Source organism: Amia ocellicauda, chromosome 19, assembly GCF_036373705.1.
Source record: "Amia ocellicauda isolate fAmiCal2 chromosome 19, fAmiCal2.hap1, whole genome shotgun sequence".
In the NCBI taxonomy this organism is placed as follows: Eukaryota; Metazoa; Chordata; class Actinopteri; order Amiiformes; family Amiidae; genus Amia; species Amia ocellicauda.
In genome coordinates this window covers 11,471,020-11,590,868 of record NC_089868.1, presented here as the reverse complement: position 1 = coordinate 11,590,868, position 119,849 = coordinate 11,471,020, and the positions used below count along the sequence as shown (strand labels likewise).

Below are 119,849 nucleotides of genomic sequence, written 5' to 3'. Positions count from 1 at the left end.
GTGCTAAGTGCTAACTCTTCTTTGTATCAATTTAACATTTATTATTTGAAAAGTATATCCATTAATTAAGACCAGTAATCCACAACCACAAATTTGCAGTGGAACTTATGTTGCAATTAACATTATTATCCTGTCAAAGTGGAATGACATGAAGATTAATTTTCCCAACTAAGTTTTTTCTAATCCAAGTTGCATGTTACTTTTTTCAAGGCTGCATTTTCCATCTGAAATCTTAAGGATAAATATTCCAGGACGCTGCTGTGAAAAGCAATCACACAGTTACGTACTGCTCAGTTTTTCAGTGCTTGAGCTGAAGCGATCCGTGGCACTTGCAGCTGTCGAGTAAGCTTCGCCTTCCATATACTGTAAACTCACAGAGTGGGGGAGAGCCATTGTGGTCTATGATGTAACTTGTTTGTTGTATTAAATTGCTTACAAATGTCTCATAGCATCTTGGAGAGAGCAGATAATAGGTTAACTGTCTGTCATCTGCTTCAGTCTATTATTACCAATGGACCTCAACATGCTGCAAAACTTAAATTAACTGCCATTAAGGGACTCTGAATCCTAAGGGGGATCTGCCTTTTTATAGTCAGTCAATGAGTATTGCATGTTCAGAGGACTTCATGTCTTTACAGTGATAAACATTACAGTTCTTAAGAATTTACTGCACGTTGTTACCTCTTTATAACACTTTGTAACTACTGCATGTATTTTCCCTTGTAGATCCCAGGTATGTAGATTGTGACCTTTCTCAAATTCCAATGCAGAGCGAGTCAATTGTATTGGTTAATTATGTGAGTTTTGAATCCCCCCTTTATCATGCGTTCATCTATTTCTGTATTTTTAAATTACTATAGAAAATGAGTATGCCTGTTTAAAAATGAATAATTTATAATGGGATAGTATTGCTTTTTCATAAGGTTTATGATCAGAAATAATATATAAGGTACATGCCATGCATTGTGAAATTTGAGGATATGATCACTTCATAAATGACAGTGTCAGTCTCTGAGATATACACCGATCATCCATAACATTATGACCACCTGCCTAATATTGTGTAGGTCCCCCTTTTGCCGCCAAAACAGTCCTGACCCGTCGAGACATGGACTCCACTAGACCTCTGAAGGTGGTTAGCAGCAGATCCTTTAAATCCTGTAAGTTGCGAGGTGGGGCCTCCATGAACCGGACTTGTTTGTCCAGCACATCCCACAGATGCTCGATTGGATTGAGATCTGGGGAATTCAGAGGTCAATCAAGTCAACACCTTGAACTCGTCATTCATCAGACCAGGCCACCTTCTTCCATTGCTCTGTGGTCCAGTTCTGATGCTCACTTGCCCATTGTAGGCGCTTTGGGCAGTGGACAGGGGTCAGCATGGGCACCCTGACTGGTCTGCAGCTACGCAGCCCCATACACAACAAACTGCGATGCACTGTGTGTTCTGACACCTTTCTATCAGAACAAGCATTCACTTTTTCAGCAATTTGAGCTACAGTAGCTCGTCTGTTGGATCAGACCACACGGGCCAGTCTTCGCTCCCCACGTGCATCAATGAGCCTTGGCCGTCCATGACCCTGTCACCGGTTCACCGCTTTTCCTTCCTTGGACCACTTTTGATAGGTACTGACCACTGCAGACCGGGAACACCCCACAAGAGCTGCAGTTTTGGAGATGCTCTGACCCAGTCGTCTAGCCATCACAATTTGGCCCTTTTAAAATTCGCTCAGATCCTTACTCTTGCCCATTTTTCCTGCTTCTAACACATCAACTTTGAGGACAAAATGTTCACTTGCTGCCTAATATATCCCACCAACTGACAGGTGCCATGATAACGAGATTATCAGTGTTATTCACTTCACCTGTCAGTGGTCATAATGTTATGGCTGATCTGTGTATATCCCCAGTAAATTGTCACTAAAATCTGGCAGTGTTTAATTGGTTTACATTTTTTGCATTCCCATTCCATGGTTCATATCACAGTGTAACTGTATATTGTTCACCATTACATCACTTTGCTTTCTCTTCTGTGGTTGTTTAATTATGATTTTTAGTTGTGTGCCTTGTGCAATTAACAGAGAAACATTTTCTCCCTACTACAATACAAAAGGCTGTCCAGACTTATTCTTTAAAAGTAAAATAGTCCTTCTTGTCTATAAAATCACCATGGCATACAGTATTATATGTCATATTGGTGTAGTCAACATGTATTCTGTGTTAATATAATACTGCCGTCCTACCTGGCATTGCCCTTACTGCCCCCTGGTGTTTTGTTTTTAGGTCTCCACTTTTTAGGGAATCACAGTTCTATATATTTTGATAGCATCCTACAGATGTGATATGTGATAATATTTTTATCATTACAGTTGCTCGCAATTAGTCAAGTTTGTCTGGAAGCAGCTAAGATGTCTAAAGTAATTCTGTTCTGGTACATGCTCTTGTGTTTAGTAATAGTTTCTGTGTATGGGTTTTCAAGGGGTTTCTATTCATGTGACTCAGGGCGAGAGAAAATCACCTACGGAAATTGCAAAGTACACATTGGTACCCTATTACAGTTTATTTAATTGTTGGAAGCCACTTGATATTGTTTATAAAGCTTCATGTACTATCACACAAATTGTTTATCACACAATTGTTTATACCCATCCATGACTCGATTTGACTGTTTGACTGTCAGCAGTGCTGTTGTGAATATTGGTACTGTATTGTAACTGTGTAATGCCAGTATAACAAGGCCAGTTTTAGTTAGAAATAAACACTAACGTAGACAATAGCAAGTTTATATGTTGGTTATGATCATGGCCATAAATATATATTTTTTTTTATTCAAGAGGAAAATGGTGTTGATCACCCTCAAATGTGTTTTTTTCTTTTTTGGTGTCAATCACGATGGAAAGAGTTTTGTGTTCAGAACTGGGGTAAAAAGTTCCAGATCTATACACTGTAATGCAATGTAAACACAATAAAAAGAAATGGGAGGAAACGTTCTTCTTTGGGGTGTTAATGTTCTGTTTCTCATTAACCTGACTTTTCATTTTGATGTTTAAAAGTATGATGAAGAGCTACCAGTTAGTTTATCCCTTGTGTTACCAGACATTGTGAAACCTGAATGTGCTTTCTGTAACAGGACTAAGAACGTTTTTACATTACTTACTTTTAGTGCAAGAATTGAACCTGTCAAAGGGACTGATACTAAGCCAATGCCTGGTAAAACTGATTTATTGCAGAGTACAATAGTATAGTACACTGGCTACAGCAAGGCACAATGAAACCTCCCCAGTTTCAGCCTGTTTTATTCCTTACATTTAGTTATTTGTATTTAGAATTATTAAAAAACATATATTTTATGAAAAGTTGTATCCTTTTGTCAGTGCATCACCATGCACAATAACAGTTGACACAAATGCAGATAGCTTCATTTTTATGGGAAGCATGGCTAAGTTGTTGTCGAGCTGTTTAATGAGTTCTTCTGCAGGGGCAGTGCACACTTTTGAAGTTGAAGGTAACTGGTGTTTCTAGATTCCTGGGTAATATGTCAGTGGTTATAATATGGGGCACCAAATGTAAAACAGCACACACTTTTTTCGAGTGTCTTTTTTCACAGATTTGATTTTTGTTTTTTTTGTTTTTTTAGATTTAGTAAATACTTAAGACGGTTTTTTTTTCACATTTATAAATATTTTGTTTTTTTAATTCAATTAAGCACACTGTAGTCCTCAAATACATTCATTTATATTCTTCAAATGCCCTTTTTCCAAGCAATAAGGTGCATGACAGACAGGTTTCTAACTGTTGCTGATGCACTACACTAATATACAAGACACTGTCAAACAATAAAAACACAAAAACAATATTAAAAAAACAACAACTTTCCAGTTCTTTGCTGTTTATTTGTCACAACAGATCTCAATTTATATTGTTCCCTCATGAGCAGATTGACTCTACCAACAACTTGTACATGCCAAGGTATTTTGAATCTGTCCCAACATACACACACACACCCACTTACACACAGGCACCCACACCCACACATACATCCTGCCTTAACTCAGTTCAGTCAACTAAAATATTCTCTTCTCTGAATCAGTGTCCAACAAATTCTGGAAAGATAAATAATTGATACATAAGTCTAGTTTAATAAACACAATGTATTCAATGCATTGAATCACCAAATAACTTCAAAGGAATGGGTGTGAATATGTCCATCTAGAAATGTCCATATATGTGTTTAATTGCGAAGCTGTTAACGACAATGTATCTGTTCTTGTTTTTTATACACAGGAGAGTCAAGGTCAGCCTTGAAAAAACAAAGTAACAATAGAACCGCCTGCCCTGGGAACTGCAAAAATGCCCTCAATCAATGCTGGCTGTGAAACACAAAATGACACCTATGTCCACAAGATGGTAGCAATGTTACAAGTTTTGAGATTTCTTGACACCAACCGTCTCTCTAAAGACGTGCATTAGTTTCAATCATTATTTTCCTTATTTATGATAGAGAGTAGGCCACATCTGTATAACGTTCCCTTACCATAGGAAACAAGGCCAACATTTTGATAGAACATACAAAAACAGAAAAACAAAACCATCAAACTTTAGATCTAAAAATGAACTGAATGTATACTGCACAATACTTAATTTGTTCTGATAATATATATATATACATATATATATATATATATATATATATATATATATATACATGTATATACATATATACGTATATTTATATACTTTATATTGCTAGATAAATCAAGGTACAGCCTAAATAAAGGCCCGTCTGTTTGTCCTATGCATGAAGGGAGAGCTTAAGTGTAATACAATACAGATGCATTATAAAGGGATTGGTGAGAGGATACTAGATTCTGCTTGACTTGTGTGTTAAATTTTCAGTACGATTATAATAGGGTTTTTTTCTAGAGTGTTCTCCTGTAGCTCCACTAGCATACATTCATTATCAAGTGTCAATGGATAGAACATGGAAAACTGGAATGACAGGAAAGTCATATTTTTTGTCTTTTATTATTCTATAAGACAGTTATAGTTTTGTTTCAATGGATCTAATGGACTAATATTATATTAAGTCAGAAACCCAGAGGTGGAAAACATAGAAGCCAGACGGTAGAAAAGATAAGCTGACCGCTACGGGATGTGGGCAAGACTCCCTTGGCTTAGTACACACTGCATCCCTGAGCTCTTGATACTAATCTGACTTGTTTTTCATTGCAGAGACCTGTCAGGATTCACATTTCATTTTACATGTTGTGGTTTAACAGTACACCTTAAATCTAGTTATAAACTTATTTGTCATGGTGGTGATGTGTGCGAAGGGTGGGTAGGTGTGGGGGGGCATTACTGATACACCCAATTGGTTCTGTCTTTGTGTTTATATAATGCTTTATATAAACAGGACACGGCAGATAGAGAAAAGATCTTCAAAGGCAACATAAATTAGATATTCACAAATTTAAACAGTAAAATAATGTCCTAAATTAATAATTAATAATGGCAATGATTCATCCATGGTTTTTAAAATACAGTTGACTGCTGTTTGTCTTTTTAAAGAACTATGTATCACATATGAGAAGAACTCCAAATTAGAGAAACCATGAACAGGTTATCAGGCAGCCCTTAGTCTGCTGTTTACATTGTTTTACATTATGTGTGTGTTGTTTCATATGGTGAGCTCTCATTTCTGTATTGTTTTTCTTTATTCTGCTATTAACAGTTCCCCAAAAAATAAAAAATAAAATAAAAAGGCTTTAGGTTATAAGTCTTGACTAAGCATTTTCTTTCCAGGTTTCGTGCCTGTGCTTATTAATATTTCACAGATTATGAATGTGCAGCTACCATTTAATGCCTTTAGTTTAGTTTTTTGGTATTATTTAAGATTGACCCTGAAAGGTTTAGATTAACCCCAGGGATACAATAAGTATACACAGTATACAATAAGAAGTTATTTAATATAAGATATTATAGAAACATTACAAATAAACTAAAAAGAAAAACAGCCATTGATTTTGGAGACCACTTACTACCCCCTAAAAAGCATTTCATGTCAAAGTGGTATAATTTCAATGTTTCTGACAAAAATCACAGGGAATGTGACTATAGCTTTTGGACATTAACATAGAAGTATTTTTAGAATAACTTTATTAAAGTTTCATCCTTTGTTTATTTTCTGATAATATAAAAATTATTAATTTGTAAGACTAGGAGTCTATATTGCATTATTCATTCCTGGGGGCTGAAATTGTTTATCGTGCTGATTAGAAGAATAGAAGCTCAAAGAGGAATTCATGTCATATTAAATATGATTGTCAATGTGACGGATCCATGTGACGGAGCTGTAATAAAGGGAAAAATTAAATAAAATGGTGCATAATAATAATACTTGAGCAGAAATCATCAGGGGACTGAGTGAAGGTCAAAGCAGAAACAACCTGCAAGAGGGCTCCCATCACGGTGATCAGCAGGTTTGTGCCAAGGGCTGCAGCACTGATTGAACAATTAGAGTTCAGACAGAGACAGGTGAAGTTTGCCACACGGGTCAGCTGTGCCAGAGACGGCTGAAAGGCTTTATGGCACTGAGAACTGCAGTTATCTTCTCTCTGCTTGTGGTGAGTTCAAAAATACTAATAATTATTGTGACTGGAATATACTTGTATTTGTTTATTTCAATATTGATCAAAAGCATGGAGAAAACTGAGTATTTAGTCAGGATTTGATGCAGGTATTCAGGTTTTAGAGTAAGACTTTTTTTTGTTTTATACGGTTTGTTTTTTTGTTAAAAACCCATACATAAATGCATACATTTGAAGTCTACTACTGTTGGGAACATTGTTAAATATATTAATCCCTTTCCAGGACCGATTATGTCATGTTTAGGCTCCTAGGAAGTTGTGCATTTGCAAACATTCACACGGTTTCTGTACTACCAAACCGTGGATCTTATATGTAGTTCTGAATGTAAGACCTTCAGTCTCTACTACTGTTTGGTACTTTTAATATAGAGTGGTATCTTGGTTTAATTTGATTTCTGATGGAAAACTGCGCTTTCTGTTTATGTCAAAAACACTTGTGCTGGTGCAGTGCCAGACAGAACCTGCCGTTTGTGAACAGCCAGGCCAACGTTAAGATACAAATTCACAAAATAACATTCCCAATGATTTTAATAATAAAAAAGAAACCTGTCATTTAATGTTATTGGTAGATGCCTTGCATAAACTTATTAGAGAATGGAAAAGGTAACTAGTGTGGAATGATACACAAATTCCAAAGTAACCCTGAAAAATGTATGTAGTTTATTAACAATCCAGACTGAAATGTATTACACATCCATAATTTACTCATATACTACATGGTTTATTCATTGTATTCTCCTAAAAGAAAATATAACTTTCTTGTGATTAATTGTGATTAATCTCTTTAAGTCATTGACACCTGGTTTCCCTTTTTTGGTTACATGCGTTTCTGTAAGTGCTTAGACCTTGTTCAGATGCAGAAATAAAATGAATATATATAAGCGTATAGCATCAAACCATATACAGAGGAAACATATTTAAAATCAATGTACTTCTTTAATTAAACCTTGAGCAAAACCTTCCTGTTGCAGAAAATCTCTTCCTAGCACAGTCAAATTCTAAGTACCATGTTGGAGCTGTTAAAATTATAGTGCACAATTGGTGATGCCTATGGTTTTGCTTTTTGTATGTATTTATTTAAATCAAATATATCTCAGGTAATGGAAAAGTGCACCTTTGAGGTGGGCAGTGTTAGTTTAGAGCTGTATGGGCTGTTTCCACAGGTTGCTGATTGTTGGCACACCCTGGGCAACACAGAGTATGACTGCTGGCCACTGGACAACCCCCATGACTTCAATATGATCGACTGTGGAGGTACGTCGACACACTCAATACAGCCTGAAAAACTATTTGGGAGATGGTGTGTTACTGTGGTGATTGACATTTAGGTATATTAGTGTATATCTGTGTATATTTGTATATATAAATATATATATTTTTTATGACTATGGCCCTGCTAATAAATATATACATACAAATATTATTATTATTATTATTATTATTATTATTATTATTATTATTATTATTATTATTATTATTGTTATTATTATTATTAATATTATTTAAATAATGTGGGTACGTGTGTATGTATGTATGTTCAGGTCTACTATAAAAATCAATACTTTATAAATGGTTTATGTTGTAAGTGCAGTGCTCTAAATATAACATCTGATTTCGGTTCCTTGCTTTCTATTCAAAGATTTGTTATGGCCTTCTTTTTAACTATCCTAACATCAGATGCATGTAATGTAGCTATTAAAGGCCAACATAAGTATGTTATAACAAAAAACAATAGAAACTCTTATATATTATGTATATATGTATTTGTTCATTTATTAACCATAATTTAACTAATGTGGGTGTTGCAGCAATTACTTTACTTAAAACTGTACTTATATATAATTTCAGTTCAAAAACTAAAATATTTGTTTGTAAAAAATATGAATCAATAATTTGGGGGACGTCTGAAAAAACCTAGGTAAAGCCAACACAGCTTTTTCATCTAGTGTGTGGTTAGTAAAACAAACTGCAGATTTCAGTGTATTAATTACTTGAGCATTTTAGAAAAACATAGCAAATAAATGTCCACAACCCTGCCTGCTTGCTTGTTTTTCATCAGGGCTTGAGATGTCCTGGGTGAAACGTCCTCCAGAGAAAGTAACTCACCACGAGGAATTTAATGTCACCTATTCTGTCACTGCGTCAGATGCCTTCTATGAGTATGCGATCAAAAATACAATTTTCAAATTCAGGTAGGTAACAATCATATCCCCTCAACTGACTGAGCTGGTAATGGTGTTGTGATCAGCTTGACATTTACAATAGGCAAACAAACAAATATATAAAAGTGATGATTTATCACTCTCTCTTCTACGCAAAAATATTGTCTAGATGCATGCAATGTAATCCACACTTTAATGAATTTTGCACCAATATATTTGATCTCAAATAGTGTACAAATTTACATTGACAACCTGTTTATCATTAGATTAGGAATATATGCAAGATTCCGTATTTGTATGTTAATATTTGAAGTACATGTATGCATATGTGTGTAAAATGAAAACCTAAAGCATGGTTGGTTAACATCCTAACTTAATAGCCAGAAAATACTAAAAATTATATTGTTATTAGCTATTATTAGTGTGTGTTATAGCGGAGAGCATTCAAAGAGTTCTGTCTCTTTCAAGCTCTGCTCTTAAAGCTTCAATAAGCTTGATTAATACTACTTGCCAGCTTCAATTGTATCATATGTTAATGGAGAGCCACCAGCAGGACAACTGCTTGCCTGATTGGGCCCAGTAAGAATAGCTGCCCTGTGCTCCTCCACAGCAATGCTTCTGAAGCCAAGCGGTTTTGTAACGAGCACGACTGTCCTGCGAACTGGAAGAACGCCAATGCGGACAACTGCTGCATCTACCATGCCAACATCCACTCCTGCCCCCTGGCATTCATGGTGGGTGCCCTCCCTGCAATTGTAATGATTCATTCTGTTGGTCTTGTGAAGGGACAACACATCTATTCCATCGGCAGCTGTGTATAATTACAGACGCACAGGCCGCATCATATGTGTAATTATCTTTGCCGCTGCAGTCAAACATTAGATTAGTGTGAAAATGGTTGTAAATTCCAAGTAGGTCATGTGACTGGTGGAAATATAGGCTGAAATTAGTGTGTCAATGCTGGGACTCCCCCTCTCTCTAGAGGAATGTTGTGTCATGGTCCGGATGTTGTTTATTTCTACAAAGTCTTTAAATAAAGGGCTGTAAAGTCGGGGAGAGACTAACATGCAAATGTTGCTGTGAACGCATACTTTGTGGGGTGTTCACACCTGTGTCGTTGTCTGACTGAATTGTCTTTTGGCAGAGGGCGGGTGGAATCTGTGGCCCATGGATCCCAGATGATGGGAAAATTGTGACGCACACAGTATCACAGGCCGGCAAGATGTCCCAGGAGTTGTGGACATCGAAGGTACCTTTCAGTCTTCGAAATGGACAATTTAAGACAATGTTTTAATCCATGCTGACTTTTAAAATGAGATCATACAAACTGTTATTAGCTGAATCCTACCTATCTGTCTGGAATTAATTTTTCCTTTTTGTCTACTGAAGTTATAGATTTTTGTAATGCTTTTCTTGTGTCGTGTGCACCTCTTATGTGTTGTGTTGTGTGTCTACAGGTGGTGCTGGTGCACACTGGTGTCACCTCGATGATCGCTCACGTCAAAGTGGGACACATGCATGCTGCCCTGGAAGCCAAGACATTAGTAGTCAGTGCCCAAGGTTGCCATTTATCATATAATCATCATCTACAGTGTCACTTGTTTGTGTGTGTGTTATATTAATAATTGATAAACAGATATATAGATTTTTTTAATGTAATCCTTTTTTTAACATGTTACAAGTCCAGTTGTATTGGATTATGCATTGTACACAACTGATATGCAGGGCTTACAGAAGGCATCTATAAGAGAGGCATCTTTTCTGAAAGAAAGCAAACCACTAATTGCAGTATGTGTTGTACTGCAGACGCATTTAGTTTGGATGCACTTATTTTCCCGTCAAGCTCCCTGCATTCCCAATATGAACCCCCTAGCGTATATCTGCCTCTCAATATCTTGACGTGCTCTGTGTCTTCTCTGCCCACTCCAGTGTGCGGCAATGAGCTTTGTGAGAATGAGGAGACCTGTCTCACCTGCCCGGCAGATTGTGGTGCGTGCCCCATGTCTGCTGGGATCAAGATTGCCATTGGGCTGCCTGTGGCTCTGTTTTGCAGTGGATTTATCTTCACTGTGGTGGTGAGTTGGTGCTATTACTGATATAATGTGTCACAGTGTGTTTTTGTGGGTTTAACAAAACTGCACTGCATCTATCCCCTTGCATGATCTCTTACACATATGATATTGTGATGCTGACTTGCCTAGATTCCATAACATCTGGAATATCTCCTGTGCAGTATTAATGTTTCAATATTCTTTGTCTTTTTCTTTTTTATAATTGATAATATACTGAACAAAAATATAAACGCAGCATGCAACAATTTCAATGATTTTATTGAGTTACAGTTCATATACGGAAATCAGTCAATTGAAATGAATTAATTAGGCCCTAATCTATGGATTTCAAATGTCAAGTTTTGAGGGAGTGTGCAATTACAGGAATGTCCCCCAGAGCTGCAGTCAGGTCTAGACCCTGGTGAGGACGAGCCCCAGAGGTGCTTCCCTGAGACACTTTCTGACAGTTTATGCAGAAATTGTGGTTACACGTGGTCTGCAACTGTGAAGCCGGTTGGACATATTGCCAAATTCTCTAAAACATTGGAGGCAGTTTATGGTAGAGAAATTATCATTCAACCTGCAGTCAGCATGCCATTTGCAAGCTCCCTCAAAACTGGAGACATCTGTGGCATTGTATTGTGTGACAAAACTGCACATTTCAGAGTGGCCTTTTATTGTCCCCAGCACAAGGTGCACCTGTGTAATAATCATGCTGTTTAATCAGCTTCTTGATCTGCCACATCTGTCGGGTGGATGGATTATCTTGGCAAAGGGGAAATGCTCACTAACAGGGATGTAAACAAATTTGTGCACACCATTTTAGAGAAATAATCTTTTTGCGTGTATGGAACATTTCTGGGATTGTTCATTTCAGCTCATGAAACATGGAACCAACACTTCACATGTTGAATTTCTTGTTCAGTATACACTGTCTAAATTCTTCTTCCATGTTTTTAGTGGTTACAGTACCAGAAACGGAAGATGTTCTGGGATGAGAGCTGGATCATTCCTTATAAAGAAATCATGTTCGGTAATGCAATGTCCTTTTAAATAAAACAAACACACTATACTTGCCCCTAACGATTAAACTGAGTATCATTTGATTTATTTGTTTGTTTGCTTGTTTTTAGGTAAAGAAAGTTACGATGAGTTCTACAGTGCCCCCAGTTTACAGCAAGTAAAAAGTAACTCCAGTACAAGCAGGGTGACTGATATTACCGTGAATACTGTTGTGAACGCTGAGCTGAAAAAGAGCTGCATTCAAGTAGGCATCTAGTAAGCATCTCTAAACCATATCATCTCCCTCTTAACCTTTAAGCTAATATGCTTGCATCTTGACTGGAAACCTATGAAACTGACTACGTATGCTGAATTGACAATATGGAAGTGGAATTGTGAAATTATTTCCAATAAAAACTCCTCTTGTTTTGTGTGCAGTGATGGAAGGATGGTGGCAGTGAAACACATCCACAAGAAAAACTTCACCCTCTCAAAAACTATCAGAAGAGAAGTGAAGGCAGTCCGGTGAAGATTTTTAATTTTTTTTCTCTCCTCCATTTACCTCTGCATTACATGAGTTTCCTTCATTATTTTAAAAACGTATTTAGTTCACATGACTAATTTCTTCAAGTTTCCCGCTCTTCTATAATGATAACCATTTGTAATCTCCACAGAGAACTGGATCACCCCAACCTGTGTAAATTCATTGGCGGGTCCATTGAAGTCCCTAACATTGTCATTATTACGGAATACTGCCCCAAAGGAAGCCTGGCAGAAGTTCTTTTGAATGAAGACATCCCAATAAACTGGGGATTTCGGTAAATAGTTATCTGGTCTGTGTGTCCTAGAGTTGATGTGCTCTTATGATGCAGTGACAAAAGTGACTCCGATAATATTTTGTTTTATTTTGGATTGTGTGATGTATTAATCATGATTGCGTGAAGCTTCCTATAGAGAAGTGTGACAATCTAGAATACTATGTTTCTTTGTGTGTTTTGTCAGCCTTGTGAACTGGTCGATTCAGATTAAACATTGCATCTCCTGAGTGACCTGCTTTGATCAATAACTTTCGCTTCTTTTGAAAAGCAATTCCAAGCCACAGCTGGTTTTATAACACAGAAAGGCAAATAATCTGTTCTGTAGTGTACAAAATGAGGATGCTTGAACACAAAGACAAACAAAATAAACTATAAAGCGTTTCATGTCAGCATCAGCTCAAGAACAAACTGAGATCTCTCATTAAACCTTTAAGGTTCAGTAGAATAATTACTAATAATAACAGGAAATTAAGAATGATTTCCTTCTACTTACCAAATGTTGTTTTGAACCCAGGTTGTCCTTTGCAACTGATATAGCTCGTGGGATGGCTTACCTCCACCAACACAAGATTTTCCACAGTAGACTTCACTCCAAAAACTGCGTCATTGATGATCGCTGGGTCTGCAAGATCTCAGGTACATTATTGGGACAGTCAAGCGGCTGATTAATGAGACAATTAATCAATGCAGTACAGTTTAATGGAGTTAGTGGACACATCATGTTGACTATTTGGTTTCCAGTATAAACAACAGAACCATTGCCTCAGAAGCAGGGTATTAAAATTAATTTATGGAGGTTTTCACTTTATTTTAAGAGTAAAAACCATCTGTCACTAATCAAAGTACATATTGTCTATTTTGTTCCATGTTCTTACAGATTATGGACTCACAGCTTATTGTAAGGAGGACTTTGGGTCCAGCAGTAATGGATTTAATTGTGAAAAAATGACCCATATTTACTGTGCTCCAGAGGTTGTGTTTGGTACCAGCTACAGTATGACTCCAGCTGCTGATGTGTACAGGTAAATAGCACACAAGTTCTGAGAGGCACAGGACTGGGAAAAGGGTTGAAGTCACAAATATCCAAACACTTGTGTTTTTTTTGCAAGTGGACAGAATAGAGTTTCCTTCCCACTTATCAGCACATGAGTAGTCATTGTGAACTGTGAAAGTCCATCTGGGATTGCTGCTGGGATTGGAACTGTTATTTACATCATAAAAAATCTTTTACCTGTAATCATTGATTTTTTTTTAATTTTGTTTTAGCTATGCTATCATCCTGGTTGAAATTGCGAGCCGTTGCAATTTTGCTACAGTAAGTATTAATGTTTCAATGAATGGCTTTGACCATAGTCCTGTCCTTGCATAGCCCTCTTCATTCATGATTCCCCTTTTCCCCCTGCAGGCAGAAAAGGACCCTGTAAATCTAGACATGATGTGGCGGCCTCCCCTTCCTGAACTGAAACCCAGCAAAGAGGATAATGACTGCCCTGACCAGACAGAGTATTCTGAGGTTTGTAGCCGATACAATTCATACCATAAATTAACTTGTCTAAGAAGGTACAGCTCATAGTGTGAGTCATTAACATTATTATTTTGAGCGGTGATTCATTTTTTTTTTTTTTTAAAGCACAGGTATAATGTAAAAATGACAGTGTTAGACTGATAGTGTCATGTCTTAGACTGAATAATACTGTAATTTGGATATTAAGATTAAGATATTAAGAGTTTTTTTTAATTGTCTTTTTTTATTACCATAGAGTGCTTTAGATGCCTTGTTACGAAAGGCGCTTTATAAAATAAAAAAAAATAGTATTATTATAATTGAACGATTACATCATTCATTCTGCTCATGGTCAAAAGCATGTTGGTACTTTTACTCTAGATGATTATCAAGTGCTGGAACCACAATGCCGTCTTGAGGCCAACGTTCGAGCAGGTGAAGAAGATGCTGGATAAAATGAACCCTCACAAAGTCAGCCCCGTTGACATGATGATGAATCTGGTGTGTCTGGGTATCTGGTATTCACCTTCCTTCCCCCTTCTTCACATGCCCAGCTAGATGAAATCCTTATAGATGCATGGGCAAAACCACAAAAACCCATTCCCCCCCCATATTGATATTGTGTCAAAGGGCAATCACTCAATGTGTGGAGCATGTTCTGCCTGACCAAAGTTTTTGGAATAGTTTTGTTTAGAATGGCAATATAATATGAATGTGGCCACTTTATTTAGGCAGAGCCTGCAAGCTAAGCAGCTAATCCTATTTTCTGCTTTTTATACTAGATGGAAAAGTACAGCAAACACTTGGAAGCCATAGTGGCTGAGAGAACCCAGGACCTCCTTCAAGAAAAACAGAAGACCGACCGTTTACTTTACAGTAAGACAGTGGGCAGCTGTTTTGCTATTCATCTGGTATTACCTGGTTACGTGTTTACAGTAACATATCCAGCTTCCAAGGGATTCGTGACTTAATCCACCAATGTATTTTTGTACTGGCTTTATACAATGGTCACGAGAGGGCGGATGTTTACCAGCTCGTTCTACTCACGTTTGTTTGGGCACTGACTTAGCTCAAAGAACGTACAGTCACCTAGAAACACAAAACGAAACACCATAATTCATACAGATTGTGTTTTAATACCAGTTGTTACTTTTTCCCTTCAGCCAAAAATATATTCTGAATAATAATCACAGTGAAGCATAATGCAATTTGAACTGGATGCTTTTTTCTTGTCTTCTGTTCTCTTCCTTTTACCCTCCAATGATATTTTTTGACCTTGACACTTTTCCCGGCTGTGAACTTCAGCTGAAAGGTGTTGCTGTTGTCTCTGCTTGGTTTTCACAGTCTGTGTTGATGTCACTAGGTATGTTACCAAAACCTGTAGCTGATGACCTACGTCAAGGGTATACGACCGAGGCCCACAGTTACTCCAGCGCCACAGTGTTTTTCAGGCATGTCTTTTAGGTGTTGTGGAAGTTAAATGTCGCATATCTAGTCTGCTTTATCTGTGGCTGCCGTGCTGTGTTTTCACTGGTTGGTTCTGCTTGAGAAGATTTGTGCTGGTGAACAGCTGAAGTAATGTCTGTATCAGATTCACACTTCTTCATCCAACTGCGACACTATAACTGTGTTTATAAGGTCATTCTGGGTGTCATTCTGCCAGTGTGTTTTAAGATAAACTTTCAAACTGTCTACAGTACAGTGTTTTCTATCAGTTGAGTCACTAGTGAAGAAAAAAAATCTAAAAACCAAAAATGTGTCTTATAGAGTAAGCATGGGGAAAACCTAAAAACAAGCAAACAGATATTATGAAGACAGGTATTTGCTCTGTAACAGATTCTGTTATTTAAAATGAGGTTACTGAAATGAAGAATTATCAATATTTATTCTTGTGTTCAGGTGTTTGGTAGGCTTCCAATGTCACATTTGTTAGAATAAAATGTCACTGAGAAGGGATATAGTTAAAAGTTAAAAGTTAAAAACCAAGAGTACTGGATCAAATCCTAACTAGAACCATTGGTTTTACAGTTTTAGACTGTAAAACAAATCATTATTTAGCTAGAAACTGGTTCAGTCAGCATAGTTACTTTATATATTCTTTTCTAGAGATTTCTGTCCTCCAGAGTCAGTATTAAAAATGCCCCTGACAAGACTTCTGGTTAACCTTTGATTGAAATGTTGCCAACTGCAGTGACATCGTGGGCTTCACGCAACTCTCGGGCTCCAGCACTCCTCACCAAGTGGTCGACTTCCTTAATAAACTCTACACCACTTTCGATGACATCATTGACAATTATGATGTGTACAAGGTGGAGACCATAGGGGATGCATGTGAGTAGTGTGTCCTTGCGGCCACGAAGCACAGAGGAGTCTTGGAGACTTGAGGTCACTGTTCCACCTGGTGAAATGTGGAGATTTCTGGAGAATATGTGATCAATATTTTGGTTTTGTAGGGTGAAGGGAAAGTATCATGAGCCTTAGTCATAAGTTCAGCTAATTTTTCCCAAGGTGCTATTGGTTTGCAATCAAAATATATAATGTGTATTACAGCCCCTCTATATCTCTATGAATTATAACTTGATTTTAACAGTATAAAATAATAGTAGGACAATTGCAGAGTTTATTAACGCTACAATTCATCATTGATTGGTTGTTGTTTTCTTTTAATTTCATATACATATATCTATGCCTTTGGTCTGAAATATATATTTTTAAATGTGTTTATAAAAATTGGGAAGGAATTTAACAATACTTGGTAAAAAATATCTTTCAGATATGGTTGTATCGGGAGTCCCTGATGAGAATGGCATTAACCATGCAGGAGAAATTGCCAGTATGGCTGTGGATTTAGTGAATGTTTGCCACACCTTTAAGATTCCACACAAGCCAGACACACAGCTGAAGATAAGGTGTGGCATTCACTCAGGTACGTTACTTATTAACAAATATTATCACTAGAGGCTGACGTTTTTAAAGAATCACTTGGTTTAATGAAGTGGTCCTTACCTTTTTGTATGATCTTTTCTCAAATATTGAATGATGTTATACATTTTTTATTACTTGATGTGACTCCCTCAGCCATTTTGAACAGGAAGTGATGTAAACAAAAACTGTCAGTTAACTGTTTCTAGCATTTGCAGATTATACTTACTCAGATTTCCCTTGTGATCAAATGGAGGGAAATTGGCTCAAAATTGAACAAGTATATCACACAATCAAGGAATATACACTGATCAGCCATAACATTATGACCACTGACAGGTGAAGTGAATAACACTGATAATCTCGTTATCATGGCACCTGTCAGTGGGTGGGATATATTAGGCAGCAAGTGAACATTTTGTCCTCAAAGTTGATGTGTTAGAAGCAGGAAAAATGGGCAAGAGTAAGGATCTGAGTGACTTTGACAAGGGCCAAATTGTGATGGCTAGACGACTGGGTCAGAGCATCTCCAAAACTGCAGCTCTTGTTGGGGTGTTCTATCAAAAGGTTGTTGCATATGGTTGCATATGGGGCTGCGTAGCCACAGACCAGTCAGGGTGCCCATGCTGACCCCTGTCCACTGCCAAAAGCGCCTACAATGGGCATCAGAACTGGACCACGGAGCAATGGAAGAAGGTGGCTTTGTCTGATGAATCACGAATTCAAGGTGTTGACTTGGCCTCCAAATTCCCCAGATCTCAACCCAATCGAGCATCTGTGGGATGTGCTGGACAAACAAGTCCGATCCATGGAGGCCCCACCTCGCAACTTACAGGACTTAAAGGATCTGCTGCTAACGTCTTGGTGCCAGATACCACAGCACACCTTCAGAGGTCTAGTGGAGTCCATGCCTCGATGGGTCAGGGCTGTTTTGGCGGCAAAAGGGGGACCTATACAATATTAGGCAGGTGGTCATAATGTTATGGCTGATCGGTGTACATCTTACATAGAAGTGTGTACAAGATTTAATAGCTTTTGGAGTTCTTGTTTGAAACTGTAGACCAAGTACTGTGCAAGTCTAGATCCAGGGCTCTTTTCTCATTATGCTTTCTTTTTTCTTTTTGGCGGTCAACAGGACCTGTGGTAGCAGGAGTCGTTGGGACAAAAATGCCTCGATATTGTTTATTTGGTGATACGGTGAACACAGCATCTCGAATGGAATCAACAAGTGAAGGTATTTGGGCAAAAGCAGGGACAAGATGAATCAGAGCTTTTGCCTGGTTTTAGTCATAGAGGATTTGTTGCAGAGACACAATCAGAACTGGAGCTAGTCAGAGCTCTGATACTTCACTATTTCAGGGCCCTGCTCTCATTGTAAGGCGAAATGCATACTGTACTATTTCTCTTTGATTGGCCCTGCATATCACATCATAATACAGGCTGTGAAGCGTCTGAGAGCGGATTCATGACTGGGATGGCAATTTGTTCACGCAGTGCAGTAAATGAGCCAGTCCACAGCTCTATTAGTCTGTGAGCACCAGGCGTGATTTGCAGGGGACAGTACTGACTGATTTTGCATGGCTGGCATTTTCTCTGGTGTTTTGGCAGCATCATTTATTGAGGGGGGAAAACATGTTGGAGTCCCACATACAGCATCTGCTGAGGCTGGCAAATTGAGAATAGAAAATAACATCAGTTGTGCCCTTTAAGTCCTGCGATTGAGTTCAACAAGTATATTTAGAGCGCTTTCTTCAGTATATCTGAATGATTGCAAGTATTTTTGTTGTAGATTTATGAATTTCCCACCACGAATTTATATTGCCTAGTCATATTATCTGTAGTTACAGAATTGTTTGTAATGTAATGCGTGCTTACCTTCTTAAACCTATGACTCCTTGTTTTCTTAGCTTTGAAAATCCAGTGCAGCTCCAGTGCAGCAGAGTTGCTGGAAAAACTGGGGGGTTACATACTGACCTGCCGCGGCGCACTGTCCGTGAAGGTAAACCGATCTCTTTGTAAGATCTGAAAATGTATCCAAACACAAAAATAAACAAAAAAATTGAGAATAAAAATATGAGCATTGGCCCAGGATACAGCTGCTACTTTTTTAACATATTTTTTTAAAGATGAGACCTTAGTGTTTCAGTGAGTGATTATTGGGTAAAAAGTAAATGTTCCTTTATTAAGCCCTTATTAACACTGTTATACCCAAATTGAACATATGTTGGTAGATGTTTGAGATCTGGTTTCCTAAGAAAGCTTGTCGAGGTTACCCCCAGCCCACCTATTCCTGTCATCATCTCCTAAGGAACAATGTCCCATCACCCACCATTTACATTTTGTATCATCTTTGTTTATCAGTTAATTCTGTACCAGCTCGATATCGCAACCTATAACAGCTTGTATCTTCTACAACAGGGATGCACAGCTCTTTGGACTGTGTTATTGATTTGGAAGGGCTGTAAAAGGATGTCACCATAGTAACACAAAGATAAAAACAATAGGGAAAATCCCTTACTTAAGCATTAGTGTCAGAGCCTCTTAAAAAAAGATTTGTTTCCCAGACAAGATCAAATGTTGGAGGAATTATGAAGTTATCTGCTGCGTATGGCTGACATATGACACATAATTAAATGATTAAATGCCGGTAGATCATTCGCAGGTGCAATTGAATCCTCCACTGATTTATGCTCTGAGATCTTCTCTATAGTTTTTAAAAAATGAGAGAAATGTGATAAATCCTTAAATTGCATGCCGAATACTATAAGGCCATTTATAACAGTAACCTTTCAACCTTTTCCCAGCACTGATCAGAATACCAGCTAAAATCATCACATATCCCTTCCTCTCTTGAAGACACCAGAGCAAACTAAAATCAGAATTTAAAAATGAACAAATCCAAACCTCATTCCTGGTGCTGCTTCTCTTTTGCTGAGAAATACATTGGTAGTAGTTGCCATAGAAATCATGGCCTTTGTCATGGGACAAAGTGTTGTCCAATCTGATTAATGTGTTGTCCTAAGCCTACACAATAAACCGCAAACTGAAAAACTACTCATTTCGTTAAAATCCTGGACTGCTGCTTTGAGCTGGCTCTCTGCCATAATGTAATAGACATGCTGAGGTCATGCACAGTTCATACAGATGTGTTTGTGGGTTACTACACAAAAAAACTCTCACACACACACACACACACACACACTCAAACTCTATGAAAGATCTTCAGTGATGGAAATATGAGAGGGACAAGCCAGGCTAGTGAGTCGTCTCGGCGGAGGGCTTGTGATATGCATCAGTCTACTCTGTGTGCTTGGCCCCATGGGGGTACAGCTACAGACACAGGCCACGACTCCACCCAGCTGGGCCGCACTTCACAATGAGAAATGGCCTCAGCTGCTCTATACAGGGTACTTACGAAATTTAATTGCTCCCATTTACAATTCACAAGGCAGCACATGGTAACGGGCTCCCCGATAAAGGGCTAATGCTTGGCTCAGCTTTCTTCAGTGTTTAGATTGGATTATATTATGTAGTTTGTAGAAGTAGGATTTAAATATTATACACCAGAGCCTATACAAGACTGGTGAATTATACAGAAAGTAGTAGGTTTGTTTATTGCTTCGATCTCACTGTTCTGTTTTAATCAAAGGATAACAGCAGGATAGGTATCTGCACGTTGTTACTGATGCATGATGTTTAAAACCAGATACAACAGTCAATTTCCATGTTTAATTGAAGAGAGAAAAAGAAAAACTCTCTCAGTCCTAAGGAAATTAGGAAGAGTATCTCAGGTTTCAATTTATAGTAAAATCCATAATCTAGGCCATGCACCAGTATTGAGTTTGCAGAGTGCATTAGATGTAAATTGTGAGTCAATAAATAATTGCATATAAGAATGAATGAATAAGAATGAATAAGAATCTTAATACTAATAAAGTGGGCAAGGCTTTTTCTGTTTATTTTATATATATATATATATATATATTTCTTTTATTTTATAGGGAAAAGGTGAAATGACAACTTGGTGGCTAGAAGGCAAGAAAAATTTGAAAATTCAGCAATGAAAATAACCAGCTGTACGGTGGTCCTGTAACTATTAACAACTAACTACCAGGGTCTTTTGCGATTTGTGTGTTTTACAAACTGTCTCATAAAAAATAAAACTTGTTATAGAAAGGTATTTTTAAACAATGTAAACCACATTAGACAAGAATATGTGTAAACCGTGTGTTTTAAAACTTCAATACCACTGCACAATCCATTGAACTCCTTGCTTTATACTGGTTTGTTTTAATGAATAGTACTTATTTTTGTAGCTATTTGTATCAGTTCAAACACACAACACACATGCACATACACATATCTATATATCTATCTATCTGTTTATAATATAGAGGCAGGAAAAGCACATCAACAAACTTTTCTTAGACATTATATGTACATGTTCCGGTGTAAAAGATCTAATTTGTAACAATGAATCCATTTCCTGTTGACAAAATAAACTAGCTGTATGTTAATATTTCATGGTGTAGCTTTTATCATTCAGTTGTTTGTACTGTAGTCATGTAAACTTACAAAATATCCAAATAATTCTGCATGTGTATTTTCCCATAAAATGCTTTTGCAAATGTATATGTAACAAATTCCAAAGGCTGTCTAAAGTTATTGATTGTGTAGAAGGTAAAAGGAAATACAAATTAAATGTTTACATAAGATTGAATATTACAGTATATTCACTTCAACACTCCTTAAAGCTGATATCCACTTTGTCAGTAATGCTGTAGAGATAAAAGCTTACAAGATGACCACTTCTTTTTTTCTGCCATTCTACACTAAGGAAACAGTATAGTACATTTTCTCTCTCTTATTACTCTCTCTATTCCCATGTATTGTGAATCCCACACAGCTTGTAAAGTATTCAATGATAATCCTTGCTTATCTCTCCTACCTAGCTGCCTAATCTGTGGGGATGCACCAGCACAATAGACACCATGATAAACTGTAGCTGTCACGTTGTGAAAAGGCAAATTGAATGTGCTATTATATACACACGCACATCCTGTGACATCCTGTGTGCTAGAGTTAACAGCTCTTTCACGTAGTTCTGTTTAAGCAGTGCCACATGCTAGTAACCACAGTGACATGGAAAAAGCTTAGAGAGGCTTGAGATTTAGGCAGTGGCTACAACAAAACCTTGGCCATCAGGTTTATGAACAAAGGGATTGGCTGCAAAATCAACAAGAGCCTTATAACCATGCCAAGACAAAGTCAGGCTTATCTTAATATCTTAAGCAACCTAATCTCATGTATAAAACTATTAAACTAATTTTCATTCTTCCCTTTTTTTGGGTGGTTTCAGTTGAATAATAAAGGTAAATTAGGTTGAAGCTTTATTTCTTATTTTCTCCATGTGCAGGTCTAGATAAGGAAAGAACAACAACAACAAAAACAACAGACGTACAAACAAAACAAAACAGCAATCTGTTGTTAATAAGTTTTACTTTATTGTCTTGTGAACTCTGTTTCTATAGAATGTTACACTATCAGATACAGAAAACAAACAACATTAATCTGCCTTGGCTTCCATGACCGAAAAACAAGAGCAGATTGTGCGAAGAGGAAGAAGCGATAAATCAAATTCTGTCACTAGCCGAGACATAAACACATTTCCTAAGTGACGAGAACTGATGCAGTTCTCTCAGTGTACGAGAAAATGGTCAAGCAGTTTTCTTTTTTGTTTGTTGAATCATTTAGCAGTAGTAACAAAATCTTAAATAGGTAAATAAATATTTATTTGCAAAGGGTTTTAAAATAATACGTCTAATGCTTTCCAGCTACTGTTCAGTCTGCAAACAAAGCTGCAGGATAGTTCACATACCATGCATCACTCAGTGGGTTTTGTAATGATTTTCTCCTGGCATGTGGTTTTGTGTATTGAAAAAATGCTGGACAGCGGTGAATTATGATTATTACCTTGCTCATTCATTCTGGAGCAGACAGACCACTTTAATTATATTACTGCCACTGAGAAATAACAACAAGCCCAGCTTCACTCTATGAGACCTACCTTACTTAATGCTTTCCAACCATGTTCATACATTTTGGATAGCCTGCCTGTGTGGTAATGTTTGAAAAACATAGGTGAATGTTTGACAGCATTTTTTTATTAAACCTTTTTCCAATTATGCACAATGTCTGTTGATTCCAATCACCAGCTGAAGTTTTGCAACTGGATATTGTAAAACCTATATTTTTGTAACAGGTGTCTAAATGGTTTTTCAAAGTTATTTAATTTCCAAATCTATACAGGCTCAATAAACATAATCTGTTTTATATTATATATTAAGGGTACCATCAGTGCAGAATTGTATTCTGCTTTGGTTATCTTTGTTGTTTGCATACAACAGGCTAAAAGTCTTTACAGTGGCAGAGGGGGGGAAAGAAAATCTTAGATTTTATTATTGTATGCTTTTGTTTTCATTTGACACTGTCATTTCAGACAGAAGGGAACAGCTTTCAGTAACTGACCCATACCACAGACTGTGGGGTGTAATATTTCATATATTATAGCTCTGGATGGATGAGTCTCAAGGGGACAAAATGCCACAATCAAAAGAACTGTACCACTGGAAATCCTATCCTTCTGATTGATCTGAGACTGCTACTATCTTTATTGAATAATTTATTACACTTTTTTCCCCATTTATGGCTATCTCCGAAAGGAAATCTTAAAACTGTAAACTGAATTATAATTTGATAAGGACTTTTTGCATGCCATTGTTACTTAATGTTTGGTTTTGTTCTGCAATGTGATCCCAATCTCTCCTGATGCTACATAGACTGATGGGTGTGGGTAATGAAATGACTAATACAAACTATTTCTATTTGGAACCGTTCAATCTCTTCTTGAATGTTTTGTTTGGACATTTTGGTTGGTCTGTATAATGTTTTTGAATGTTTTGTTTGTACACATTCTTGTTGTATTACTATTACAAAAAAAAAAAAAGTTACAAAGATCATGCATCTTTAATCAGCACTGAACTTCAGCAAATCGGATTTACACCAATACACCTTTGAAAACATTTTGCTAGCCCTTAGGGAAATGGTTAATTCCCAGTTGGGTGTCAGACAAACCTCAGACAGACCTTGGCAGAGGCGGGCGGACTATGTTCCCAGTTAACGAGGTGCTGTAAACGCTGAGCACTGCGTGCTTCACTCACCTGCCAGCCCCGCGGTTCGCACCCGTCTCCACGCTGTGCGTCACTACAGGGAAGCGCCGCGCCGGCGTCAGCCAATGCGGACAGCAGGTGTTGGTTGCTTAACAACCACCTGACCAATGACCGGGATGCTTGTTTTTGAGTCCGGGAGTCGGAAGCTGCCGACCTGCGCCCGCTGCCGGAGTGGGAGGGTTTAGCATCATCAGCTGTTGGTGATCAAGAGGAGATTATGAGACCCTGCCTGGAGACACTGGGACCTGTTTGAAGGGGGTTGGCTGGTTTTGGAAGGGTTCATATAGAGCCCGATATTTACGCAATAGAGCAACTGGACGCTGGGAACTGAGTTCGCCGCACAATATGTAGCGTGAGTGAGTGGCATGTTTGTTTCTCTTTAAAAACCTCTCTCACAGTCCTGGTTCGCCACTGAGCTCTAGCCCTGCTTTAGTGCCGAGTTAATATTAATGTAGGGGAGGAGTAACGTGCGGAATAAAGCCCAGTCTAACTCGGGTTGTGCTCTGATCACTGCTCTGTGGAGCCGTATCCTTATTTCGGTGGGGATCTCTTCAAGGTTGTTTAGCTGAGTTAGATACGCCGCTTTCGATGCTACCGTATGCTCAGCATTATTATTTTTCAAAGTCAGGTGACCGTAATGTGCTACTACTAGAGCAGTTGTATCATCCCTTTAATGCATAGGTTTCAAGGCAAAATCCTGCAAGACCCTCGACTAACATGCACACTAAACACTGACTGCAATCCAGCGTGTCTTGTTGGTGACCCTTGCAGGAGTCTGCTTAAATATTGTCTGTTGAGCTCGTTAAGTCGCTACAGTATGGCAAGCAATAAAGTGTAGTCTAAGTTTTGCCGTCTTGCACATCTTTCTTGTACAATATTGGCATTGATGAAGTATGCTTATACTTTCAACCTACTACCCTTTTAAATTACAGCCTAGGACAAACTACCCTGTCATTTGGATTGGGCAAAATTCCCCATAGACCCCATAATACAACTTTGCACTTCACTTTTATTTATACCAGCTCTTTAAGTGGTAACTTTCCATGTCGCCTGCAACACTAGCTTTTCAAAACAAAAGGTTGCTGGCAAAAATAACTTGGATTTCAAATTTTAATTGGTTGGGTCACACATTGACAAATTAGGACCTTTCAATTTTTTTAAGTTTTGTGAAATTACAATGCATACATGACTGCTCATCTTGTCCTGATCTGACTATTTTTTGTTTTTTTAAGGTACTATTCTCCATGGCTTGTTTTTAAAGCTACTATAGTTTACCTACTTAATGTACTCCCTCAGAGATGACCAGTATTTGTCAAGCTGTGCTCAAACTCTCCATTTTTGTTTAATATTCTGTGTTCTTGAATATATAGTGTATAGTGCTAAGAATGATGCACCTATAATGGTTTTAAAATAAGACATAACATTGCCTTCCAAATCCATTAGAGCACGGGTCATTGCTACAAGCAGATCCTTCCTTGCCTTGATTTTAAATTGGTTATTCAATTAAGATGTGTGTGCTATATTTCTGCACTAGAGAGGTGGTGCAGTATTGGACCCTGTCTGCCATACCCTGGTCTACTCGGGGATGGGGAAACGACTGCACCTGTGCACCAGGCAGTGGCTGCACCTTCGATGGCTGAAATTGAGGGCAAAGTGGCTTGTTATGAAATATGTGGCATCAGTGGTTATTTTTGGAAGACTGATTTGGTGTACTCTGATTAGCACTAATTCCTGACTGCTGTCTGATTGGCTGAAGTGTTAATCAGCAGGGTATAATTCCTCTTGGTCCATTTGAAGTCCCATCTGTTTTGAAAGGACATTTGGTTTCCTGCTCTTGTATTTATCACCAGGGTGCTTTAAGCGCCTGGTCATGCACTTTACTTAATTGAGTCCTCCCTGGTATATACGTGAGTCCTTGTGATTCTGTATGACTGTTGTTCACAATTTGGTTCACACTGGCTATGATTTTGGAACTTGGAGATGTCTGACGGGCAGTAATGTAAACACAAAATCTGATGCACTTGGCAGTCTCACTTAAGGGAGGTTGAAATTTTAATTTAATTCCAATGAATTGGGAAAATAACCATGAATATTCAGGCCAATGTTGAAATCCCAGTGCTGAAGATGTAGTTGGACCATTTTAATACCCACATTGGTTATTGTAATGACTGAGAGGTGAATTATCTAATTTTAATGATCGAATCATTAAAATTGGTTGCCATCTTTCTAAATTAAAACTTTCAATGATTGCTTAGATCTACAAGTAATGTGTGATTCAACTGTACCTTAAGATATGGATTTGGAGCTATGGAAATGCCATTATCTTAATTCTAACCAGACTGTTTGTTGAGCTTTTTAATGTGTAATGGTTGCAACAAAGAATGTCTTCTCTTTTCAAGTTTCCCTTTCTTATTTTTGCCCTTGTCAGCAGTAACATTTTAGCAAGAAACCTTTATCACAGAGGGCTCCAGATGCAGTATGTATGCAAAGACTGTCTTGTGAGAGAAAAAGGGAATACTCTAATCCTCTGTAATCTGTTATTCTTTGGTGGATTTTGCTGATGACATCACAGGGCTACTGCTGATCCTGCACTGTTATAAGTGGGGTTTGATCTATATTGAGTGTTGCTCTGGGCCTTTGAAACTTTACTTATGTAGTAACCTTTATTTAAAATATGTGCATTTATTTTTAACCCTCAAGAATAGTTTGAAATATGCTGTTTTTGTTAGGGTTCAGTACACTCATGTGCTGAGAAAATGGTTTGCCTATTTGTAAACCATTTTATTTTACAAGAATTAACATTAAGATCTTTCCAAGATTTAACTTCCAAATTATCAAATGAACCTTATAGGGGTTTATAGGGATATTAATACAAAATATATTTGGTATCTGCCTGGACTCTCCTCCAAATTTGTTCCTTAGTGAAAAGTACTGCAAATGTACTGTAATTAGTTTTTCACATTTTTAAATTGTCCATCAATAACACCTAAACGTTTCATTCTGTCCTAAGTTGTGTAGACATTTTTAAATGTTTGGTTAACCCTGCTTCTCCATAATAAAATCTAGCTGTTAACTATTTTACACTGACCTTAAAACAAACTGTCACCGTATACAACTGTTAACCTGATGATCAATTTAACTTGATTGTACTACGTGACCTACGAAGCATCTTGCACTGAACCATATAGTCTACAGACTTGGGGCTGAGGAGTCTGTTTTGTGCAGATAGGAGGCCATCTGTGTGCTGGATTAGTGGATAAGGACGTAAGAGTGCTAAGATGATTTCCAAGCGTCACTGTGACCTCTTACTGTAGCTGTTTGGAAGATGGGTTCTATGGTAGTTTGGTTCCTGGATGGTAAATGCAAGTTTGTTTTTTGTTTGGTTTGATTAATTTGTTTTGTATAAATTACTAATAACTAAAATGGTGTGTGACTGTGGTGTTATGTGTGACTTGAGACGAATGCAGTAGAGTAATTATGGGTTTAGCCCAAAGGTATCTTGTACTGTAGGTGGTTTAACTTGTTTAACAGATTATACCTCTTTTCAGAGAGCAGAGGGTGTATTCAGAATTCAGTTTCTATTAAAGACAGAATAATTTTGACTCTTGGTGTGCAACTCATCTCGATGGTGAGACTTTTTTCGTTTTGATTTGAGGTGATGGGATTTTTGCAAAAAGTCTAACATGGCAAGGAAACATTTGGTGTTTGGTTTTGGGGGGTGGGGCATAGTCTGTATTCTATCTAGACATCTGAAATATGGTTCTTGGAGAATTCAAAATGTCGTCTCCTTGTTAAACAGTCAACTAATCCTATGGAGGGTAAGAAAAAAACAAACATGCATGGGCTTAAGTCGGCAACCCTCCCTACCCCCCTCCATCCCCAGTTTTGGTGCACTTGTTTTAATCTCCTGTTTGTGTGGAATGGCTACTGTTAATCTAATGTGCCCCGTTTGCCTATTTCAGGACTGGGCTGCGTAGGAGCTTCCGTTAGTCATATGTGCTGCACATTTCGCGACTGATCTGGTCGCTCAGGTATTCTGGCCTTTAGTTGCTATGGGAGATTGGAGGACGATCACAATGCCAGAGCCTTCACTGGGTAATTATTGCTGGAACTCTGCTTGCTGGATGTTCAATATTGCAGCCTCTGGTGACTGTAAACTGATGGACTTATTTTATCTAATTTTGCTCAGTGACAAGTGAAATAAGTAAAATTTGTTGAATAGTCTAATATACTCTTAATCTGTACATTTGATCTCCAGGAACAATGTCTTCTACTAGGTGATTGTAACATGTGTTCAGTGTGCCCGCCCTGATAAATATACATATGGAAATAGAATATAATTCAAATATATAATCGATTTGCTTGATTATAATTACTAGCCCAGGTATTGCTTGGTAAATGTGAACTGATTTGTGTTGCACATAGCAGAGTAATAGATACATTATATACAGGAGACCTCTGTAAAACTCTGTTGTGCAACTACTAAATGTACATGAATGAGCAATGCATTTAACTTGCTTCAGGGTAGAGAGGTGGGTCTGTATTACAACTTTGTGGCTTTGACAAACAGTTTATAACTTGTTACAGCGGAAATTTAAATGCCTGTCAATTAATGCTGTTATAGTGGTTCTAGTCTTGATGACGACTGTTTTGTATGATTGCGTACTTATACCAGTTGAACCTCGGATGTTTTGCCTATCAAAACGCTTGCTTGTCTATAGTATAAGTATAACCTATATGCACTTTGCCATTCAAGTACAATTAATGGCTGGAATTCAGTGTTTTTCCCCATTGATAAATAAATGACCCATTGTTAATGTTTTTGTCTCGTCTCCCCTTCCCCACCCCCTCCCACACAGAGACCAGCGAAATATCCAGCAGTTCTACAATGTCTCCCTCGAGGCATCGTACGCAGCCGCCACTGCACTGTTCTTTGCCTTTTTCTAAAAACTCCTACAGTATTTTAAGTGCCTTCTGCACAGAGGACAACATCACTCAGTGCGTTTCCTATGTCAATCAGGTGAGTCAGATTGGCGTAACCCTGAAACTGAAAAAACAATCTTCATAAACAAAATGCTGGATTTGACAGGTCCCATGAAACGCTCATTAATATTTCAGTGGAAGAGTCTCTCTGTAGTAGTCGGCATATATGCTTTATTTCTTAGTCTAGTTGCAATATCGTAGAGGAGCATGCTGTGTTCCTAATCCCTTTTTAAGTAGAATCTGTAATAAAATGTGAACGTGTTCTAGTTGTTAGGCTAGATGTGCATGAGATAATAAGATGTCTGTCCCAGAAGTACAAGTCCTTATTGAAATAACATAATTTGCAGTTATTGTGCTCCCTGGGGTCTCGGTTTTTGCTAGTGGTTTATGGCTGAGTGAGCTCTTCTCAAAGGAGCAATTTATGTAGTTGCTGGAGGGGGGAGGAGAAGCTCTGATAAGATGGGGAATTGGAATAAAACCATGACTAAAGTAATTAGTCACAGGCTTAAATTTTGGGAAACTGGGTGTGTCCCTAATTATTGTGTGTAACTAATATTTGTAATGCCGGATACAAATATCGGATATCTGCCATTGCCCTACCAAACCCAGTAATAGATGACTGGTTTCCATCGGCTACAAGGGAGAAGCCTTCAGGTGAAGAAATGATGCCTGGGCTGTGGTTTGCAAGGGGTTGCTGGGAGGATGTCAAAGTCCTTAGCTTTCACCTGGGCTTGCACTGCGGGCAGGTGGGCCGGTTTTAACAGCCAGGTCTCTTCCTCAGGAGGTGTCGTCACTGGGCTTCCCTCCTCTGTGTAGCGAATCCAATGGGAAGCGGGACCTGAGCCTGGTGACCGTGCTCAATGTCATGTATGAGCTGTTGCAGCTGCACCGGAGGGGCCTGCGCACCGTGGAGGACCTGGAGACGGAGCAGCTCAAGTCCAGCAGTGACCTGGATCACCTCCAGAGCAGCAACTCCAGGCTGAAGGTCTAGAACTAACGTTGTGTGCAGACGAGTTGGCAATGTCCATGGGTCTGTAAATATGGGCCAGCTAATCATAAGGAACTGCAGTCATTGTGGAGGTTGTTCAGAACGGACAGGATTCTTGCTCTACAAAATTAGCTGAGCATTAACTACACCATACCAGGGAAGATTAAAGGCACAATATCTAGCAGATGCACTTACCCGGGTGATTAAAGTTTGTGCCAGTATGTACATATTTCTAGAAACATGCAAAATGTAATAAGTATCAATATAGTGTATATAGAAAATACGTTTTAGTCCTAAGTGAAATTAAAGACAACAAATGGAGTACAATATTCTGTTTTAGGGCTAGTTCAAGTAAAAGCAAAAATGTCATGCTTACATTAGTGCTGTGTGCAGAAAGCTCAAAGCAGGCATAATTGCCAGTAGTGTAGAGTTACAATTAGGATGATTTGAAAGATTTGAAAGGATAAATGTGGATAATGGAGCAATGGGGTGCAGCAAGGTGGAGAACCATGAGTTGGTGTATTAAAGGTTGAGGGCCATATTTTTCATTAGACCAAGTATTAGAATACACATTTCAATTTCAAACAATAGGGGCTAATAACATTACATTTTACAAATAATCACCAGATCTTTTCTCATTTTAGGATCAACTTGAAATATCTAGAAGAGAGAATACAGCACTTCAAGAGAGAGAACGACAGTTACAACTGAAAATGAAGAGCTTGCAGAATAGCCTAAAAAGTGAAAAAGAGGAGGTAAGAATTTTAATTTTCATACTCAACCAAACCATAGTTTGTATTTTAATTTTAATTTTTATATAGAATGTATAGAAACCTGGTTATCCATGATTTATTGCTCTTGTAGAGGTTCACTTATTGTCCATTGTAACATTGATCACGTTCCTAAAAATATTATTCAGTTCATAGGCTGTTAAAGCTTTAGATAAATACTTGTTCACTCAGCAGTAATGGTTTACTTCTACTGAGAGTTTGAAGCTGATTTTATCCTCTGCTCTCAGGTACAAAAGCTTCAGAATATAATTGCAAGCCGAGCCACACAATACAACCATGACATGAAGAGGAAGGAGAGGGAGTACACAAAGCTGAAGGAGCGCCTGCACCAGCTTTTGATGGACAAAAAGGATAAAAAGTTGGGTATGTGTGATCGATTTCACGTTTATTCCAGTATCTCTTCAAGCTTCTGCAGTGAATGCCAAAAAAGACGATATCCTGCATGACAGTTTACTGATGGTTTCATTTAATGAGGCATATAGTCAACAATTAGGACTGAGAATTTGAATTGAACTCTATTAGCATATGGGGGCGTATAAGGATTAGCATGTCTTTTGAAAGAATTGCTAATTAGTTTTCCTAGAAGATCACAGTATCTGGTTGTCAATGGTGTGCCCAGCAGGGTTAATTAGCCAGAACAGCAGGCTGATGATCACTACTGGAACACAGTTGTCCCTCGAGTGCATATTTGTCACACATTTCAAATTAATTAGGATTGTTCCCCATTAAGGCAGGTTTACGATGTGTTTACAGTGAGTTTCATATTGCCAAACTTCATCCCAGATTAAGCCAGGGCAGGTGTTTGTTTGTGGTGGTTGTTGAGGGCATGCTCTTATCAGAATATCCTAATGTCCTAGTTTTTCACATTGCTTCCCCTCCTCCTCAGCTCATGTGGTGTTCATCTAGCGCTATAAGATGGAAGCTTGTGTTTAAGCACTCTGAAAAGTTTGCTTAAAGTCTGTCTTGTATTTGATGGGATCAGTGTTGGAGAATCTAGTCTAGTTTGTCCATTTATAATGAACTGTGCCTTTTTGCAGCGATCGAAGTTCTAAATTATGTCGGGAGGTCTGATGGGAAGAGAAGTCTTTGGAAAACTGGGAAGACCGAGGCCAGGTAAAGATGGACAGATACAACCGCAGTCTCGTAGCTGGCAGTATTGCTGGAAACGACAATTCTGGATGAACTAGGCTGAGTCTGCAGTTAAACGGCACATGGTGGGGCAGAGGATTCCAGATCATATTTCACTGCTATTGTGGAACCCTCTGCTTCTATAAGACGTGCAGTCTGTGAAACGGTCAACTTTAACTTTCCCTCTATACCCTCCCCCCCAGCACACACTGTCTTTAGCAGCCCATCCAGTTTGTGGGGAACCTTTACGATTTATGCCTTAAATATAATCTTAATTCAATTTCCTAAGAGCCTGTTCCTAAAATGTATTTAAAGTGTTGCTAATTTTAATTTATTTCCTCCCCCGCTACACACACAGGAATGAAGGCGAAATGTACAAAACCCTGCTGACTGACTATGAATGTCGACAGAAAGACCTGATGGTGGAAAATGCCGAGCTGAAGAAGGTTCTACAGCAGATGAAAAAAGAGATGGTGTCTATTTTAAGTCCTAAGAAACACAGCCTAAAGGAGGAGAAAATGGAGGACAGTCTAGAACAAGTTAGTATAAAACCCTTCCCTCTTGCATTTGCAGACCATTCCAACTGAGGTCTGCTAAAGGTGATAATTGTGAATGTTTTACAAAGCTAAAAGTGCCAATAAAGCTTCACTTTACAGAACAAATATATCGGATTCAAATCTAATTCTCTTAAGGTAGGTGGGGGGGTGACTTCATGCTGTGGCCGGGTGGTAAGCGTCTGTGTGTTGCAGGCTGTGTCTGACATTGAGGAAGAGGGTGGAGATCACAGCCGGGAAACTCTGGAGCTGTCGTGCGAGCATGCGAGGGAGCAACTCACCAACAGCATCCGCCAGCAGTGGAGGAGACTCAAGAACCATGTAGAGAAACTGGACAACCAAGGTACCGCTTCACTGACCTCCTAGCATCCATGGAACTGACCTAAGGATCGCTTCTAGGCTTCTCAGTGACTCTGTCCTACACAGTGGTCATTGCTGTTGAGAGAGGCTGTCCTTCCTTCCCCCTGCACCGCACACTGCAAGTGTACATGGCTTGCAATTGTTGTGGGCTAAATGTAAAGACTGCAAACTACGGTGTTTGTGTGCTTGAAAAAACTAGAACCAGGAAATGGTAATTTAGTGTTTGACAAAGTCTGCGTCTGTGCATGTGTAGCTGTAATGCTGATCTGCAGGGAAGAGGTGGAATGTCCTGTACATCATCCATTGCACCTTTAAAATACTTTGAGAAACCTCTAGGGGTTTAATTCAAAGTGTGATCTGGGAGCATCAATTTAGTATGGGGGGGCCCCTGTGGCTCTCCAGGCCCAGGGTGCCCCCTCCCCTGTACTAGACTGATATCCTGTTATAACCGCTCCTGTTTTGTCTAAACCCACTCCCCTCCCCTGCCTCCCTCCCTCCCGACCATAATTAAAGCCTCTGAGATTTACATCCAGGTAGTTTTGAATGTGGATGTTTTGTTTCTCTCTCGCTGGAATTATTCACAGAAAGTATTCTTGTTGCTGCACTCCCCCTGTGATTAAAGATTGAATGGTCACATGGTCTCATCAGTGCACTAATTGCCTGTCAGTTGTAATTGTTGTAGTTTGTGCTGTAGCCTTCAGTAATTGCGAGATGTGCATGGAGCTCTGATGCTGTATTGTCTATCATGAATGGGTCCCTAAAATGACGAGGAAGGTCAGGGATTTGAAATGCAGTCATTGCAGTAGTCCCTTTCATCTATAAGCCCAGACTGAGCTTCTGCTTTTTTGATTTGTGATATCACTCTTAATACATTTTTAACATGCAGGGGATGGAAAAGGAAGTGATTTAAGTAGTGCAACCAAATTGTAAAATGTGAAACACCAGTGACCTCTACAGGCTATACAGGCCTCTACAGTGACCAATACAGGTAATGACAGCTGGCAACCAGTTTAAAAACGAGAACTAGAAAGTGATGCATATCAGAGCAAAGAAATTAGACTCCTTTTAAATAAAATAAAAAAAAATAAGAATAGAATAAGTATTGCCTGACTTTCTGACTTTCTTGATCATGGTGATTGTGTAGTCTGCTTAATTTAACCACTTATAATAAATCAATTTTTTTTTTTTTTTTTTTTTTTTTATCTCCTGATTTAAAGTCATTCTATTAACACTAATTGGCATGTAGGCAGCAGCTACAGACCTGTATTAAAGGGACACAATTCCCTTGATTACTAATATAGCATTTAATTGTCAGTTACAGTTTCATGAAAGAATGTCCCAATTTAAGCACTGCCATCTTTCATAGTAAAACCTTGCCTATAAGAACTACTTTCAGCGTCTACATAATTGGTAACTACTGACAAATCTCTTAGCCTTTTGTGTTTAAATTAGGAGATTCTTCTGCTATGATCCAAAATTCAATCCATTTTTTTTTTTTTGTGTATAGCGCCCTTCATTGGGTAGCTACAGAGTGCAAATCAAAGTCCCTGCTATTTTCTTATGGTCGGTATTTGTCCATTGTCAGATTTAGTGAAATCCTGGACTATAATGGGAGGGCTTTTACACAATCTACACTTGTTGTGGGCTGACAATCCTTCCTGCCATCAAAGTTGAGCTGGTTGAATAAAATGTATTTTCTTTCTGAATTGATATGGGTTGTAATTGGTCAGATTGTCAGAAACATCATGAAAGGTTTTTAGTTTAATTCAGCATTGTGTACGCATTGTGTTGAGCTGTTGCTCAAGATGTATGCATGTATTCTGAAAATCCAGCCTATTCTATTACTGGATTCACTTCATGGCTTTCAACCCACTCGATGGGATCCACCAGTCCCTCGTCATGTCACAATCAGGGAGAGGTTGAGATTTTAAACTTTGCACATCTTTAAGCAATTTCCGTAGGTCCTTTTAACACTAAAGTGTTTTGAAATGTGCATTTCCTTTTCCAGGAAGCCTGCATTTAAAAGGCAGGTATGTGGAATGATATTCAGCAGCAGAATACCAAGTGCCCCATCGTATTATGCATGGCTCAGGTGGCAACATTATAGCTGTCTTATAGCTGTTGGATTGCTTCTGTCGGGTGGCCTTTTAGAATGTAGTCTTCTGCTTGGTCAATGTTAAACTGTTTTAAAGGTTGTAACCAGCATGTGACTTTTGTTTTAATAAAAAAAGACCTGAAATTGACATTTAAAAATAAACTTTGCTGATCTGCAAGACCCATACAGTGAGAAAATAAAAAAGGCACGCTGCATTTTTTGAGAGGAGGGAAAAAATAAACATAACATTTTTATAAGTAAAATCATTAACACAGTGGCCCAACCTAAATGTAGGTAGATCCCAGATTACCCATATTGGTAATAACGGGAAGTACTAAATGTCCATAGCTGCTGCCACTTACAATGCACCCATCCGTGTTAATACAATGACTGGTTTCATATTTTAAATAAGCAGACTACATGACCACCATATGCTGGGAGGAATTAAGTGTAGTCTAATCAATCTGCTTGTGTAATATGTAGGGGCCCAAGTGTAAGCTATTGAGGATGTTGGGTTTCTCTATAAATGTGCTTCTCGTACATTTCTCTTGAAATACCATTATTCTTTTTAGGATTTAGGGAGGAGCATACATGCTCATCTTTGTTCAGCTGTTACTGAGACCCAGCAAGGCAAAATTACCCTTCACATACAAATTGTTCTGACCCTTGTTTTACCCTTGACTGTAGGCATAGTTCAGTATTTTTATACACGTCATCCACTGCTGTTTTTACTATGCATGATTCTGGACTTCTACCATGGGACAAAATATTTGCCTGCTGTGATAGATGTTGTAGTGCTTAGGGTGGATAGTTAAATTTTTAACCTCTGCAACTGTTGTAGTTACTATAGAGAATGTGGTATTGTAATATAAACTATTTAATAAGAAATGCCAGGCTACAATTTAACTTGGCAAACTTTATGCAAAGCACATTTGTACTCAAAAGGGGTGATCAATTTGTAACTGGAACGATGGGACATGTCTGGAAGTGGGAGAATTCAGATCCTTATTTTAAGGAATATGCTTTTTAGGATGATTTCAGAAGCTACGCTTGGGTTTGTGGCTTTAGTTTTTTTTTTTTTACCATAAGTGAAAATCCTGAATGAAACCATCCTGGTAATCTTAAATGCGATACTGGTTTTGCTTTGGCAGCATCTCTGGTGAAGATGGGGACTCGGGTCGATAAGGATGTGATCTCGAGGGAAATACATGAGGAGGAAATGGAGAAGCTGAAACTGGAAATCCAGCAGTGTAGAGACTTCATTCAAAACCAGCAGCAGCTCTGGCAGGTAGGACCACCTAGGGAACCATTAACATTGTGTATAGAGAATAAACAAACAGACCTGTGTAAAGTGTTTCAATGAGCTAGGTGGTTCTGGTATTTAAATGCCCCTTTTGATTTTGACTCCTTACCCTCTTGCAGCAACAGCTGAGCTGCCCCTGTGATGATGAGACGGCCGCTCTGCTACATGACTGCTACCTCCTGGAGGATAAAGAGCGCCTGAAGGAAGAGTGGCGACTCTTTGATGATCAAAGGAAAAACTTTGAAAAAGAGCGGAAGAACTTCACAGAAGCGGCCATTAGATTAGGCCACGAGGTACTCCAACACGGCCTGGAAACATGCTTTAAATCAAACCTTGGGTGTAGGATATTAGAGGGGAGGAGATAACAGGAAGCCTAAGTTTACAACAGTTTCTTATACTTTTCTCCCCCCCCAGAGGAAAATATTTGAGGAAGACCGAGCTACATGGTTAAAACATCAGTTTTTAAACATGACTCCATTCGTAGATCGCAAGAGACCCCAATCTTCAAAGTCTCAAAGTGCCTTGTCGATCAGTAAGTATAAACTCTTTCCTACCTGCATCGCCTTAATGTGCCATTGTGCCATGAAAGGAAATGCACATCCAAGGCTGTGATACTGGTTCTGAGCTGAAGGCCTCTATGATCAGTGTACGTGTGAATATTGGCATTTTTTAAACCGGCGGGGGATATAATGTGTGCTCTAACAGGTACAGAACCTGAAGTGAAGAGTGTCCATCACCGAGCACAGCTGACCAAATCAGTCTCCCAGGCTGCTTTCTCTACCCCCAAATCCTCCTCCTCCGCCGCTGCCTCCAAGATGCCATCGACGGGAGACCTGTACCGCACACTGTGCCTCATTCCAGACAGAAGGTAAGTGTCGGGGACAAGCAGTACTTCCATGTCTAGACTTGTGACTTCTGGCTCCTGGTACTCAAAAACCCAATTAGTTCAGTTTGGGAATATTTAATGAACGCATTTCTCATTTTAAAACTGAAAAGTAAAAAACTACAACTTTTAATTGCAGTAGTTTTGTGTTCTAGTCATGTAGAAAACAAACCTGAATACAGGAGAACTGGGATAAAAATGTGTTCCTGCTCAACTACAGGAATATTAAAGCTTTTGTACAGCTTATTAATAAATAGTGTACACCAATTAATCACTTAAACGTGGAAAGATTTAAGATTTACATTAACGCAATGTATTGAAATGTAGATGCTCTTCTTTCTGCAGCTCTTCTAGAACGCTACCAAAGAGAGGGAGTTGGCAAGACACCAACAAAATGCACAACAGTGAGGTTTCAATGAAATCGAGACATTCCATAGGATCTGATGACTACAGTATTTATTCACTAGCAGGGGATGAAAATAGCCCAACCTAAGGCCCAGCAATTGGGGGGGGGTTAGAGTAGTGGCATACTCATTTTGTAGTATATTAAATCCATGCATGTCCACAGTGGATTATACAAAGGTTAAAATACCATGTATTTGGTGACATTCTCCACAAAATTATTCAAAAAGCACTGAAATAAAATGCCAAAACAGAGCCCATTTGTTTCTCCTGAAATACATGTATTGAGTTTTGTTGCCCCCCAGGTGATATTTTTTTTTTTTAAATGTGAGTTTTTACATCCCTGCACACCCTTTTCATTTAACATCGTATTTTCTTTTCTGTGATTGAAGAATGTAGGACACCTGATTGTTTCTTGTAATTATAATATGAAACTGCTTTATTTTGTATAGAAATGTTTTGTATATTTGAGACCATCCATTATTGAATGTGGATTTTGTTCCCCCCCCCCCCCCCCCCCCTGTAATGTATGGGTTATTTAGCATTTTAATTTAAGCATTTTCCCAGTGAATTTGTTTTCATTTTGTAAATTTCTTGCAGCCTGCTAGGGATCATGTCTGTGGAGAGACTGTAGACAAATCAATAGCTTTTATTTTTTTTTAAATGTATAGATCTGCTGCTCATACAATCGTGCAATTTAGTTCTTAAAGTTCAATAAAGACTATATTATAAATTCTGCAAGTATATCGTTCTCTTCTTTCATAGCTTCCTAATCCACAGAACACTCCTGTAAACCAATTCTAGTGGCAAAATGAAGATTTGAATCTGTCCATTGTATTACCTTTGGGGGAACAGGATTGAATTTTTTGCAAAATGAAGTTGTTCTGCTATTCAGACCATTGCTGTGGTTTACTGGGATCAGATGTGATTACATGTTCTCTACCTTTGTTTGTTCATTTAGTTTCTGTACAGGTCACAAGTTACTGTGCCCTCCTAAAAGGGAGGTGGTGTGGACATGAACTGCAGGGCAATTTCTAATGACGGTTTCTTAATGGATTTAACCAGCCCCGCCTCCCTTGGGCCAATGTTGTGTTGGTTAAATATTAGGTTTACTTTAAATATGCCAAGAACTGTATTTGTATGAAATAAGGTACAATGTGATCACCGAGCATTCTGTTCACTGAAAATAACCATTTATAAAAATTACCTGTTAAAGGTGTAATGTTTGCAATTTTCAAACCATGAAGGTGCCATATCAAGGAAACTGAAGAGTTCATTTTGGAAGATTTTCTTTTCTAAATTCCTGTTTGTAAGGCTTGTGTTTTTGCTTTTAATGGAACATTTTAACTACAGGTGTTAAGATTTTCCATCCCTTGACCAAGACTTGGATCTCTTTCTTCTATGGAGATCTGGATGAACATTAAGTGCTCCCTGCTCAGGCCTGTGTCAATCTACTACCCCCATTTGTGATGACTGATACAACTGGAAGAAATATCAATTTTAATTCAGTAATTATTTAATATTGCCAAGTGGTATTTTCAGTCAACATGCTGCCAAATGGGGGCAATGGTATAGATAAGATTTTAGGTCTTATTAAAATCTGCCTATGCTCTCTTAGTGATTTCACATACATTTTCTATAAAAGTCAGACATGGCATGTTGGATTATAGGAATAACAAATGTAGGCAGCAGAGGGTGCTATGAATTAGCAATGTAATCTGAAAAGTTAGCCTTTGTTAGAAAAGAGTAAAGAGTTAGCATTCACAAACTAAAGTCCCTTGTTGATGCAAGAAGTGTATTCTAATTCTCTACATATTAAAGATATTTTATTGTTTTACACTAATTGTGCTTTAGTGGCAGTCGGTTTAAAAAATATTTAAAATACCTGAAGCAAGTCTATACCTGTTTTCCCATGTTAAACATTGGGGACTTGTATGAATGATGCCATTGCTAAATTAGTGTTGCTCATATTTCCAGTGTCCCCCAAATTACAAGGTGCATTAATCCCAAACATGAAATTCCACAAAGGTGTATGCTCAGAACATAAGGACAATTAGTTTTCTAATGATAAACATTGTAGTTTATATGCTCTTATATTCATATATTTATTTTTCTGATATTTTACTAGGCATTTAAAGTAGTCAGAATTTGTGTAAAGTTTTTCAGCAAATTGTAACATTGGCATGGTTAGGTTATCTCCAAATACTTAATAAAACCGCGAGAGCAGCCTGCCCTGACCTGGACTGTGATGACCATCAATGGACAGTGATGTGCCAATCGTAAACACGGTGCAGATAATGACAAACATGGAAACTGCTGTCCAATTGGCAGCAAGGTGTGCATTGTACTGCCAATTTTTATATTCTTATACTCGCCTTGAATCCATCTTCACTTTGATATGTATGTTATACGAATAAACCTATATATACATATCAGACGTATGTATATAAATAGGTATATGTTTTATACACACGCACCTTGAGAGAACCTCTTTAAATGAGTTAGTTAACCCAGTGCCTTCGTTAAGAAGTGGATCAATATAGGCTGACGATATAAACAGATACAACCAATGTCTTTGAAAATATCTAAGTTAAGCGGCGATAACATATTTGCTTGCAACATCAACTGCAAAGATCCATAATTACCTTAGCAGAAATAAATGTATATAGGAAGATGATAGTTAGGTTTGTATATTTTCTAACACTCAATAAAATTGTATTACCTACCAATCTATATATACAGCTCTGGAAAAAATTAAGAGACCACTGCAAAATTGTCAGTTTCTCAGGTTTTACTAATTATAGGTTTGGGTAAAATGAACATTTGTTTTATTCTATAAACTACTGACAACATTTCTCCCAAATTCCAAATAAAAATATGAATAGAATGGAATAGCTGCTATACATGCTGATTTAAGAAAATTGTGCAGTGGTCTCTTAATTTTTTCCAGAGCCGTAGGTGTATGATATACGATGGGTATACATAATAAATATAGATATTAAAGATCAACATTTTCACTGTCTTTGACTTGCTTTTTGCTAACCTATTTTGCAATGACATTATCAATGACATTTTGGCTTTCCATGAGAAAAAATTAAAAAACATTGGGGAGGGGGGACAGATAAGAAAAAGTCCAGTCAGCAGAAAGTAGAGATTTCGCATGAGCGTATGGGAGCACTGCCTGCCCTGGGGAGTATATATATGGACACAGCACCCACAGTCCAGTACCAGCCTTCAGCCATGAAGTTAATCCTTCTAGCACTGACGGTGGCCCTTGTGGGTGAGTATACATTGATTATCAGGAGATTCAAAAATAAATATAACAAAATGATCTTTTCTGTATTTCATTAGCTGATTCTAACTCCTGTTTTTGTTACTTTGCAGCTTGTAGCCATGTTAACTGGGGTAAGTCTGTTGTATTAAAATGTGTATCTCTTTAATTCACAAAAACATACCCTAGACCTATTGCAATGTCCTGTTTTTATGGCTAGTTTGTAATGATCCAGCCACAAACACTGGGCACTGAGGAGGAACAGGAGCAATGGTTAAACAAAAGTAAAGTTTTTTTAAACACTGTCATAAACAAGTGTCCCAGTGTGGCTGGTTGACTGAGGTCTGAGTAAGAGACACAAGGTAATACAGCATGACACACAGCAAGGGACCCACAAGGCAGGTTCTTGGAGAGATCTACAGCGTTTGCCCAGGTGGGTTAGTGAGTGTGTTGTGTTACAGATCCCGACTACAGTGGCAGTAAGACCTACGAATATGACTATGAAGGCATCATCCTGGTGGGGCTCCCAGAAAAGGGCCTGGCCAGAGCTGGACTGAAGATCACCTGCAAGGTTGCAATCAGTGGAGTGGCCCAGAGGACCTACATCCTTCAGGTATGGGAAATATCAAGGTTTTTAGACTGTAGTTTCAACCAAATTAAAAGGTGCCTTTCTTGGAGTTTTTCTAAAAATGGAGCTTGACTTTCCTCTACAAACTTTTCTGAAATGCATAATTTAAAGCATTCAAACCAAAGCAGGAAGAGATCTCAGCTGAAGGAATATGATGCATAGCCAAAACAATACATCATTATTAATACAACTTTTCCTTTCCTTGCTCTGCTTATTAGATTGACTGCATACTACTCATGAATATTCAGACATACAAGCTTCATATCTAGCAGAATTACATTCACTATGCTGAATTATGCCACTTATATAGTAATTGAATTGCCACTAAAGTTCAGACATGCATTTATCCTGTATCAAACTCTATTGTATTTTAATTGTTTAGAGAATTTCTACATGGGTACTGAGTGTGGTCCTTTTGTCTCAACAGCTGGCCAACCCTGTGATCAAGGAGTACAATGGTATCTGGCCCAGGGATCAGTTCACCACTGTGAATAGTCTTACACAGGCTCTGGGCAGCCAGCTTCAGATACCAATCAAGTTTGAATACAACAATGGCAACGTAGGACAGATTTTCGCTCCCTCATCCATCTCTGACACTGTACTAAACATCCAGAAAGGCATCCTGAACTTGCTGAATCTCAACATCAAGCAAACTGAAAACGTGTACGAGCTGCAAGAGGTAAATCTCAAGAATTACAATTGAACCCCAAACCTAATTTTATAACATTCAATGCACATAATGCCCACTAAGGAGGGGATGGGGATGGGACAGAAGGCTACTTATCTTGATTGAGTGCAACATAGAGGCAATACAAATTCTTTCATTTGATTTAGATTATCTTCTTTTATGTTTTATTAATCTGATAATGTAGATTTTAACTGGATAACCCCTTCACGTGGTTAACATCCCTATAACAAACAGAAAAGCCTGCTTCGCTCTAATGTCACCTGGGTTATTGTGAGGCAACTTACCTCAGAAGAGTAGCGATAAAAACTGAACTCCTTTTCTTCTCAGTCACACATTGAATGTCACCATGATATGTATTCTCTTGTCTCCTTACCAGGCTGGGCTTCAGGGCAGATGCAAGACCAACTACCAGATTAAGGAGGAAACCAAAGGAGAACGCTTATTCATCACCAAGACCAAAGATCTGAACAACTGCGAGGAACAGATACAGAGAGACATTGGCATGGCCTACGCAGAGGAGTACAATGACTACCAGCAGGTAAGACACTGAAATATGTTGTCCTCAAAGTGTACCTTCAGTCGCCACTCTCAAGGCCTCACAAGGTTTGTTTTGTCTGCCCAGAGAGGACAGAATGTGCAGAGAGCTGCTGCCTACGAATATGTGCTGAAGCCACAAGACTCAGGAGCGCTGATCACTGAAGCCTCAGCCACAGAGGACCACCAGTACACCCCCTTCAATTGGCACAGTGGAGCTGCTCAGATGCAAGCAAGGTATACTGGATGAGATTCGTTTCTCCTCACATCACTTACATACCTACTATGGTTCACAGGTTTGTCTTATTCCAGCTCTGCAGACTTCATACCATTAAGTCATGAAGTTGTTACTGAAAAAACTAACTCTTTCAAACATTTTAACAAAAAACAACCCTGTCCTACCAATTACAGAAAGCTCAGTTGCTCAGTTAATTTAGTTTCATGTACCCGTTTCTTTTTTCACATAAAGTATTATGTATATGTTTTAATAATCCTGTTCAACCTACAGACAGAGGCTGGTTTGGAGCAACACAAGGAACAGCCCAATTAAGGAGCCTGAACTTCAGTTTGAGAAACGTGGCCGTCTACAGTACCAATTTGGGTCTGAAATCCTCCAGACCCCAGTTCAGCTCATTAAGTCCAAGAACCCTGAAACACAGGTATTAAAGACAGCCCTTGATGTCTACTTCAATCTTTCCACCTCAGTAAAAGAAATTCCATGAACACCTTACTTGGTTGTTCTTGATGTTCTTTTTACTTTACTTTTTCCATAGATTGTGGAAACCCTGCACCACCTTGTCCAGAACAATGGGCAGAAGGTTCATGAAGATGCTCCAATGAAGTTCATCGAGCTCATTCAGTTAATGCGTATATCCAGCCAACAGAATATTGATGCCATCTGGAAGCAGTTTGAGAATAGAAAGGAATTCAGGTACAGAACCTATTCTAGCATTCAGTTGACTGTCTATTCATATGTCAGTGTTGTACTATCAAATTGACTCTCTGCTTTTCTTTCCTTTTCTCAAAAGGCATTGGATTTTGGATGCTATTCCTGCTATCGGTACAAATGATGCTGTTAAATTTATAAAAGAGAGGATTATTAATAAGCAAATCACAACATATGAAGCTGCTCAGATTCTGATGACTGCAATGCACAGGATGAAACCGGAAACTGCTAACATTCAGATTGCTTCAGTGAGTTGATACCTTTAGACACTTTATTATTCTTCAGTTGGATGAAATACATTACTAAAACACTTTTGTTCAGTTTTGTTGTGATTGTAAATCAGAATTCCTTTGAGTAGAAAGATCTTTGATTCTTCATTCGAATTTCAAAGTGTATTACATTACATCCATAACATTAGATTATTTGCCGATGGAACAACCTCAATTTCAAGCCAATTCTCTTTAAATATTATTATCATCATCACTGATGTCATTTCAGGAACTGATCAAGCACCACCATATTGCAGACGAACCCATTCTCTTCAAAATTGCCATGCTTGGTTATGGCTCCTTGATTTACAAGTACTGCAAAGAACACGAAAAGTGCCCCGACAACCTGTTACAGGTACGTTTCCATTTGCAAATGTACTGCTTCGTTCCTTTGTGCTTTATCTAACCCTGTCTACTACTCTAAATGTTTTTTTATGTTTGTGTGTGTTCTATACTGTGCTATATTTTATTGTATGTTAACGTAACTGCAGTATCACAACTTAGTGGCCAGGTCATTTTTGAAAATGAGAACTTGTTCTCAATTGACTTACCTGGATAAATAAAGGTTTAAATTAAGAAATAATGTTAATGCCCTTACAGTGAAAACAGGTCTACTTAATTTTATTGGACCATTCATCTCTTTCTTCCTCCATTTCTCAGCCCATTCACGATTTTGCTGCTGATGCGGTCAGCAAAGCCCATGAAGAGGAGATGGTCCTGGCCCTGAAGGCCATGGGTAATGCAGGACAGCCCTCTAGCATCAAGCGCATCATGAAGTTCCTTCCAAGTTTTGCCTCTGGAGCTTCAGCATTCCCAATCAAAATCCAGGTTGATGCAGTGATGGCCCTGAGGAACATTGCCAAGCTACATCGCAGAAAGGTGAGATGAATTAAGCGTTTACCCCCCTGGAAATGTAGACTCACCTACACGTGCTGTGCCTCTCCACCTATTTTCTACCCATTTCCTTTGAAGTGAAACACAATGAGTTAAGAGTATCTCCACATTCCTCAGGTGTGAACATGCATTGTCTTGGTTCCTCTGCAGGTGCAGGAAGTGGCTCTGCAGCTGTTTAACGATGAAAAGCTCCACCCGGAGGTGCGCATGATGGCCTGTGTGGTTCTGTTTGAGAGCAAGCCCACAGTGGAGCTGGTGATATCTCTTGTCACAGCTCTGCAAAAAGTGAAAAACCTGCAAGTGGCCAGCTTTACCTACTCCCACATGAAGGCTCTGACCAGAAGCATGTCTCCCGACTATGCCCACGTGTAAGTGCTCAAGTCTACATTTTAGGACACACAAGAGGTCACAGAAAGCATGTTTGTATTTTGTTTCTTAGAATTTCTTGAATCTAGAAGTCTAATGACTCCACTTTATCCTTGTTTAGAGCTGCTGCCTGCAATACTGCAGTAAACATGCTGAATGGCAAACTAGGGAGACTGTCTTATCGCTTCAGCAAGGCCTTCCACATAGACACCTTCCAAAGTAAGTACAACCCAGCACCACAACTCCTACCACGAATTATGTTCAATGGTATCAGAAATAGATTACTTTTAATATATGAAAAACGCCACACTGGCACACTGTCAAACATTTCCAGATAGGATGGATGTCTAATACTACCTCATTAAAAAAAAAAACGTAATCCAAGGAGGCTTACTGTCAGCTAATAAAGTGAACACAACAAAGTGAATACTCCAATTTCAAATGAAGGCTGAACCACTGTTTCCTCCCTCAAGGTCGTCTGATGGCTGGGGCTGCTGCTAGTGTTTACGTCATGAATGATGCCGTCAGCCTCCTTCCCAGAGCTTTGGTGTCCAAAATCAGAGGATACTTCACTGGAGCAGCTGCAGACCTTCTGGAGGTACACTAGACACTCCAGTCTCCTTACACTCAATTAAAATGAGTGAATTGGAAAAGCAACAGGCAATTCAAGAATAACACTGATTCTGATTCTCTTAGGTGGGAGTCCGAGCTGAAGGCCTGGATCAGTGGCTTAGCAAGGCACAAGGGACGGCCCATGGCGATTCTACAGCAAACACAGTCCGACGCATGATGAGGACAGTAAGTGCTTTATCAACAGCAGATGGTCATGTTCAGACAATGTGGGTTCTTGTTTTCTAAAGGATATTGTGACATACCCAAATTAAAAGAGAACCGCCTTAAAAAAATATTCAATAATTTGTGGGGGGACGAGGGACAACTGTAAAATGTAGTGAATAGTCCAAAGTCCAAAAAAGATGGCAGATACGCATACAATTTTCAAAATCAGTCACAGTTGCATTTGCTTATTCTTTCCTTCCTCTCAGTTCTCAGACTGGAGAGCCCTTCCCTCAAACAAGCCCCTGGTATCGGCCTACATTAAGCTGTTCGGCCAAGAAATTTCTTTCAGCGAGCTCGAGAAGACCGGCATTGAGTATCTAGCACAGGTAAAGACTGCAGAGTGAATTCATTTGGCAAACCTGGCATCTCTCTTTATAATCTTATCAGCTCATGCCGACGTGTGAGTCCCATCTGTATGACTTTTCTACTGCCCTTCTGGATACAGGGGTGGTCTGATCCCTTGGAACAACACGCACCTCTGAAGAAAGTGGTGCAGGTCCTTCAGAATGGAGTTGAAGGCCAGTGGTCCAAGCCCCTGCTGGTCGCTGAGGTGCGACGCATCGTCCCCACCTGTGTGGGCCTCCCCATGGAGCTGGCTCTGTACTCTGCTGCTGTGGCAAACGCTGCAGTGAAAGGTATAATAATACAAGTAATTCATGAACTCGACTGATCAGGTGTATTCTTACAGAATGATTCCATAACCAACATATTGAAAACAAAAGCATAAAGCACTAATTACAGTTGATTTCTGTTTTTCTCCTAAAAAGCCCGTGTTGATATGTCACCTTCTCTGTCTGCCAACTCCCGAATCACTCAGCTCATGAACACTAATATTCATGTGCAGGCCGATGTTACTCCAAGGTAGGTGTCTGTTTGATCCATGGAAATGAAAATCCATCAATAATTATGTCAATTTAATCTCTGAGAGAAGCTGAGATGTTGATTGTAATTCTCTATTGTTTCCATATCGCAGTATCTCTATACACGGCATTGCAGTAATGGGCATCAACACCAACTTGATTCAGACCGGAGTGGAGCTATATGCTAAAGGATATACAATTATTCCAATGAAATTCACAGCCAAGATCAATATGAAGGAACATGAGTACAAGATACAGTCTGCACCCTGCCAGGTCGAGGATAAACTTCTGTCACTGAGGTATGAGGATTTGTACACAAAATCTTTGTCATCAGTTGCACTGTTGGGTGGACTTCAGTCAGTAACTAATTAATCTTATTGGTAGTTTAACTTGCTTACATAAACACACATCTAGCACCAAAAACATGAAGTTTGAATGTGAATACAATTACCACATTATTATAGTGCATATAGTATTAATGTATCCAGTACATTGAAATAGGAAGTTGGTGAATAACAGTTTTGGTCCATCCTTCCATCCACTCATCCATGCTGTCAGATATTAATGATTACTTAGGAAATGAAGAGGAGTCAAAAGGTTACTTCAGTATCCAGACCGTTATTATTTGAATTTATAAGATATAGTACAAGCACTACATGTTAAAATGTACAGAACTAAAAGGAAAGGGATGCCCATTTTCATTAAAAAAACATAACAGTAAAAATAAAATCCCGCTTTAACAGGGCGCAGGCTTTCGCTGTGACAAGAACTGTGCAAGGAAACCCTGAGAAAAGGACACCAATCCTGCCCGCCTCAGCTCAAGTTGATATCACGCAAGAGCACTTCACGTCTCAATCCCGATCTCCTCGAGCTGGAAGCCAGAGTCTGGTAGGAAACCCTTTCTGCTGCTTCTGCATTCATTCATGAATATGTGCAAGTGTGTGTCTGATCTATCCTTTGTTTTTCCCCCTGCAGACATCCTCCATGTCATCAGAAGTGTTATACTCCCACTATCACTACACACGTGATTCATACAGATCCCATGACAAGTGTATCAAGGCCTCAGAGTTTGGTGTACAGTTGTGCTTCATGGGAGGAACTCAAAATGTTGCTTTCCTAAGAAGATCCCCTCTCTACCAAGCGGTCGGTGAACATTTTGCTGAAGTCATTATTAAACCAGGTACCAGAATTTATTCATATTTTGCTGTTCCCAGACAGTAACATTAGGGTAAGGTGCATTAACTGAATCGTCTAAATCATACAAATGTAAAGAATCTTAAACAACTATCTATTTGCACTGTCAAAATATATCATTGTATTGTCATCCCCAGTTTTAGCCTGGCTCAAGCCACAGAAATCTGCAGTACGATAGTGTACGATAAACTTAGCGGATATATAACAGATAAAAAGTGTATGCAGTGAATTAGCGAAGAACGTTGTTTGAAATGAACAACTCCACTACTTTTGTCTGTGTTTACATATTCATGCTTGGTTTCTTTGCAGTGCAAACAGAGCAACCCATTGAAAATCTGGAGATTGAGATCGTGCCAGGAGATAAGGCAGCTTCCAAACTGAAAATTAATTACCTGAAGAGCACAGATGAAGAGGAAGCTCCACAAGGAAAGACGGTCTTGCTAAAACTGAAGAAAATCCTGAAAACGCAATTGGTACTTTCAATTTTCTATAAAAGAGTGGGGCGGTGGGGAGGACTGTATATGAGAACATTTGGGATACATATTTACTCAAAAATCCAATCTTCAATAAAATAGTTGAATGCATATCTCTGTCATAGATGAAGACCTGATAATACACGTCAGAGGGTAGGTTACAACGCACTTCACACTATCCACAAGAGCTACTACATGGAAACAACTCCAGTGAAAAATTATGAGAGGTCTAGAGTCTATTTCGGTGGCGTCACCTAAGACTGTTTGCTCACCATTGTCATGTTGTTCTACTCCTTTGCCAGCAGAGGAACAGATCAAATTCCAGCTCCAGCTCTTCCTCCAGTTCTCAAAACAGCAACAGCTCCAGCTCCTCCAGCAGCTCCTCGAACTCCAGACAGGGTAAACCCAATGACGGCCTGGCGATCAAACGTCGCTGCTCCTACAGCTCTTCATCCTCCTCCTCTTCCTGTAGATCCTCCTCCTCTTCCTCTTCCTCCTCATCTGCTTCCAAACGCAGGCGTCAAGAAAGACGAGGCCAGAACTCCGGTCAGACCAATAGAGCTGCATCGAGAAAGGGCCGCAGTAGCAGTAGCAGTAGTAGCAGCAGCAGCAGCAGCAGCAGCAGCAGTAGCAGAAGTAGCAGCAGCAGCAGCAGCAGCCGCAGAAGCAGCAGAGGCAGAGTGGCCATGCGAGTGATGAAGAATCAGGGAAGACAATCGAACAGCAGTTCTCTCAGCAGCAGCCAGTCTTCCAGCAGCGAGGTGAGGCCTGTAGTCCTTGAGGCTTTATTGATTTTGTTCCATCATGTCAGCAGTCCATAAATACATTCATGAGGCAGCAAGATGTTAAATCCTCTGATAAAATGTTAATGAATTATGAAAATGTCATACAAGTTCCAGCTTTGGAGATAAGTTGGCAGTTCATGAAAATAACACCGGAACAAGCGGCTATTACGATCTGGTGTAGCTTGAACTGGATTTGTCCTCAGTAGATGTTATACTATTAGATTTTGCTCAATCTTTATCCTACTGTTCTTTTCAGGAGCGAGGATACAAACGAATTTATGACTTCAAGTTTCTTTATCAAGGAAGACGAGAGGTAAGTCATGCCCTGGCTTTTCATTCATACTATTCAGAAGTGGGCTGTGGTTTTGCACATCCTCTACACATGTTTCTTACGTGGCTGTGGTCTCTGTTTCTTGCAGTCCGGCTCCAGGAAAAAGTCCTCCTCCAGCAGCAGCAGCAGCAGGTCAGGCAGTTCCAGCAGTAGCAGTAGCAGCAGCAGTAGCAGCAGCAGTAGCAGCAGCAGCAGCAGCAGCAGAAATGGCAAGAAAACTGGAAACAAAAAGGTTAGTAAGTGCAGTTACATGTGTCTGTTATTGTCCTGAACAACAGCTAGAGTATAGTTATACCTCCGTTAATGGATCCTTGGGACAACTCCTTTATACAAAGACAGGCACGGGCATCCAACTGTATAAAGGAGAAGCATGTGAAGCAAATCAAAAGTTTAAAATCTGAAGGACACCATTGCCCCATAAACACAATTGAGTGGGGTTTGTTGACATTATCAGAAACAGTGAAGAGCTTCATAAGTGTCCCTCACCTGGGCCAATCAGTGGTGCCCGTCGCCAGTCTTCCCTTTCCCTTTACTCAAGAAAAACAATTACTCCCATTATGTCATCCACACTGCTGACATAAATAAAGCATTGGTGCAGCTAGCTACATTATGGCTACTGCATAGGTCATGTTTTCAGACATATTGGACTTTTTTTTTTCTGCTGTACCCCCTCTTCTATGAAGTCCTGGGACACATCCCTTTGATATTTCAACATTTGGTAACAAAGCTTCTGATAAAGCAGTGACTTCACTCAATGCTCGGACTCAATTAACCGAGCTATTGTTGTACCTTCTATTGCCCGAGCCTGTAAGATGCACCAGCTCAGCAGTACACACAGGCCCCATAAGTACTGCTACTGCATGTGCCTTTCTTACCATACCTTCGTGACCCCTTTGAATAGGTGTACCGTACTGGTTTCCCTGTATCTGTGTTTTTTAGCAAAAATGATGCTATTTGTCTGCTCCTTTAAACACTACCAGAATAGTTTGGAAAGCTTTCCTGAAAAGCTCTTGAATGCTGACTATCACTCCCACTCCCCTTTGGGAAGAGCCCATTTCAAACGTATAGGGTGAGTTATTGACTTTCTTCTCTTTCCTGTTTCATACCAGCGTACTTTCCTTGGAGACTCCATTGCACCTTTAATGGCCATCATTTTCCGTGCCAGAAGGAGTGATAAGCAAGAACAAGGATACCAGGCTGCCATCTACCATGACCCATCTTCACCTAAATCCAGAGTTCAGGTGATAGCTAGTGACATCAGAGAGAAGAGCAAGTGGCAAATCTGTGTGAATGCTGCCAAGACGGAAATGCACAAACTCCAAGTGAGTTGGGGAGAAGGGAAGGGTGGGGGTTTAATAAAACAAATCTTTCTAGAAAGGTGCTTTCTTGCTCTTTTCAATAATTTGCCCTCTCTCCTCTCCCCTTCTGTTTGCTATGATCATTGATTAAATAACTTAGAATAAATCTTCTCCCTTTTATCTCTAATTTCCTATTCGAATACTTATTGCATTTGTTTTCATTCATCTCATTATACTGTGTATATATATATAAAGATGCTGCAGTGTGTCTAGTCCTCACTAGTCAGTTTCCTCTCTGATGGTTCTGCCTTTATTCCAGGTGGACACCAGATGGGGTCAGGAATGCCAGGACTACAAAGCTTCTCTCAAGGCAAAGATTGGCACTTTGGCAAATAACCCAGCCGTGCAGCTTAAAATTAAGTGGAAGAGGGTTCCTCGGACTGTAAATAAATATGTACAAATGTAAGTATCGCCACTTGCTCTCTTCACTTCACAGTCTTATGGAGTGTGGTTGGAATGTATATCATTTGTAATTAAATATACAATTCCTGTATCATTCATTGCCAAATGTATGTGTGTATATCTGTCTATCTATCTATCTATCTATCTATCTATCTATCTATCTATCTATCTATCTATCTATATATATATATATAGCAGTTCCAAAGATAAATCTGTGAACAATGCTTTATTTCCATTTCGTAGGGTTGCTGAATATATTCCAGGTGCTGCTTTAATGATGGGATTTTCAGAGGTGGTGCGTAGAAATCCATCTAAACAGATTTCCTTTGTATTGGCTGCAACTTCTGCCAGGACCATTGACACAGTCATTAAAGCACCAAGGGTAACTTGCCATTATGTCCTATCTACATCTCCATATGCACTAGATGCTTCTGATCAATACTGACCGCTGCCTCTCACTTGCTGCAGATGACAGTGTACACGCGTGCAGTGACGGTCCCATTCCAGTTGCCCATTGGAAGATCGATCTCATCCCTCAAAGAAATTGACATTAACCAAATACTGGCTGGTGCAGTGGCAGGTGTGTATTGCACATGCTAAAAACGACCCCCATTTAAATATGTGATCCCATTCACTTTGCTAGTTTCCAAGTATCATGCAATAAAAGGAATGGCAATAGAATAGTTAATGGGGACTTTCTAAAACATATGGCCCAATCCTACTACTGTTGTACATTTGTGAAAAAGGTGTAAAAAAATTAAATAAATAACAAACACTACAAATACAATGTAAAATGTAAATAAAATGTAAGGAGCACAACAGCCCATTAATTATAGACTTGCAGGTGTTGTAAGTACATTCAGGTTAACCCTCTCATTTGTTTTCCCTCTACTCTGTCCTCTACCTGGGTTATTAGGACAATGTTCAGTGACACAGAATGCTTTTAGCACCTTCAATGATGTGGCGTTCAACTCAGAGCTGCCCGATTCCTGCGAGATTGTCTTGGCTGAGGATTGTACCCCCCAGCACCAATGGATAGTGGTACTGAAGCAGGAGCAATCTGAGAAATACAGAGCTCTGTTTGTGAGTGTGGCTGACAGGTGAGCAATATGATAACTCCTATGATACACTATTGTGAAATGATTCTGAAATTGGTTAGATCAATCTTTGCCTGGAACCATTCCCCTAACGTTTCTAAATAAACATTGTTCTCACAAGAATGTTAAACTTGTGTATTTCTGTTTTCTTTTGTAGAAACATCAAGTTGATCATTAAGACTGGCCAACCTCCACAAGTGCTGGTCAATGGAGAACTAAAGTCCAATCTCCCCTACACAGACGACTCTGGTTTGTACAATCTTTCACTGTTTTAGCAATAGCAAATCCCTACAGTTGGAACAAAACATGTATTCCTAGGCACACTTTACATTTACATACAGTAGAAAAACCATGGACTGAATAGCAGACAACTTTCATTTCAACTGGTTCTCTCTACATGAGTGGATTTTAAGCAGTGACACTATAGTCATATGATATCACCTGTGGTCACATGGGTTATTGCCTGTGCAAAATGACAAATGTTATTTCATTCATCGATAACTGTCTGAATAAATCACCCCAGCTGAGTGACACGAGTGTGGTGTGGTCTTTACAGGCATCGTTGTAAACACAGAGGGCCCTGGAGTTTCTCTGACTGCAGAGAGTTACGGGCTCAGCACTGTCTACCTTGGAGAAAACGAGTACAAGGTACTTACAATGTAAAACTCTAATTAGTATGAAGTTACAATGTTACATTTCCCTGAAAGGTTTGTTTGATCACATTTTGGGAATATATTCTAATGACATACTGTTAGGGCTACTGTTGATGACTCATTGTTTTAAAATGTGGTTTACAGCTGAGGTGGAAGGGCTGCTGTGATATAAGTAGAGTTGCTCATTTGTCCTCTTTGGCTCCATTTCCTGGGACAGATCCAAGTCAACGGCGCCATGAGAGGAAAGACATGCGGAGTGTGTGGCACTGGAGATGGAGAGACCAAGCAGGAGTACCAGAAACCCGGCGGCGGTGTGGCCATCAGCCCCCAGAGTTTCATTCAGTCATGGGTCTTTGCCGGAGAGACCTGCACAGATGGTAATATTTGAACAAAATGCAGACTGGAGCGATCACAGACTAATAACTGGGAAATATGCATAGTTGACTACCAAACTACTGAATAAGAGGTTTAAAAGCTTTAGTCTTGCACTTCATAACATGGCTAAAATAAAATCAGTCACATTGAGAGTACCCTATGTTCATGAAGTATATAATGTATTTGAATATGATTAAGCATGTAGGTAGGGGGTCATTTAGTTTACGAACAGCTACACTGGTGGTAAGAGTTTCAGTGAAAACATCCAAATACTATCCACTGGTTTGAGGGTTAAAATCCCTGTCCTATCATTGCAACTGCTAATGTTAGATTTGAATCACTTGAGGTATTAAAGAGATCAACTCATGGGCCAACTTTTAGCAGTCTGTGCACATTTATAGCTTCCTCAACTAGCCATCACTCCTCCTAAGGCCGAGTACACAGACTCACAGTTGCTGTAGGTTTGCTTAAGCATGCAAGAATTGTTTCTATAAAAATGGAGACAGAGGGAATTCAGTTTGGAAGCACTGGCCAATTAAGTGCTCTGTTTTCTGTTGACAGATTGTAAACTGAAGCGGGAGTTTGTGAAACTGGACAAGCAGGTCAAACTTTACGGAACAGACGTCAAGTGCTACTCGACTGACCCAATCCTTCAGTGCATGCCTAACTGCAAACCCAGCAAGACCGTGCCTGTCAAACTGGGCTTCCACTGTATACCCACAGGTAAGCTTGCACTGGATTGCTCTGCTGGGGGCCAAGACTGGCATTTCCAACAGGGAGGCATTGGTTCAGAGTTACAGGACTCCAATGAGAACCATCACATTACAGTCAAGCTTAACCACCATTGCTTATTTACACTGGCATCAAATTACATCAGTAAGCCATTTTGGTCTGTTTCTCTGTTAAATCCATTTTAGTTTAGTTTAGTTCTCAAAGGATACATGTCAAATGAATGTTCAATTGCCAGACCTCCCTCAGCATTATGTTTACAAAATAATCAAGCCAAGCAAACATCATCTGTTGGCAGTTTACCAAAGTGTTTCCTTCCCCTTTAGACACTGTTGTGAACCTCCTTGATGCAGACTTCAGCCAGAAGTGCGTGGACATGTACGAGACCCGGGAAGCCCACCTTGCTTGTGATTGCCAATGCTAAGCAGTACTTCTATTAAGTACATTGTATTATGATTGATGATCTTAAACATATTTAATTAAAGCATTCCAAAAGACAAAATATGTGTTGTGTGTCTTTGTGTACGGTTAATATGCCAGTCTCTCTTTCTTTGCAATTGATTCTCTCATACAACACTGAGAAGCTGTCAGAATTTATCATCAAAATGCTCGGTTTCATTGCTTCTTAAACCTTAAAAACACGAGCAAAAAAAAAATGAATTCAATATAGCTAGAGGTAAATACAAACTAGCTGTACTAGCAAGTACTTAGCAGAACAAAGTAAAGGATCCTTGTGATCCAGTGGAACCACTCTGTTTCTCAGTCTCTTCCCTAAGAATCAGCCCTTCGCTTTCCACTAATTCTACTAATCTCCTCCTTTTTCTTAGGCTGATCACCACTTGCATCCTATTGCAGCTTATTGTACTTGCCTATGCCACCCCAACTCACTCCACCCCCATGGCTCTACCTGTAGACATGACCATCCTCTCTGCTCAGCTTCTGATTACTGATCGCCCACTAACAAACTCTACTGCCTGCTGGAAACAGCTATTCTATAGCTAACAAATATGTGACCCCTTCCAGTACCTCCTAAAAACTCACTTGTTCTGACAAAATCTATAGACATCAAGCTGTTTCCCTACCTATAAATATGTGTCACAGATACAAAGCTATTTCACTCCACACACACACACACACAAAAGGAATCCCTTGTTGAATCTTAATTCTGTGTTTCACCTCTTACTGATAAAGGCTAAACGTTAGCCAAACAAATATTCAGTCTGAAGAATTTTAATGGCAAACTTGTAGTAACAATAAGCAGAAAAAAAAGTTATTATAGCAATTACTATTCTCAGCTTTCTTAATTGTTCATAAATGTAAAGCAGCAGTGGCGAGCAGTGGGTTTATTAACTGGTGGGGCATAAAAAGACCTACAGTGCATCTGGAAAGTATTCACAGCGCTTCACTTTTTCCACATTTTGTTATGTTACAGCCTTATTCCAAAATGGATTAAATTCATTATTTTCCTCACAATTCTACAAACAATACCCCATAATGTGAAAGAAGTTTGTTTGAAATCTTTGCAAATGTATTAAAAAAAACAAAAAAAAAAACAAAAAAAAAACACGTACATAAGTATTCACAGCCTTTGCTCAATACTTTGTTGAAGCACCATTGGCACCAAGCCTCAAGTCTTTTTGAGTATGATGCTACAAGCTTGGCACACCTATTTTTGGGTAGTTTCTCCCATTCTTCTTTGCAGGACCTCTCAAGCTCCATCAGCTTGGATGGGGAGGGTCGGTAAACAGCCATTTTCAGATTTCTCCAGAGATGTTCAATGGGGTTCAAGTCTGGGCTCTGGCTGGGCCACTCAAGGACATTCACAGAGTTGTCCTGTAGCCACTCCTTTGTTATCTTGGCTGTGTGCTTAGGGTCGTTGTCCTGTTGGAAGATTAACCTTCGCCCCAGTCTGAGGTCCAGAGTGCTCTGGAGCAGGTTTTCATCAAGGATGTCTCTGTACATTGCTGCATTCATCTTTCCCTCGATCCTGACTAGTCTCCCAGTTCCTGCCACTGAAAAACATCCCCACAGCATGATGCTGCCACCACCATGCTTCACTGTAGGGATGGTATTGGCCAGGTGATGAGCGGTGGCTGGTTTCCTCCAGACATGAGTTCAATCTTTGTTTCATCAAACTAGAGAATTTTGTTTCTTATGGTCTGAGAATCATTCAGGTGCCTTTTGGCAAACTCCAGGTGGGCTGTCATGTGCCTTTTACTGAGGAGTGGCTTCCGTCTGGCCACTCTACCATACAGGCCTGATTGGTGGAGTGCTGCAGAGATGGTTGTTCTTCTGGAAGGTTCTCCTCTCTCCACAGAGACAAGCTGGAGCTCTGTCAGAGTGACCATCGGGTTCTTGGTCACCTCCCTGACTAAGGCCCTTCTCCCCCGATCGCTCAGTTTGGCCGGGCGGATAGCTCTAGGAAGAGTCCTGGTGGTTCCAAACTTCTTCCATTTATGGATGATGGAGGCCACTGTGCTCATTGGGACCTTCAATGCTGCAGAAATTTTTCTGTACCCTTCCCCAGATCTGTGCCTCGATACAATCCTGTCTCGGAGGTCTACAGACAATTCCTTGGACTTCATGGCTTGGTTTGTGCTCTGACATGCACTGTTAACTGTGGGACCTTATATAGACAGGTGTGTGCCTTTCCAAATCATGTCCAATCAACTGAATTTACCACAGGTGGACTCCAATCAAGTTATAGAAACATCTCAAAGATGATCAGTGGAAACAGGATGCACCGGAGCTCAATTTTGAGTGTCATGGCAAAGGCTGTGAATACTTATGTACATGTGCTTTTTTTGTTTTTTATTTTTAATAAATTTGCAAAGATTTCAAACAAACTTCTTTCACGTTGTCATTATGGGGTATTGTTTGTAGAATTTTTTGGAAAATAATGAATTTAATCCATTTTGGAATAACAAAATGTGGAAAAAGTGAAGCGCTGTGAATACTTTCCGGATGCACTGTATGAACATGTGTATATGAACATAATGTATATTTGCACCCCAGTAGATACATTTCCTGAAAAAACATAAAACAAGATGACGTTGCGGTACGCAGTACTGATATTCAGTTTTCAAGTCAATAATCATGAGAATTATGTTATATTATCGTAAAAAACTAAAAAACACACTTGTAAATGATATGCTGAGGTGCCTTGTGTGTGTGCATTAAGGTAGATTTAAAGTACATTCTACTTAAAAAGCTGCAATGCTATAAATAACAATTATATCACAACTCAAACAACATAAAAATACCAAAACGAACATAGTGTAGAATACAAATACGTGTCAAAAACAAATATGTTCATGATTGTAATACAAACACATGCTTCCCTGTCTATTCTATAGCTAATACTGTAGCTATAATAATTAATTAAAAATAACACTCACCGATAGCTGACTTGATTTTCTGTGCTCATCTGCCTGCACAGCAACTAGTGTATTTTAACGTCCTCCAGTACACTTGACACTTGATGCAATCTAACCACTCATTCTGCGTTGTTTTGGATATCCGTTTATAAATGCTTCCTGGTCTCTCAGACAAGTGTTTTAAGTCATTGTACCCACACAGTCTCTCCCCTGAATAAAATACATTTTCCAATACAGTGAGGGAAAAAAGTATTTGATCCCCTGCTGATTTTGTACATTTGCCCACGGACAAAGAAATGATCAATCTATAATTTTAATGGTAGGTGTATTTTAACAGTGAGAGACAGAATAACAACAAAAAAATCTAGAAAAACGCATTTCAAAAAAGTTATAAATTGATTTGCATGTTAACGAGGGAAATAAGTATTTGACCCCTTCAACTTAGTACTTGGTGGCAAAACCCTTGTTGGCAATCACAGAGGTCAGATGTTTCTTGTAGTTGGCCACCAGGTTTGCACACATCTCAGGAGGGATTTTGTCCCACTCCTCTTTGCAGATCCTCTCCAAGTCATTAAGGTTTCGAGGCTGACGTTTGGCAACTCGAACCTTCAGCTCCCTCCACAGATTTTCTATGGGATTTAGGACTGGAGACTGGCTAGGCCACTCCAGGACCTTAATGTGCTTCTTCTTGAGCCACCCCTTTGTTGCCTTGGCTGTGTGTTTTGGGTCATTGTCATGCTGGAATACCCATCCACGACCCATTTTCAATGCCCTGGCTGAGGGAAGGAGGTTCTCACCCAAGATTTGATGGTACATGGCCCCGTCCATCGTCCCTTTGATGCGGTGCAGTTGTCCTGTCCCCTTAGCAGAAAAACATCCCCAAAGCATAATGTTTCCACCTCCATGTTTGATGGTGGGGATGGTGTTCTTGGGGTCATTCCTCCTCCTCCAAACACGGCGAGTTGAGTTGATGCCAAAGAGCTCGATTTTGGTCTCATCTGACCACAACACTTTCACCCAGTTCTCCTCTGAATCATTCAGATGTTCAATGGCAAACTTCAGTGCTGTACATGTGCTTTCTTGAGCAGGGGGACCTTGCGGGCACTGCAGGATTTCAGTCCTTCACGGCATAGTGTGTTACCAATTGTTTTCTTGGTGACTATGGTCCCAGCTGCTTTGAGATCATTAACAAGATCCTCCCGTGCAGTTCTGGGCTGATTCCTCACCGTTCTCATGATCATTGAAACTCCACGAGGTGAGATCTTGCATGGAGCTCCAGAGAATGGAGAGTTTGGAATCTGATTGATTGATTGCTTCTGTGGACAGGTGTCTTTTATACAGGTAACGAGCTGAGATTAGGAGCACTCCCTTTAAGAGAGTGCTCCTAATCTCAGCTCGTTACCTGTATAAAAGACACCTGGGAGCCAGAAATCTTGTTGATTGATAGGGGATCAAATACGTTTTTCCCTCACTGTGAATGTTCCAATAAAGTATCCTTACTCTTCTCCATAAGAAGGGAGATCCAAAAAATCTAAAGAACTGGCGGCCGGTCAGCCTCCTGTGCACCGACTTCAAGATAGAAGATAGACCCCTAGATCATCTCAATCTGGAGATCCATCAGAGGGGCAAGGAGGAAGCCTTAAAAACAGATACTACCCCTGTTGGAAAGAGTCCAAGTGTTTTTATTTGATTTGCAACTTTTCATATAAATATAAATGATTTTAAATAATATCAATGGCTTTTAATGTTTTAAAATGCACTAATTTGTTGAATTGATTATTTGGTGGGTTTATTTCGATTATTTATCTAATGCATTGACCATTCTATTTTCCTTTAAAAGCATCACATTGTTTTGTTTTTGTTCTTTTTATCGTTTAATTTGTTAATCTGATGCATTTTGGTTATTTTGAGGTTAATTGAATCATAAGCATTACACTTTGGATGTTTTTATTTTGAGTGAAAATGTAAAATACTAAATAAACAGTCTTTCATGGGATACCAAACACTTGGCTAACAACACACATTTTGATAAACAAAATGATTCCATGATTTATTTTTATCTCCAATTGTTTATTTGTTCTATGCTTTAATTTCAGAGTACATTGAGACATTAACCTGTGTAAATTTCAATAAAAACTGGAAAAATTGAGCTGTTCTAAAACGTTTTAACAGTATATGTATATGTTCGAATTTGTAATGTCATAGGCTACTGTTTTATTTCCAACATTTATGGTCTATATTCTATAGTAAGTCCACAAGTAAGTTTTGTATTAAAAATGAAGTAAAATGTACAGAATTTCATCCAACGGAAAAACGGAAAAGAGATTTTTATTACATTGGTTGTGTTTTAAATACCGAACACCTTTGTGGCATTCGAATTATGACATCTACTACTACTTACAATGATAATAATTATTATAATAATCCACACGCTATTTATTCTTCTTAGAATCGTAGCCAATCTCTGTCACTTGTCTTCAATAACAAACCCCGGCTCCAAGATCAAGGCTCTCTGCCTCATGCGTGATGTGCTCATGAATATTCATGAAACCGCTACCACAGACAGCATAATGCTTCGGCCATAAAGCGCTCGTCAATCCAGGTGAAAACATTGCTGGTTGAAATAATAACTTGTATAGGTTAAGAAGGGGTGTCTCTAATACAATCCAGGTGCATCTTTGAAGAAAGCTTTGAATATGAAATGAGGCAGGTTTCCCATTATACAGATCCCATAATGCATTGCGGCTCAAAGATGGAAGAAAAGGGGTAGTTGACTAGCTTGGCTGCGTCCAAAACCGCATACTACATACTACACACTAAAATTACACTGGAGTATGTACTTCAAGCTTGTACATTAACAGAATGCATGAATTTGGACACACTGATTATGTAATCAAATCGTGGCATGTTGAATTTTCCCTTCGCGCTTTAGTGACGACTTCCTGTAAACAAAAGACACCACTAGTACACTAGTATGCCGTTTTGGACGCAGCCCTTGTTTAAATCTTTGGATCTTTGGTATTGGGACACCCCTTAAGATGGTGACCATAGTGCTTCTGCCCCACAAGGGAAGGGAATGAGGGAATGCATTTTTTGGTGATTTTGTTTTGTTGTTTTCTCTGGTGCATTGACTGTTTATTTCTCTTAAAATGCATTAGATTGATTGTATTGTTTAATAGTTTTTGTTGTTTTTTATTTATCTAATGTCACGGGCAGTGCGTGACCGGCAATTGATCACATAATTGGTTAATTATTGGTTATGCACTTATTTGTTGATCACGGATGTTCTTTTTGCTCCTTAGTTTCCGGTGGATTACAAATAGTGCAACGGAAACCCTGAACCTTGAGACGGCGACAATAGATACCAAGGACTTGGCAGCAGAGCAGTGAAGGCGAAAGCTTCGAGCAGCTAATGCTGGAGTTACACTACACGATTTTAAGCCCGATTTGAGCCCGATTTGGCCCTCACGACAGATCGGCACTGATCATCACGACAATCAGCCTGGTTGTGTAGTGAGAGACGGGCTGCGATGCATCACTCGCCTTCTGGTCTGATCGTAAGCTTGTCGGAGCCGCTACGATTTTATTAAACATGTTTAATATTTATGACTCGATCTGCACCGATCGTGGAGAGTGACATGATCAGCAGCCAATGAGAGCTGAGCTGACTGAAGATGAGAAAAGAAACAGGAAGAATAAACATGACAGGAGAATAAGATTTCCATACGTATTTATTAAAATACTTCAAATACCAATGGTTGTTTCGGCGCAGGTTATTTAAAAATACTCTAATACAGGGATAATAATATTTTCAAATACCAATTAGTATCTGTAATTGACCCAGGTCTGCGCTAAATATCGACCCCCACAATGCGATGCTCATACTGTGTGTTGCTCAGCTGCAGCTCTCACGGCAATGTCTTCACACACATCCTCTTTTCTCTCCGGTTTGTGTGTCTGACAGACGAACATGGACAGCAACAGCAGTTTGTGGTCGTGTTCTTGTTGCGCAGATTTCCGCAGTTTTGCACAGATCTGCAGAAATCCACTGACCCCATTGGTGGAGCAGCGCAAATCTGCGCATAACTGCGGACATCTGCACTTCACGAACGTGAATTGTAAATTGTAAACAGACAAGGAAGAGAAATGCATCACACACATCAGCTACATTATGTTGGAACATAGAATATCAAGTGCAGTGTGGCATCACAAAGACATTTTATTAGCATGGAGTGAAGTGCAGTCCACATACCGAAACAATTACTGCTTACAGTTAATATTAAAAACTCGCCGAACACAGATTTGTGCAGTGCCATGACAAGTTTACAAAAAACTGAAAGATAATAACTGTAGCGGTAGCAGATGATTTTATTAATATTTTTTTAACAACTGGATGATGTTTTAGACTGTCGTCCTGTGAAGGACTCCAGATCAGTGTACATTAGTCTAAGGAAAGCAACATCGTCTGAAACCTCAATCATTAAAAATAGGCTATACAGTTAGGTACATAAATATTTGGACAAGGATATGACAACCCCCCCATTTTAGGGGCTTAAGATTATTTGGACAAACTAACATAATCATTAATTAAATTGTGAGTTTCAATACTTAGTTGCAAATCTTTTGCAGTCAATGACTGCCTGAAGTCTGGAACCCATAGACATCACCAGATGCTGGGTTTCTTCTCTGGTGTTGCTCTGCCAGGCCTGCACTGCAGCTGTCTTTAGTTCCTGATTGTTCTTGGGGTGTTTTGCCTTCAGTTTTGCCTTTTCAATTCAAAACAAACCAATCAGAGAGATAGCAAAAACATTAGGTGTGGCCAAATCAACTATTTGGAACATTCTCAAAAAGAAAGAACGCACGGGGGAGCTCAGGAACACCAAAAGGTCCAGAAGACCACGGAAAACAACTGTGGTGGAAGGTTCTTTCCCTGGTGAAAAAAAAACACTTCACAACAGTTAGCCAGATCAAGAACACCCTCCAGGAGGTAGGCGTATCTGTGTCAAAGTCAACAATCAAGACATCACCAGAGTAAATACAGAGGGTTTACCACAAGATTTAAACAGGATACAGGTAGACCAGATTAGAGTTGCCAAAAAAACATCTAAAGAACCTGGAATCTGGAACAACATCCTATGGACAGATGAGACAAAGATCAACTTGTACCAGAATGATGGGAAGAGAAGAGTATGGAGAAGGGAAGGAACTGCTCATGATCTGAAGCATACCACCTCATCTGTGAAGCATGTTATGGCATGGGCATGTATGGCTGCCAAAGGAACTGGTTCCCTTGTATTTACTGATGATGTGACTGCTGACGAAACAGCAGGATGAATTCTGAAGTGTTTAGGGCTATATTATCTGCTCAGATTAAGCCAAATGCTTCAAAACTCATTGGACAGCGCGTCACAGTGAAGATGCACAGTGACCCAAAGCATACTGCGAAAGCAACACAACTTTTTTAAGGTGAAGAAGTGAAATGTTCTGCAATGGCCAAGTCAATCACCTTTTCTGAATCCAATTGAGCATGTATTTCATTTGATTAAGGCAAAACTGAAGGCAAAACGCCCCAAGAACAAGCAGGAACTAAAAACAGCTGCAGTACAGGCCTGGCAGAGCATCACCAGGGAAGAAACCCAGCATCTGGTGATGTCTATGGGTTCCAGACTTCAAGCAGTCATTGACTGCCAAGGATTTGCAACCAAGTATTGAAACTCACAATTTAATTCATGATTACGTCAGTTTGTCCAATTACTTTTGAGCCCCTAAAATTGGGGGGACCAGATATAAAAATGGATGTAATTCCTACACCATTCACCGAATTTGTAGTAACTACCCTCAAATTAAAGATGAAAGTGTACACTTAAAGCACATCTTGATCATTTCCTTTCAAATCCATTGTGGTGGCATACAGAACCAAAATTATGACAATTGTGTCCTTGTCCAAATATTTATGGACCCAACTGTATAGCCTAATTTTAATGATTGAGGTTTCAACCGATGCTGCGTTCCTTAGACTAATGTATGCTGTTCTGGAGTGTGTTTTCGTGCTGTGACCAGATCGGCAGGTTGTGTGTTATACACTTTTAAGATGGTGGCTTTGCAAATATTTTAGGTGTCATTTGACATTTAACTAAACTTAATGAAAAATAAACATGACACATTACATTGTTGTGTATATCGATACCAAAATTTGTGGTGTTTTTGGTTTAAATTACACATTACTGCTGTGAAATATAATTAAATCACAAACTAGCCAGGCTAGGGCCGGACTTCCCTGGCTCTGCTCTCGCAGCAAGTCTGCTACTGATTCACACTCATCTGATGACGAGAACGATTGACTGTTGTGTTTTCGTTGGGCTGCGATAAGCCAATCTTTAAAACTCCGGGGTGAACCACGCCTATAATCCCGCCCCGTATGTTAATCACATCCAATCTCCGCTCCTACATTGGATCTCTTCATACGGAACCAACACGTAAAACAAAACACTGATGCACTGTAATGCAACGTGTGTATTACATTTACTTCAGTCACTGCCATCGCACTGCTATAAGCAATGTAAAGCATTAGTATTACATTTGATTGTGGCATTGAAATACTACGATGCTATAAAGGTATAAAACACAAAAATAAGCTTGTATTGTTAAACAATGTTTGCATTGTAATTAAAGCAATATGACAATAATTTTTCTATTTTAACACATGTATTGTTTTGTATTTTGGCACTAGAAATCTTCCATAATATTGTAGCTGCTGTTACTGTATGATTAATCTTGGGAGAAGAGGACAAAGTCACCTCTTGTCAGGGCATTCACTTTCGACAAAAAAAAATATATATATACAAAAAGAATATATATATATATATATATATATATATATATATATATATATACATACAGTGAGGGAAAAAAGTATTTGATCCCCTGCTGATTTTGTACGTTTGCCCACTGACAAAGAAATGATCAGTCTATAATTTTAATGGTAGGTGTATTTTAACAGTGAGAGACAGAATAACAACAAAAAAATAAAGAAAAATGTTATAAATTGATTTGCATCTCAGGAGGGATTTTGTCCCACTCCTCTTTGCAGATCCTCTCCAAGTCATTAAGGTTTCGAGGCTGACGTTTGGCAACTTGAACCTTCAGCTCCCTCCACAGATTTTCTATGGGATTTAGGACTGGAGACTGGCTAGGCCACTCCAGGACCTTAATGTGCTTCTTCTTGAGCCACCCCTTTGTTGCCTTGGCTGTGTGTTTTGGGTCATTGTCATGCTGGAATACCCATCCACGACCCATTTTCAATGCCCTGGCTGAGGGAAGGAGGTTCTCACCCAAGATTTGACGGTACATGGCCCCGTCCATCGTCCCTTTGATGCGGTGCAGTTGTCCTGTCCCCTTAGCAGAAAAACATCCCCAAAGCATAATGTTTCCACCTCCATGTTTGATGGTGGGGATGGTGTTCTTGGGGTCATTCCTCCTTCTCCAAACACGGTGAGTTGAGTTGATGCCAAAGAGCTTGATTTTGGTCTCATCTGACCACAACACTTTCACCCAGTTCTCCTCTGAATCATTCAGATGTTCAATGGCAAACTTCAGACGGGCCTGTACATGTGCTTTCTTGAGCAGGGGGACCTTGCGGGCACTGCAGGATTTCAGTCCTTCACGGCGTAGTGTGTTACCAATTGTTTTCTTGGTGACTATGGTCCCAGCTGCTTTGAGATCATTAACAAGATCCTCCCGTGTAGTTCTGGGCTGATTCCTCATCGTTCTCATGATCATTGAAACTCCACGAGGTGAGATCTTGCATGGAGCTCCAGACCGAGGGAGACTGACAGTTATTTTGTGTTTCTTCCATTTGCGAATAATCGCACCAACTGTTGTCACCTTCTCACCAAAGTGCTTGGCGATGGTCTTGTAGCCCATTCCAGCCTTGTGTAGGTCTACAATCTTGTCCCTGACATCCTTGGACAGCTCTTTGGTCTTGGCCATGGTGGAGAGTTTGGAATCTGATTGATTGATTGCTTCTGTGGACAGGTGTCTTTTATACAGGTAACGAACTGAGATTAGGAGCACTCCCTTTAAGAGAGTGCTCCTAATCTCAGCTCGTTACCTGTATAAAAGACACCTGGGAGCCAGAAATCTTGCTGATTGATAAGAGATCAAATACTTATTTCCCTCATTGTAGCAGGTTATAATTTAACTAACGTGTGCATGGTTCAGTCATGGCGTTTATGGTCTTATGGATGCATGTATTAAACCATTCCTTAATGTTTTAGAGGGCAACTCAGATTAGCTGTATTTATTTATTCATTCATTTAACTTGTAAATGGGCACATGTTGAAGAGGCCCTAAATTCATCTTAAAATCTTAATTATGAGGGTACCACAGATCACAAATTGAGACCAGCCCCCACCATTTGCTACTAGATGAACCTTGTACAGATTGCTGAGTAAAACCACAAGAGGATGGGGAAGTGGGCACACAACCCCCCTTGCCTAACTAGAGATACGTTAGCTACATGCCGAATTGAGAGCACGAAATGGCCACATATGTTTCCCTATTTGGGCACAAAATAGACAACTGATGTTTTTGCTTGATCAAGATTTGACACAGGATGCCACGAGATAGGGAGGTGTCTCTCCCTTATTGGTTCAACTTACTCAGTTCATGGTCTAGCAGTATGTATAAAACTCTATGTAAAGCCTATGATTTTAAGGAAGTTGAGACAAAGACCTGCGTGTCTGATGGCCCACTTCCTTCCACAAGCTTGCTGAATAAAGACTTCTGTTTGATTCAATTTACTCCACAGTCTGATTTCTGAAAATAATTAAAGTAATTAAAGGGGATTCTTCAGATGGCGTCACGAACAGGATAACGCTGGAAAACCGGGAATTCCCCACTGACCGTCTCCAGAATGGGTGAGTAGGTTACTTTACCACCTATATAGATGAATAATGACGTTGTTGGGGAAACCCGGAGATTCCACACTAGAGCGATATAAAAACGAAACTAAAACCAGGACAGACAGACTGTTAGAGTGATTGATTTATACAGATCTGATTGTGAAGTCGAGATAATATTTTTGTGCTGCGTTTTTATCTTGTCCTGCGTTTTTCCTGAGTGCTACGCAGTTTATCGTGTCCTGCGTCTTGCCTGAGTGCCACGCAGATTATTGTATTGTGCGTCCAGCCTGAATGTCTGGCGCAGATATTGTGTTTTGCGCTCGGTATGGGCTTTCCCCAGAGCAGGTCTGCGCAGCCTAAGTGTCTGGCGCAGATATTCATGTTTTGTGTTATGTGTATGTAGAGTCCATGTGAGTTAAATCGATAGAAATCTATTGTGTAAATCAATAGGAATCTATTGTTGTCATAGTCATGTCTGATCAGAGTATAATTGAATTCCTTAGGGACAAACATAAGAAGACAAAGAGACAAATGGTAGATGATAGATTATTATTATTATTTTTTTTTTTTCTTGGCAGACACCCTTATCCAGGGCGACTTACAACATAAGTGCAAACAAAGTGCAAAAATACAGTTAAGTATTTTTCAATTTAACTAAAACATAGCATTTCAAAATAATACATTTTACAAATTCCAATTTACAATTTACAAGTACAGTAAGTGAGGTACTACATCCTGGACGGTGAAAGCATGCTGTCAAGATGTAGGGTCACAGTCAAGGGCTACGGGAAAAGGAGCAAGGAGGAAAACGATCAAGAACGTGAGAGTATAATAAAACTGTGAAGTGCTATCTAGCAGGGATAAAAGGACTAATATTACAAGTACTGTCGGAAAAGATGCATCTTGTGTAAGCGCCGGAATGAGGTCAAGGACTCTGCTGTTTTGATTTCGGTGGGCAGGTCGTTCCACCATTTAGCGGCCAGGGATGAGAAGGAGCGGGCTCTGGAGGAAGGAGAGTGGAGAGGAGGTAGAGTTAGTCTTCTGCCACTGGAGGAGCGCAGGGGTCTGGAGGGGATGTATGGAGAGACGAGGGTCTGAAGGTAGCTTGGGGCTGTGTGGTCGAGACAGCGGTAGGTGAGTGTCAATGTCTTGAACTGAATGCGTGCCGCTATTGGGAGCCAGTGGAGGAAGCGGAGCAGTGGAGTAGCGTGTGCGAACCGTGGCAGAGAGAATACCAGACGAGCCGCAGAGTTCTGGATGAGCTGGAGCGGGTGGGTAGTAGATGCACGCAGTCCGCCCAGGAGGTAGTTGCAGTAGTCCATGCGGGAGAGGACCAGTGACTGGACGAGCAGCTGAGTCGAGTAGTCGGTGAGGAAGGGACGGATCCGGCGTATGTTGCTCAGGAAGAATCTACAGGTGCGTGTCAGCGTGGTGATGTGCTGGGTGTAGGAGAGTGCAGGATCGAGGGTGACTCCTAGATTTTTAACGGAAGAAGAAGGAGAGAGTGTGGTGGATTCCAAGGGGATCGAGATGGGGAGGTCAGCTTAAGGTGAGGAAGAGTGGGGGAAAAACAGGAGATCCGATTTGGAGAGGTTGAACTTGAGGTGGTGCGAGTGCATCCAGGCGGAAATAGCAGACAAGCAGGAAGAGATGCGAGAGGGGATGAGAGGGTCAGAAGAGGGAAAAGACAGGAAGATCTGGGCATCATCAGCGTAGAAGTGGTAAGAGAAACCATGGGAAGCGATGAGGGGGCCCAGGGAGCGAGTGTAGAGAAAGAACAGGAGCGGGCCCAGGAAGGAGCCTTGGGGAACGCCTGTGAGGAGAGGTTGGGGGGTGGATGAGGAGCCTCGCCATGTCACTGGGTATGACCGGTCACTGAGGTAGGAGGAGAACCAGGTGAGAGCAGTCCCAGAGATCCCAAGGTCAGCAAGGCAGGAGAGGAGGATGGAGTGATCAACGGTGTCAAATGCTGCGGAGAGGTCAAGGAGGATGAGGACTGAGGAGAGGGAGGCGCCTGAGCACAGCTGAGGGAGTCAGTGACAGCCAGAAGAGCCGTCTCAGTGGAGTGAGCTTTGTGGAAGCCGGATTGCAGAGGATCAAGGAGTGAGTGTTGGGACAGAAAGTCAGAAAGCTGACGGTGGACCGCCCGCTCTAGAGTCTTTGAGAGGAAGGGGAGTAGGGAGACAGGGCAGTAGTTCTGAGGAGAGGTGGCGTCAAGGGTTGGTTTCTTGAGCAGTGGGATGACAGCAGCTTGTTTAAATGCAGAGGGGAAACAGCCAGAGAGGAGGGAGGAGTTGAGGAGGGAGGAGATGAAGGGGAGAAGATCAGGAGCGGTTGCTTGGAAGAGGCGAGAAGGGAGAGGGTCCAGGGCACACATTGTAGGTTTGTGACGTAGGAGGAGAGCAGAAACTTCAGCATCTGAGAGAGGTGAGAATGAAGAAAAGAAAGATTGATCGGTGGGAGGTTTCGGCGTGATGGGAGATGAGGGTGGAGTATTGAAGAGCCTGCGGATGTCTGCAATCTTGGAGGAGAAGAAGGAAGTCGAAATCATCAGCAGTGAGAAATGAGGGAGGAGGAGGGGGAGGGGGGGCAAGGAGGGAGGAGGAGGTGGAGAAGAGTTTGCGGGGGTTGTTGACAGTGGATTCGAAGAGAGATTGGAAGTAAGACTTCTTGGCTGAGGTGAGAGAGGAGGAGAATGTGGACAGTAGAGAGCGGTAGAGTTCGAGGGCAGCTGGGTCCTTTTCCACTTCTGTTCGGCGGCACGCAGACTAGTTCGGGTTGAGCGGAGAACAGCAGAGAGCCAAGGCTGAGGAGGGGAGGGACGGGCAGGACGAGATGCGAGAGGACAGAGAGAGTCAAGGGAGGAGGTGAGGTAGGAGAACAAAGAGGAGGTAGCACAGTTGACAGATAGATGGGAAAAACAGTCAATGGAAGGTAAGAGAGTGAGGGCAGTGGAGGCAAGGGTGGAGGGGGAGACAGAGCGGAGATTATGGCAGAAGGTGACAGAGGGAGTGGGATGGTCACGGGACTGGTCCCTCAGAATCATAGTGACTGGTGGAATCAAGGAAACACAAGACAAAACCGACAAAGTTTCCATAAGGCTTTGTCAGAATAATACGACTTTAGAGAAGAACTTGATCACAATGGATCAGGAAAACTAAGGCAGAGAAATAATGAAATAATCAAGTGGGATTATTTTACATTTTATTCTAAATAATAAGAACCTTATTAAATAAACAAATACCATCATAAAGAGGTTAAAAGGGCTGTTTTAGGCACTGCAGGGTCAATAAAACATGCCACAGATATCTGAATTATCTGAATTATCTTTGGATATCAATGTGTATGTGCTTTATGTGTTTATATATATGTATAGTTTGAAGGTGATATAAAGTAAATGTCTACGTTTTGTATGTGTTGTATTTTTAATATTGTCCATACTCCAGAATAAGGCTAACAACTGAAGTAACTGGTAATTTCAGAATTATATTTAAAACTGTCACAACAGATTTATCAGATTCATGAGGATCTAACCATGAGGACCTTTAACTCTATACAGAGTGCCTCAGGCATCAGAAAGAAGAAAGAAAAGAAACTTCCTACCAATTGTCTCTGCACACCATCTCTGCACACCATTCACAATATGAAACACCATCCAGTTGTTCATAAAATATTAATAAAATCGGCTGCTACCGATCCGATTACTATCCTTCAATTTATTTGTAACTAGTCACGGCACTGCACCGGGGTCCTGTGAAATCCAAGTTTGTAATACACTCGGATATTGACTGTAAGCAGTCATTGTTTCTCTACGTGGATTTCCATGCTGCTAATAAAACTAATTTATTTGTGATTGCACACGGAACTTGAGATGATATCTTCTGACATAATGTATCTGATCTCTTCCCTGTCTGTCTGCAAGTCAATCACACATCACCATTTCTGAAAAAGAAGGATTTCCTTAGTGGGCGGGACAGACGCTTACGGCCGCGTCTGGCAGCAGATAGTTAACCGCCCAGAAAACCGGGTCTGGTGGAAACACTCTGAGGGTAGCGCTGCCCCGGGGGCAGAACAGGATTGTGCATCTGATTGGTTACTTGACTTTAGAAGGCAGGACGTATATCACAGATATTAGAAGGAATTAGAAGAAGTAAATAACTCAATCATGATCTATGTCCTAGAGTTGGAATTATTCTAAAGTTAAAAAACGGTGGACAAAATACTGGAATTTGCAAATGTTATCCTTAGAACTGATTGGCTATATTCTGGACTGCAGCCAGAGGTCTTTCATGGCCAGTTTAAACCCTGTGAAAATAATCAGTAAAGCACTGAAATAACATACAAAGACACATTAAAATACAAGAATACAGTATTATCATAGCAACATGATTTATTTGGAAAATATCTGGGTAGCACAGAAACAATTTACATTAAGATATACAAATGTCTTCTCTGTATTCACTGTGATAATCCGGTACCAATGTGTGCATACAGAAGGATTTTTTTTCCAGTAGAAGACTTTGTTTATAATAAAAAATGATAGCTACCTAGCTAAATACATATTGATATTGTAGCATTTTGGGAGTTTTCAGGTCACGATGGGATGGGGACTCGCACCCTGTTCTCCTGAGCCACAGTGCAGTAATCATTCACGTGTGAATCTCACACAATGTGTTACGTGTATTTAAATGCTTTGATTTCCTGTACCAACAAAGATACTTGGTCTTATTTTATGTAGTTAATGTTTAAGCCTGTATTGTACATGATCACTAATGATCACTGTTCAAAATTATGTATTATTATTGATATTACATAAAATTGCCTATCCTGGTATTTCGCAATTTCACGATGTCACAAAGTCACCCTGGCTAAAGCTGTTAGCTAAATAAAAACTCATAAATATACACAAATCAGAATGGTCCAAATGACTGTCTGGTACCGGATCATCACAGTGAATACAGAGGAAACATTTGTATGTAAACATCTTAATGTAAATTGTGGTTGTGTTACCACATCTTTTCTCGTTTGTTAATGATGTCCTTGTATGTTATTTCAATTTTCAAAGGCTTTAATCTGGCCATGGAAGACATTTGGCTGCAGTCCAGAATACAGCCACCTGTTAGGATAACGCTTGCAAATGCTTTACTTTAAAATAAACCAGCCCCTACCCTGAACACTGGGCAAAAAAGTGATGATTTAACCACAGTTACTGACCACTGACTTTATCTTGGTCATTTGGATTGTGAGGACAATGCAAACCGATTCAGTGATACACAGTACATAGATATGTAACATCAGAAATATGGTAAACAGATAAATATCATCATTATACATTAAAACTTAACGTATAATCAGGATTGAGACACTGTTTATAGTAGTACATTGCTTTGTGAGCCCTGTATTACTCAGGACACATCTGTTCAAACTGTACTTGTAATTTAGCAGTTTATTCCCCTGAGTGGTTCAGCACTCTTGTAATTTTGCTCTTGATAAGGGTTTCATTCTACTTGCTTTTACATTGCTAGTATTCCTGTTGTTTATTTATCATTTCCCCTATGCCCCTACCCTTTAGCTCTTACCTATTACTTCACACATCGTCTGCACTTGATAGCTATTAGAACTAGGATGTATGATTTGTATTTTAAATTAACTTTATATTTAATCTATGCACTTCTCCAATTTGGAAACTATAATGGTATTTTGCTTGATTTGTAATTTTGTACTGTACTTTTACTTTGCTTTTAAATAAAATAAAATAATAATAATAATAATATATATATATTAATCTCTGATAAATTGAATAAATCAACTTCAGTCCCATAACATGGGGGCTGGGGGACAGGACAGGAAACACTTTCAATCTAAAAACAAGTGATATCTGTAACAGTTAGTGGTGTTAGACAACTGTAAAACTGGCAAATCTGTTGCTAATGGGGGTAACTCACCACGTTGGCCACACAGATTGGTGAGTGCATATTTAGATAGATTAGTTTATTAGGTGTCAAAGCAAGTGGAAACATCTTGGGGAGGTTTTATATTATAATATACACTCACCTAAAGGATTATTAGGAACACCTGTTCAATTTCTCATTAATGCAATTATCTAACCCACCAATCACATGGCAGTTGCTTCAATGCATTTAGGGGTGTGGTCCTGGTCAAGACAATCTCCTGAACTCCAAACTGAATGTCTGAATGGGAAAGAAAGGTGATTTAAGCAATTTTGAGCGTGGCATGGTTGTTGGTGCCAGACGGGCCGGTCTGAGTATTTCACAATCTGCTCAGTTACTGGGATTTTCACGCACAACCATTTCTAGGGTTTACAAAGAATGGTGTGAAAAGGGAAAAACATCCAGTATGCGGCAGTCCTGTGGGCGAAAATGCCTTGTTGATGCTAGAGGTCAGAGGAGAATGGGCCGACTGATTCAAGCTGATAGAAGAGCAACTTTGACTGAAATAACCACTTGTTACAACCGAGGTATGCAGCAAAGCATTTGTGAAGCCACAACACGTACAACCTTGAGGCGGATGGGCTACAATAGCAGAAGACCCCACTGGGTACCACTCATCTCCACTACAAATAAGAAAAAGAGGCTACAATTTGCACAAGCTCACCAAAATTGGACAGTTGAAGACTGGAAAAATGTTGCCTGGTCTGATGAGTCTCGATTTCTGTTGAGACATTCAGATGGTAGAGTCAGAATTTGGCGTAAACAGAATGAGAACATGGATCCATCATGCCTTGTTACCACTGTGCAGGCTGGTGGTGGTGGTGTAATGGTGTGGGGGATGTTTTCTTGGCACACTTTAGGCCCCTTAGTGCCAATTGGGCATCGTTTAAATGCCACGGCCTACCTGAGCATTGTTTCTGACCATGTCCATCCCTTTATGACCACCATGTACCTATCCTCTGATGGCTACTTCCAGCAGGATAATGCACCATGTCACAAAGGTCGAATCATTTCAAATTGGTTTCTTGAACATGACAATGAGTTCACTGTACTAAACTGGCCCCCACAGTCACCAGATCTCAACCCAATAGAGCATCTTTGGGATGTGGTGGAATGGGAGCTTCGTGCCCTGGATGTGCATCCCACAAATCTCCATCAACTGCAAGATGCTATCCTATCAATATGGGCCAACATTTCTAAAGAATGCTTTCAGCACCTTGTTGAATCAATGCCACGTAGAATTAAGGCAGTTCTGAAGGCGAAAGGGGGTCAAACACAGTATTAGTATGGTGTTCCTAATAATCCTTTAGGTGAGTGTATATAACCAATGTCTTTGAAAATATCTATGTTCAAAATCAACATATTTGCATATACTGCACAGTTCCATGATTACCTTATAAAATAATTGTAGGTAGGTAGATGATAGTTAGGTTTGTATATTTACTAATATTCAATAGAATTATATTACTTATCTATCTATATATAGGTGTATGATACATATATAGATAGATAGATATCAAAGCATATGTACAATAAATATAGCTAATGAAAAAATAAAAAAGCCTAATTATTTCAGAAAACAGTGAGAGCAGCCTGCCCTGACCTGGACTGTGATGACCATCAATGGACAGTGATGTGCCAATTGTAAACATGGTGCAGACAATGACAAACAAGGAAGCTGCTGTCCAATTGGCACAAAGGTGTGCATTGTACTGCCAATTTTTATATTCTTGGATTCAAGCTGAATATATAATCTTTTCACTTTGATATGTATGCTATATGAATAAATGTGCATAAATATGTTTACGAATAAACATACACAAATATGTATAAATGTCAGACATATGCATAAGTGTATACATAGGTATATGCTACATATATATATATATATATATATATATATATATATATATATATATATATATATATATACAAACACACACACACACCTCTGGGAAAAATTAAGGGACCACTTAACATTGATTTCTGAACTTGGAGTGGTCTCAGTTTTTTCCACAGCTGTATGTATGTACATATATATATATATATATATATATATATATATATATATACACACACACACCCCATGAGAGTATAACTCACCATGTTGAACAGATGGGTTGTTGAGAACCTCTTTAAATATGTTAAGGTGCCTTCGTCCAGCAGTGGATCAATATAGGCTGATTATGATGATTCCATAATAACCTTAATACAATTCCATAATAACCTTAGCAAAAATAAATCAAATTTAGGTAGCTATATGATAGTTAGGTTTATATATTCACTGAAACTCAATACAATTGTATTACCTACCAATCTATAGATCAGTATATGATATAATATATCTATGAGATGGGTATAAATATATACATAAGATCAAAAATTCCTTTGCCTTTGACTTTAATTTTGCTAGCGGTGGTACAACATTATCAATGACATTTTGGCTGTCCATGAGAAAATACAAAAAAAAAATGATGCGGTGGGGGGATCAGATAAGAGGAAATCCAGTCAGCAGAAAGTAGTGATTGTGCATGAGCATATGTGAGCGCTGCCTGCCCTGGGAAGTATATATATGGGCACAGCACCCACAGTCCAGTACCAGCCTCCAGCCATGAAGTTGATCCTTCTAGCACTGACGGTGGCCCTTGTGGGTGAGTATATTATTAAAAGGTGATTTCAAAAGTAAATTGAAAAGAATGATCGATTCTGTATTTCGTTAGTTGATTCTAACTCTTCAATTTCTCTTACTTTGCAGCTTGTAACCATGCTAACTGGGGTGAGTCTGTTATATTAACATTAATGAATATTTTATTCACAAGAACATACCTTATACCTATTGCAATGTCCTGTTTGTATGGCTAGTTTGTAATGATCCAGTGACAGAAATGAGCTAAACAGCACTGAGGAGGAACAAGAGCAATGAGTTAATAAAACAAAAGAGTATTTTTAAACAATGTCATGAATGACAGTAGAGACCTTAAGTGAGAACCTCTTTAAATAAGTTAGTGTGGCTGGTTGACTGAGGTCTGAGTAAGAGACACAAGGTAATACAGCATGACACACAGCAAGGGACCCACAAGGCAGGTTCTTGGAGAGATCTACAGCGTTTGCCCAGGTGGGTTAGTGAGTGTGTTGTGTTACAGATCCCGACTACAGTGGCAGTAAGACCTACGAATATGACTATGAAGGCATCATCCTGGTGGGGCTCCCAGAAAAGGGCCTGGCCAGAGCTGGACTGAAGATCACCTGCAAGGTTGCAATCAGTGGAGTGGCCCAGAGGACCTACATCCTTCAGGTATGGGAAATGTCAAGATTTTTAAACTGTAGTTTCAACCAAATTAAAAGGTGCCTTTCTTGGAGCTTTTCTAAAAATGGAGCTTGTCCTTCCTCTACAAAGTTTTCTGAAATGCATCATTTAAAGCATTCAAACCAAAGCAGGAAGAGATCTCAGCTGGAGGAATATGATGCATAGCCAAAACAATACATCATTATTAATACAACTTTTCCTTTCCTTGCTCTGCTTATTAGATTGACTGCATACTACTCATGAATATTCACACATACAAGCTTCATATCTAGCAGAATTACATTCACTATGCTGAATTATGCCACTTATATAGTAATTGAATTGCCACTAAAGTTCAGACATGGATTTATCCTGTATCAAACTCTATTGTATTTTAATTGTTTAGAGAATTTCTACATGGGTACTGAGTGTGGTCCTTTTGTCTCAACAGCTGGCCAACCCTGTGATCAAGGAGTACAATGGTATCTGGCCCAGGGATCAGTTCACCACTGTGAATAGTCTTACACAGGCTCTGGGCAGCCAGCTTCAGATACCAATCAAGTTTGAATACAACAATGGCAACGTAGGACAGATTTTCGCTCCCTCATCCATCTCTGACACTGTACTAAACATCCAGAAAGGCATCCTGAACTTGCTGAATCTCAACATCAAGCAAACTGAAAACGTGTACGAGCTGCAAGAGGTAAATCTCAAGAATTACAATTGAACCCCAAACCTAATTTTATAACATTCAATGCACATAATGCCCACTAAGGAGGGGATGGGGATGGGACAGAAGGCTACTTATCTTGATTGAGTGCAACATAGAGGCAATACAAATTCTTTCATTTGATTTAGATTATCTTCTTTTATGTTTTATTAATCTGATAATGTAGATTTTAACTGGATAACCCCTTCACGTGGTTAACATCCCTATAACAAACAGAAAAGCCTGCTGTCGCTCTAATGTCACCTGGGTTATTGTGAGGCAACTTACCTCAGCAGAGTAGTGATAAAAACTGAACTCCTTTTCTTCTCAGTCACACATTGAATGTCACCATGATATGTATTCTCTTGTCTCCTTACCAGGCTGGGCTTCAGGGCAGATGCAAGACCAACTACCAGATTAAGGAGGAAACCAAAGGAGAACGCTTATTCATCACCAAGACCAAAGATCTGAACAACTGCGAGGAACAGATACAGAGAGACATTGGCATGGCCTACGCAGAGGAGTACAATGACTACCAGCAGGTAAGACACTGAAATATGTTGTCCTCAAAGTGTACCTTCAGTCGCCACTCTCAAGGCCTCACAAGGTTTGTTTTGTCTGCCCAGAGAGGACAGAATGTGCAGAGAGCTGCTGCCTACGAATATGTGCTGAAGCCACAAGACTCAGGAGCGCTGATCACTGAAGCCTCAGCCACAGAGGACCACCAGTACACCCCCTTCAATTGGCACAGTGGAGCTGCTCAGATGCAAGCAAGGTATACTGGATGAGATTCGTTTCTCCTCACATCACTTACATACCTACTATGGTTCACAGGTTTGGCTTATTCCAGCTCTGCAGACTTCATACCATTAAGTCATGAAGTTGTTACTGAAAAAACTAACTCTTTCAAACATTTTAACAAAAAACAACCCTGTCCTACCAATTACAGAAAGCTCAGTTGCTCAGTTAATTTAGTTTCATGTACCCGTTTCTTTTTTCACATAAAGTATTATGTATATGTTTTAATAATCCTGTTCAACCTACAGACAGAGGCTGGTTTGGAGCAACACAAGGAACAGCCCAATTAAGGAGCCTGAACTTCAGTTTGAGAAACGTGGCCGTCTACAGTACCAATTTGGGTCTGAAATCCTCCAGACCCCAGTTCAGCTCATTAAGTCCAAGAACCCTGAAACACAGGTATTAAAGACAGCCCTTGATGTCTACTTCAATCTTTCCACCTCAGTAAAAGAAATTCCATGAACACCTTACTTGGTTGTTCTTGATGTTCTTTTTACTTTACTTTTTCCATAGATTTTTGAAACCCTGCACCACCTTGTCCAGAACAATGGGCAGAAGGTTCATGAAGATGCTCCAATGAAGTTCATCGAGCTCATTCAGTTAATGCGTATATCCAGCCAACAGAATATTGATGCCATCTGGAAGCAGTTTGAGAATAGAAAGGAATTCAGGTACAGAACCTATTCTAGCATTCAGTTGACTGTCTATTCATATGTCAGTGTAGTACTATCAAATTGACTCTCTGCTTTTCTTTCCTTTTCTCAAAAGGCATTGGATTTTGGATGCTATTCCTGCTATCGGTACAAATGATGCTGTTAAATTTATAAAAGAGAGGATTATTAATAAGCAAATCACAACATATGAAGCTGCTCAGATTCTGATGACTGCAATGCACAGGATGAAACCGGAAACTGCTAACATTCAGATTGCTTCAGTGAGTTGATACCTTTAGACACTTTATTATTCTTCAGTTGGATGAAATACATTACTAAAACACTTTTGTTCAGTTTTGTTGTGATTGTAAATCAGAATTCCTTTGAGTAGAAAGATCTTTGATTCTTCATTCGAATTTCAAAGTGTATTACATTACATCCATAACATTAGATTATTTGCCGATGGAACAACCTCAATTTCAAGCCAATTCTCTTTAAATATTATTATCATCATCACTGATGTCATTTCAGGAACTGATCAAGCACCACCATATTGCAGACGAACCCATTCTCTTCAAAATTGCCATGCTTGGTTATGGCTCCTTGATTTACAAGTACTGCAAAGAACACGAAAAGTGCCCCGACAACCTGTTACAGGTACGTTTCCATTTGCAAATGTACTGCTTCGTTCCTTTGTGCTTTATCTAACCCTGTCTACTACTCTAAATGTTTTTTTATGTTTGTGTGTGTTCTATACTGTGCTATATTTTATTGTATGTTAACGTAACTGCAGTATCACAACTTAGTGGCCAGGTCATTTTTGAAAATGAGAACTTGTTCTCAATTGACTTACCTGGATAAATAAAGGTTTAAATAAAGAAATAATGTTAATGCCCTTACAGTGAAAACAGGTCTACTTAATTTTATTGGACCATTCATCTCTTTCTTCCTCCATTTCTCAGCCCATTCACGATTTTGCTGCTGATGCGGTCAGCAAAGCCCATGAAGAGGAGATGGTCCTGGCCCTGAAGGCCATGGGTAATGCAGGACAGCCCTCTAGCATCAAGCGCATCATGAAGTTCCTTCCAAGTTTTGCCTCTGGAGCTTCAGCATTCCCAATCAAAATCCAGGTTGATGCAGTGATGGCCCTGAGGAACATTGCCAAGCTACATCGCAGAAAGGTGAGATGAATTAAGCGTTTACCCCCCTGGAAATGTAGACTCACCTACACGTGCTGTGCCTCTCCACCTATTTTCTACCCATTTCCCTTGAAGTGAAACACAATGAGTTAAGAGTATCTCCACATTCCTCAGGTGTGAACATGCATTGTCTTGGTTCCTCTGCAGGTGCAGGAAGTGGCTCTGCAGCTGTTTAACGATGAAAAGCTCCACCCGGAGGTGCGCATGATGGCCTGTGTGGTTCTGTTTGAGAGCAAGCCCACAGTGGAGCTGGTGATATCTCTTGTCACAGCTCTGCAAAAAGTGAAAAACCTGCAAGTGGCCAGCTTTACCTACTCCCACATGAAGGCTCTGACCAGAAGCATGTCTCCCGACTATGCCCACGTGTAAGTGCTCAAGTCTACATTTTAGGACACACAAGAGGTCACAGAAAGCATGTTTGTAATTTGTTTCTTAGAATTTCTTGAATCTAGAAGTCTAATGACTCCACTTTATCCTTGTTTAGAGCTGCTGCCTGCAATACTGCAGTAAACATGCTGAATGGCAAACTAGGGAGACTGTCTTATCGCTTCAGCAAGGCCTTCCACATAGACACCTTCCAAAGTAAGTACAACCCAGCACCACCACTCCTACCACGAATTATGTTCAATGGTATCAGAAATAGATTACTTTTAATATATGAAAAACGCCACACTGGCACACTGTCAAACATTTCCAGATAGGATGGATGTCTAATACTACCTCATTAAAAAAAAAAACGTAATCCAAGGAGGCTTACTGTCAGCTAATAAAGTGAACACAACAAAGTGAATACTCCAATTTCAAATGAAGGCTGAACCACTGTTTCCTCCCTCAAGGTCGTCTGATGGCTGGGGCTGCTGCTAGTGTTTACGTCATGAATGATGCCGTCAGCCTCCTTCCCAGAGCTTTGGTGTCCAAAATCAGAGGATACTTCACTGGAGCAGCTGCAGACCTTCTGGAGGTACACTAGACACTCCAGTCTCCTTACACTCAATTAAAATGAGTGAATTGGAAAAGCAACAGGCAATTCAAGAATAACACTGATTCTGATTCTCTTAGGTGGGAGTCCGAGCTGAAGGCCTGGATCAGTGGCTTAGCAAGGCACAAGGGACGGCCCATGGCGATTCTACAGCAAACACAGTCCGACGTATGATGAGGGCAGTAAGTGCTTTATCAACAGCAGATGGTCATGTTCAGACAATGTGGGTTCTTGTTTTTTAAAGGATATTGTGACATACCCAATGTAAAAGAGAACCGCCTTAAAAAAATATTCAATAATTTGTGGGGGGACGAGGGACAACTGAAAAATGTAGTGAATAACAAGTCCAAAAAAGATGGCAGATACGCATACAATTTTCAAAATCAGTCACAGTTGCATTTGCTTATTCTTTCCTTCCTCTCAGTTCTCAGACTGGAGAGCCCTTCCCTCAAACAAGCCCCTGGTATCGGCCTACATTAAGCTGTTCGGCCAAGAAATTTCTTTCAGCGAGCTCGAGAAGACCGGCATTGAGTATCTAGCTCAGGTAAAGACTTCAGAGTGAATTCATTTGGCAAACCTGGCATCTCTCTTTATAATCTTATCAGCTCATGCCGACGTGTGAGTCCCATCTGTATGACTTTTCTACTGCCCTTCTGGATACAGGGGTGGTCTGATCCCTTGGAACAACACGCACCTCTGAAGAAAGTGGTGCAGGTCCTTCAGAATGGAGTTAAAGGCCAGTGGTCCAAGCCCCTGCTGGTCGCTGAGGTGCGACGCATCGTCCCCACCTGTGTGGGCCTCCCCATGGAGCTGGCTCTGTACTCTGCTGCTGTGGCAAACGCTGCAGTGAAAGGTATAATAATACAAGTAATTCATGAACTCGACTGATCAGGTGTATTCTTACAGAATGATTCCATAACCAACATATTGAAAACAAAAGCATAAAGCACTAATTACAGTAGATTTCTGTTTTTCTCCTAAAAAGCCCGTGTTGATATGTCACCTCCTCTGTCTGCCAACTCCCGAATCACTCAGTTCATGAACACTAATATTCATGTGCAGGCCGATGTTACTCCAAGGTAGGTGTCTGTTTGATCCATGGAAATGAAAATCCATCAATAATTATGTCAGTTTAATCTCTGAGAGAAGCTGAGATGTTGATTGTAATTCTCTATTGTTTCCATATCGCAGTATCTCTATACACGGCATTGCAGTAATGGGCATCAACACCAACTTGATTCAGACCGGAGTGGAGCTATATGCTAAAGGATATACAATTATTCCAATGAAATTCACAGCCAAGATCAATATGAAGGAACATGAGTACAAGATACAGTCTGCACCCTGCCAGGTCGAGGATAAACTTCTGTCACTGAGGTATGAGGATTTGTACACAAAATCTTTGTCATCAGTTGCACTGTTGGGTGGACTTCAGTCAGTAACTAATTAATCTTATTGGTAGTTTAACTTGCTTACATAAACACACATCTAGCACCAAAAACATGAAGTTTGAATGTGAATACAATTACCACATTATTATAGTGCATATAGTATTAATGTATCCAGTACATTGAAATAGGAAGTTGGTGAATAACAGTTTTGGTCCATCCTTCCATCCACTCATCCATGCTGTCAGATATTAATGATTACTTAGGAAATGAAGAGGAGTCAAAAGGTTACTTCAGTATCCAGACCGTTATTATTTGAATTTATAAGATATAGTACAAGCACTACATGTTAAAATGTACAGAACTAAAAGGAAAGGGATGCCCATTTTCATTAAAAAAACATAACAGTAAAAATAAAATCCCGCTTTAACAGGGCGCAGGCTTTCGCTGTGACAAGAACTGTGCAAGGAAACCCTGAGAAAAGGACACCAATCCTGCCCGCCTCAGCTCAAGTTGATATCACGCAAGAGCACTTCACGTCTCAATCCCGATCTCCTCGAGCTGGAAGCCAGAGTCTGGTAGGAAACCCTTTCTGCTGCTTCTGCATTCATTCATGAATATGTGCAAGTGTGTGTCTGATCTATCCTTTGTTTTTCCCCCTGCAGACATCCTCCATGTCATCAGAAGTGTTATACTCCCACTATCACTACACACGTGATTCATACAGATCCCATGACAAGTGTATCAAGGCCTCAGAGTTTGGTGTACAGTTGTGCTTCATGGGAGGAACTCAAAATGTTGCTTTCCTAAGAAGATCCCCTCTCTACCAAGCGGTCGGTGAACATTTTGCTGAAGTCATTATTAAACCAGGTACCAGAATTTATTCATATTTTGCTGTTCCCAGACAGTAACATTAGGGTAAGGTGCATTAACTGAATCGTCTAAATCATACAAATGTAAAGAATCTTAAACAACTATCTATTTGCACTGTCAAAATATATCATTGTATTGTCATCCCCAGTTTTAACCTGGCTCAAGCCACAGAAATCTGCAGTACGATAGTGTACGATAAACTTAGCGGATATATAACAGATAAAAAGTGTATGCAGTGAATTAGCGAAGAACGTTGTTTGAAATGAACAACTCCACTACTTTTGTCTGTGTTTACATATTCATGCTTGGTTTCTTTGCAGTGCAAACAGAGCAACCCATTGAAAATCTGGAGATTGAGATCGTGCCAGGAGATAAGGCAGCTTCCAAACTGAAAATTAATTACCTGAAGAGCACAGATGAAGAGGAAGCTCCACAAGGAAAGACGGTCTTGCTAAAACTGAAGAAAATCCTGAAAACGCAATTGGTACTTTCAATTTTCTATAAAAGAGTGGGGCGGTTGGGAGGACTGTATATGAGAACATTTGGGATACATATTTACTCAAAAATCCAATCTTCAATAGAATAGTTGAATGCATATCTCTGTCATAGATGAAGACCTGATAATACACGTCAGAGGGTAGGTTACAACGCACTTCACACTATCCACAAGAGCTACTACATGGAAACAACTCTAGTGAAAAATTATGAGAGGTCTAGAGTCTATTTCGGTGGCGTCACCTAAGACTGTTTGCTCACCATTGTCATGTTGTTCTACTCCTTTGCCAGCAGAGGAACAGATCAAATTCCAGCTCCAGCTCTTCCTCCAGTTCTCAAAACAGCAACAGCTCCAGCTCCTCCAGCAGCTCCTCGAACTCCAGACAGGGTAAACCCAATGACGGCCTGGCGATCAAACGTCGCTGCTCCTCCAGCTCTTCATCCTCCTCCTCTTCCTGTAGATCCTCCTCCTCTTCCTCTTCCTCCTCATCTGCTTCCAAACGCAGGCGTCAAGAAAGACGAGGCCAGAACTCCGGTCAGACCAATAGAGCTGCATCGAGAAAGGGCCGCAGTAGCAGTAGCAGTAGTAGCAGCAGCAGCAGCAGCAGCAGCAGTAGCAGAAGTAGCAGCAGCAGCAGCAGCAGCCGCAGAAGCAGCAGAGGCAGAGTGGCCATGCGAGTGATGAAGAATCAGGGAAGACAATCGAACAGCAGTTCTCTCAGCAGCAGCCAGTCTTCCAGCAGCGAGGTGAGGCCTGTAGTCCTTGAGGCTTTATTGATTTTGTTCCATCATGTCAGCAGTCCATAAATACATTCATGAGGCAGCAAGATGTTAAATCCTCTGATAAAATGTTAATGAATTATGAAAATGTCATACAAGTTCCAGCTTTGGAGATAAGTTGGCAGTTCATGAAAATAACACCGGAACAAGCGGCTATTACGATCTGGTGTAGCTTGAACTGGATTTGTCCTCAGTAGATGTTATACTATGAGATTTTGCTCAATCTTTATCCTACTGTTCTTTTCAGGAGCGAGGATACAAACGAATTTATGACTTCAAGTTTCTTTATCAAGGAAGACGAGAGGTAAGTCATGCCCTGGCTTTTCATTCATATTATTCAGAAGTGGGCTGTGGTTTTGCACGTCCTCTACACATGTTTCTTACGTGGCTGTGGTCTCTGTTTCTTGCAGTCCGGCTCCAGGAAAAAGTCCTCCTCCAGCAGCAGCAGCAGCAGGTCAGGCAGTTCCAGCAGTAGCAGTAGCAGTAGCAGTAGCAGCAGCAGTAGCAGCAGCAGCAGCAGCAGCAGAAATGGCAAGAAAACTGGAAACAAAAAGGTTAGTAAGTGCAGTTACATGTGTCTGTTATTGTCCTGAACAACAGCTAGAGTATAGTTATACCTCCGTTAATGGATCCTTGGGACAACTCCTTTATACAAAGACAGGCACGGACATCCAACTGTATAAAGGAGAAGCATGTGAAGCAAATCAAAAGTTTAAAATCTGAAGGACACCATTGCCCCATAAACACAATTGAGTGGGGTTTGTTGACATTATCAGAAACAGTGAAGAGCTTCATAAGTGTCCCTCACCTGGGCCAATCAGTGGTGCCCGTCGCCAGTCTTCCCTTTCCCTTTACTCAAGAAAAACAATTACTCCCATTATGTCATCCACACTGCTGACATAAATAAAGCATTGGTGCAGCTAGCTACATTATGGCTACTGCATAGGTCATGTTTTCAGACATATTGGACTTTTTTTTTTTCTGCTGTACCCCCTCTTCTATGAAGTCCTGGGACACATCCCTTTGATATTTCAACATTTGGTAACAAAGCTTCTGATAAAGCAGTGACTTCATTCAATGCACGGACTCAATTAACCGAGCTATTGTTGTACCTTCTATTGCCCGAGCCTGTAAGATGCACCAGCTCAGCAGTACACACAGGCCCCTTAAGTACTGCTACTGCATCTGCCTTTCTTACCATACCTTCGTGAAACCTTTAAAAAGGTGTACCGTACTGGTTTCCCTGTATCTGTGTTTTTTAGCAAAAATGATGCTATTTGTCTGCTCCTTTAAACACTACCAGAATAGTTTGGAAAGCTTTCCTGAAAAGCTCTTGAATGCTGACTATCACTCCCACTCCCCTTTGGGAAGAGCCCATTTCAAACGTATAGGGTGAGTTATTGACTTTCTTCTCTTTCCTGTTTAATACCAGCGTACTTTCCTTGGAGACTCCATTGCACCTTTAATGGCCATCATTTTCCGTGCCAGAAGGAGTGATAAGCAAGAACAAGGATACCAGGCTGCCATCTACCATGACCCATCTTCACCTAAATCCAGAGTTCAGGTGATAGCTAGTGACATCAGAGAGAAGAGCAAGTGGCAAATCTGTGTGAATGCTGCCAAGACGGAAATGCACAAACTCCAAGTGAGTTGGGGAGAAGGGAAGGGTGGGGGTTTAATAAAACAAATCTTTCTAGAAAGGTGCTTTCTTGCTCTTTTCAATAATTTGCCCTCTCTCCTCTCCCCTTCTGTTTGCTATGATCATTGATTAAATAACTTAGAATAAATCTTCTCCCTTTTATCTCTAATTTCCTATTCGAATACTTATTGCATTTGTTTTCATTCATCTCATTATACTGTGTATATATATATAAAGATGCTGCAGTGTGTCTAGTCCTCACTAGTCAGTTTCCTCTCTGATGGTTCTGCCTTTATTCCAGGTGGACACCAGATGGGGTCAGGAATGCCAGGACTACAAAGCTTCTCTCAAGGCAAAGATTGGCACTTTGGCAAATAACCCAGCCGTGCAGCTTAAAATTAAGTGGAAGAGGGTTCCTCGGACTGTAAATAAATATGTACAAATGTAAGTATCGCCACTTGCTCTCTTCACTTCACAGTCTTATGGAGTGTGGTTGGAATGTATATCATTTGTAATTAAATATACAATTCCTGTATCATTCATTGCCAAATGTATGTGTGTATATCTGTCTATCTATTTATCTATCTATCTATCTATCATCTATCTATCTATATATATATATATATATATAGCAGTTCCAAAGATAAATCTGTGAACAATGCTTTATTTCCATTTCGTAGGGTTGCTGAATATATTCCAGGTGCTGCTTTAATGATGGGATTTTCAGAGGTGGTGCGTAGAAATCCATCTAAACAGATTTCCTTTGTATTGGCTGCAACTTCTGCCAGGACCATTGACACAGTCATTAAAGCACCAAGGGTAACTTGCCATTATGTCCTATCTACATCTCCATATGCACTAGATGCTTCTGATCAATACTGACCACTGCCTCTCACTTGCTGCAGATGACAGTGTACACGCGTGCAGTGACGGTCCCATTCCAGTTGCCCATTGGAAGATCGATCTCATCCCTCAAAGAAATTGACATTAACCAAATACTGGCTGGTGCAGTGGCAGGTGTGTATTGCACATGCTAAAAACGACCCCCATTTAAATATGTGATCCCATTCACTTTGCTAGTTTCCAAGTATCATGCAATAAAAGGAATGGCAATAGAATAGTTAATGGGGACTTTCTAAAACATGTGGCCCAATCCTACTACTGTTGTACATTTGTGAAAAAGGTGTTAAATAATTAAATAAATAACAAACACTACAAATACAATGTAAAATGTAAATAAAATGTAAGGAGCACAACAGCCCATTTATTATAGACTTGCAGGTGTTGTAAGTACATTCAGGTTAACCCTCTCATTTGTTTTCCCTCTACTCTGTCCTCTACCTGGGTTATTAGGACAATGTTCAGTGACACAGAATGCTTTTAGCACCTTCAATGATGTGGCGTTCAACTCAGAGCTGCCCGATTCCTGCGAGATTGTCTTGGCTGAGGATTGTACCCCCCAGCACCAATGGATAGTGGTACTGAAGCAGGAGCAATCTGAGAAATACAGAGCTCTGTTTGTGAGTGTGGCTGACAGGTGAGCAATATGATAACTCCTATGATACACTATTGTGAAATGATTCTGAAATTGGTTAGATCAATCTTTGCCTGGAACCATTCCCCTAACGTTTCTAAATAAACATTGTTCTCACAAGAATGTTAAACTTGTGTATTTCTGTTTTCTTTTGTAGAAACATCAAGTTGATCATTAAGACTGGCCAACCTCCACAAGTGCTGGTCAATGGAGAACTAAAGTCCAATCTCCCCTACACAGACGACTCTGGTTTGTACAATCTTTCACTGTTTTAGCAATAGCAAATCCCTACAGTTGGAACAAAACATGTATTCCTAGGCACACTTTACATTTACATACAGTAGAAAAACCATGGACTGAATAGCAGACAACTTTCATTTCAACTGGTTCTCTCTACATGAGTGGATTTTAAGCAGTGACACTATAGTCATATGATATCACCTGTGGTCACATGGGTTATTGCCTGTGCAAAATGACAAATGTTATTTCATTCATCGATAACTGTCTGAATAAATCACCCCAGCTGAGTGACACGAGTGTGGTGTGGTCTTTACAGGCATCGTTGTAAACACAGAGGGCCCTGGAGTTTCTCTGACTGCAGAGAGTTACGGGCTCAGCACTGTCTACCTTGGAGAAAACGAGTACAAGGTACTTACAATGTAAAACTCTAATTAGTATGAAGTTACAATGTTACATTTCCCTGAAAGGTTTGTTTGATCACATTTTGGGAATATATTCTAATGACATACTGTTAGGGCTACAGTTGATGACTCATTGTTTTAAAATGTGGTTTACATCTGAGGTGGAAGGGCTGCTGTGATATAAGTAGAGTTGCTCATTTGTCCTCTTTGGCTCCATTTCCTGGGACAGATCCAAGTCAACGGCGCCATGAGAGGAAAGACATGCGGAGTGTGTGGCACTGGAGATGGAGAGACCAAGCAGGAGTACCAGAAACCCGGCGGCGGTGTGGCCATCAGCCCCCAGAGTTTCATTCAGTCATGGGTCTTTGCCGGAGAGACCTGCACAGATGGTAATATTTGAACAAAATGCAGACTGGAGCGATCACAGACTAATAACTGGGAAATATGCATAGTTGACTACCAAACTACTGAATAAGAGGTTTAAAAGCTTTAGTCTTGCACTTCATAACATGGCTAAAATAAAATCAGTCACATTGAGAGTACCCTATGTTCATGAAGTATATAATGTATTTGAATATGATTAAGCATGTAGGTAGGGGGTCATTTAGTTTACGAACAGCTACACTGGTGGTAAGAGTTTCAGTGAAAACATCCAAATACTATCCACTGGTTTGAGGGTTAAAATCCCTGTCCTGTCATTACAACTGCTAATGTTAGATTTGAATCACTTGAGGTATTAAAGAGATCAACTCATGGGCCAACTTTTAGCAGTCTGTGCACATTTATAGCTTCCTCAACTAGCCATCACTCCTCCTAAGGCCGAGTACACAGACTCACAGTTGCTGTAGGTTTGCTTAAGCATGCAAGAATTGTTTCTATAAAAATGGAGACAGAGGGAATTCAGTTTGGAAGCACTGGCCAATTAAGTGCTCTGTTTTCTGTTGACAGATTGTAAACTGAAGCGGGAGTTTGTGAAACTGGACAAGCAGGTCAAACTTTACGGAACAGACGTCAAGTGCTACTCGACTGACCCAATCCTTCAGTGCATGCCTAACTGCAAACCCAGCAAGACCGTGCCTGTCAAACTGGGCTTCCACTGTATACCCACAGGTAAGCTTGCACTGGATTGCACTGCTGGGGGCCAAGACTGGCATTTCCAACAGGGAGGCATTGGTTCAGAGTTACAGGACTCCAATGAGAACCATCACATTACAGTCAAGCTTAACCACCATTGCTTATTTACACTGGCATCAAATTACATCAGTAAGCCATTTTGGTCTGTTTCTCTGTTAAATCCATTTTAGTTTAGTTTAGTTCTCAAAGGATACATGTCAAATGAATGTTCAATTGCCAGACCTTCCTCAGCATTATGTTTACAAAATAATCAAGCCAAGCAAACATCATCTGTTGGCAGTTTACCAAAGTGTTTCCTTCCCCTTTAGACACTGTTGTGAACCTCCTTGATGCAGACTTCAGCCAGAAGTGCGTGGACATGTACGAGACCCGGGAAGCCCACCTTGCTTGTGATTGCCAATGCTAAGCAGTACTTCTATTAAGTACATTGTATTATGATTGATGATCTTAAACATATTTAATTAAAGCATTCCAAAAGACAAAATATGTGTTGTGTGTCTTTGTGTACGGTTAATGTGCCAGTCTCTCTTTCTTTGCAATTGATTCTCTCATACAACACTGAGAAGCTGTCAGAATTTATCATCAAAATGCTCGGTTTCATTGCTTCTTGAAATCCATCTAAAAGTCAAAATAGCTACAGGTAAATACAGACTAGATGTACAAGCTACCATCACAGAAAAAATTCATGAAACTGTAAAAAGTGAAAATGTAGAATGAGGTTAACGTAAAGGAGGTATGCAGTAGAAAAGGAATTAAGTGAAGAACAATATAGTACAATATAAAGTAACTAGAGCAAAAAATGTGCAGGATTTCGTGGAATTACACTTCAGTAGCAAGTACTTAGCAGAACAAAGTAAAAGATCCTTGTGATCCAGTTGAACCACTCTGTATCTCAGTCTCTTCCCTAAGCCCTTCGCTTTCCACTTGAACCCTTCTCTAACTCTACTAATTTCCTTCATTTTTCTAGGCTGATCACCACTTGCATCCTATTGCAGTTTATTGTACTTGCCTATGCCACCCCCCTCACTCCACCCCTGCGTAGCTCCAGCCCCATGGCTCTACCTGTAGACATGTCCATCCTCTCTGCTCAGCTTCTGATCACTGGTCGCCCACAAAACTAACTCTACCTCCTGCTGGAAACAGCTACAAAATAAACATTAAGGCTAAAAAATGTGACCCCTTCCAGTACCTCCTAAAAACTCACTTGTTCTGACAAAATCTATAGACATCAAGCTGTTTCCCTACCTATAAATATGTGTCACAGATACAAAGCTATTTCACTCCACACACACACACACAGGTATTTCTAGACCAGCAACGACTACAGGGGTATATCTGTGTTGTGTCACACACACACACTCACACACACACGCACACACACACACACAAAAGGAATCCCTTGTTGAATCTTAATTCTGTGTTTCACCTCTTACTGATAAAGGCTAAACGTTAGCCAAACAAATATTCAGTCTGAAGAATTTTAATGGCAAACTTGTAGTAACAATAAGCAGAAAAAAAAGTTATTATAGCAATTACTATTCTCAGCTTTCTTAATTGTTCATAAATGTAAAGCAGCAGTGGCGAGCAGTGGGTTTATTAACTGGTGGGGCATAAAAAGACCTACAGTGCATCTGGAAAGTATTCACAGCACTTCACTTTTTCCACATTTTGTTATGTTACAGCCTTATTCCAAAATGGATTAAATTCATTATTTTCCTCACAATTCTACAAACAATACCCCAAAATGTGAAAGAAGTTTGTTTGAAATCTTTGCAAATGTATTAAAAAAAACAAAAAACAAAAAAAACACGTACATAAGTATTCACAGCCTTTGCTCAATACTTTGTTGAAGCACCATTGGCACCAAGCCTCAAGTCTTTTTGAGTATGATGCTACAAGCTTGGCACACCTATTTTTGGGTAGTTTCTCCCATTCTTCTTTGCAGGACCTCTCAAGCTCCATCAGCTTGGATGGGGAGGGTCGGTAAACAGCCATTTTCAGATTTCTCCAGAGATGTTCAATGGGGTTCAAGTCTGGGCTCTGGCTGGGCCACTCAAGGACATTCACAGAGTTGTCCTGTAGCCACTCCTTTGTTATCTTGGCTGTGTGCTTAGGGTCGTTGTCCTGTTGGAAGATTAACCTTCGCCCCAGTCTGAGGTCCAGAGTGCTCTGGAGCAGGTTTTCATCAAGGATGTCTCTGTACATTGCTGCATTCATCTTTCCCTCGATCCTGACTAGTCTCCCAGTTCCTGCCACTGAAAAACATCCCCACAGCATGATGCTGCCACCACCATGCTTCACTGTAGGGATGGTATTGGCCAGGTGATGAGCGGTGGCTGGTTTCCTCCAGACATGAGTTCAATCTTTGTTTCATCAAACTAGAGAATTTTGTTTCTTATGGTCTGAGAATCATTCAGGTGCCTTTTGGCAAACTCCAGGTGGGCTGTCATGTGCCTTTTACTGAGGAGTGGCTTCCGTCTGGCCACTCTACCATACAGGCCTGATTGGTGGAGTGCTGCAGAGATGGTTGTTCTTCTGGAAGGTCCTCCTCTCTCCACAGAGACAAGCTGGAGCTCTGTCAGAGTGACCATCGGGTTCTTGGTCACCTCCCTGACTAAGGCCCTTCTCCCCCGATCGCTCAGTTTGGCCGGGCGGATAGCTCTAGGAAGAGTCCTGGTGGTTCCAAACTTCTTCCATTTATGGATGATGGAGGCCACTGTGCTCATTGGGACCCTCAATGCTGCAGACATTTTTCTGTACCCTTCCCCAGATCTGTGCCTTGATACAATCCTGTCTCAGAGGTCTACAGACAATTCCTTGGACTTCATGGCTTGGTTTGTGCTCTGACATGCACTGTTAACTGTGGGACCTTATATAGACAGGTGTGTGCCTTTCCAAATCATGTCCAATCAACTGAATTTACCACAGGTGGACTCCAATCAAGTTATAGAAACATCTCAAAGATGATCAGTGGAAACAGGATGCACCGGAGCTCAATTTTGAGTGTCATGGCAAAGGCTGTGAATACTTATGTACATGTGCTTTTTTTGTTTTTTATTTTTAATAAATTTGCAAAGATTTCAAACAAACTTCTTTCACGTTGTCATTATGGGGTATTGTTTGTAGAATTTTTTGGAAAATAATGAATTTAATCCATTTTGGAATAACAAAATGTGGAAAAAGTGAAGCGCTGTGAATACTTTCCGGATGCACTGTATGAACATGTGTATATGAACATAATGTATATTTGCACCCCAGTCGATACATTTCCTGAAAAAACATAAAACAAGATGACGTTGCGGTACACAGTACTGATATTCAATTTTCAAGTCAATAATCATGAGAATTATGTTATATTATCGTAAAAAACTAAAAAACACACTTGTAAATTATATGCCGAGGTGCCTTGTGTGTGTGCATTATGGTAGATTTAAAGTACATTCTACTTAAAAAGCTGCAATGCTATAAATAACAATTATATCACAACTCAAACAACATAAAAATACCAAAACGAACATAGTGTAGAATACAAATACGTGTCAAAAACAAATATGTTCATGATTGTAATACAAACACATGCTTACCTGTCTATTCTATAGCTAATACTGTAGCTATAATAATTAATTAAAAATAACACTCACCGATAGCTGACTTGATTTTCTGTGCTCATCTGCCTGCACAGCAACTAGTGTATTTTAACGTCCTCCAGTACACTTGACACTTGATGCAATCTAACCACTCATTCTGCGTTGTTTTGGATATCCGTTTATAAATGCTTCCTGGTCTCTCAGACAAGTGTTTTAAGTCATTGTACCCACACAGTCTCTCCCCTGAATAAAATACATTTTCCAATACAGTGAGGGAAAAAAGTATTTGATCCCCTGCTGATTTTGTACATTTGCCCACGGACAAAGAAATGATCAGTCTATAATTTTAATGGTAGGTGTATTTTAACAGTGAGAGACAGAATAACAACAAAAAAATCTAGAAAAACGCATTTCAAAAAAGTTATAAATTGATTTGCATGTTAATGAGGGAAATAAGTATTTGACCCCTTCAACTTAGTACTTGGTGGCAAAACCCTATTTGGCAATCACAGAGGTCAGACGTTTCTTGTAGTTGGCCACCAGGTTTGCACACATCTCAGGAGGGATTTTGTCCCACTCCTCTTTGCAGATCCTCTCCAAGTCATTAAGGTTTCGAGGCTGACGTTTGGCAACTTGAACCTTCAGCTCCCTCCACAGATTTTGTATGGGATTAAGGTCTGGAGACTGGCTAGGCCACTCCAGGACCTTAATGTGCTTCTTCTTGAGCCACTCCTTTGTTGCCTTGGCTGTGTGTTTTGGGTCATTGTTATGCTGGAATACCCATCCACAACTTATTTTCAATGCCCTGGCTGAGGGAAGGAGGTTCTCACCCAAGATTTGACGGTACATGGCCCCGTCCATCGTCTCTTTGATGCGGTGCAGTTGTCCTGTCCCCTTAGCAGATAAACATCCCCAAAGCATAATGTTTCCACCTCCATGTTTGATGGTGGGGATGGTGTTCTTGGGGTCATTCCTCCTCCTCCAAACACGGCGAGTTGAGTTGATGCCAAAGAGCTCGATTTTGGTCTCATCTGACCACAACACTTTCACCCAGTTCTCCTCTGAATCATTCAGATGTTCAATGGCAAACTTCAGATGGGCCTGTACATGTGCTTTCTTGAGCAGGGGGACCTTGCGGGCACTGCAGGATTTCAGTCCTTCACGGCGTAGTGTGTTACCAATTGTTTTCTTGGTGACTATGGTCCCAGCTGCTTTGAGATCATTAACAAGATCCTCCCGTGCAGTTCTGGGCTGATTCCTCACCGTTCTCATGATCATTGAAACTCCACGAGGTGAGATCTTGCATGGAGCTCCAGACCGAGGGAGACTGACAGTTATTTTGTGTTTCTTCCATTTGCGAATAATCGCACCAACTGTTGTCACCTTCTCACCAAGCTGCTTGGCGATGGTCTTGTAGCCCATTCCAGCCTTGTGTAGGTCTACAATCTTGTCCCTGACATCCTTGGACAGCTCTTTGGTCTTGGCTATGGTGGAGAGTTTGGAATCTGATTGATTGATTGCTTCTGTGGACAGGTGTCTTTTATACAGGTAACGAGCTGAGATTAGGAGCATTCCCTTTAAGAGAGTGCTCCTAATCTCAGCTCGTTACCTGTATAAAAGACACCTGGGAGCCAGAAATCTTGCTGATTGATAAGGGATCAAATACTTATTTCCCTCATTGTAGCAGGTTATAATTTAACTAACGTGTGCATGGTTCAGTCATGGCGTTTATGGTCTTATGGATGCATGTATTAAACCAGTCCTTAATGTTTTAGAGGGCAACTCAGATTAGCTGTATTTATTTATTCATTCATTTAACTTGTAAATGGGCACATGTTGAAGAGGCCCTAAATTCATCTTAAAATCTTAATTATGAGGGTACCACAGATCACAAATTGAGACCAGCCCCCACCATTTGCTACTAGATGAACCTTGTACAGATTGCTGAGTAAAACCACAAGAGGATGGGGAAGTGGGCACACAACCCCCCTTGCCTAACTAGAGATACGTTAGCTACATGCCGAATTGAGAGCACGAAATGGCCACATATGTTTCCCTATTTGGGCACAAAATAGACAACTGATGTTTTTGCTTGATCAAGATTTGACACAGGATGTCACGAGATAGGGAGGTGTCTCTCCCTTATTGGTTCAACTTACTCAGTTCATGGTCTAGCAGTATGTATAAAACTCTATGTAAAGCCTATGATTTTAAGGAAGTTGAGACAAAGACCTGCGTGTCTGACGGCCCACTTCCTTCCACAAGCTTGCTGAATAAAGACTTCTGTTTGATTCAATTTACTCCACAGTCTGATTTCTGAAAATAATTAAAGTAATTAAAGGGGATTCTTCAGATGGCGTCACGAACAGGATAACGCTGGAAAACTGGGAATTCCCCACTGACCGTTTCCAGAATGGGTGAGTAGGTTACTTTACCACCTATATAGATGAATAATGACGTTGTTGGGGAAACCCGGAGATTCCACACTAGAGCGATATAAAAACGAAACTAAAACTAGGACAGACAGACTGTTAGAGTGATTGATTTATACAGATCTGATTGTGAAGTCGAGATAATATTTTTGTGCTGCGTTTTTATCTTGTCCTGCGTTTTGCCTGAGTGCTACGCAGTTTATCGTGTCCTGCGTCTTGCCTGAGTGCCACGCAGATTATTGTATTGTGCGTCCAGCCTGAATGTCTGGCGCAGATATTGTGTTTTGCGCTCGGTATGGGCTTTCCCCAGAGCAGGTCTGCGCAGCCTAAGTGTCTGGCGCAGATATTCATGTTTTGTGTTATGTGTATGTAGAGTCCATGTGAGTTAAATCGATAGAAATCTATTGTGTAAATCAATAGGAATCTATTGTTGTCATAGTCATGTCTGATCAGAGTATAATTGAATTCCTTAGGGACAAACATAAGAAGACAGAGAGACAAATGGTAGATGATAGATTATTATTTTATTTTTTTTTCTTGGCAGACACCCTTATCCAGGGCAACTTACAACATAAGTGCAAACAAAGTGCAAAAATACAGTTAAGTATTTTTCAATTTAACTAAAACATAGCATTTCAAAATAATACATTTTACAAATTCCAATTTACAATTTACAAGTACAGTAAGTGAGGTACTACATCCTGGACGGTGAAAGCATGCTGTCAAGATGTAGGGTCACAGTCAAGGGCTACGGGAAAAGGAGCAAGGAGGAAAACGATCAAGAACGTGAGAGTATAATAAAACTGTGAAGTGCTATCTAGCAGGGATAAAAGGACTAATATTACAAGTACTGTCAGAAAAGATGCGTCTTGTGTAAGCGCCGGAATGAGGTCAAGGACTCTGCTGTTTTGATTTCGGTGGGCAGGTCGTTCCACCATTTAGCGGCCAGGGATGAGAAGGAGCGGGCTCTGGAGGAAGGAGAGTGGAGAGGAGGTAGAGTTAGTCTTCTGGCACTGGAGGAGCGCAGGGGTCTGGAGGGGATGTATGGAGAGACGAGGGTCTGAAGGTAGCTTGGGGCTGTGTGGTCGAGACAGCGGTAGGTGAGTGTCAATGTCTTGAACTGAATGCGTGCCGCTATCGGGAGCCAGTGGAGGAAGCGGAGCAGTGGAGTAGCGTGTGCGAACCGTGGCAGAGAGAATACCAGACGAGCCGCAGAGTTCTGGATGAGCTGGAGCGGGTGGGTAGTAGATGCACGCAGTCCGCCCAGGAGGTAGTTGCAGTAGTCCATGCGGGAGAGGACCAGTGACTGGACGAGCAGCTGAGTCGAGTAGTCGGTGAGGAAGGGACGGATCCGGCGTATGTTGCTCAGGAAGAATCTACAGGTGCGTGTCAGCGTGGTGATGTGCTGGGTGTAGGAGAGTGCAGGATCGAGGGTGACTCCTAGATTTTTAACGGAAGAAGAAGGAGAGAGTGTGGTGGATTCCAAGGGGATCGAGATGGGGAGGTCAGCTTAAGGTGAGGAAGAGTGGGGGAAAAACAGGAGATCCGATTTGGAGAGGTTGAACTTGAGGTGGTGCGAGTGCATCCAGGCGGAAATAGCAGACAAGCAGGAAGAGATGCGAGAGGGGATGAGAGGGTCAGAAGAGGGAAAAGACAGGAAGATCTGGGCATCATCAGCGTAGAAGTGGTAAGAGAAACCATGGGAAGCGATGAGGGGGCCCAGGGAGCGAGTGTAGAGAAAGAACAGGAGCGGGCCCAGGAAGGAGCCTTGGGGAACGCCTGTGAGGAGAGGTTGGGGGGTGGATGAGGAGCCTCGCCATGTCACTGGGTATGACCGGTCACTGAGGTAGGAGGAGAACCAGGTGAGAGCAGTCCCAGAGATCCCAAGGTCAGCGAGGCAGGAGAGGAGGATGGAGTGATCAACGGTGTCAAATGCTGCGGAGAGGTCAAGGAGGATGAGGACTGAGGAGAGGGAGGCGCCTGAGCACAGCTGAGGGAGTCAGTGACAGCCAGAAGAGCCGTCTCAGTGGAGTGAGCTTTGTGGAAGCCGGATTGCAGAGGATCAAGGAGTGAGTGTTGGGACAGAAAGTCAGAAAGCTGACGGTGGACCGCCCGCTCTAGAGTCTTTGAGAGGAAGGGGAGTAGGGAGACAGGGCAGTAGTTCTGAGGAGAGGTGGCGTCAAGGGTTGGTTTCTTGAGCAGTGGGATGACAGCAGCTTGTTTAAATGCAGAGGGGAAACAGCCAGAGAGGAGGGAGGAGTTGAGGAGGGAGGAGATGAAGGGGAGAAGATCAGGAGCGGTTGCTTGGAAGAGGCGAGAAGGGAGAGGGTCCAGGGCACACATTGTAGGTTTGTGACGTAGGAGGAGAGCAGAAACTTCAGCATCTGAGAGAGGTGAGAATGAAGAAAAGAAAGATTGATCGGTGGGAGGTTTCGGCGTGATGGGAGATGAGGGTGGAGTATTGAAGAGCCTGCGGATGTCTGCAATCTTGGAGGAGAAGAAGGAAGTCGAAATCATCAGCAGTGAGAAATGAGGGAGGAGGAGGGGGAGGGGGGGCAAGGAGGGAGGAGGAGGTGGAGAAGAGTTTGCGGGGGTTGTTGACAGTGGATTCGAAGAGAGATTGGAAGTAAGACTTCTTGGCTGAGGTGAGAGAGGAGGAGAATGTGGACAGTAGAGAGCGGTAGAGTTCGAGGGCAGCTGGGTCCTTTTCCACTTCTGTTCGGCGGCACGCAGACTAGTTCGGGTTGAGCGGAGAACAGCAGAGAGCCAAGGCTGAGGAGGGGAGGGACGGGCAGGACGAGATGCGAGAGGACAGAGAGAGTCAAGGGAGGAGGTGAGGTAGGAGAACAAAGAGGAGGTAGCACAGTTGACAGATAGATGGGAAAAACAGTCAATGGAAGGTAAGAGAGTGAGGGCAGTGGAGGCAAGGGTGGAGGGGGAGACAGAGCGGAGATTATGGCAGAAGGTGACAGAGGGAGTGGGATGGTCACGGGACTGGTCCCTCAGAATCATAGTGACTGGTGGAATCAAGGAAACACAAGACAAAACCGACAAAGTTTCCATAAGGCTTTGTCAGAATAATACGACTTTAGAGAAGAACTTGATCACAATGGATCAGGAAAACTAAGGCAGAGAAATAATGAAATAATCAAGTGGGATTATTTTACATTTTATTCTAAATAATAAGAACCTTATTAAATAAACAAATACCATCATAAAGAGGTTAAAAGGGCTGTTTTAGGCACTGCAGGGTCAATAAAACATGCCACAGATATCTGAATTATCTGAATTATCTTTGGATATCAATGTGTATGTGCTTTATGTGTTTATATATATGTATAGTTTGAAGGTGATATAAAGTAAATGTCTACGTTTTGTATGTGTTGTATTTTTAATATTGTCCATACTCCAGAATAAGGCTAACAACTGAAGTAACTGGTAATTTCAGAATTATATTTAAAACTGTCACAACAGATTTATCAGATTCATGAGGATCTAACCATGAGGACCTTTAACTCTATACAGAGTGCCTCAGGCATCAGAAATAAGAAAGAAAAGAAACTTCCTACCAATTGTCTCTGCACACCATCTCTGCACACCATTCACAATATGAAACACCATCCAGTTGTTCATAAAATATTAATAAAATCGGCTGCTACCGATCCGATTACTATCCTTCAATTTATTTGTAACTAGTCACGGCACTGCACCGGGGTCCTGTGAAATCCAAGTTTGTAATATACTCGGATATTGACTGTAAGCAGTCATTGTTTCTCTACGTGGATTTCCATGCTGCTAATAAAACTAATTTATTTGTGATTGCACACGGAACTTGAGATGATATCTTCTGACATAATGTATCTGATCTCTTCCCTGTCTGTCTGCAAGTCAATCACACATCACCATTTCTGAAAAAGAAGGATTTCCTTAGTGGGCGGGACAGACGCTTACGGCCGCGTCTGGCAGCAGATAGTTAACCGCCCAGAAAACCGGGTCTGGTGGAAACACTCTGAGGGTAGCGCTGCCCCGGGGGCAGAACAGGATTGTGCATCTGATTGGTTACTTGACTTTAGAAGGCAGGACGTATATCACAGATATTAGAAGGAATTAGAAGAAGTAAATAACTCAATCGTGATCTATGTCCTAGAGTTGGAATTATTCTAAAGTTAAAAAACGGTGGACAAAATACTGGAATTTGCAAATGTTATCCTTAGAACTGATTGGCTATATTCTGGACTGCAGCCAGAGGTCTTTCATGGCCAGTTTAAACCCTGTGAAAATAATCAGTAAAGCACTGAAATAACATACAAAGACACATTAAAATACAAGAATACAGTATTATCATAGCAACATGATTTATTTGGAAAATATCTGGGTAGCACAGAAACAATTTACATTAAGATATACAAATGTCTCCTCTGTATTCACTGTGATAATCCGGTACCAATGTGTGCATACAGAAGGATTTTTTTTCCAGTAGAAGACTTTGTTTATAATAAAAAATGATAGCTACCTAGCTAAATACATATTGATATTGTAGCACTTTGGGAGTTTTCAGGTCACGATGGGATGGGGACTCGCACCCTGTTCTCCTGAGCCACAGTGCAGTAATCATTCACGTGTGAATCTCACACAATGTGTTACGTGTATTTAAATGCTTTGATTTCCTGTACCAACAAAGATACTTGGTCTTATTTTATGTAGTTAATGTTTAAGCCTGTATTGTACATGATCACTAATGATCACTGTTCAAAATTATGTATTATTATTGATATTACATAAAATTGCCTATCCTGGTATTTCGCAATTTCACGATGTCACAAAGTCACCCTGGCTAAAGCTGTTAGCTAAATAAAAACTCATAAATATACACAAATCAGAATGGTCTAAATGACTGTCTGGTACCGGATCATCACAGTGAATACAGAGGAAACGTTTGTATGTAAACATCTTAATGTAAATTGTGGTTGTGTTACCACATCTTTTCTCGTTTGTTAATGATGTCCTTGTATGTTATTTCAATTTTCAAAGGCTTTAATCTGGCCATGGAAGACATTTGGCTGCAGTCCAGAATACAGCCACCTGTTAGGATAACGCTTGCAAATGCTTTACTTTAAAATAAACCAGCCCCTACCGTGAACACTGGGCAAAAAAGTGATGATGTAACCACAGTTACTGACCACTGACTTTATCTTGGTCATTTGGATTGTGAGGACAATGCAAACCGATTCAGTGATACACAGTACATAGATATGTAACATCAGAAATATGGTAAACAGATAAATATCATCGTTATACATTAAAACTTAACGTATAATCAGGATTGAGACACTGTTTATAGTAGTACATTGCTTTGTGAGCCCTGTATTACTCAGGACACATCTGTTCAAACTGTACTTGTAATTTAGCAGTTTATTCCCCTGAGTGGTTCAGCACTCTTGTAATTTTGCTCTTGATAAGGGTTTCATTCTACTTGCTTTTGCATTGCTAGTATTCCTGTTGTTTATTTATCATTTCCCCTATGCCCCTACCCTTTAGCTCTTACCTATTACTTCACACATCGTCTGCACTTGATAGCTATTAGAACTAGGATGTATGATTTGTATTTTAAATTAACTTTATATTTAATCTATGCACTTCTCCAATTTGGAAACTTTAATGGTATTTTGCTTGATTTGTAATTTTGTACTGTACTTTTACTTTGCTTTTAAATAAAATAAAATAATAATAATAATATATATATATTAATCTCTGATAAATTGAATAAATCAACTTCAGTCCCATAACATGGGGGCTGGGGGACAGGACAGGAAACACTTTCAATCTAAAAACAAGTGATATCTGTAACAGTTAGTGGTGTTAGACAACTGTAAAACTGGCAAATCTGTTGCTAATGGGGGTAACTCACCACGTTGGCCACACAGATTGGTGAGTGCATATTTAGATAGATTAGTTTATTAGGTGTCAAAGCAAGTGGAAACATCTTGGGGAGGTTTTATATTATAATATATATAACCAATGTCTTTGAAAACATCTATGTTCAAAATCAACATATTTGCATATACTGCACAGTTCCATGATTACCTTATAAAATAATTGTAGGTAGGTAGATGATAGTTAGGTTTGTATATTTACTAATATTCAATAGAATTATATTACTTATCTATCTATATATAGGTGTATGATACATATATAGATAGATAGATATCAAAGCATATGTACAATAAATATAGCTAATGAAAAAATAAAAAAGCCTAATTATTTCAGAAAACAGTGAGAGCAGCCTGCCCTGACCTGGACTGTGATGACCATCAATGGACAGTGATGTGCCAATTGTAAACATGGTGCAGACAATGACAAACAAGGAAGCTGCTGTCCAATTGGCACAAAGGTGTGCATTGTACTGCCAATTTTTATATTCTTGGATTCAAGCTGAATATATAATCTTTTCACTTTGATATGTATGCTATATGAATAAATGTGCATAAATATGTTTACGAATAAACATACACAAATATGTATAAATGTCAGACATATGCATAAGTGTATACATAGGTATATGCTACACATATATATATATATATATATATATATATATATATATATATATATATATATACAAACACACACACACACCTCTGGGAAAAATTAAGGGACCACTTAACATTGATTTCTGAACTTGGAGTGGTCTCAGTTTTTTCCACAGCTGTATGTATGTACATATATATATATATATATATATTTACACACACACACACACACCCCATGAGAGTATAACTCACCATGTTGAACAGATGGGTTGTTGAGAACCTCTTTAAATATGTTAAGGTGCCTTCGTCCAGCAGTGGATCAATATAGGCTGATTGTGATGATTCCATAATAACCTTAATACAATTCCATAATAACCTTAGCAAAAATAAATCAGATTTAGGTAGCTTTATGATAGTTAGGTTTATGTATTCACTGAAACTCAATACAATTGTATTACCTACCAATCTATAGATCAGTATATGATATAATATATCTATGAGATGGGTATAAATATATACATAAGATCAAAAATTCCTTTGCCTTTGACTTTAATTTTGCTAGCGGTGGTACAACATTATCAATGACATTTTGGCTGTCCATGAGAAAATACAAAAAAAAAATGATGCGGTGGGGGGATCAGATAAGAGGAAATCCAGTCAGCAGAAAGTAGTGATTGTGCATGAGCATATGTGAGCGCTGCCTGCCCTGGGAAGTATATATATGGGCACAGCACCCACAGTCCAGTACCAGCCTCCAGCCATGAAGTTGATCCTTCTAGCACTGACGGTGGCCCTTGTGGGTGAGTATATTATTAAAAGGTGATTTCAAAAGTAAATTGAAAAGAATGATCGATTCTGTATTTCGTTAGTTGATTCTAACTCTTCAATTTCTCTTACTTTGCAGCTTGTAACCATGCTAACTGGGGTGAGTCTGTTATATTAACATTAATGAATATTTTATTCACAAGAACATACCTTATACCTATTGCAATGTCCTGTTTGTATGGCTAGTTTGTAATGATCCAGTGACAGAAATGAGCTAAACAGCACTGAGGAGGAACAAGAGCAATGAGTTAATAAAACAAAAGAGTATTTTTAAACAATGTCATGAATGACAGTAGAGACCTTAAGTGAGAACCTCTTTAAATAGGTTAGTGTGGCTGGTTGACTGAGGTCTGAGTAAGAGACACAAGGTAATACAGCATGACACACAGCAAGGGACCCACAAGGCAGGTTCTTGGAGAGATCTACAGCGTTTGCCCAGGTGGGTTAGTGAGTGTGTTGTGTTACAGATCCCGACTACAGTGGCAGTAAGACCTACGAATATGACTATGAAGGCATCATCCTGGTGGGGCTCCCAGAAAAGGGCCTGGCCAGAGCTGGACTGAAGATCACCTGCAAGGTTGCAATCAGTGGAGTGGCCCAGAGGACCTACATCCTTCAGGTATGGGAAATATCAAGGTTTTTAGACTGTAGTTTCAACCAAATTAAAAGGTGCCTTTCTTGGAGTTTTTCTAAAAATGGAGCTTGTCCTTCCTCTACAAAGTTTTCTGAAATGCATCATTTAAAGCATTCAAACCAAAGCAGGAAGAGATCTCAGCTGGAGGAATATGATGCATAGCCAAAACAATACATCATTATTAATACAACTTTTCCTTTCCTTGCTCTGCTTATTAGATTGACTGCATACTACTCATGAATATTCACACATACAAGCTTCAAATCTAGCAGAATTACATTCACTATGCTGAATTATGCCACTTATATAGTAATTGAATTGCCACTAAAGTTCAGACATGCATTTATCCTGTATCAAACTCTATTGTATTTTAATTGTTTAGAGAATTTCTACATGGGTACTGAGTGTGGTCCTTTTGTCTCAACAGCTGGCCAACCCTGTGATCAAGGAGTACAATGGTATCTGGCCCAGGGATCAGTTCACCACTGTGAATAGTCTTACACAGGCTCTGGGCAGCCAGCTTCAGATACCAATCAAGTTTGAATACAACAATGGCAACGTAGGACAGATTTTCGCTCCCTCATCCATCTCTGACACTGTACTAAACATCCAGAAAGGCATCCTGAACTTGCTGAATCTCAACATCAAGCAAACTGAAAACGTGTACGAGCTGCAAGAGGTAAATCTCAAGAATTACAATTGAACCCCAAACCTAATTTTATAACATTCAATGCACATAATGCCCACTAAGGAGGGGATGGGGATGGGACAGAAGGCTACTTATCTTGATTGAGTGCAACATAGAGGCAATACAAATTCTTTCATTTGATTTAGATTATCTTCTTTTATGTTTTATTAATCTGATAATGTAGATTTTAACTGGATAACCCCTTCACGTGGTTAACATCCCTATAACAAACAGAAAAGCCTGCTGTCGCTCTAATGTCACCTGGGTTATTGTGAGGCAACTTACCTCAGCAGAGTAGCGATAAAAACTGAACTCCTTTTCTTCTCAGTCACACATTGAATGTCACCATGATATGTATTCTCTTGTCTCCTTACCAGGCTGGGCTTCAGGGCAGATGCAAGACCAACTACCAGATTAAGGAGGAAACCAAAGGAGAACGCTTATTCATCACCAAGACCAAAGATCTGAACAACTGCGAGGAACAGATACAGAGAGACATTGGCATGGCCTACGCAGAGGAGTACAATGACTACCAGCAGGTAAGACACTGAAATATGTTGTCCTCAAAGTGTACCTTCAGTCGCCACTCTCAAGGCCTCACAAGGTTTGTTTTGTCTGCCCAGAGAGGACAGAATGTGCAGAGAGCTGCTGCCTACGAATATGTGCTGAAGCCACAAGACTCAGGAGCGCTGATCACTGAAGCCTCAGCCACAGAGGACCACCAGTACACCCCCTTCAATTGGCACAGTGGAGCTGCTCAGATGCAAGCAAGGTATACTGGATGAGATTCGTTTCTCCTCACATCACTTACATACCTACTATGGTTCACAGGTTTGTCTTATTCCAGCTCTGCAGACTTCATACCATTAAGTCATGAAGTTGTTACTGAAAAAACTAACTCTTTCAAACATTTTAACAAAAAACAACCCTGTCCTACCAATTACAGAAAGCTCAGTTGCTCAGTTAATTTAGTTTCATGTACCCGTTTCTTTTTTCACATAAAGTATTATGTATATGTTTTAATAATCCTGTTCAACCTACAGACAGAGGCTGGTTTGGAGCAACACAAGGAACAGCCCAATTAAGGAGCCTGAACTTCAGTTTGAGAAACGTGGCCGTCTACAGTACCAATTTGGGTCTGAAATCCTCCAGACCCCAGTTCAGCTCATTAAGTCCAAGAACCCTGAAACACAGGTATTAAAGACAGCCCTTGATGTCTACTTCAATCTTTCCACCTCAGTAAAAGAAATTCCATGAACACCTTACTTGGTTGTTCTTGATGTTCTTTTTACTTTACTTTTTCCATAGATTGTGGAAACCCTGCACCACCTTGTCCAGAACAATGGGCAGAAGGTTCATGAAGATGCTCCAATGAAGTTCATCGAGCTCATTCAGTTAATGCGTATATCCAGCCAACAGAATATTGATGCCATCTGGAAGCAGTTTGAGAATAGAAAGGAATTCAGGTACAGAACCTATTCTAGCATTCAGTTGACTGTCTATTCATATGTCAGTGTTGTACTATCAAATTGACTCTCTGCTTTTCTTTCCTTTTCTCAAAAGGCATTGGATTTTGGATGCTATTCCTGCTATCGGTACAAATGATGCTGTTAAATTTATAAAAGAGAGGATTATTAATAAGCAAATCACAACATATGAAGCTGCTCAGATTCTGATGACTGCAATGCACAGGATGAAACCGGAAACTGCTAACATTCAGATTGCTTCAGTGAGTTGATACCTTTAGACACTTTATTATTCTTCAGTTGGATGAAATACATTACTAAAACACTTTTGTTCAGTTTTGTTGTGATTGTAAATCAGAATTCCTTTGAGTAGAAAGATCTTTGATTCTTCATTCGAATTTCAAAGTGTATTACATTACATCCATAACATTAGATTATTTGCCGATGGAACAACCTCAATTTCAAGCCAATTCTCTTTAAATATTATTATCATCATCACTGATGTCATTTCAGGAACTGATCAAGCACCACCATATTGCAGACGAACCCATTCTCTTCAAAATTGCCATGCTTGGTTATGGCTCCTTGATTTACAAGTACTGCAAAGAACACGAAAAGTGCCCCGACAACCTGTTACAGGTACGTTTCCATTTGCAAATGTACTGCTTCGTTCCTTTGTGCTTTATGTAACCCTGTCTACTACTCTAAATGTTTTTTTATGTTTGTGTGTGTTCTATACTGTGCTATATTTTATTGTATGTTAACGTAACTGCAGTATCACAACTTAGTGGCCAGGTCATTTTTGAAAATGAGAACTTGTTCTCAATTGACTTACCTGGATAAATAAAGGTTTAAATTAAGAAATAATGTTAATGCCCTTACAGTGAAAACAGGTCTACTTAATTTTATTGGACCATTCATCTCTTTCTTCCTCCATTTCTCAGCCCATTCACGATTTTGCTGCTGATGCGGTCAGCAAAGCCCATGAAGAGGAGATGGTCCTGGCCCTGAAGGCCATGGGTAATGCAGGACAGCCCTCTAGCATCAAGCGCATCATGAAGTTCCTTCCAAGTTTTGCCTCTGGAGCTTCAGCATTCCCAATCAAAATCCAGGTTGATGCAGTGATGGCCCTGAGGAACATTGCCAAGCTACATCGCAGAAAGGTGAGATGAATTAAGCGTTTACCCCCCTGGAAATGTAGACTCACCTACACGTGCTGTGCCTCTCCACCTATTTTCTACCCATTTCCCTTGAAGTGAAACACAATGAGTTAAGAGTATCTCCACATTCCTCAGGTGTGAACATGCATTGTCTTGGTTCCTCTGCAGGTGCAGGAAGTGGCTCTGCAGCTGTTTAACGATGAAAAGCTCCACCCGGAGGTGCGCATGATGGCCTGTGTGGTTCTGTTTGAGAGCAAGCCCACAGTGGAGCTGGTGATATCTCTTGTCACAGCTCTGCAAAAAGTGAAAAACCTGCAAGTGGCCAGCTTTACCTACTCCCACATGAAGGCTCTGACCAGAAGCATGTCTCCCGACTATGCCCACGTGTAAGTGCTCAAGTCTACATTTTAGGACACACAAGAGGTCACAGAAAGCATGTTTGTAATTTGTTTCTTAGAATTTCTTGAATCTAGAAGTCTAATGACTCCACTTTATCCTTGTTTAGAGCTGCTGCCTGCAATACTGCAGTAAACATGCTGAATGGCAAACTAGGGAGACTGTCTTATCGCTTCAGCAAGGCCTTCCACATAGACACCTTCCAAAGTAAGTACAACCCAGCACCACCACTCCTACCACGAATTATGTTCAATGGTATCAGAAATAGATTACTTTTAATATATGGAAAACGCCACACTGGCACACTGTCAAACATTTCCAGATAGGATGGATGTCTAATACTACCTCATTAAAAAAAAAAACGTAATCCAAGGAGGCTTACTGTCAGCTAATAAAGTGAACACAACAAAGTGAATACTCCAATTTCAAATGAAGGCTGAACCACTGTTTCCTCCCTCAAGGTCGTCTGATGGCTGGGGCTGCTGCTAGTGTTTACGTCATGAATGATGCCGTCAGCCTCCTTCCCAGAGCTTTGGTGTCCAAAATCAGAGGATACTTCACTGGAGCAGCTGCAGACCTTCTGGAGGTACACTAGACACTCCAGTCTCCTTACACTCAATTAAAATGAGTGAATTGGAAAAGCAACAGGCAATTCAAGAATAACACTGATTCTGATTCTCTTAGGTGGGAGTCCGAGCTGAAGGCCTGGATCAGTGGCTTAGCAAGGCACAAGGGACGGCCCATGGCGATTCTACAGCAAACACAGTCCGACGCATGATGAGGGCAGTAAGTGCTTTATCAACAGCAGATGGTCATGTTCAGACAATGTGGGTTCTTGTTTTTTAAAGGATATTGTGACATACCCAATGTAAAAGAGAACCGCCTTAAAAAAATATTCAATAATTTGTGGGGGGACGAGGGACAACTGAAAAATGTAGTGAATAACAAGTCCAAAAAAGATTGCAGATACGCATACAATTTTCAAAATCAGTCACAGTTGCATTTGCTTATTCTTTCCTTCCTCTCAGTTCTCAGACTGGAGAGCCCTTCCCTCAAACAAGCCCCTGGTATCGGCCTACATTAAGCTGTTCGGCCAAGAAATTTCTTTCAGCGAGCTCGAGAAGACCGGCATTGAGTATCTAGCACAGGTAAAGACTGCAGAGTGAATTCATTTGGCAAACCTGGCATCTCTCTTTATAATCTTATCAGCTCATGCCGACGTGTGAGTCCCATCTGTATGACTTTTCTACTGCCCTTCTGGATACAGGGGTGGTCTGATCCCTTGGAACAACACGCACCTCTGAAGAAAGTGGTGCAGGTCCTTCAGAATGGAGTTGAAGGCCAGTGGTCCAAGCCCCTGCTGGTCGCTGAGGTGCGACGCATCGTCCCCACCTGTGTGGGCCTCCCCATGGAGCTGGCTCTGTACTCTGCTGCTGTGGCAAACGCTGCAGTGAAAGGTATAATAATACAAGTAATTCATGAACTCGACTGATCAGGTGTATTCTTACAGAATGATTCCATAACCAACATATTGAAAACAAAAGCATAAAGCACTAATTACAGTAGATTTCTGTTTTTCTCCTAAAAAGCCCGTGTTGATATGTCACCTCCTCTGTCTGCCAACTCCCGAATCACTCAGCTCATGAACACTAATATTCATGTGCAGGCCGATGTTACTCCAAGGTAGGTGTCTGTTTGATCCATGGAAATGAAAATCCATCAATAATTATGTCAGTTTAATCTCTGAGAGAAGCTGAGATGTTGATTGTAATTCTCTATTGTTTCCATATCGCAGTATCTCTATACACGGCATTGCAGTAATGGGCATCAACACCAACTTGATTCAGACCGGAGTGGAGCTATATGCTAAAGGATATACAATTATTCCAATGAAATTCACAGCCAAGATCAATATGAAGGAACATGAGTACAAGATACAGTCTGCACCCTGCCAAGTCGAGGATAAACTTCTGTCACTGAGGTATGAGGATTTGTACACAAAATCTTTGTCATCAGTTGCACTGTTGGGTGGACTTCAGTCAGTAACTAATTAATCTTATTGGTAGTTTAACTTGCTTAAATAAACACACATCTAGCACCAAAAACATGAAGTTTGAATGTGAATACAATTACCACATTATTATAGTGCATATAGTATTAATGTATCCAGTACATTGAAATAGGAAGTTGGTGAATAACAGTTTTGGTCCATCCTTCCATCCACTCATCCATGCTGTCAGATATTAATGATTACTTAGGAAATGAAGAGGAGTCAAAAGGTTACTTCAGTATCCAGACCGTTATTATTTGAATTTATAAGATATAGTACAAGCACTACATGTTAAAATGTACAGAACTAAAAGGAAAGGGATGCCCATTTTCATTAAAAAAACATAACAGTAAAAATAAAATCCCGCTTTAACAGGGCGCAGGCTTTCGCTGTGACAAGAACTGTGCAAGGAAACCCTGAGAAAAGGACACCAATCCTGCCCGCCTCAGCTCAAGTTGATATCACGCAAGAGCACTTCACGTCTCAATCCCGATCTCCTCGAGCTGGAAGCCAGAGTCTGGTAGGAAACCCTTTCTGCTGCTTCTGCATTCATTCATGAATATGTGCAAGTGTGTGTCTGATCTATCCTTTGTTTTTCCCCCTGCAGACATCCTCCATGTCATCAGAAGTGTTATACTCCCACTATCACTACACACGTGATTCATACAGATCCCATGACAAGTGTATCAAGGCCTCAGAGTTTGGTGTACAGTTGTGCTTCATGGGAGGAACTCAAAATGTTGCTTTCCTAAGAAGATCCCCTCTCTACCAAGCGGTCGGTGAACATTTTGCTGAAGTCATTATTAAACCAGGTACCAGAATTTATTCATATTTTGCTGTTCCCAGACAGTAACATTAGGGTAAGGTGCATTAACTGAATCGTCTAAATCATACAAATGTAAAGAATCTTAAACAACTATCTATTTGCACTGTCAAAATATATCATTGTATTGTCATCCCCAGTTTTAGCCTGGCTCAAGCCACAGAAATCTGCAGTACGATAGTGTACGATAAACTTAGCGGATATATAACAGATAAAAAGTGTATGCAGTGAATTAGCGAAGAACATTGTTTGAAATGAACAACTCCACTACTTTTGTCTGTGTTTACATATTCATGCTTGGTTTCTTTGCAGTGCAAACAGAGCAACCCATTGAAAATCTGGAGATTGAGATCGTGCCAGGAGATAAGGCAGCTTCCAAACTGAAAATTAATTACCTGAAGAGCACAGATGAAGAGGAAGCTCCACAAGGAAAGACGGTCTTGCTAAAACTGAAGAAAATCCTGAAAACGCAATTGGTACTTTCAATTTTCTATAAAAGAGTGGGGCGGTGGGGAGGACTGTATATGAGAACATTTGGGATACATATTTACTCAAAAATCCAATCTTCAATAGAATAGTTGAATGCATATCTCTGTCATAGATGAAGACCTGATAATACACGTCAGAGGGTAGGTTACAACGCACTTCACACTATCCACAAGAGCTACTACATGGAAACAACTCCAGTGAAAAATTATGAGAGGTCTAGAGTCTATTTCGGTGGCGTCACCTAAGACTGTTTGCTCACCATTGCCATGTTGTTCTACTCCTTTGCCAGCAGAGGAACAGATCAAATTCCAGCTCCAGCTCTTCCTCCAGTTCTCAAAACAGCAACAGCTCCAGCTACTCTAGCAGCTCCTCGAACTCCAGACAGGGTAAACCCAATGACGGCCTGGCGATCAAACGTCGCTGCTCCTCCAGCTCTTCATCCTCCTCCTCTTCCTGTAGAGCCTCCTCCTCTTCCTCTTCCTCCTCATCTGCTTCCAAACGCAGGCGTCAAGAAAGACGAGGCCAGAACTCCGGTCAGACCAATAGAGCTGCATCGAGAAAGGGCCGCAGTAGCAGTAGCAGTAGTAGCAGCAGCAGCAGCAGCAGCAGCAGTAGCAGAAGTAGCAGCAGCAGCAGCAGCAGCCGCAGAAGCAGCAGAGGCAGAGTGGCCATGCGAGTGATGAAGAATCAGGGAAGACAATCGAACAGCAGTTCTCTCAGCAGCAGCCAGTCTTCCAGCAGCGAGGTGAGGCCTGTAGTCCTTGAGGCTTTATTGATTTTGTTCCATCATGTCAGCAGTCCATAAATACATTCATGAGGCAGCAAGATGTTAAATCCTCTGATAAAATGTTAATGAATTATGAAAATGTCATACAAGTTCCAGCTTTGGAGATAAGTTGGCAGTTCATGAAAATAACACCGGAACAAGCGGCTATTACGATCTGGTGTAGCTTGAACTGGATTTGTCCTCAGTAGATGTTATACTATGAGATTTTGCTCAATCTTTATCCTACTGTTCTTTTCAGGAGCGAGGATACAAACGAATTTATGACTTCAAGTTTCTTTATCAAGGAAGACGAGAGGTAAGTCATGCCCTGGCTTTTCATTCATATTATTCAGAAGTGGGCTGTGGTTTTGCACGTCCTCTACACATGTTTCTTACGTGGCTGTGGTCTCTGTTTCTTGCAGTCCGGCTCCAGGAAAAAGTCCTCCTCCAGCAGCAGCAGCAGCAGGTCAGGCAGTTCCAGCAGTAGCAGTAGCAGTAGCAGTAGCAGCAGCAGTAGCAGCAGCAGCAGCAGCAGCAGAAATGGCAAGAAAACTGGAAACAAAAAGGTTAGTAAGTGCAGTTACATGTGTCTGTTATTGTCCTGAACAACAGCTAGAGTATAGTTATACCTCCGTTAATGGATCCTTGGGACAACTCCTTTATACAAAGACAGGCACGGACATCCAACTGTATAAAGGAGAAGCATGTGAAGCAAATCAAAAGTTTAAAATCTGAAGGACACCATTGCCCCATAAACACAATTGAGTGGGGTTTGTTGACATTATCAGAAACAGTGAAGAGCTTCATAAGTGTCCCTCACCTGGGCCAATCAGTGGTGCCCGTCGCCAGTCTTCCCTTTCCCTTTACTCAAGAAAAACAATTACTCCCATTATGTCATCCACACTGCTGACATAAATAAAGCATTGGTGCAGCTAGCTACATTATGGCTACTGCATAGGTCATGTTTTCAGACATATTGGACTTTTTTTTTTTCTGCTGTACCCCCTCTTCTATGAAGTCCTGGGACACATCCCTTTGATATTTCAACATTTGGTAACAAAGCTTCTGATAAAGCAGTGACTTCATTCAATGCACGGACTCAATTAACCGAGCTATTGTTGTACCTTCTATTGCCCGAGCCTGTAAGATGCACCAGCTCAGCAGTACACACAGGCCCCTTAAGTACTGCTACTGCATCTGCCTTTCTTACCATACCTTCGTGAAACCTTTAAAAAGGTGTACCGTACTGGTTTCCCTGTATCTGTGTTTTTTAGCAAAAATGATGCTATTTGTCTGCTCCTTTAAACACTACCAGAATAGTTTGGAAAGCTTTCCTGAAAAGCTCTTGAATGCTGACTATCACTCCCACTCCCCTTTGGGAAGAGCCCATTTCAAACGTATAGGGTGAGTTATTGACTTTCTTCTCTTTCCTGTTTAATACCAGCGTACTTTCCTTGGAGACTCCATTGCACCTTTAATGGCCATCATTTTCCGTGCCAGAAGGAGTGATAAGCAAGAACAAGGATACCAGGCTGCCATCTACCATGACCCATCTTCACCTAAATCCAGAGTTCAGGTGATAGCTAGTGACATCAGAGAGAAGAGCAAGTGGCAAATCTGTGTGAATGCTGCCAAGACGGAAATGCACAAACTCCAAGTGAGTTGGGGAGAAGGGAAGGGTGGGGGTTTAATAAAACAAATCTTTCTAGAAAGGTGCTTTCTTGCTCTTTTCAATAATTTGCCCTCTCTCCTCTCCCCTTCTGTTTGCTATGATCATTGATTAAATAACTTAGAATAAATCTTCTCCCTTTTATCTCTAATTTCCTATTCGAATACTTATTGCATTTGTTTTCATTCATCTCATTATACTGTGTATATATATATAAAGATGCTGCAGTGTGTCTAGTCCTCACTAGTCAGTTTCCTCTCTGATGGTTCTGCCTTTATTCCAGGTGGACACCAGATGGGGTCAGGAATGCCAGGACTACAAAGCTTCTCTCAAGGCAAAGATTGGCACTTTGGCAAATAACCCAGCCGTGCAGCTTAAAATTAAGTGGAAGAGGGTTCCTCGGACTGTAAATAAATATGTACAAATGTAAGTATCGCCACTTGCTCTCTTCACTTCACAGTCTTATGGAGTGTGGTTGGAATGTATATCATTTGTAATTAAATATACAATTCCTGTATCATTCATTGCCAAATGTATGTGTGTATATCTGTCTATCTATCTATCTATCTATCTATCTATCTATCTATCTATCTATCTATCTATATATATATAGCAGTTCCAAAGATAAATCTGTGAACAATGCTTTATTTCCATTTCGTAGGGTTGCTGAATATATTCCAGGTGCTGCTTTAATGATGGGATTTTCAGAGGTGGTGCGTAGAAATCCATCTAAACAGATTTCCTTTGTATTGGCTGCAACTTCTGCCAGGACCATTGACACAGTCATTAAAGCACCAAGGGTAACTTGCCATTATGTCCTATCTACATCTCCATATGCACTAGATGCTTCTGATCAATACTGACCACTGCCTCTCACTTGCTGCAGATGACAGTGTACACGCGTGCAGTGACGGTCCCATTCCAGTTGCCCATTGGAAGATCGATCTCATCCCTCAAAGAAATTGACATTAACCAAATACTGGCTGGTGCAGTGGCAGGTGTGTATTGCACATGCTAAAAACGACCCCCATTTAAATATGTGATCCCATTCACTTTGCTAGTTTCCAAGTATCATGCAATAAAAGGAATGGCAATAGAATAGTTAATGGGGACTTTCTAAAACATATGGCCCAATCCTACTACTGTTGTACATTTGTGAAAAAGGTGTAAAAAAAATAAATAAATAACAAACACTACAAATACAATGTAAAATGTAAATAAAATGTAAGGCGCACAACAGCCCATTTATTATAGACTTGCAGGTGTTGTAAGTACATTCAGGTTAACCCTCTCATTTGTTTTCCCTCTACTCTGTCCTCTACCTGGGTTATTAGGACAATGTTCAGTGACACAGAATGCTTTTAGCACCTTCAATGATGTGGCGTTCAACTCAGAGCTGCCCGATTCCTGCGAGATTGTCTTGGCTGAGGATTGTACCCCCCAGCACCAATGGATAGTGGTACTGAAGCAGGAGCAATCTGAGAAATACAGAGCTCTGTTTGTGAGTGTGGCTGACAGGTGAGCAATATGATAACTCCTATGATACACTATTGTGAAATGATTCTGAAATTGGTTAGATCAATCTTTGCCTGGAACCATTCCCCTAACGTTTCTAAATAAATATTGTTCTCACAAGAATGTTAAACTTGTGTATTTCTGTTTTCTTTTGTAGAAACATCAAGTTGATCATTAAGACTGGCCAACCTCCACAAGTGCTGGTCAATGGAGAACTAAAGTCCAATCTCCCCTACACAGACGACTCTGGTTTGTACAATCTTTCAATGTTTTAGCAATAGCAAATCCCTACAGTTGGAACAAAACATGTATTTCTAGGCAAACTTTACATTTACATTCAGTAGAAAAACCATGGACTGAATAGCAGACAACTTTCATTTCAACTGTTTCTCTCTACATGAGTGGATTTTAAGCAGTGACACTATAGTCATATGATATCACCTGTGGTCACATGGGTTATTGCCTGTGCAAAATGACAAATGTTATTTCATTCATCGATAACTGTCTGAATAAATCACCCCAGCTGAGTGACACGAGTGTGGTGTGGTCTTTACAGGCATCGTTGTAAACACAGAGGGCCCTGGAGTTTCTCTGACTGCAGAGAGTTACGGGCTCAGCACGGTTTACCTTGGAGAAAACGAGTACAAGGTACTTACAATGTAAAACTCTAATTAGTATGAAGTTACAATTTTACATTTCCCTGAAAGGTTTGTTTGATCACATTTTGGGAATATATTCTAATGACATACTGTTAGGGCTACTGTCAATGACTCATTGTTTTAAAATGTGGTTTACAGCTGAGGTGGAAGGGCTGCTGCGATATAAGTAGTGTTGCTCATTTGTCCTCTTTGGCTCCATTTCCTGGGACAGATCCAAGTCAACGGCGCCATGAGAGGAAAGACATGCGGAGTGTGTGGCACTGGAGATGGAGAGACCAAGCAGGAGTACCAGAAACCCGGCGGCGGTGTGGCCATCAGTCCCCAGAGTTTCATTCAGTCATGGGTCTTTGCCGGAGAGACCTGCACAGATGGTAATATTTGAACAAAATGCAGACTGGAGCGATCACAGACTAATAACTGGGAAATATGCATAGTTGACTACCAAACTACTGAATAAGAGGTTTAAAAGCTTTAGTCTTGCACTTCATAACATGGCTAAAATAAAATCAGTCACATTGAGAGTACCCTATGTTCATGAAGTATATAATGTATTTGAATATGATTAAGCATGTAGGTAGGGGGTCATTTAGTTTACGAACAGCTACACTGGTGGTAAGAGTTTCAGTGAAAACATCCAAATACTATCCACTGGTTTGAGGGTTAAAATCCCTGTCCTGTCATTACAACTGCTAATGTTAGATTTGAATCACTTGAGGTATTAAAGAGATCAACTCATGGGCCAACTTTTAGCAGTCTGTGCACATTTATAGCTTCCTCAACTAGCCATCACTCCTCCTAAGGCCGAGTACACAGACTCACAGTTGCTGTAGGTTTGCTTAAGCATGCAAGAATTGTTTCTATAAAAATGGAGACAGAGGGAATTCAGTTTGGAAGCACTGGCCAATTAAGTGCTCTGTTTTCTGTTGACAGATTGTAAACTGAAGCGGGAGTTTGTGAAACTGGACAAGCAGGTCAAACTTTACGGAACAGACGTCAAGTGCTACTCGACTGACCCAATCCTTCAGTGCATGCCTAACTGCAAACCCAGCAAGACCGTGCCTGTCAAACTGGGCTTCCACTGTATACCCACAGGTAAGCTTGCACTGGATTGCACTGCTGGGGGCCAAGACTGGCATTTCCAACAGGGAGGCATTGGTTCAGAGTTACAGGACTCCAATGAGAACCATCACATTACAGTCAAGCTTAACCACCATTGCTTATTTACACTGGCATCAAATTACATCAGTAAGCCATTTTGGTCTGTTTCTCTGTTAAATCCATTTTAGTTTAGTTTAGTTCTCAAAGGATACATGTCAAATGAATGTTCAATTGCCAGACCTTCCTCAGCATTATGTTTACAAAATAATCAAGCCAAGCAAACATCATCTGTTGGCAGTTTACCAAAGTGTTTCCTTCCCCTTTAGACACTGTTGTGAACCTCCTTGATGCAGACTTCAGCCAGAAGTGTGTGGACATGTACGAGACCCGGGAAGCCCATCTTGCTTGTGATTGCCAATGCTAAGCAGTGGTGGACAAGGAGTGAATGCACTCGTCCTCTCTTCTATTAAGTACATTGTATTATGATTGATGATCTGAAACATATTTAATTAAAGCATTCCAAAAGACAAAATATGTGTTGTGTGTCTTTGTGTGCCTTTAATGTGCCAGTTTCTCTTCTTTGCAATTGATTTTCTCATACAACACTGAGAAGCTGTCAGAAATTGTTATCAAATTGATCAGTTTCATTGCTTCTTAAACCTTAAAAACATGAGCAAAAATATCCTTCTAAAAGTCAATAAAGCTACAGGTAAATACAGACTAGCTGTACAAGCTACCATCACAGAAATCATTCATGAAACTGTGTTAACCTCATTCTACATTTTAAAAGTTAGATTAAAGGAAAATATATTGCTAGACTACTACCTCATGACCACATGCTGAACAATATATATTTTTACAATTCACACTTGCTTACATAAAGTATTACTATGCTTGACCAATATAGATTTGAAACATGCTCAGAATAACCATTTATTTATTTTATTTGAACAAGTACAGGTACTTAATTTTCTATACAGGTAGAAACAAACCAGCTGCATTTGCAAATCTTGAATTAGGGCTGTAAACTAAATATCGTTGTTCCAGAATTTAAATTAATTAAAATTAAGACTAGAACAATTAAGATATGTAATGTAGAAAGTAAATAACTTAAAAGGTCTTACTTTAAGTCTTAGGCCTGTGAAATTGGACATATGTAAGGCCTCATGATAAGACGTTTGCACAAAACAAAACCTTGCAGGTTAGATCTGTCTCAACAAAGTGTAGTCTTTATTTTGGGAAAAACTTAAAAAAGTCTGTTTGTAAAGTGAAGAAAAAAATGATTTAACTGAAGATGTAAAGTCTTGCCATAGTACATTGCTAAATATGAGAACACAGGTAATTTTGAGGATATGAGGGTTTCTCTAAACAATGTTTAAAAAAATTTAAGCATGGAATGAAATCACAGATAACATGAAAGCTTTCAACCCATGACTTCACACTGCAACTGAAATAAATAAAAATTGAAAAATCTCCTGTTTGAGGCACACATACAAAAACAAAAACTTACCCCATTAACATCACTAATGTAGTGGTTTTAATAAATCCCAGGATACACCGATGAAGTAATTACAAGTTTATTACAGAGAACATAAATACAGGTTAACCCAGAGCTCTCCTCTCACATGAAGTGAAGAAAAGATCTGAGGATGTGAGTGAAGAGGCCCCAAATACCTCACCCGTACATGAGGTTACCAAAGAGCACATAATGAGACCAGCTTCCAGATGCATCCCTCTGCAGACACACAATACAAATTTAGTACAGAACGTACGTTCTAGTAAAACCACAAGAAGATGGGGAAGTGGGCACACAACCCCCCTTTGCCTAGACGTGCGTTAGATATGTGTGGAATATAAATAACGAAATGGCTACATATGTCTCCATATTTGGGCATAAACTAGAAAACATTGTGTTTAAGCTTAATCAGGAAGATAGTGAGGATATCAAAAGATAGGGAGTTGTCTCCCCCTTATTGGTTCAAACTCACCCTGTCCAGGATAGCGCAGTATGTAAGCTCTATGATTTTAGGGAAGTAAGGACAGAGAACTGCGTGTCTGTGTGTATTACGTTTCTCCAAGCGGCTTGAATAAAGACTCTGTTTGATTCAATCTACTCTACAGTCTGATTTTTCTGAGAGCAATTAAAAGGGGATTCTTCATGAGTTAGAGAAGCCTTTTTGCATCTTCAGAGACAATGGGTTAAAGTCTTCTCTGTTGGAAGTGATTGCATCATATTAAAATACAGTTGTACAAAATAGTTTACCACATACATAATAATTAATACAGACCTAAGTTTCTTACTGTTGTTGAAGTGTATGATGAGTTGATTGGTGATGGTCAGCATTCTCAGGCAGCAGATGTTTAACCAAAGTCCTTAACCAAATACCTGTGCCCCAAAACACACAACTTTATACTGTTTAACTGTTTCAGCTGATTGAATATCCTAGAAGACAGTGGCTGAATGAAATCATGAGAAGACAATGCTTGATTGAAGTAACCCCTTGGACAGAAATGCATTAAGAAATAATAATTAAAGCAGTTGCCAGAACAGAGTAAATACAAACTAATGAATGTTTTATAGACCAGACTGAATTAGCAACATGAAAGCATTCATAATATATAGAGAATATAAAGGAAATAATAAAAGGAAGTTTTCCCATTACATTAACTATTGATATGTAGAAAGAAAAGTGTCCCACATTTAGTGGTAAAGAAGAAGGTGTTGAAACAGGAGTAGAGAATGATGCCTTGATACACAGCCAGTAGTTTCAGGTAAACCTATTACAAATATTATTATTTAAAATGTAGCAACTATATTTTCAAATACCATTTAATTTAAAATGTATTCAATACATATACCACAGCAGTCTATCATATCACACTATCCTAGTAAAAATATTTTTATCAAGGTTGTATTTGGTAATTATTCATTTTTAAAAGGTACTTAGTTTTACTTTACTGTTAATTTGAAGTTTAAATATAGTACAATTAATGGAAAGTATATAGCTCATTTTTAAAGTCTGGCATATGCTGCCATGTTAGTTTCATGTCAGTTTCTATAGAAAGAGATACTGTGGAGTTGGATTTACCTAAGACCTGGCAATAAGACTTACTGTTGGTTGTTAATGTGTGTCATTCTTTATAATGGATACTAGATACTAGATTTGATTTGTATTTCTATTGTTTCACTTAATTAATAAAAATTATTACATCTCAGTGTCAAATTAGTGGCAACTAATCTTGTGTATGTACATTCTCCCGTGTTATTAGTGAATGATATGAATGATAAGGGTCTGTCTTTAAATATCCTCTCGATGACTTACCCTTTCATTTAATAATTCAAAATAGACTGGCATACATTTTATTTTTGCTAAGGCGAATGCAAATGTGATACCTTCACTAAAACTAAATACAAATGCAAAAGTGAGACTTATTTCACAAAAAGGCTTTTACATATTTCCATACAATAGATGGACTGATTGATTAGCACAGTATATGTTTTATCATTATCATTAATTTGGCAAAGCTGGGGTCTGTTCTTTGCACGTGGATAAGGAGGTTAGCCGGCTAAGTTTCACGATAACTTGACAAACTCTGGATTTTCCGTTCAGTTCAGCCAGCTATGTTACCAGGGCCAAAGGTGAATACAGAAGTGGCAAATTACAAAAAAGTGATATGAACTGCATTATATTTTAAAACAATTTTAAACTTTTGTCATTTTTAACACAATTACAAGTTTAGCACTGAAGTAACGACTGAGAGAGACAAAACCCAGGCCTTACTGACCTCTCCGTCTCTATTTGGACACATGCGGGTCCTGATGCTGATAAAAAGGCTTTGGTTAAATCCTGTATTTAACAAATACGAAATTATATAGTCAGGGAATCCAACAGATATGTCTTTTGCTCTTACTGCATTTGTCTTCATCTAAACACTTTGATTCTTAACATTTTCTTGCAGACCTTGCGTTTGTTTTCTTCTTTCTTGCGTCTGATAAGAACTGATCGAGATATGTGTTTAAATCTCCTGTCACAATGTGCTTCCTCCACCCCACCACTGAATTTCAGATATTCACATTGGACATACACTCACCTAAAGGATTATTAGGAACACCATACTAATACTGTGTTTGACCCCCTTTCGCCTTCAGAACTGCCTTAATTCTACGTGGCATTGATTCAACAAGGTGCTGAAAGCATTCTTTAGAAATG

The 119,849-nt window shown here is 40.1% G+C and overlaps 5 protein-coding genes across 13 annotated transcripts; all 5 read left to right on the top strand.

Moving 5' to 3' along the window:
• Positions 1-7,623: 7,623 nt before the first annotated feature.
• Positions 7,624-21,628, top strand: LOC136714345 (atrial natriuretic peptide receptor 2). Its single transcript, XM_066691788.1, has 22 exons — positions 7,624-7,901; positions 8,707-8,839; positions 9,420-9,543; positions 9,954-10,058; positions 10,267-10,369; positions 10,739-10,884; positions 11,821-11,893; positions 11,994-12,138; positions 12,301-12,387; positions 12,537-12,680; positions 13,195-13,316; positions 13,558-13,702; positions 13,947-13,995; positions 14,086-14,193; positions 14,566-14,685; positions 14,967-15,060; positions 15,548-15,635; positions 16,376-16,515; positions 16,958-17,110; positions 18,242-18,340; positions 19,014-19,105; positions 21,108-21,628. The coding sequence occupies exons 1-22, from the start codon at positions 7,715-7,717 to the stop codon at positions 21,168-21,170; spliced, it is 2,520 nt and encodes an 839-aa protein (XP_066547885.1). The 5' UTR covers positions 7,624-7,714; the 3' UTR covers positions 21,171-21,628.
• Positions 21,629-24,505: 2,877 nt separating this feature from the next.
• ssx2ipa (synovial sarcoma, X breakpoint 2 interacting protein a) lies at positions 24,506-38,558 on the top strand. 6 transcript variants are annotated; one of them, XM_066692013.1, is made up of 14 exons: positions 24,506-24,687; positions 28,298-28,430; positions 29,195-29,355; positions 30,100-30,303; positions 30,951-31,061; positions 31,325-31,460; positions 32,135-32,210; positions 32,584-32,764; positions 32,975-33,122; positions 36,386-36,522; positions 36,657-36,830; positions 36,952-37,069; positions 37,243-37,405; positions 37,766-38,558. In XM_066692013.1, exons 2-14 carry the CDS (start codon positions 28,388-28,390, stop codon positions 37,911-37,913), a joined length of 1,800 nt encoding a protein of 599 aa, XP_066548110.1. In that variant the 5' UTR covers positions 24,506-24,687; positions 28,298-28,387; the 3' UTR covers positions 37,914-38,558. The 6 variants fall into 6 exon arrangements, with proteins under 6 accessions (XP_066548110.1, XP_066548109.1, XP_066548113.1 ...); XM_066692012.1 differs by having other exon boundaries at positions 24,506-24,691; XM_066692015.1 differs by lacking the exon at positions 24,506-24,687 and adding an exon at positions 27,339-27,691.
• Positions 38,559-41,009: 2,451 nt separating this feature from the next.
• Positions 41,010-55,014, top strand: LOC136714333 (vitellogenin). 2 transcript variants are annotated; one of them, XM_066691768.1, is made up of 35 exons: positions 41,010-41,102; positions 41,207-41,227; positions 41,555-41,706; positions 42,149-42,400; positions 42,786-42,947; positions 43,032-43,180; positions 43,452-43,602; positions 43,717-43,874; positions 43,972-44,137; positions 44,388-44,513; positions 44,819-45,037; positions 45,203-45,420; positions 45,540-45,637; positions 45,892-46,016; positions 46,115-46,216; positions 46,462-46,581; positions 46,701-46,890; positions 47,023-47,116; positions 47,229-47,414; positions 47,859-48,003; positions 48,091-48,295; positions 48,619-48,782; positions 49,088-49,543; positions 49,824-49,880; positions 49,987-50,130; positions 51,008-51,220; positions 51,516-51,658; positions 51,902-52,040; positions 52,127-52,238; positions 52,575-52,758; positions 52,913-53,004; positions 53,312-53,403; positions 53,626-53,785; positions 54,345-54,506; positions 54,839-55,014. In XM_066691768.1, the coding sequence occupies exons 1-35, from the start codon at positions 41,024-41,026 to the stop codon at positions 54,934-54,936; spliced, it is 5,334 nt and encodes a 1,777-aa protein (XP_066547865.1). In that variant the 5' UTR covers positions 41,010-41,023; the 3' UTR covers positions 54,937-55,014. The 2 variants fall into 2 exon arrangements, with proteins under 2 accessions (XP_066547865.1, XP_066547864.1); XM_066691767.1 differs by having other exon boundaries at positions 49,085-49,543.
• A 20,295-nt stretch (positions 55,015-75,309) lies between these two features.
• LOC136714331 (vitellogenin) lies at positions 75,310-89,335 on the top strand. Of its 2 annotated transcripts, none has more exons than XM_066691766.1 (35): positions 75,310-75,394; positions 75,499-75,519; positions 75,887-76,038; positions 76,481-76,732; positions 77,119-77,280; positions 77,365-77,513; positions 77,785-77,935; positions 78,050-78,207; positions 78,305-78,470; positions 78,721-78,846; positions 79,152-79,370; positions 79,536-79,753; positions 79,873-79,970; positions 80,225-80,349; positions 80,448-80,549; positions 80,792-80,911; positions 81,031-81,220; positions 81,353-81,446; positions 81,559-81,744; positions 82,189-82,333; positions 82,421-82,625; positions 82,949-83,112; positions 83,418-83,870; positions 84,151-84,207; positions 84,314-84,457; positions 85,336-85,548; positions 85,844-85,986; positions 86,223-86,361; positions 86,448-86,559; positions 86,896-87,079; positions 87,234-87,325; positions 87,633-87,724; positions 87,947-88,106; positions 88,666-88,827; positions 89,160-89,335. In XM_066691766.1, the coding sequence occupies exons 1-35, from the start codon at positions 75,316-75,318 to the stop codon at positions 89,255-89,257; spliced, it is 5,331 nt and encodes a 1,776-aa protein (XP_066547863.1). In that variant the 5' UTR covers positions 75,310-75,315; the 3' UTR covers positions 89,258-89,335. The 2 variants fall into 2 exon arrangements, with proteins under 2 accessions (XP_066547863.1, XP_066547862.1); XM_066691765.1 differs by having other exon boundaries at positions 83,415-83,870.
• A 12,778-nt stretch (positions 89,336-102,113) lies between these two features.
• On the top strand, positions 102,114-116,170 carry LOC136714321 (vitellogenin). Of its 2 annotated transcripts, none has more exons than XM_066691746.1 (35): positions 102,114-102,200; positions 102,305-102,325; positions 102,693-102,844; positions 103,287-103,538; positions 103,925-104,086; positions 104,171-104,319; positions 104,591-104,741; positions 104,856-105,013; positions 105,111-105,276; positions 105,527-105,652; positions 105,958-106,176; positions 106,342-106,559; positions 106,679-106,776; positions 107,031-107,155; positions 107,254-107,355; positions 107,598-107,717; positions 107,837-108,026; positions 108,159-108,252; positions 108,365-108,550; positions 108,995-109,139; positions 109,227-109,431; positions 109,755-109,918; positions 110,224-110,676; positions 110,957-111,013; positions 111,120-111,263; positions 112,142-112,354; positions 112,650-112,792; positions 113,028-113,166; positions 113,253-113,364; positions 113,701-113,884; positions 114,039-114,130; positions 114,438-114,529; positions 114,752-114,911; positions 115,471-115,632; positions 115,965-116,170. In XM_066691746.1, the coding sequence occupies exons 1-35, from the start codon at positions 102,122-102,124 to the stop codon at positions 116,060-116,062; spliced, it is 5,331 nt and encodes a 1,776-aa protein (XP_066547843.1). In that variant the 5' UTR covers positions 102,114-102,121; the 3' UTR covers positions 116,063-116,170. The 2 variants fall into 2 exon arrangements, with proteins under 2 accessions (XP_066547843.1, XP_066547842.1); XM_066691745.1 differs by having other exon boundaries at positions 110,221-110,676.
• Positions 116,171-119,849: the final 3,679 nt, after the last annotated feature.

Coding starts and splice junctions, on each gene's coding strand:
- LOC136714333 (XM_066691767.1), top strand. CDS start 41,024: ATGGACACAGCACCCACAGTCCAGTACCAGCCTTCAGCCATGAAGTTA. Junction 52,041..52,126: donor CAGTCATTAAAGCACCAAGG/GTAACTTGCCAT, acceptor CACTTGCTGCAG/ATGACAGTGTACACGCGTGC. Junction 53,786..54,344: donor CGGAGAGACCTGCACAGATG/GTAATATTTGAA, acceptor TTCTGTTGACAG/ATTGTAAACTGAAGCGGGAG.
- LOC136714345 (XM_066691788.1), top strand. CDS start 7,715: ATGTATTTATTTAAATCAAATATATCTCAGGTAATGGAAAAGTGCACC. Junction 10,370..10,738: donor ATTAGTAGTCAGTGCCCAAG/GTTGCCATTTAT, acceptor TGCCCACTCCAG/TGTGCGGCAATGAGCTTTGT. Junction 12,681..13,194: donor CCAATAAACTGGGGATTTCG/GTAAATAGTTAT, acceptor TTTTGAACCCAG/GTTGTCCTTTGCAACTGATA.
- LOC136714321 (XM_066691745.1), top strand. CDS start 102,122: ATGGGCACAGCACCCACAGTCCAGTACCAGCCTCCAGCCATGAAGTTG. Junction 102,326..102,692: donor TTGTAACCATGCTAACTGGG/GTGAGTCTGTTA, acceptor GTTGTGTTACAG/ATCCCGACTACAGTGGCAGT. Junction 102,845..103,286: donor AGAGGACCTACATCCTTCAG/GTATGGGAAATA, acceptor TTGTCTCAACAG/CTGGCCAACCCTGTGATCAA.
- ssx2ipa (XM_066692013.1), top strand. CDS start 28,388: ATGGGAGATTGGAGGACGATCACAATGCCAGAGCCTTCACTGG. Junction 30,304..30,950: donor GCAGCAACTCCAGGCTGAAG/GTCTAGAACTAA, acceptor TTCTCATTTTAG/GATCAACTTGAAATATCTAG. Junction 31,062..31,324: donor TAAAAAGTGAAAAAGAGGAG/GTAAGAATTTTA, acceptor CTCTGCTCTCAG/GTACAAAAGCTTCAGAATAT.
- LOC136714331 (XM_066691765.1), top strand. CDS start 75,316: ATGGGCACAGCACCCACAGTCCAGTACCAGCCTCCAGCCATGAAGTTG. Junction 78,847..79,151: donor GCCCCGACAACCTGTTACAG/GTACGTTTCCAT, acceptor TCCATTTCTCAG/CCCATTCACGATTTTGCTGC. Junction 80,550..80,791: donor TCCGACGTATGATGAGGGCA/GTAAGTGCTTTA, acceptor CCTTCCTCTCAG/TTCTCAGACTGGAGAGCCCT.